Here is a 144,179-nt window from a genome sequence, read left to right as displayed (position 1 = left end):
ATATTAGAAATGATATGGGACCTATATCTTTTATCTTTAAGCTGCAAGTATTCACAAGTATGTCATGTTTAAGGGAACTTATTACGTATCCTGTCTGATAGACTAATGGCTATAATCCTCCTACTAAAACAGTCTGTAAAGAGGATGAGCAGTGAGAAAAATAAGTTGACATGGAGATAAAATAAGGCTAAATGCTGTTGTTTTTAGAAATTTTGCAAACACCGTGTTACATTCGGATATGTGTTATGAATAATACTGTTAAAGTCTGGCACCAAAACTGGCTCCAAAAAGTAATGACAGCAGGCAATTTGAAGCGCCCCACCTCTATTAGTAGGAGGTTTACGCTTTTCCAAACACAAATTGGTCCAAACATTTCTTTTTGTACATTTTCTGTCCTAAATAGTTTATATATTACCATTTTTTAAACACTTTCTATTTTTTTGATTATTTTCATTCAATGTGCGATTGCTTTTGTGGAAGCACTCCAACACTAATAATAACCCAGTGGTAATATACACAACATAATTGGCACGATACATTTTTGTAACAATAATTTAAATAATTGCACCCCTTTCCTTTTTTTTTTGCCTGTCCCGTTTGGTTCTTTTGCCATCAGAATTATTGTCTAAAGGCAAAGAAAGATGCCCAACGGATTTACTTTACCAAATGGACCATCCCGGGCATATTGGTCTATTTGATTCACATTTGCTTTTATTGTTTATTTTATTTTATTTTCACTTGCTACACACGGGACAGACTTGACTGGGGAAAAGAAAAGGGAGAAAGAAAGAGGGAAAGCAAAAACAGTGGGGAGGAGGCACGGTGATAAAGGGCAAACAACAAAAACCAACAAAACAAACAAACAAAAATACATATATCAATCACCTGGATCACCTGTTGAGAAAACAAGCAAAAAAGAGAGAGCAATATAATAAACAACATCATCACGATGATCTATGTGAATATAACAGTAAATACTAAATTTTAAATATTATTGTGCAGCATGTAAGATCGACAGCGCACACTGTGCTTTGAGGTAGGAGCCAAAAAGGGTGTAGTTTGTGTGTGTGAGCACCCGTGTGTACACCTGTGAGCATGAACGCGCTTGTATTTAAAAGGTTCCTTCATGTAATGATCTGCTAGAGGGTGTGGGGGGGCCACAGCCCCATCCACCAGGGCATGAAGCAGGTATGGAGGAGATCCAGGCTCCAGACATCCAGAGGCCCTCAGAGCACAAGAGACCAAGGAAGACCAACAGAGGGGCAGCTGCGCCACTATCCTGGAAAGAGCTGAGGAGAGCCCCAGATGAGGGGTCATTCAGCAGCCACGGAGCAGAAGCCAGGGGGGGTTGCAGTGACGTGCCCGTGAGCTCCGTCGGCAGCCAGCTGTGCCAGAGTGACCGAGCCCCAGGCCGAGAGGCCGAGGGCACAACACCCTCGAAGGGGCCCGAGCGAGCCCCAGGCTCCAGGCCCTGACAAGCAGCCACCGGGAGTGAGCCGGTTTGTACCTGGACGCCCATCCCCGGACACAAAGAACCACCAATGCACCGATGTCTGAGGGCGTCTGCCACTGGCAGGGGGAATTGGTGGGGGGAGATAGGCCTCCATACCTTGGAGGGCCTGAGATGTCCCCAGAGAGGTGGTGTCTGATACGCGACCTGACATATAGACACTGACACCCCTTTCCTTTTAACATGAAACACATGAGTTTTCATTTCAGATGGAAAAACATTAATATTATATAAATTTGCTGAATTAATACATCATTATGAAGAAGATTGCTGCTGAACTATTTTGGACTGAACCACAGATATGCAAAAACGGGGATGGTAGAATTAGTTGGTAGTTTTATTTTTAACTTTTTGTACTATGACAGTTTTATACTCTACTGTTTTCTCCATTCTGTTATGTATCTTTTACCTATAGATAGTGAGTATCTGTTCCACTTTCACTTTGCTTAATTTCAATCTTTTACTCATTTGAAATTAGGAGAAAAGGACTCATGAACGCACCAGACTGCATACTGCTACTTGCTTAGCAATTAGACCATATTGCTATACGAAGCTTTTACGTGACTTTCACAGAAAGCATCCAGTGCAATTTCCTAAACAGTAACAGTCCATTGCCTAGATTCTACACAGCATACTTCTGCCAATGTTTATGTTTTACACTGTATTTTTCAATTTTATATAATTTATCCACAGGCTTTATCCTAAAATATTTTATTCCCTGATCCATCTGGAATTCATCTGGGTAGCTAATTTAGCCCGTTGATTATAATGGAGGATTGCCAGTACGCCAAGGGGGTTGTCCTCAAACAGACTGTGTTTTAACAGAGGTGGTTCCTCAAATATTAAAAAAACAAATTTCAACCAGTACTACTCTAAGTTTTGATTTACAAGTTATGTTTCAATTAAAAATATTTCTCCAGAAGACTTTTTTTCCCCTTTCTACTAAATCTAAACAATTTGAATAAATTCATAAAACAATTACAAAGACTGGGTTTACTATAAATATACATGGTTAAGATTAAAAAGGACTACAAAATAAAAAATTAGTTCTACAAAGGAGCAGCATGGTGGTGCAGTGGTTAGCATTGTTAGCCTGTCTGTGTGGAGTTTGCATGTTCTTCCCATGTCTGCATGGGTTCTCTCCAGGTCCTCCAGCTTCCTCCCACACTCCAAAAACATGCAGTTTGTTGGGTTTGGTTAAGCTGGTGTAACTCAATTGGATCCTCATGCTATGGCAGCTTGGATAGCCCACCTCCGAAACACCACAACAGTAAATTGGATAAGTGAAAGAAAATGGATGAATGGATAGTTTTCCAACACTGGTGTTTTACCAGGACATTTTAAAAATTTTAATCACTGTAGCTAGCGTACAGCATTATTGGTACATGCTGCACAATCAATCCTCAGTCAAAACAGTGCTTGCTTGTGAAAACAAACCCATCTGTACAAACCTCAGCCCCATCTGACTGAAGAAATGAATAAGCCTTCAGTTTCATATATTTGAGTCTGAATGCACTGTCAGCATGTGACGCGTGTTATCGCCACCACTTTGTAACTGAGAGCAGCGGGTGGTCGAAGCTTGTTCTGAGTGTCTTTCTGAGAGGTCTCACCTTGCGTGCTGCTGTGATCTGTTTTTTACAGCTTCAGGAACTATGCCAGTAGACTGTGGACAAACATCAATTTGAGCACTTTATTATAGTTAGGAATTACAAAAACTGTTTAAGATATCATTGTCTCTGGGATTAGCAATAAGAAATTAGTTGGTTGTTTCAGTCACGATAAAGGTCAATGGAAAGATATAATATGCAATTCTAGGTTGCGGGGGAGAAGTTTTAGTGCTCATAAAAAGCCAGAGTGAGAGAGAAACTGATGAAAGGGGGGTATCATCAAGATAATTGTCAGGAATGAAGAGATGAATAAGAATACACAGACTGAAAGCTTTTATGCCAAATGTTAAAGTGACAAAGTGCTCTTGAGGAAGAGAGGAAACATAGTCAAACACAGCTTTTTTTGCTAAACCCCACCTAAAGGACAAAGTGCTCTTCAAGTATTCTGAGCTACTGGCAAACACTTGTCATGCTCACACGCATGCACACACACTTTCATCCAGTGCTGTGTGTTTAAAAAGCTCTACAGATATATGACACTCACCTGAACTCCATTCAAACATGCACACAAACACACACACACACACACACACACACACACACACACACACACACACACACACTTCAGCTTCTAGGAAGGGATTAAACTCAACCTCCTCATACTGTACCTTCACTGTGCTGCATGTGGCTCAGCTGGTGTTAAATCGGCACACACTTACACACTCACACACTGCCTTGGTATTACTTTTACTTTCAGTGCCAAAAATAACCACTGTGTCATGTTGAGAGAAACATAATTTTTTCATAGGCACAAACTAGTTGTGGAATACTTCACTGTGTTTATATTTCATAGAAATACAGTATGCACTCATAACTGATCACTGTTGCGTGGATTAATTTTGAATGCAAGACTTGCTTCCGCACACACGTTCTTCTCTTTCTGTCCCACGCATATACAAGTTCAGAACAAGTTAAGACACGAGTAGAGTACAGACATGTTGTTCGGCTGTTTACAGTGGAAGCAAGCGTTCCATTATTCATGTTGATTAAAGAACATCTCTGTTTTTGTGTTCCACTAACAGGCCAAACAAGAGGACAGGAACAGAAGGAAAACAGTAATTGTCTTCATTACCAGCAGCCTTCATACGCTGCGCAACACACACTCAAACACATTCAGCTTACTGCTTACCATGTTTAAATGACTGACAGCTGAAACTGGCATTGTGTTGAGTTGCTTGGAGTATTCCTTTGTCTTGATTGTGTAGGTTTGTTCACAATGCTGGCTTGGTTTCTATTCAAATCTAGTGCAAATTTTAATTGAATCTGCAGAAAATCTGCAAAAGAGAACCATCCACAGCTGTTATGCATAAATAAGAGGTTTGCCTAATTTTTTTTTAAAGCAGCAATAATCCAGTTGTATAACATTAAACCAACCAGCTGAAGAAGAAGAAAATATGATGCATGTATGACATCTCTGTGTGTTTCACCTATTAAATTCAGAAAGTTTCCTTTTCATAATGCACATGTTTGAAGGTTTTGTCTGCAACAACAAGAGAAGACACTTCAGTGGGCATTTAAATAGATTAAGCAATGCTATTGTTCATTTGTACAGTAGTACTTTCATTATAGCATTACTAGAAAAGGGCTGGGATTAGATAACATCAAAAAAAGACTCCATTCTGAAGAATGTTTCATGGTTATTAGATATTGTTTCTGTAATTAAGTTTTAATGAAAACATGTGTGCTGAAAGTTGCACCCATGATAAAATTCTACTCCAACACCAACTTATGTATAGCACAATACCTATAATCAATTCAGAGGGACATACAGTACAGTACATTCATGTTATAGTAGTGATCTTGTGAATGTTTGGTAAAAAGCAGGTGCTCATGAATATTCAAAAAGAGGGGAAATTGTCCAAATGTGTGCTGCTTTTCAGCCTAAAAAACATCCACATGCATGTATTTGTAGTTAACGTATATGGGATGAAAATATGTTTCCATGTATACTGCCACTGGTGTGAGTACTCGTGTTTTCTTCTGTCGACGTTTCAGCTATTCAAACAGTGTCATAGGTTTGATAAACCCTCTTCTCTTCAAGCATCTTGTCTTTCATTAGTATGCATGGTTGGGTTCACCATTGGTTCACAGAATGAATGAATGCAGTAAACTGTAAGAGCTGTCTTTGTGCCAGCAACATTGCAGTCATTTTGATTTCTCAAGGTTATTTTTCTCTGATATGCCTCCAAGAAATGCCACTGTGTTGTGACAGCCAACAATGAACTACTACGATCTGTCATGACACCTGTTTGCACTTTTTTGGTGATTTCGTTTTATATATAAATATATGGTGGTTTCATCATCAAATAAGGTCCAGACTCAGTTTGTTAACATGTTGACTTCAGTTGATACTGCATTTCTTCAATACAATACAGGCCATCTTTGACTTAACAATAACATTTCTAAAAATGTTTTTATATATTTTTGAATGTTTTAAGATTAATAACTTACAACTCCCCCTTTAACAGACTACAGTAAATTGTCTGTACTTTCACTGGTACTACCGGTGTTAAGACCTATTAATAAAAATAAAAAAAACACCCAGCACGCCCCTGCGGGCGGTTTATCCTTCAAGCTCGGGTCCTCTACCAGAGGCCTGGGAGCTTGAGGGTCCTGCGCAGTATCTTAGCTGTTCCCAGGACTGCGCTCTTCTGGACAGAGATCTCCGATGTTATTCCCGGGATCTGCTGGAGCCACTCGCCTAGCTTGGGAGTCACCGCACCTAGTGCTCTGATTACCACGGGGACCACCGTTACCTTCACCCTCCACATCCTCTCGAGCTCTTCTCTGAGCCCTTGGTATTTCTCCAGCTTCTCGTGTTCCTTCTTCCTGATATTGCTGTCATTCGGAACCGCTACATCGATCACTACGGCCGTCTTCTTCTGTTTGTCTACCACCACTATGTCCGGTTGGTTAGCCACCACCATTTTGTCCGTCTGTATCTGGAAGTCCCACAGGATCTTAGCTCGGTCATTCTCCACCACCCTTGGGGGCATCTCCCATTTTGACCTCGGGACTTCCAGGTTATACTCGGCACAGATGTTCCTGCACACTATGCCGGCCACTTGGTTATGGTGTTCCATGTATGCCTTGCCTGCTAGCATCTTGCACCCTATATATATATATTATATATATATCTATATATATATATATATATATATATATAATATTGTATATTATTATATATATATATATAATATATATAAAATATATAATATATATATATATATATATATATATATATATATATATGAAATATATGCTTTTTTCACACTTGATTTTCAACTCAATTCAATTTTCAATAAAGAGCCAAATCACCAAATGTCCACAGATTGTGAAAAAAAGAGTGGAAACCTGGTAAATTTAAAGACAAAATTGAACATTGATAATATCACACGCAAAAAAGATAAATATGGCTGAGTTAGAAATGTGGGAGTCAAAATGAAAAATAAACGTAAGGAGAAAATAGAAGACAGCACCCGAAGTGATAAACTGAATCCATCCATTGATCCATCTTCTTCCGCTTATCCAGGGCCGGGTCGTGGGGGCAGCAGCCTAAGCAGAGAAGCCCAGACCACCTTCTCCCCAGCCACCTCCTCCAACTTGTCCGGGGGAACACCAAGGTGTTCCTAGGCCAGCCGAGAGATATAATCTCTCCAGTGTGTCCTGAGTCTGTCCCGGGGCCTCCTCCTGGTGGAACATGCTATGTTGTCCCTGGTACGGTCTCCCATGACAAAGGGAACAGTTCACTCTGCCCAGAATAGGGTTACCGGGGCCCCACCCTGAAGCCAGGCCTGGGGAGGGTGTCTGGTGGCCGGGCCTTAGTCTGAAAAAGGTACATGGCTTTCCTTTAAACATGAAACACATGTGGCGGCGGCCAGAAGCGGAGGCCCCAGCGGACCAATCCCCAGTTACCAAGGCTAGCAAGGCTGAATCTTTTTTTTTTTTTTTTTTTTTTTTTTTTCCGCCTGTCCCATTTGGTTCTTTAGCCATCAGAATTGTTGTCTGAAGACCAACAAGGATACCCAATGGATTTACTTTGCCAAATGGATCATCGTGGCATTGCCATATTGGTCCATTTGGTCGATCTTTGTTTTTATTATTTATTATATTTTATTTACAGATGTTACAGACGGGACAGACATGAGTGAGAGATAGAAAAGGGAGAAAGAAAGAGGAAGGAAAGGAAAAACAGAAGGGGAGAGGGACAGTGAGAAAGGGGGGGAGAAAAAAAAATAAAAAAATAAATAAATAAAAAATAAAAATCTCCTGGATCACCTGTTGAGAGAAGAATAGAAAAAAGAAACAAAGCAAACATACTAAACACAATACCATCGGATTAATCTAGCTAAGTTTAAACAGCAGTAAATACTAAATATTCAATGTTGTTGTGCAGCACGCAGGACAGATGTGCTTCGAGGTAGCAGCCAAGAAAGGTGTAATTTGGGTCTACGAGCAGTGAACAAGGTTGAGCAAGGCTGAATCTTAATGACATTTTATATTGCTTATGAGGATGGGGTATTGATGACGTTTAATTGTCTTTACTTTAATTAGGACAGTTTATGTAATTTAAAAAATGTTATAATATCTTTGATTGTTCTTTGCTAAATGCACTTAAATGCTAAACTGAAAAGAAACAGAAGATAAAACAAATAGAAGAAACTACTAGTATGTCTACAAAAATTCAGATAATAGATTTTTTAAAACTGGTTCTCAACACATTTAGGCATTACACCATCTTCATCTTTGAGAGAACATTTGTACCATCACATGCTCGGACTCCCGGTGATACTTACATGTGGATGTTTTGCCCCAACAGTCATAAACACTTTCCAGATTGCAGTTTATCTATGTGCTGCAGTGTTGGATGTGGGTACTGTTAGGGGGTTGAGAGTGTTGAGGGAGAGCAAGGTTGTGCTTTTTTCATTGATCCGGATTCCACTGCAAATCCCCCTTTAAAGGAGTGGGCTGGTCATAAGGCAAACCTTTTTAAATTTCTAAATTACTGCCTGGAAGGAGCTATCAGACGTGATGATACCACAGTAATAGTTTTTACCTCTCGACATCATGAAGAAATATTAGACCAGGTAATAATCTGTAATTCTGATGAAATAATCAAAATCATTAAATTTCTCTTTGCTTGGGGTTTTAATAATACATTCAAATCATGAAGAGAGGTCTGTATGGCCAAGAAAGGTTGATTACACTGAGTTCCAGCTGAATATTAACACATTCAGGTCGACAGTGTCAGTGCCGTGTACGTGAAAGGTTGTTTAAACATGCAGGCCTGCTTGTGTTCATACATCATAATAGTTTAATTGCTGTTAATTTATATTTCCTCCGCTCAGCTCAAACTTACACATACAAACAATTTAGTTCAATTCAATCAAGGTTTATTTATATAGCCTTAAATCACAACAACAATCACCTCAATGTGCTTTAGCCTGCACTAAAGACCCTACAGTAACACACATACACAAACACACAGACGCAAACTCAATTTGTAGTGCAGGCTTTTCTTAAACATACAGGCAATGACAGTAGTGTTAATAAATATCCAACTGCCGTGCACAAATGAAATACAGCCATGCACACACACACACACACACACGCATGTACACATTCAATGAGATCACAAGTCGTAATCAGCTGCCATAAAAACCTTGGTGTAAACCCCTGCCTCCCCCTTAAATCCCAATAATTTCACTGAGGCCAATTCTCAGCAGGCTCTTTCAGCACACTGACATACCTTCAATCACACAGAGAGACACACACAAGCACTGTTGTATTCCATGTTTTAGATTACGCCTTAGGTTATTATAGTGAATGTGAGGGGTGGAGATGGTCAGATGCCTAGTTTGTCTGCTGATCAATTGAAGCCTATGACCTATGACAACATCATGGAGCTTACACCTTGTAAAAAACATGTATCTCCCTTCATGAGATACCAAACATACTCTTGATTTCAAATACAGCTAAGATGCAAAATTTATCTCCTTTTTCCTTCTTTGACTTTCAAGAATCCTACTTCTCTTCCCTTATGTTTTGATGTACCCATGACCCAAGCACCTACTTATAAGCTCCAGAGAGCTATTTTCTCATTCCTCATTATAGTTCACCAACTTCTTATGTAACATATTTGTGGGGAGTGATGAGCAGCTTATATCCTGTATGCAAACTACAGAAATCCTTATTCAAAAATAAAAGCCTAAAAGATTTGTCAAAAGCAAACAGAGGGCAGTAACAAACAACTGATACAATGTATTTGTATTTGATTTTCTGATGGCTGCTTTCTGCAGGATTACACCTCATGTCACAAAACTGAAATGATTTCAAACTGGTTCAAATGGCATCCACAGTCACCAGATCTTAATCCAACAGAGGGATGTGGTGGAATGTGTGATTTACATCATGGATCTGCAGCAACTATGTATTGTTATCATGTCAAAATGGATCAAAATCACTAAGGAATGTTTCCAACACCTTGTGGAGTCTCCACAATGAATTAAGGCAGTTCTGAAAGCAAAAGTGGGCATAACCCGCTACTAGCAAAGTGTAACTAATCAAGTGATAGATGATAAGTGTGCATTAAAGAACATTTTTGTAGACTGTGTAGCTTTTTGGAAAATAATTTCGATTTTCATGCCAAGAATGCGAGGCAAATTGGTATTTTCCAATGCTTCCAGTTTTGTTCATTGGTCTCTTTTCTATTAGAAAATAAGGTTTCATTAAATTCTTAATGCAATTGTCCATCCATCCATTTTTAGGTTCTTATCTGGGTCTGGTTCCCTGATGTATATATAAGTCAGCAAAGAGATATAACCCCTTGAACATATCTTGGGTCTGCCCCATGATTTTCTCCCACCAGGACATGGCTAGCAGGTGCCTAGGAGTAATCCTGATCAGATGTCTAAGACACCTCATCTGGTTCCTTTCAAACTGGAGGAATAGTGACTTTATTTTGATTTGTTTCTGTAATCTTATTCTTTCAATCACTACCCAGAGTCCTTGTGCACATACAGGGAGTGCAGAATTATTAGGCAAGTTGTATTTTTGAGGAATAATTTTATTATTGAAAAACAACTATGTTCTCAATGAACCCAAAAAACTCATTAATATCAAAGCTGAATGTTTTTGGAAGTAGTTTTTAGTTTGTTTTTAGTTTTAGCTATTTTTGATGGATATCTGTGTGTGCAGGTGACTATTACTGTGCATAATTATTAGGCAACTTAACAAAAAACAAATATATACCCATTTCAATTATTTATTTTTACCAGTGAAACCAATATAACATCTCCACATTCACAAATATACATTTCTGACATTCAAAAACAAAACAAAAACAAATCAGCGCCTATATATAGCCACCTTTCTTTGCAAGGACACTCAAAAGCCTGCCATCCATGGATTCTGTCAGTGTTTTGATCTGTTCACCATCAACATTGCGTGCAGCAGCAACCACAGCCTCCCAGACACTGTTCAGAGAGGTGTACTGTTTTCCCTCCTTGTAAATCTCACATTTGATGATGGACCACAGGTTCTCAATGGGGTTCAGATCAGGTGAACAAGGAGGCCATGTCATTAGTTTTTCTTCTTTTATACCCTTTCTTGCCAGCCACGCTGTGGAGTACTTGGACGCGTGTGATGGAGCATTGTCCTGCATGAAAATCATGTTTTTCTTGAAGGATGCAGACTTCTTCCTGTACCACTGCTTGAAGAAGGTGTCTTCCAGAAACTGGCAGTAGGACTGGGAGTTGAGCTTGACTCCATCCTCAACCCTGAAAAGGCCCCACAAGCTCATCTTTGATGATACCAGCCCAAACCAGTACTCTACCTCCACCTTGCTGGCGTCTGAGTCGGACTGGAGCTCTCTGGCCTTTACCAATCCAGCCACGGGCCCATCCATCTGGCCCATCAAGACTCACTCTCATTTCATCAGTCCATAAAACCTTAGAAAAACCAGTCTTGAGATATTTCTTGGCCCAGTCTTGACGTTTCAGCTTGTGTGTCTTGTTCAGTGGTGGTCGTCTTTCAGCCTTTCTTACCTTGGCCATGTCTCTGAGTATTGCACACCTTGTGCTTTTGGGCACTCCAGTGATGTTGCAGCTCTGAAATATGGCCAAACTGGTGGCAAGTGGCATCTTGGCAGCTGCACGCTTGACTTTTCTCAGTTCATGGGCAGTTATTTTGTGCCTTGGTTTTTCCACACGCTTCTTGCAACCCTGTTGACTATTTTGAATGAAACGCTTGATTGTTCGATGATCACGCTTCAGAAGCTTTGCAATTTTGAGACTGCTGCATCCCTCTGCAAGATATCTCACTATTTTTGACTTTTCTGGGCCTGTCAAGTCCTTCTTTTGACCCATTTTGCCAAAGGAAAGGACGTTGCCTAATAATTATGCACACCTGATATATAGGGTGTTGATGTCATTAGACCACACTCCTTCTCATTACAGAGATGCACATCACCTAATATGCTTAATTGGTAGTAGGCTTTCGAGCCTATACAGCTTGGAGTAAGACAACATGCCTGAAGAGGATGATGTGGACAAAATACTCATTTGCCTAATAATTCTGCACTCCCTGTAAATGAGGGCAGGAATGTAGACTGACTGGTAAATCAACAGCTTTGCTACATCCTTGAATATCCCTGAGAGAATAAAGATCTGGTCCAGTTTTCCACAACTAGGATGAAAATACCATTTTTCCTCCTGATTCAGCTAGCAGACCAATCGTCCTTCCCAGCACTCTGGCATAGACCTTTCAAGGGAGGCTCCAGCGTATGATCCCTCTGAAGCTGGAAGAAGCTCACTGGTCCCCCTTCTTGAAAAGGGAACCACCATCCCAATCTGTCTGACTTCCAGACAGTGTTGCAGAGGTGTGTCATCCAAGAGCTTTGAAAACCTCACAATGAATCTCATCCACCCCAGGATCCTGGCTACCAAGGAGCTGTTTAGCTACCTCAGTGATCTTGCCTCAAGTGCTAGGCATTCCACTCCATTCCTCTAAAGAAAGCATGTCAGTGGGATTCAAGTGAACCTTAACATATTTCTTTAATACGTTAAGGTTAGAAGTTAGAAGCACCGCAGCCATGGTGTGTAGTGTGGACAGCTAGACCCTAACCCATCTTGAGTTTCATAACAGTTTGCCAGAACCACTTCAAGGTCCACCAAAAGTCTTGTCACTAAGCTCTTCCCACACCTAGGGTTTTGCTTTGGTTGTTTCTAGCGTGAACCTCAGCTTTTCCAATTGCCTATCAGCTGCTTCTGTAGTCCTACATGCCATTCAAGCTCAACATGACTTCTGCAGCTTGACAGCTCCCTTCACCTCTTGTGTTCACTATCTGATTTATACAATATTACATACATATTAAAACATTAGATATGCTGTAACTGTCATTATATTCAAATTATGTTTTCTCATAGAACAAAGAATTTTGTGATTTTTACATTAACTGATGACATGGTCATATTTAGAAGTCTTAACTAATCATTCATTTTGACACAATAAGCTAATGTTGCAGAATAACATATTTGACATGGGTGCAAATGTTGCCATTGATGTGACAGATGGTGTTAAAACATTATATTTCAGTGAAAAAAAATGTTTTTTTTATCTGTAATTAAATCCTTAAAAAAGTTAAAAAGAGCAGTGACAGCAGCCAGATGTAGATGAAGAACATGACATGGGTAGACCATCATTCTAGCATGGAGGAAGAGAGGAAGGCAGAGGTTTGTGACCACTACATTAGCCTCTGTGCTTGTCTCCCTCCAGCACCATTAGCATATCATTAGAAAACATCTGAACTCACAGATGTTGGACGCTTAGCCTGGCAGGTTTGCTGGGAAACCAACACACACAAACACATGCACACACAGGCTCACTGCAAAGCTAATGTGTTCTCTTGGTGAACGCACCACATCGAGACACACAATGAACGCCCAGATGTTTTTTGCTGGCTGATGGCAGGATGAGAGAACAGGAGAAAGGACATGGTGCAGATCTGACTTAGAGGCCAGATAGAGAGATGCAGAGAGAGATTTTATTTCCATCCATTCACTTAAAACTACAATACAAAATATTACATATGTACATGTGCATCACTATCAATGCAAGCCAAAGTGACAATTCTCATAGCCCTACGGGTGCTCAAATGCACATGTATGTGTTTAGATCTCTATGTCTGTATGCACTGGTAAACTTTCATTGGCAGCACTGCACATTTATGTGTGTGTGCCTGAGCCTGAATGTTCAAATGGTCATATTATCAAAGCAGTTTAAAGCCATCTGCCAGCCTTTGGGGACAGTGCTGTCTGTGATCTGTCAAACAGTTTGCATTTAGTCTGCCTTGCCAGAAACCAGGCAGAGCATTTAGACAAGGTGTGTGAAGATCCAGGACCACTGCACAAGAGGGTAATCATTATCTGACAGGCACCCAGGGATGGCATTTAATGGTTTTGGCAACCGGCCCAGCTAAGTCATTTGCCTGCTGGCTCCAAACCATCTCCACAAGGATTCTTAAAAAGGGCAACTTAAGATACATGCAGACTTGAGTACAACAAATGCAGATTTTCTGAAGGCCCAAGGTACACAAGGTAATCTTAAAAACCAAATGAAACTATTTCAAATCCAATTTTTGATAACATTAATTCCTTGCATGTAGTACTTTGGAAAAACAAGCAAAAGTACTGCAGATTGACCTTTCAGCACAAAAGGGAAGCAATTTACTTAATAAAAATAAGCAGAGGTGTGACAGTCCTCATCGCAAGATCTTGCCGCGTTTGTGTTGCACAGCTAAATCGGGTAGTATTAAATGTGACTTTAAAGAATAATTGGATAACTACTATTGTCACAAAAGGTGCGCAGAAAGAGCGAGATTGAGGTTGCAATAAATGTATATTAATTTATAATCTGGTTTAAAAGTTTTAATTAAAAAAAAAAAAATCAAAGTCTTTCTACAAACATATCTAACTTTTAGAATAGCCCAGTGTCAAATTTAGATAAAGAGTCTGCTCTTAGTTTTAGCTGCAGCCTCTGGGTGACCTCAGCTCCCTCGCTATCAAGTGGTGCGTCCAACTGGCGAACACAGAAGGTGAAAACAAAGTAGCAGTTTCCTGTCATATCCTCCTGTTAATAAAGAGTTAAGGTGATTTAACACCTTAATGCCTAGTGTATCATATTTAAAATGAATGAAATGAATTGAAAGAAGCATATATATTCCATATATAGCATATTTGAAAGTTGGATTATCTGTAGTTTTCCCACAAAGTACGTCCCTTATTCCTGGAGTGGTCTGTATTTTCCATTTCTCCCTGAGTCATTCTATTTCGTCCGTTTTTGAGAGAGGTGGGGTTTTCAGTGACGGGTGTTACTACCTTTGCATGCGCTTCTGTTTGAATCTGAACTGTATTCTGCTTTAAATCTAAGATTAATATAGTTTCATGTACTTTCCCCTTCTTTCATGATAATTCCTCTCACGTCCAATACCCACATGTGAGCCAAATTAAGAGCAAGTGTTAGCCTCCACTTATGCAAAGCTTGTACTTAATTGTACTATTTTTCAGTGTGTCATTTCTTGTTGTATTATTACCAGAATGTTACATGAGTTGTATTTCTATTTCATCCAAATACTGTAAGTACATTATATTTAATTTTACTGTTATATTTGGCTTCTGACTTTGACTTATTATTTTTAATTTTTCAAATAAAAGTTAAATCCATATATGCAAACTGTTTTATTTAGTTGCTGACAGAAAATACGAATGCATGCAGACCTACATACATAAATGCTTCGTCAGTAATAGTTTTATTAATAAAATGTTCCTCACTGGAGCCTCTGAACGACTCTCAGAATGTTCCTTTTGTGCCGGTTGCATTTCAGTGAAATCTCTCTTGCTGCTTTCCTTCAGGGGCTTTCTGCCTAAAAGGCTTCTTGACGGAATGCTTTTTTAATAATAGTCAGTATTTTTTGTGTGTAGTTTAGTGAAGCTAGGAAATAAAGCACCTGATTAGGTTTAGGAATGGGTCATGGTCTGGATTAAAATACAACCTTTCAACAACCTGACCATGACTTAGACAATCCTCCTGGCAGAAAGCTTTAAAGGACCTCAACCACACCTAAACACATCCCATCACCCTGCTACATTGGGAAGCATTAGGACTTGAGTGCCACTTTATGAGTCTCTTCGGTGAGCTCCTGTGTATTTATATTTAAGTCCCATGGACAGAACTCAATTTGATTAGAGGTTCCACAGAAACAAGTAGTGCCAAGGATACAGCAGTATGTTGCAACTATATCTGATAAACAAAGTGCTTGGTGAAGGACGTGAGAAACGTTATTTTAGTTGCAAGTTTTTCAGCATGTCTTCAAGACCTCTAATCCATATATGGCACAATATATTATAACAGCCACTTGATTTTGCCTCTTAGTGTACTCTGTCCACTGTGCTGGACTGTCTCAGGGTTGTCATTGCAAGTATGCTCCTATGTTTATGGATCTGGTGCTTAGGGCCCTTTCAAGCGCTGTCATGATTAGGGCCAATGTGCTACCTGTCTCTTTTTTAGCCAGTGATAGGATTTCTTCCTCTGTCTGGAGTGAATTGGTCTTCCGTGACATTTTCTTCTCCTCCTCCTAGTCATTTCCATCAGTCTTCTGCTGCCTGAGGCAGTTCTTGTAGCAGTTTGTCTCAGGGGGGCATTTCCCTGATGTATTCAAGGATGCTCCTTGTTTTATCCTGGATCATGGCTCTGACACTCACTTATCCATGTAGTCCTTCTTTTTGCTCTCCTCAAGCCTCAGCATGCTGGACCTTTGTTGGAACTGACGATTGTGGGGAGTTTTCATGTCTTGACATCAGTGACATCTGTCTCATCTCCACTGTTCAGCTGTGTATCAGATGACTGGTAGGACATTAATGGCTTATGAGTTATACACATCACTGTGCTGGCTTCTCAATACATAACTTGTGTGTGTGTGTATACACATCTGTATTGTTTATGCACTAACTCTGCCTTATTGATGTGTTTATGGTTAGTATTTAAACATTAGACAATGTCCCTCCTTCAAAAAAAGAACAAATACATAAATTGCGTCCTGTTAAGATAATGATGAGCACAACACTGCTGGCTTAATCTCTGAATTACTAGCTTCCTCACAGTTGTAGCTGCCTCTAATTTAGCCTGACGTTAATTCTTGCCGGTAGTCATATTGATGCGGCACACTGCCACTCTGTCACTGAATCAAACCATAATAGCATTTATTTACAAGTCATGGTTTACTGGCACAGAGGGCTCTGATTTCACAGGTGTGGGAGAGACTGAGCAGAGTCTGTAACCATAATCTGCATATTTCCTCAGTCATCGATGTGCTCTGCAAAGACCTTCAAATCTCTTCAGAGGTTTGTGTAACTACTCAATGTGTGGGCTGTCGCTCCAGCCTTGCGCAACTGCCGAACATGTTGCTTTAAGTCTTTCACACCTAAATTTTGATTTAAATTTGTATAGATCTGTTACTTTCACTGAGCACACTGACGTCTATCTACACTTTCAATATGCATGCCAATTTTTTTGGGGAAAAAAAGCTGCATTTTATAGTAATGGGTGTAAAAATGACCAACACCTATGTCTACATTATATCCCCACTGTCATCATTTAGGGCCATTACTAAGCATGCATTTTTTAACAGTCTGAAGTCACATGAGCTAAACAATAGCTGCTACGTGTTATAAATGCACTGGTCACCGGATGTCATTGATTTGCATTGATCGTCACTCTACTTAGAGTAATGCAGCTCCAACCTCGTGGTGTAACACAATCCATTGATGCATATCTACGAATGCTCCTTTTTTTTTGTCTGTTTTCAACAAGGTGCAAGCTAGCTAAAGGGAAGCTGGGCCATAGGACACATTTTGACATGGTACTACAGGTCAAGTTGCAGGAAGGGAAGGGTTGGGGACAAGAATTAGATAAAAAGATAAAGTAGAGGGAAGACTACTGAGAGGTTTGATAGATTATGATATCAACATAATGAAGTGCTAACGGAAATAAGGGAGGGTTAAAAAAGAGAGTGGGGAAGGAGGAATATGGTTATGTGAATATGGTTAAAAGGATGAGTCACAGAGACCATGGTTAAGGTAGAGGATGAAGCCGAAGAGCTGTAGGAAGTATGCGGAAGGTGGGGAAGGAGGAGGTGATGGGGAGGAGGAAGAGGACATTTAGACTGATGAGTCATCACAAGAAAGAGAATGATGGATGAATAACCAGCACTCAAAGTGGAGGGGATGATGGTTATTTCTTGTAACCTTTTAAGCACGAGTGGTGACAAGTTGCTCAGTGGCTGCTGGAAACACAACTTACGATCTAACAGACAGATAGACAGATAGATAGATAGATAGATAGATAGATAGATAGATAGATAGATAGATAGATAGATAGATAGATAGATAGATAGATAGATAGATAGATAGATAGATAGATAGATAGATAGATAGATAGATAGATAGATTCTTTGTTATTAAATATTCCACAGTCAGCTGTTAGTGGTATTATAAAAAAGTAAAAGTGATTGGGTGCAACTGTAACAGCATTATAAAGTGGTAGGCCACATAAAATCACAGAGTGGAGGCCAGTGGATGCTGAGGCGCATAGTGTCAGTCGCTACAGACCGTCAAACTTCATGTGGCCTTCAGATTACCACAAAAGCAGTGCATAGAGAGCTTCATGGAATGAGCTTCCTTCGTCAAGTAGAGCATCTCTATGCTCACAACTTTGTAACAGCAGTTTAGGGGATGGCCCATTTCTGTTCCAGCATAACTGCAAACAGTGCACAAAGCAAGATCCATAAAGACATGGATGAGGGAGTTTGAGGGAGACATACCACGTATGGGATGAATTAGAGTAAAGATTGCTAGCCAGGCCTTCTTGTCCAACATCATTGTCTGACCTCACAAATGTGGTTGGAAGAACCCCTTCTAGAAGAATGTTCCCACACACTCTTAAACCGTCTGTCTGTTTGACAGAGTGTGTTAATGGGAATTTTTGATGGATTGGTGCAGTGTCCGCATCACTGCGGCCGCAGCACTGCGGCCGCAGCACCGGTCCGTAATGATGAAGAGAGAGCTGAGTGTAAAAGAGAAACTCTCCATTTACTGGTCGATCTACGTCCCTGCCCTCACCTATGGCCACGAGCTGTGGGTAGTGACCGAAAGAACGAGATCGCGGATACAAGCGGCAGAAATGAGCTCCCTCCGAAGGATAGCTGGCCTCTCCCTTAGAGGGTGAGAAGTTCAGCCATCTGGGAGGGGCTCAGTAGAGCCGCTGCTTCTCAACATCGAAAGGAGCCAGCTGAGGTGGTTCGGGCAGCTGATAAGGATGCCTCCTGGGTGAGGTGTTCCGGGCATGTCCCACCGGGAGGAGGCCCCGGGGCAGACCCAGGACATGCTGGAGAGATTATATCTCTCGGCTGGCCTGGGAACGCCTTAGTGTTACCCCGGATAAGCTAGAGGAGGTGGCTGGAGAGAGGGAGGTCTGGGCTTCTCTGCTTAGGCTGCTGCCCCCTCAACCCAGCCCCAGATAAAGCTGAAGAAGATGGTTGGATGGATGGACACTCTTAAACTTTGAGTAAGGCCATCCCAGAAGAGCTGAAGCTGTTATAGCTGCAGAGGGTGGGCTGGCATCATATTAAACCCTATGGATTGATAATGAGATGTCACTCAAGTTCATATGCGTGTGAAAACAAACGAGTGAATACTTTTGGCAATATAGTGTATCTTACTATATTAGTTTACTGATGATAAATTAAATGCAGTGGAAGGTATTTAGTAACATGAAATATGGCAACAGTGATTAAAACTGGATTGCTTATCTAAACTTTCAGGAAACAGTCGAATGAAAAGTAAAAATTTCTTTTTCACTTTACACCCAATCCGGTTTGAGTCAGCTGAAAAAGCAAACACGAGAGTGTCATTTACTACAAGCCTATGGGACTCTTTGTTGATCAGTCGTTTTTACTGGGGTGGTATATTGACTGTGAACTTAGCAAATGACTTCAATCCAGCAGAGGAAGAGAATGCCTCAGAGGCAATGTATATATTGATGAATGGATTCAGAAATTGGTTACAGCTAGATATTGCAAGATATGAGGGAATGTGCAATCATTTTCTACTGTAGCATTATCTGTATTGACTTGCTATGAGTAGAACAGAAGTATATAGACAGAACTAAAAACTCTCCTTTCTATATTGTCTTCATTTAGTTATTTTTTCTGTCTACTTGACATATTTCCAGGCCGCGGAACAATATAATATATATATAATGCAACATGCTACCTTTTGAATGCTAGGAATTTGTATTTGTAAACCGTCCAAAAAGTATGTGACAGGTGACAAATGATCTCTTTGTCTATTGCTGTCCACCACAGGTCAGCCTAAAATAATCCTGCTATTGATCCCTGCAAAAACAAGCCACAGTGTGAGAAGCTTTCAGAACAAGCAGACAGTCAGTTATGTAGTTATAGGTATTTAAGTATGTAGTTCATCATTCTTGCTTTCTGTGCAATGAACATTTGTGCATAAAAAGCCACGGGGAAAGGCACTTTCAAAAAAAAAAAAGTACTTGCCTGTAGCACACATACTGTTAAGTCTCACAAGATGAATTCTCTCAGGATCAGGATCTTGCAAATCTTGCAAAAACCCAGCTGCCTTGCAAGCAATAATATTCACTTTAAGAAACTATTCATGTTATTATTTTTAAAGCATCCTCATGTTAATTTCATCCATCCATGCATGCCCAGACCTCCTCCTCCCCATCCACATCTTTCAAGCTCTTCCAGGCGGACACTGAAGCATTCTCAAGTGAGCAGATATACATAATCTTTCCAGCATATCCTCAGTCTACCCAGCAACTCTCTCCCAGTAGAACATGCCAGTGCTTATACACTCAACAGTGCACGCTGGAGGTCAACCTTCAGTGAAGCCAACAGAATCCCGACATCCTTTGCCTGCATCCAGAGCTTCTGTTCATAAAAGTTAAGAACATCATCAGTGATAAAAGGGCAGCACTGGCGAAGTTCATTATCCACTGGGTATGAGTCTGACTTTTGACTGGTAGTGCAAAACAAACTCCAATTGTGTTTGTACGGGGATGAAATAGCCATGGCAATGGGACCCTTACTCCTGAAGCACCCTGAAAGGAACATGGTCCAATACCTTTTCCAAGCTTCTCTCCCACTGCTGGCTTTAGGTTGGAGGCCTGATATCCCACAGGCCGGCCCCTCACTCTCATCAAATTTGCCTTGGTAGATCCCATCAGGGACAAGTGGCCTTTGACAACATAACTCCTTTGATCACACAGGGATGCAAACCCCTCCAACACAGTAAAGTGGTCATTCATGAAGAAACTTCTGCATGGTGCCTTGTGTAAACTTCATCCTGCAACAAACACTTATCGGCAATTTTATGTGTTCATATAAACTCTACAATAATGTTATGTAGGTTATGCAAAGTGGAGCACTGAACTGTAGCTTTTACTGAATACTAGAAAAAGATATTTTTATTAAAAATTAAAAACCTTTCATTTTGAATGTTTTATAACATTCACATTTGATAACATAAGCACTGATATTGTATGTCAGTCATGATCCATCTAATGCATTTTTGAGGCAACGGAAAAAACAAACCAAATTCAAAAAGTCAATAAATGTCATTTAGTTGCTGCATGTTTGACATTTTAAATATTTTTATGAACTGTTTTTGAAAAAAAAAATCATCTGGTAAAAAAAGGAGTTAAAGTGTTTTGTCACATATTCTTTGTAATTGCCGTACTTTTCTTTGGATACAGTACACTTCACATTTATTTCATCCTTGAGCTGCAAGATCAGCTGGCCAGGCAATAATTTAATGATTTAATAATCAGTTGGTACATCAGTTTGATTCAGTGGCTGCTTTGTTTTGATTGTTCAATTTGCCTTACACACAAACAAAGCCACTGATACACACATCTGAGTCATATGGTGTTCTTGTGCCATTGAAATGGGACCACCTGGAAGACGAAACCAGTGGAATCCAGATGTCGGTTATTATGGTGAACTTGTTCTTTTTGGGTATACTCAGGAATGCCAAGTTTCTGCCTCTCTAGAAGATGTTCAAATTACAATCTGAATATTTTTGTGTGAAGATTTTACCACAGTTTACATTGACTAATAAAATACATTTTTACATGCATATCGTAGAGTTAACAGTTATTAAACTGCTACCTGCTTTTGCCAGCTTTGCTTTCTGTATAACTAAACTTTTAAAAATTACTGTGGGCTTTTATTTATTGTCATCACTGTTTAAAATGACTATATCAGTAATGGGGGAAAAGCTGAGTGGTTGTTTTTGAAGCCGCTGATGTCCAGAGTTGATTTCTAATGGCATTGTGTCGTTGCAGAAAGTGACTTGGCAAGTGACAGTGGTAAAAGCCATTATTACATTCAGTGAGCTTAAATTCAACGACCGGGACATTTACACTCCACAGTTTTAAATATGAGGTGATTCTGTGCTCAAAATAAACCACAATAAATGTCCATTACCATGCAGCAAATTATTGTACAGATGGCTTAGCCCTGGACTGAAAACTCTGAGAAAATATCTTCACTTTGGGTTCCCAACACCACATTCTGCCCACTCTGACAAGTGACTTTTGTACAAAGCAGCTCAATGGATCAGTGGATCTGTGGCTTTAGTCTGGACAGAGGCCATTCTGGCATGCATTTGTATTGTCTGCAACACAGTTAGAAAATGTTCACATAGATAGTCCACATATACATGATATGATGAGTAAGCAGTGCTACTGAATTTCTGAGATCCTATGAGATCCTTTCCATTACAGCCACATTGCAACACTTGGTATAATTATATCTATGTATAAGTTTACATTAGACTTCACCAAAACAAGGAATTATCAAGTAGATTACTACAATTTGCATACTTGACTAAATTAAAATGTCAGAAAATGTATATATAAGTGTATCTTATGTGGCATACACAATAATGCCTTCCAGCCAAGTAACAGTCACAGTAGGAGGTAGGTACTAATTAGCACACCTTTGTCCAGAGGGAAGTAACTCATCAGCATTATGTTCTAGTGTGATGATTGTTTTCAGCGATACCTGCAGATTGTTTGCTCTCAGCGGCACATGGTGTAAGAGCAGTGACGAGTCAGCCTGCCTGTAGCGCAGTTTGACTTCAGCACCATGGACAGATTTCGTCAGTGCGGTGGAGGAACTTGAGGCTTCAAACTGCTGGACACTGGTTTGCAGGACTCTGAATATACATGAACCCTCAGCGTGTAGCTTTTGAATATAAAATGCTTGCACATGATACTGCCCGATGGGGGTAAACAACCAGCCAAGATCAACGATGCCACCCTGTTTATCCAAGCACTCTAATAAGGCCAGGCTACAATAAGATGCAGAGTGTTTGCTTCTATGGAAAAACTCTAGCTTTAAATCAAATAAAATCAACCGTTTGCATGCTGCTTCATCGCGGAAAGAGAGTCTTAATTGTAAGTGAATTAACATTCTCGGAAGGTAGAGATGTATAGTGGAAAATGTAAGAAAATGTTGAACTCGCATTTTTCCAGGCTGTTTGATTTAGTCGCATGTTCTTGCAACCGACCGGGAAAACCCTTCAAAGACGGGCAGAGTACATCTTTCACTGGGACAAGCCGTGAAGCAACCCTTTCGTTTTGCCATCTGGAAAAATGAAACTGTGCTCTCCACCGTGTAACTACGCGATCCCAGACCGTCTGTCAGTTTTACCGACCTGCTACCGGCAGGCTAGATTAAACGACTCTGAATGGGATACGGCATTAACATAACGCACTCTAACACGGAGTACTCCGGGCTATGATTCCCTTTCCGCCGTTTTATTCCCTTATTCTAAGCTATTCCGACTATCTCATTATTTCAGACTTTTATGAGCCCGTGTCAAGGAATGGTCGCACCGTCTCTCTTGTATTTGCAGTTTTCCCCTCACTGGGCAGATGTTTGCGCTCACGGGGTCGTGACGTTGAAATAACGATGATTTTAGCTGGCACTCGGGACGCGAACGGCGTCCGGCAGTTAAAGAGAGCTTGAGGTTTCCCTCACAGGTTTGCACAGGTTGGACAAACATATTCCGCTCTGACAGCGGAGTGGAGCGCTGCGTGAGGATGGATTGGGTTCGTAATGTAATTAGTTATTCACCAGCGCGCGTTCTCTGACACTCTTTCTCACTTTGGACTTAAACCCCACCAACAACAACGCCACCCCCAAAAACCCAACAGTATATATGTTAAACGTCGCATTTTCAAATGAATCACTTTGATTTTCTGACTTTACGCCCCGCGCACCCCTTTTGTGAATCATTCATTGACAGATTAAACATGAGTTCTGTTGTTTTGTTTTTCTCTCCACTTTAACCCGTCCAGAATTTACCATTTGGGTTCAAGCAAACCTAAAGACGTCGGAGAAGGAGGGTGGAAGATATAGAAGGAGATGGAGAAACAGTCCGTCTAACCCTGGGTGAGTGAGTGAGTGAGTGAGTGAGTGAGAGACAGAGCAGGGGCGGACGAGCTGAAGAGAGAGAGAGAGAGACTGGGCGCGCATGTCCAGTTCTTCCATGCAGGCTGTTCTCCCTGCTCGCCAATCATTCTACGAGTTTCCCCTCACTCTTTCTCTCTCCCTGTGTTCACATGTGCACCGGACCCACAGCTTTCTTCTGAGCGGACACTGCAGGGAAAGAACCGACCGAAACCACCATGGAATAGGAATACGACCCGGGAAACGGGGGAAAATAAAACCTCTCTTATCTTCTTCTCTCTTTTTTCCCCGTCTCTTTTTTTCTAGCGCCTTTTTCTGTCTTTTCGCATCTTCCCCATCTCCCTCGATGTCTCTCAACAGTTTCTGAAGGGATTGAATTAAAGAAAAATGAGGATTATAATTTTTTCTTGGCACTTTCTCGGGGTGTATTCCGCCCTTTGGGGGCTGGCGACAGGGGCTTTCCCCAGCTCAGTGCAGATAGGTGAGTTGGAGGATTACTGATTTTACGCACGGACACTCAGATCTGACACACTACGCGGAATTTTGGTGGATTTTTAGCGGACAGCAGTCACCATGAAAAAAAGGTGCACCAGGACCCAGCAAACCATAAGATTCTGTAAAACACGAGAAATTCACTTAAGAATGAAGGAACAGAAGAACATATAACTATAGGAAGATTCCCTCTGTGGTGCATCTTTTCTTACTTTTATTATTAATTTTTCTAATCCAAGATATTTTAATGCTGGTTTGGTTGCGACTCATATGGTTTATAAATGCACACAAACGCTTTCACTCTGTCTGTCCTTCTAATGTATTTGCGTGTATTTTAAACGCTGTTCGGGGCTCATGAATGTTTCAGCGAGCTTTGTTCCCTTCTAGTCTTCTTCAGTGTTTAGACACTGCAGTATTCTCTCTCTCTCTCTCTCTCCTCTCTCTCTCTCTCTCTCACACACACACACACACACACACACACACACACACACACACACACACACACACACACACACACACACACACACACACACACTTTCTCTCTCTCTCTCGCTGTCTGCCCTTTTCCAGTTACCCCGTGTCAGTGCGGGATGAGCCTGTATTTCAAGCCATCTAATAGATCTGAGATGAAGTTAACTACATCCGAATCATGGGTTTACTCATATGAACCACCACACATGCTCAGAATTTCTTCCTCTCCCTTCTTTGCTTCACGCACAAACATACACACATCCAGCCAGGCATGTGTGTGATAATGAATGCACTGCATCACTCCTTGTGGGGGGCAGCTGGGAGGTCCTATAATGAGATTCGCCTCCTTGACTCTGTCTCTCTACAGCTGCCAATAAACTTAATGCGCTAAATATTTCCTGTTTTTTATACACACAGGTACACGCATACACACATACACACATTTGCACTGATATTCAAGCATGGATGTGCACACATACACTGTCCACATACAGTTAGAGTAATGCACACCTGGTGTATTCTGCGCATTTGAGTAGTTACAAATGTCAAGCACGCATCTAAACATTCAACAACACATGCTCACAGTGAACATGCTTGCACACGTCTACATGCTGCATGAAGCATGCACGATCATGCTAAAGCACACACATGCAGTCTTTTCTTCCCTCCTTCTGGCCAGCCTCCTTAAAACACTCCAATATACATACATGATCATCCACTTGGCTCTCGGGCTGACTTGAGAAGTCATTTGCATATCTCTGCATTGCACACAAGTGTAATGCCATTGGATGCACAGACAATTTTTTTTCACATACGTGTGTTTGAAAAAGAGAGTGTGAGACAAAGAAGGATAAAGATGTGAATATGTAGAAAAGATTATTTGACAAACTACTGCAATGACGTCCTCATCTAGTTTCAGTACGTGTTAAGTGTGTGTGTGTATGTGTGTGTGTGTGTGTTCTCTCATAGGATATTTTACCTTAAAACTAAAATATATTTTCATTTTTGAACAAGCCACTTGGAATTTCTAATCATAAGCCATACAACAATTCAGTTTTGGATGAAATTGTAATGTTTGCACAAAATTATTTCTTGTGAAATTTGCACAGTTCCCACACATGCTCCAGCTGTAAGGTCTCTGTGTATGTGTACAGACGTGTGTCTTGATATTTGGAGATAGTTACTGATGATTTGTCTGGGCTTTGTAGAAGAAACACTAGAAATCAGAGTGAAGCTGATGTATTAAAGGGACACATGCAGCCACATGGATAAGTGACATGTTATGTAGTGATAATTGCTTTGTTCAATATGCTCTGCCTCCCAACTCCTCCCCTGTCATCCCTTTCTCAACCCCTCTTCTCCTCTCTCTCTCGCAAAGCAATGTCAAGGCTTCACAGTCTGCTCGTGTAATCCAATTCAGTTGACTTGAGCCTGACTCAGTTGAAACTAATTCACGTTGGTTTTCCTCAAGTCGTAATGTTTGGTAGAATTAATTTATGTGATTATCTTAACGTCAATGTCAATCTTTATTTCAATAGAACAAAGCAACAAGGATGACCTAGTGCTTTACAAAACAAACAAGATAAAATCTTAGCTCAGTAAAATAAGCACAACAAAACAAAACATAAAAACAAATAAATACAATTAAATGTGACTAAAAACAAACCAAAAAAGACACCACAACATAAAAAAGACACTAATGGGACTCAAGAGTAACAGGAAGTCCAACTGAACTGGAATTAAACGCCAAAATAGAAAAAGGGAGTTTTAAGATGGGATTTAAAAGACTGTATAGACTGCAGTACAAATATCAAGTGGCAGGTTTTTCCACTAGAGGCTGCAACTGCAAAAGCCCGATCCCCTCTATGCTTAAATTAAGACCTCGGCTGCACTAAGAGCATCAGGAAAGATGATCTCCGTGCTCTTTTTGGGGTTATATAAGTTGAGCAGCTTGGTTAAACAGCTGTGTGCTATACCATTTAAAATTTGAGCAAATTTAAATAAAATGTTCAAATCAATCCAAAAAACGGACAGGTAGCCATGTGTAAACCTGTTAAAACTCCAATGATGCGCTCATGCCTTCTAATACCTGTTAAATTGCAAAATTTGCAAGATAAATTGCAAGATCCTGATCCTGAGCACTTATAGCTAAACAACAAACCGCCTGGACTTATAGATGCCCTACAAGGGACTACTTGCCAGTAAGCGCTACAGGTGTGTTTTTTAGTTATGACACTAAATAAATGATTTATCCAAGTACTTGCTAAGTATTTTAAAGATACAAGAAAGTGACTGACTGCGATTTGCTTTCATACGTACAATTTTAATATGTATCTAACACAAGACATGACTGTTAACACCACTGACTGCTCGATAGCTCTAAAAGCTCCTTTAGGTTGTGGCTTAATTTTATTGTCTTCTGACTGCCGAGTACATTTGTGATTGACGTTTAAAACAGTTTACAACACAACATCCCAGATGGTTCAGTCAAACAGACCATTTTGCTCACTGGTTTTCTCTCTTCTTTGGTGGTTGGAGGTTCATTGCTGCCATCCATCTGTTGGAGTGAATCAGGTGAAAAATCCATTTTTTTCAGAGTTTTAGCTGATATAATTTTGCTATGTTATGTTATCTTAACATAGCTTAGGCTGCTGATGTGTAGTTTACAAGGGGTTATTCGTTGCATATGAGGCGATATGAAAAAAACCCCTAAACATTTTCACATCACTCTTTGCAGTCCTGTGAAAAACTAAGTACACCCTTAATGTTTCCACAGGAATTAGGAAGGTAAGTAGATGCCAGATGCTGCCAGATATTTGATCACCTCATCATGAGCAAGTTTAAGCACCTCTAGAAAAAGAGACCTTTTGCCAGTTTACAATTTTGAAGCATTCGGGTATTAATTGGCAAAATACCACAAAGAATGGACCTCCCAGTGAATTTGCACCATGGTTAGACTGCGTAATGGTCAGACCAATGGAAAAGTTCATGAAAAGATTGAATAAGTATGTCCTGAATGGGTTTTCTGGAGAAAGCCTCTTCAAAATAGAACATGACAGCATTGCTTAGGTTTGCAAAGCTGAACCTGAACAAATGACAAGACTTTTTGAACAATGAGCTTGTTTTTCAGCCACAGTGGTCCTTAAATTCTGCTGTACACCAAAGTGTTCTAGAGTCAAATGGGAGGTCATCTGTTCGACAGCTAAACCTTAGCCAATATTGAGTCACGCAGCAGGACGATGACTATCCCAAGCATAGCAATAACCTACAACAGAACGGCTGAAAAAGAAAAGACTCAAGCTGTTAGAATGACACAGTCAAATTTCAGCGCTCACACTGACTGAAATGCTGAGATGAACCTTAACAGAACTGTGCATGAACAAACCTCAATGAATTTCAGTAACGCAAAGAAGAGTTGGCCAAAATATCTCTATCGTGATGTGAGAGACTGATGAAGTTATATTAAAGTTATTTTTGAAGTGAAGTTTTTGCTTCTAAAGGTGCTGAATCATGGGGTGTACTTAGTTTTTCACTAGGCTGCAGTGAAAGACTTCATGTCTCCCTACGCTCCTCTTTTTAGTGGGTGGGTCACTCTCAGAGCTTTTCGAACATTGTCTCACCCACTTATTTAATTCATATTTTGTTCCTTTTAAGTCTCACTGAAGGCAAATACCTAGCATATCTATAACATTTTTGATCTCTTTTGTTGATTTTAGAAGTTACTGGTGTTATATTACAGGTAGCATATTTTTTCAAGGTTAAAGAACAGAATCTTTTCCATTGAGAATGCATGGAAAAGATTACATGACCTTTAACAGCTTTTCCCCCCATTTTTTTCTTTCCTTTCTAGTACAGGTCAGTCCCATCTATCTCTCTAGTTCTTTTCCTACATATCTGTATAAGTTTTATCTTCTTGTTAATTTGGCCTTTTTTCCTGTTTTATGCAATACAGCTACCTTTTCTGTTTCTTCCTACCTCTTCTTCTCATTCTCTTTCACTGAACTGCATGAGGGGAAGCTCTCATTTTTTTAAAAGAACAATGACTTTTAACGCTTGCTCTCTGTTACTGTGTGTTTTTTCATGGCATATCCTCCTCCTTTATTTGGCTGACCCTTTTTGATCTGTTTTCTTTTAAGTCCTCTCAGACTCATTATCTCTTTGATGGCTTTCCCGACAGCTTAGTCGTTTCTCTTTTCTTCTCCTTTCCTCTCCATCTCTCTGTCTTTCTCAGATTTCATCAATGCAGTCTGCAGTGTGAGCCTCCATAAATGTGTTGGTATTCATGTTTGTGCGTGAGACAGAGAGCGAGAATGTGCTAAAAGACAAATTACCTTTTATAACAAAGCTAATGAAGATCTTGGCTATCTCCTCACTTCTCCCCTCCTCTGTTTTTCTCTGCCCTCCCCATTTATCTTTCGTTCCCCTCATTACTCTTCTACCTGTCACTCTCCGTCTTTCGCGACTTTTCCCACCCGACCCCTCTCCGCCTCACAATAACTCACTTCCTTTCTTTTGAATCATGTTTCTTACCTTCTTGGCCTCTCTTCTTCTCTCTTTGTCCCTCTTTCTAGGTGGATTGTTCATTAGGAATACTGATCAGGAGTATACAGCTTTTCGACTAGCTATCTTCCTTCACAACACCAGCCCTAATGCTACGGAAGCTCCCTTTAACCTGGTTCCACATGTGGACAACATAGAGACTGCCAACAGCTTTGCAGTCACCAATGCATGTAAGTACTTAACTATGTAGCTGGTTAAACAACAAATGCGTACAGTATGCCTCTCTCTCCATGCCTATTGCTCCCTTTAGCTAATCTGTCATTACCATTTTAGATAAATATTTGTTTTATTTTCTACCTGAAGTTGTTCAAAGGATCAAACTGTAACCGTATTTTAAACACACAGTATCATATTTTGCTTCGAGCGGTCTTTTTCTTCAAATTGATGTTTTAAAGTGCTGATTTTAGACACTGTACAAGACAATGAAACAGTGATAAATGCTAAAGTCGTTGCTGTGTGGCATTTTGAAGCACTGTCAAGTGGTTAATTCTGTTGGCAGTTGTTACCCAGACTGATTTATTTCATTCTCTTCTATTCACATCATCACTCCCATCTGTAAAAGGATAATATAACCCATCACAAAATATTGCAGGCTGTTACAAGTATAAAATTAGTCTGGGAACTGTTGCAGACAGTGTTTAATATGGGTCCTTTGTGTTCAGAACAGAGGGGAACAGTTGGTGCTTGTGTCCTCTCTGATCTTTTGAAAGATGACAGCTAATCTTTCACCATCCCTGTCTGTTCATGAGGGGATGACATCTAATCCTTCAAACTCCCTGTCGACCTGGAAGCCTACGAGAGAGATTTTACGATGTTTGCGCTCGCAAGGTAGTGTTAACAAGGCTAAATGGGCAGCTGGTTGGCGATATGTCAGAACTGCTGCACATGCTGCAGGTTTCTCTGGGTTTTTCATAGAGGAGCCCCAACTGTGGAATACCGATTTTTGCCAGAAGCTATTTTCTTTTCAAGAATTGTAAGTGACAACATATGGACACAAAATTTAATTCCACTCAATGCAAAATAATATTTGCATAATAAAAGCATTTAAGTGACAGTATAAATAAAGTGCTCTGCCATTGGAAAGAGATACCAAAAATGAGCTTTTGAGTTTACCTGACCAATCTTACCTTACCAAACAAAATAAGATGGAACAGATTTATTTTAAAAAATCACATGTCAGGTACTTACATCATTTTACAGTATGTTTAAAACTTCACTAGATTACAGGACATCCACCCTTTTCTCTTTTTCACTCAGCTCCATTATTTTTTTCTTAACTGCTTTGATCCTTTGCTCATACCGAGGCTGCTGGCTTGCGGCTCTAAGCTCTGGATAGCGTTAGCTTTAGCACATTTTTCTTTGTTGGCTATTTTTATTTATTTATTTATTTTACATATTTGCACATCTACATGTGTAAGATCATCAAACACATTTTAATATTACACAAAATTAAACAAAATAAAATGATAACTGGTTGCGCCACCCTTGGCAACAATGACTGCAATCAAGTGTTTATGATAAATGGTAATGAGTCTTTCACATTGCTGTGGAGGAAATCTTTACAGAGAAATTCAGCCACTGATGATAACCTCTGTATGAGGTTTGGATTTAAGAAACTGGATTTAAGTCTGGACTTTGACTAGGCTACTTCAAAACCTTAATTTTCTTTGTGAGTCACTCAGAGGAGGACTTACCTTTCAGATCATTGTTGTACTGCGTAACCCAAGTCTGCTTGAGGGGGTTCCATTCATGGTTCCATCAATTACGACAAGTCGTCCACTTCCTGAAGCAGCAAAGCAGCCTCAGAACATCACACTACCACCACCATGCTTGGATTTTGTTATGATGCTCTTTTCATAAAATGCTGTTTTGTTTTGTTTTTTTGCCAGTAACAGGATGCAAATCTTCCAGAAAGTTCAAGTTTTGTCACATCAGGTCAAAAGTTAGTATTAAAGTATGGTCATCTTTGAAATCGCCAAGAGAAGAATAGTAAACTGATATTTCAGTAATGGCTATTTACCACCTTAGACTGTTTTTTTAACCCATTTTTTCACCCATTCTTGATTGCTATCAAATGTTAGGTTTTTCCACTTAAAACCCTTCACAAATTTGAGCAGCAATCAAGACTGGGTTGAATTTATACTAATCAACTAATGTTGTTTCCCACAAAGTTCAGAACTGTTTGTTATAACTGTTTCTTTAGTCTGATTTGTGTCACATCGCCAGTTTGACCAACAGTTTAGGGAATGTTAGATCAATGTGATCCTTGTTCTTGTTTTCAACTCATATGACTGAGAGATGTCCTTGTGTATTTTGTATGATAGTCATTTAGTTATTTGTTTTCTAGAAGCCCCAGTTTAAGTCAGTTGTGTGCCTGCGCTTGTTTACAAGTCTTTGTGATTGCATGTTTGAGTGCAGTGTCTTTTATGCCAGTGTTTGAGAGGGGATAAAGCTTCACTGATACTCTCGGTGAGCTGAATCTAGACATTGGGTGAGTTTGATAAAGCAGAAAAGTGAAAGCTTTAAGAAGAAAGAATTTATTTATCATTTATCCAACTGTTCGCAAAATATGTGTTTTTCCTCTCAAGGGCATCATCATATCATGTTCCCTCGTTAACTCAGTTCTAAAGTCCATCCATCCTATTTTAGGGAAATTCTCAAGAGACTGTGTTGCACCGTTTTACCTCCTTATCTCATTAAGCTTTAACAAATCGACCACCAGGGTTATTAACTAGGTGCTGTGTACGAAATCAATACAGTATTTTACAACAATGCACCGCTTGTCTTCACAATATTATATCAATTTGTTTTCCAGGAACAAATAAATGCTTCAGAATCTGAAATGTTTAAAGCATCACCTGACAATAGTTTTATTTTTGTTACGCGAGTAAAATGAATTTCGAGATTCCATACCCTCCCCCCAAAAGGGAATTGCTAAAATTTAACTGAAGTCAAATTCTAGTTATATTTAATCATAAATCAAAAGTGTACAATGTAATTTCCAAGTTTGTTTCTACACACTGCAGCATAGAGCCACATAAATGAATAGATTAGTTAATACAGCTACAGTCACTGGAAAATTGATAGTCTACAACCTCCCACCCTTAGATTCCTTCACACGCTGCATCTGTTCCAGTCCATTGTTAAGCTGAGCGAGTGAGTGGGATGGTGCACAATGAATAAACATCAGGTTGCTTTCTTATAAAGTAAGGGGAGGAGTATGAAGGTGCAATCAATCAGCCTGACTGACTTAGAAATGTGACCATCAGAAACCCTGTTGTGCCATAAAAAAGTGGAGATTTGGGACTAAATATTTCAATGTAAGCGCTACATTTTTTCCCAATGAAGAGATATAGAGATATAGATATAGATAGTTAATGTATGTTAAATGATATTCTCAGAGAGGGTGGATAATTTTTTTCTCAGATATCTCACAGAGTGTCTAGTGTCTTTCTGTGTTTGCATGTTCTCCCTGTGCCTACATTTGTTCTCTCTGTCACACCTCTGCTATCCAAAGGCTAAAGAAGCATTCACTCTTAATCGAAAATATCAAATTCCTTGTGATAACTGAAAATTCAGGGAATCTCCAAAATCATTCGGTTTCAGTCTTTGGATTCTGTTGATGCAGTTCAGGAATTCACATTCATGAACCATCATCAAGAAGCCACACTTTTGTGCTGACTGACCCGTTTCTTCCTTGCTCTTAACACAACCGCTCAAGTTTATTTTCAGTGAATCATATGTGTACCGTTCTCTTACAAGTGTGCAAACAAACACACACATACACGCACAGGTGTTGGCAAGAGGAGGCTCTTCTATGCAAACCATGGGCTCTTCCCCTCTCTGTCTTGCTCTCTCCACAGGCTACGCGTAACAAGCAGAGCCACTTCTTTCTCTCTGCATCTTTTTTCTCTCTCTCACTTTCTTGCCCACTCTTTTCACTTTTGTTCCATCCCTCCCTCTCACCTTCACCGGTTTCCACTTCTCCCTCTTTTCCCTCCTTGTCTTTCCATCTCCTCAGACTCTTCCTCTTCATTGCGTTTTACTGCGCCTATCCTCTGCACAGGCGTGGCGAATGGATCTCTAAATTAATCCTTGACTCTTGCTCCGGGTGGTGAGCAACACTCCGAATTTGAATAGGGAATACTGCCTCTGACCTTGGCTAGTTCCTCTCTATTCTAGCATTCAGAAAGTGTGAATGGATCATGAAAATCCTCGGTCCCCATCGCGTCTCCTGGTCACCCAGGAGTACAAACCATTTTCTCATAGCAGTGTCACACATCCGTATATCCTCGTCTGCCATCAATCTTTGTATTTCTGTCTATATCAGCACATATATCTGTGTAGGATGTGACTCTGTGTCTTACTTTGTTAAAGCTGTGTGTATTGATGTTTGTATTAATGTGTCCCACTAGAGAACCACACTACTCCACTGGGCGAAGAGCTCCATCTCTTTTCAAGGGTTTGATCATGCTAATCCATGTGCTTGATTTGTGTACGTGTGTGTCTACAAACCTTTGCACCACTAAGGTGCGTGATAGTGTGTGTGCTGTGAAAACCAAAACAATCCACTGAGACAGAGTGCGATGAAGATAGTCAGAAAGTGATAAGGTGCATTAGAGGCAGAGACAGAAGAAATTGAGAGGAAACGATTTGTAACAATAGGTGGTTATGCTTTGTTTGTGGCGTCAAAGCTTAAAAACATAATGATGAGTGTTTGGGTGTAAGTGAGATTCTATTCTATTCTATTGCTTTCTATTCTATTCATTACTGCACAGCTGTAAAGATGATTAGGCAGGATGTGCAGTTCTGTGTGGTGTGGTTGGTTGATTATCGCTGCGATGCATGACCTCATTTGCCACCTAAAGTTAATATAGATTGTCCCTATAGTCAGTTATTCACAAATCAATAACTGACTGCCACAGATTGCGTTTACATGCTGGCTGCACATGATTATCTCTGCAGCCTGCCTGAGTCAAACTGTTGGAGTCAGACTCTCCTTGATGTGTCCGTCTTGCTTTGTTCCTAAATTAATCAGCTCAGAGATGTGGTGGCAATTAGTCTTCTCAATTAAGAGTTTTCCACCTAAGTATCACACAAAAAAACCAGCCTTCACACATCTAATAAGTATATGGACACAGACTCGTGTATATAGATAATGATAAAATATCATAAACTGCTTACACTTCACATTTGTTCAATCTTAGCTCTGTTGCTAGTTGTGCTTCCCACTTTTAGAATAAATGACACAGTGTAACAAAACATTGCTGATACACTGAACTTATTGGGTGTTTGCATCACCGTGGATATGGATAACCAGCAGTGAGCAGTGAAAAGCAAAACAGTAGACCTACAGATGGGTAACAAATTAAAGTAAAAACCCAACATGAAGGGCCTCAGTCAGATGGAAGCTTCAAAGTGCAGTGACATTGGTTCACTGAGCTTCTGGACCTTTGATGGAGTGATAAAACACCAATCTTCCAAAGTATGTTGTCTTATTTTGAATTTTGATGATGTGGTGGAGTGGGCTGTCTAATAAGTCAATAGAAAACTCTCAGCTTTTCAGCTGGTTCGACATTGGGTGACTGTGAAAGCTGTAGCACATGATTTACATCATCTTTATACTCATCAAACTGTTCAGTGACCCTTTGTACCTTATCAGCTTGGGCACTCCTGCTCTAGAACAGACAATTCCCATCGAATGCGTCGAATGTGACCCATCCCATTAGGGGTATGAGTGGATCTAGATTTGGCTGGTGTGGGCAGTATGGTCTGGATTTTTACTGCTTGTTTGGTACAAGATGTTATTTTCTGATTGTCAAAGATTTTCCCTGAAAAAAAAAAGTGTTGAAAAAAGAGTTGTCGCCTTTTCAGTACTAGATTTCTTGCAAAACCTTCTCTGTTGCAAACCTTCTGCTCGGCACAGTTCCTGCTCTGTATGAATAAATAAACAGAAATACCGCAGTTGTAGATTACAGAAGTCTTCCACTTAAAAAAACACGATGTTGCCTGCATGTAACCTTTTTGCAAGGGGGAATATTTCATGTCAAAGTAAATGAAAGAATAGGATGCTATGAATGCAAATCTGTCATAGAAATGTACAGGTGAACAGGCAACAGCAAGTGACGGGTAGCTTTAAAATGATTGCGAGTGTGCCAGGGTTCCAGTTAGCTCAGGTTGGCTGATATCATTTCTGTCAACAGCTCTTAGCGCTGCTGTTTTTAAGGGGCTTGTTTCCAACGTGTTTCTTTAAAGATGCCAAGTGGAAACAAGCCCGATCCTTTCTTATTGACAAGAAAATGACTGATACGCTGCACCAATTTAGGTAGTGATTGAAATGGTGTTGATGCACGGACGACAATGAGCTCTGTGTGTGCACACATGTAGCCACACACTTCAAAAGAGTTCATCAGTGTTTAAATTTTCTCTGCATATTCAGGCTTGGAGCTTTGATTAAATAGATTCCTGGAACAGATGGCTACAACTCAACACCACCCACTCTCACACACACATAAATACAAATTTTTACACAGTCTTCTTGACACACATCGATTTTGCCAACCTTTCCACTCGTATACAGCATTACTCTGTGCCTTTACCTCACTCAATTCTTTCATTAAAAGGCTCTGTCATCTTGTAGATGATTTGAGTGGCTCAGTAATGGCACTGTACGATCTTTTTTATTTGTGATGTTTTGCATGGTTATATGTCTTCATAATGACCACACTGGAGGAAGTACACTGAAATTATATCTAAAACGCCCTGGAAAAGCAAGGAGATTGAATTTGCAACAAACCTACATTTATTCATGTTACTTGTCTTGAATTATTCTAGTTGTGCTGACATTCCACATCCCCAAAATGCCAGGAAAAATGCTTTTTCCTGGTATCCAGACACATTGCCTAGTTTATTGCTAATATTGTGGTAACGTTAATTCTATTTAAACATCACAGGAAGCGTCCCTAAAATATTATTTTGTTCACTTCCAGGTAGTAATAAATGTGCACTGTTAAAAAAAAAATCAAAGGACCTTTAAACATATCAGATCCCAATAGTAGGGTGGGGGTGGGTAGGCGGGTCATCCTGGATGTCTTTAGTGATATAGACTGGGTAATGTATTTGGAAAAAAGGGATGCCACATTATTGATATGAAATGAAAATTATTAACCTACATGGGGCTCAATTCAAATACAAAAATCAAAGTGAAAATATTATGCGGGAAGTTTGTCCATTTCGCTCAAATTTCATTGCAGCGATTCATTTTAATCATACAAAATTGTACAATACGGCCACCACATGCTTGTATGTATGCCTGGCAATTTAAGGACATACTCCTAATGAGACGACAAATGGTGATCTCCCAAATCTGGACCAGGGAAGCCCTGAGCTCCTGGACAATCTGAGGTGAAACCTGGTAGTATCAGATGACACCTACAGTAATGGCAGTCAGGATGACATTGCCTAGCCTGTAGAGGTCTGTGTGTCCCTCCATTAACTGACCCACCACCAAACCAGGCATACCATTCTCCACAGTTTCCCAGACCTCTTATTGTCTCTCACATGTACTCAGGGTTAACAGGATCTGCCAATTCTGCAAATTCCAGTTGGGCTCTACAGTGATAGACAGTGAGCACAGAGCTCACTAAAGGACACTAGACCCTTGGGCCACCCTCATGAAGTCTGTTTCTGATTTATGTAAGACACATTCACATCAGCGGCCTATCGGAGGTAATTTTTTAGTGCTCTCGGAGTGCGCATCCTGTTCCTCCTCACACAAAGGAGCAGATACCGGTTCTGCTGATGGGTTAAGGACCTTCTACGGCCCTGGCCAGCTCTCCTAGAGTAACTGCCTGTTTCCTGGAATCTCCATGTATTGCTATGCCATCCTGGAGGAGTTGGGTTAGGGTTAGTAAGGGTTAACAACCCCCTCTGTCATTTAACCAACCAGATCAATATCCCACACATTTAATTGGGTTGATACTACTCTCTGTTTAAAAAGCGTCCCTTTAATTTGGTGAGCCATGTACATTTGAAATGTTTGATGTGTTCCTATTTTGTCCTGCGTTAATATTAGTTTTTGTTCCTAGAATTGTGATGATACATTAATGAAGCTTTCAAGATCATGTTCTTATGAACTGCTGGACCAGTTTCACATACCACACAGTTCAGGGAGTTTCCTTTGAATGTTCTCTCTGAGACACTACAAGACCTTAACATTAGAATCAGCATTGGCTGTCTCAACCCTGGAGGAGGAATGCATAGCCTGGTGTTGTTCCAAATCTAACACAGTGCCTTTAGACTTTGAAATGAAGTCTTCTGCTTCCAGAAGGTTGAGCTTTAGCTGAAGATCCTAATCCTTCACAAACAGTTTGAGTCCATTTGAAAGAGATACTAGTGTTTGCACACAAGTTTGATGCTGAGGTGAAATTGTAGAGTGCAAAGTACAAACTTCTCTGAGTACACCTGACTTGGACCAACCAATGTAATTACATACAGCAGCTGATTGAAAAACAATGGTTTTCAATTATCATGTTTACACAAATCCTCTTAAATTTTGCTCAACATCAGTATCGATGAGTTTACTAAAAGCTGCTGTGACTCAAAAAGAAAAAAAATGAAATGAACGGATATTTGATATAAATCACGGCTGTAACACAGTGTGTTATAATCACTATGTGTATCAGTGATGATGCGATCTAAACAGACTACGTTTCACTCAGTTGACCTTTGAGCAGTCAGCTGTGCACGGAGCACAGCGAGGTCAAAAAATTTTGGCGCTCACTAGTGTGAGCAGCTGTGGTGTTCACTGTTGCAAGTTGATGTGCCCGATACACTGACATAAAACAGGAGGAGTTCAGTGAGCATTCAGTGTGTTTTAAGTCAAATTATAAATGAATTTCAGTAAGAAGAGATTGTTTGCAAAAGGGAAAAAAGTGAAAGTAAAAAAGCATTTTTGGCGGATAGACTCCAATGAATCATTAAGGTAAATCCCAGATGAAGAGAGTTTGACTGCGCCCCAGGGTGCCTAGAGACTAGACATAAGTGGGAGGCTGAGGGAGACTTTGAGTGCAACACCCTGGAAAACCGAGATGAGGTGGTGGGAGGCACGATAGACAGCTTTAATAGGAAGAGTGACAGGTCAGAACGATTTTAAAGAACAACGGCTAAGGGCTTGGAGAATGTGGATACATAGATCACTGGACAAGAGCGGTGATGCTGAAAGGTTGAATGTGATAAAATTGATGGTTTGGGAAAATGTAAGTAATGAATAAAACTACAGGGAATCCAAACTGAACATGAACATGAGAGTCAGCTCTCCCTCACAGTGCATTAAAAACAGTTTTGTAGCGTGGAGACTGCATGTCATAACTGTGTATTAGTGAATCGCACTTACTTTAAAGCTATTCATTGATGTATTTTAGTGCATTTAGGCTTCACATGAGCAACAAACAATTGAAAAAATTAAAAAATAAAAGTTACTGCCCATGTTAACATTTGTGATTCAGTGTTTTCAGTCATTGAAAATGCGCTCACGGTACAGTGTGGATATAAATCTCATTTATTTCATTTTGACTTCTCTTGACCGCTAGGTTCACATGCACATGACCATCTGTGGTTGGCTATCTTACCACAGTATTGACTTTCATATTTTCCCCCCATTTCTTTTTTGTAAAATAACCACTGATGGTCAACTGCTGAACAGCCGCCTACGTGCAGGGTGCGGGGCTCCTGTGGATCACTGTAAGTGCTCCCTGAAGAATTGCTCGGTTGCTTTGTTTTACTACAGCCTCTTCAGTGATTACCAAAATGTAAGCAATATTATTAAATCACGCAGTATGTTGCAATGATTCAGCGCACTGCCTCAGATAATCTGATTTTATTTTGTGGTACAATAAAACATGCACTCTCAGTGTATTTCAATTCTTTCATTAAAAAGTCCACTGTTAGGAAGACCTGGCATCTTCCTAGTGAGAGGATTTCTAATGGCAGTAGATTCTGTCTCCTTCAGAGATAGTTAAGGCTGTGATGGACGGGATGTTTGGAGTATTTTTTTTTGTTTAAAATGTTTCAAAAAAGAATTGGGAGTGGCATAGTCGTGTGGTGGTTAGCGGCATGCGTGCGTTAGGCTAAATTGATTTTCCTAAACTAGCTTCAGGTGTGGGTATAAATGGTTGTCAGTCTCTTTCTGTTAGCCCTGTGATAGATTGTGTATCCCGCCTCTTTTAAGCTAACGTTCACACACTCATACACCAGTGTATGCATCAACAACAGGGGTGCCAGGTGTCCCACCACTGTTCTGTTAATTGATGATGGATGGATGGATGGATCTTAATATTTGTACATATCACTGTTGTCTAAAAATGCCTCTCAGGAAATTCCAAAATGGTGATAACGCTTGTGTATCTGTGTAAGAAAGAAAGAGGTGGTTTGGATAATCTATAGAAACAATATATTCCCAGTCTGACATATAAAAACATTTTGGTATAAAAGTGAAAAAGGGACAATGTATCCACATTTAAGTAGTCAGACTGATGCTAAAGCTGCACTGGAACCCATATTAATGAAATTCTTTTTTGTGGGTCTGCTGTACCTTGAGGCGAGATGAGACACTGTGCCACATTCGTGTTGCAGGTTTTGCAGACTACCAACACTGAACCGTTAAGTTAAATCCTCCCACAACATACTGCAGTGTTTTGTTTTGTTTTTTGTTCTTGTCTTGTTCAGACAAGTGATGTGAAAGCAACAATGAGAAAAAATATTTCAATTAAGTGTGGTTAGGCAGAGAACATCAATCAGGTGGATGGAGGTTTTTTCTTTTTTTTTCTGGTTTTTTTGGTGGATGTGATTTGCGGGTCAGCACTGTATTCTCTTGCCGTTTTGTTCAAGCCCCGGTAGTAATGAAGAGTGAATAATATTATTAGACCATGCAGTATGTCTCAGTGAATAGCAATGTTCCCTCCAGGTAATCTGACTTCTCCTGGATGAAAGGCCGACTCTGTCTCTTAAACACACACACTGACCCACACCTACACACTCGTATGCGCTCACACAGTGCCTCAACTGCCTCTATCTGTCTAATGTGTTTCATTAAGATCTCTATTTTCCCAGTAGGCATGATAGCTGTGCTGTAAACAGAAAAAAAAAAGTCTGTTTCCTCTCTGTTTGTTTTTCACGCTCTGGCGTTTGGAAGATGAAAAGCTGGAGAAGAGATGACAGAGGATTTTAAGTGTTACGCGTCGCCTTAGCAAAACACAGGGGTGTTTATACTGAATGGAGACGTGTTCGCAGTAATTGTCTGTGACGTCTTTCTGTTGTTCTTCACTTTCTCGGCCTTACTGCTGTTGTTTTCGTGTTCTGATCAAAGGATTTCCATTTGTCGACTTTCTGCTCTTCCTTAAATTCCCCTCGCTTTGCTTTTCCTCCATCACGAGAATCCGTTTACATACTCGGACCTAATTACAAACATAAACACAGTGCGTGTCTGTTGCCTTTTTAATGTTTTTCCTCATCTTTCCTTTTCCCTTTTTCCCATTTTCAGTAAGACATGGTTTCACCTCGCATTTACACTTGCTATTTTTTTCCTCTCTCACTTTCTATTTCTCTCTCGCGCCATCCTCTGTCTGTCATTACTCTCCCTTATTACTCATTAGCTGTTAAAAGGCTTTTGGTGTCGGACAAAACCTGTGATGTGTCTGTAGTGTGTTTATCTAAACTCAAGCTGACACCTTCGCTGCTAAAGCCCACACTGAACCTACACCTACGTTTTCACATCATCTGTCACCTGCCACAAAGTGGAACCTGGAAACTCAGTAAACCTGCAATAGCTCGTCAAACGGTTTATTTCGTATAGCACTGTTTTACTGTAAATACAGTGATATGTAAAGTATTTATTTTATATATCACATACACGCACATACAAACAGCAAGAGCTTCCTGAGGCCCACGTGTGTGAGTTTGTTTCCATGGATTTATGTTGTGGATGAAAGGAAGGGCATTAGTTAATATTGATGAGTGCTGCCACTCAGCTCTTCTCACTGAAGCTCACTTAGAGATGAGAGACATGACCTTTACACACGCGTGCACAGACGCACACTCGCACACATACACACCAAGGTGTTATCTGCACGCATGCACTAACATTCAGAGAAGCACACAAAAACACACAAAAAAGTGCATTTGCCGTTGTGTTATTTAAGCCGAACTATTTGTACTCCTAAATTATTCCCACTCTCACTGTAAATGGTGAAACCTAATGCGTGTGTGTAGCTGAGTGTGCTTGTGCATGTGCAAAAAAAAGGAAGGAAAAAAAAAACATGCATGTTGCTCTCAGTGTTAGTTAAAACCACATTTCCGCCTGTAGGATACGCCAACCTTAAGGTCAGTGTCAGCCTTGAACCAATTCATCTCTAATGGCTCTTTGGTATTCTGCTAGGGTAACACATTCCAAGGTAACCAGCAGGTAATTCATCACACTTACAAATAGGAAGAGACAAAATAGGATGTGAAAAAAGCTATTAAACAGATCAGAGCCGTAGTTGGACTGATATGAGGAGAGAAAAAGCCTCTCATGGAAATACAGGAAAACAATGAATTATGCGCTTTCTGCTGATTATCACAGGGACAGGAACTCTTGTGCACACATAAACACACATATACAGACACACTTTGCAATTGGGTAAAAGCAAGTCATCTAACCTTTAGATGACTTGAAAGACAACTGCTGTGTATGCTTGGACTTATTCTTTTTTGTGTGTTTACTGACAATAGAGGTCAATTTTTTTTCCTGAGAGCACTGGTATTTATCTCCTTACCTGTGTGTGTGTGTGTGTGTGTGTGTGTGTGTGTGTGTGTGTGTGTGTGTGTGTGTGTGTGTGTGAGAGAGAGAGAGAGAGAGAGAGAGAGAGGCCAGGCAAGATGTGTGCCTGTGTTTCAAAAGTCACATCACAGTTTGCCCACTCACATTCTGGCTCTTCTGTCTGAGGTAGTGGAGTGCATCAAATAACATGCAGACACACACGCGCAATCGATCTGGCCCTTCAGACAGTCACAGTGATGGATGGACACTCCCCTGCTTCTATTTTTACGCCGGAACACTCTGTGTGTCTGCCTTCTTCTTTTCACAATTACAAAAACATAAAGAAAACCCCTGTGTCATCAATACAAACTCGTCTGTGTGTGTACTGCGCGTCTTCCATACTGGTGTTTCTTTTTTTCACCCTGGTTGGAGCCCAGCAGGATTTTCCTGGCTGAACCAAAGGCAGACTTCTTACACTTTTACTCATGCAGCAGAAGTTAGGCACAGCACCACATGGCAAAACTCACAGCCTCATACGGAGGTTCCTTTGGAGTTTTTCTTTTCTAATCATAAAGAAACATGTCAAAGAAAAACCAAGTGAAACACAGTTGTAGGCTCTTGTGGTGCTTGTATTTGTGGTTTTAATGCTCCAGAATGTGTCACATTGTGCATGTGTGCCAGCTTGTGAGAGTATTAGAAAAAGAGTGCGACGTCTGAACCACTAGAATTTAATGCCTTGGAAATGTCCAAACACATCACATCAGCATATTGACCAGCTGAGAATTGAAAAACACCTTATCAATAAATAAGGATGGATAAGGTAGCACCAGTAAAGGAAAATCAATGCAAAACTCAAGGCAAATGAATGTATTTGTAATTATTGTTTTGAAGGCTCTTCACCACACACAGCTATAGTTAGTTGTTACTTTGCAGACCGAAGACTTGCACTGTAACTTTGGTGTAATTCTTCTGTATAATTCAACATCTAGTCACCTTTGGTGGGGCTATTTGTACATGATGTGTTATGTAATAGGTTAAACTACAGGAGTGTGTTTTTCCCCCCAAGTTTCAATCCCATATTTATTTAAATCTTATCACTCGGGACCAATGTTCCCTCCCAGAGCGATCCCGTGGACCACTGAGAGCGACATCAGACGTGTGCACTGTGGTCACGCCAGCATCCATCCAAGTTACATGGTTTATTAAAATAATCAAATTACAGCATTTACATTTATGTTAGACTACTTTTAAACTGCTTTAGCCCACTTACAATGAAAATGTAAAAAAAAATCTAGCCATTGGCCTGTGTAGTATGTTAACACTATTGGAAGTAAAAATGACTTGAACTCCAATTTCGAAAACACAACTTTCTTTTTCTTTTTTCTTTTCTTTTCTTTTTTATATATAAAGCTCTGCAAAATATAGTATATAATGACCAATGTTGGGCAAATAATTATATAGTTACTCCTCAAAAAAGTAACAACAAAGTTTTTTGCAGCTATTTTTTTTTTAAATGCAGCCAAGGCATTTTTAAATAAACATTTCAAACCATTTACAGAACAATCAGCTGTTCTGCATCAAATTTGATGCCACACAGATTATTTGTGCCACTCCAAAAAAGAATTTCTGTCCACTATGAGATAAAGGAGAACAACAGCCTGATACCTGCAGGCCTGACAACAGGAGATATATCACTCCTGTAACACCTGTAACATTCAGCAGTCGCCTCACTGTTCTGACACACACATCAAAACTATTGGCTACACTACACACTAACTACACAAGATTTGCGCTAAACGTCTCAAATCTCTCACATCTCAAAACACCGCCGTCACTCCTAAAATTTCCCCCCGTTTCTTAACAACTAGATGCCATGTTGCCATATCATTTTTTGATTGGTTGACATGGTACTTTTTTGGACGAATAGGAAAGAGAGAGGGGGGTGGGGGCTTGTTTTTGCTCACACAGTGTTGCCAACTTAGCGACTTTGTCGCTATATTTAGCGAGTTTTCAGACCCCTTAGCGACTTTTTCTCTAAAAAAAAGTCGCTAAAAAAAGACGTGAAAGCGCGTATCGCTTTTACTCTCAACAAGTAGCGGGTGCTGTAACGCAGTCAGTTCTTCTTTTACTCTTTTACTCTTATGCTGTTTTGTGGATCACAAGGTTTAAAACTACTTATAAACACACACACACGAAGTAACTCCACCAGAGTGCCTATTTCGGGTCACTTTTGCCGGTCCAAGCCCGGGTAAAGGAGCAGGGTTGGAATTGTGACATTAAAAAAACAATAATTGCTAAAATAAATTTAATTTGTAGTTCTAAATAAACTCTAAATGCATTTAGGACGTTTTTTACTCACTTTATGTCTCTTCCACGATGTTATTTCTCTCTCCAACAACATAGGTTACAATTAGATTAGCATGACCAATTATGCAAATTAGGCGATGACGTCATTTAGCGACTTCTAGCGACTTTTAGGACAACCAATAGCGATTTTCCTTACTGAGGAGTTGGCAACACTGTGCTCACAGGTGGAGAGCGCTTTCGAGCCTTTTTTCTTATAAAACGCCGTTTTTACTGTTTCTTCCCGCAGTAAATATAAACAACATAGTATTCAGGAAGGAAACCAAACATTGCATTTTTTTAAAATCACAACTCTGGTTTTACGTGGCCTATCAACACAATTTAAAAACTGGTATTGTTCCGTCTGTCCTGCTCACATCTCCAATGGTTGTACACATTGTCATTAACGTGGCTTCACTCCACCTCAGCCACGCCGCTTTGCTAGCTAAAACACCGGTGTCGGCACATAAGGGCGCTGTCATAGCCTGTCAACGACGTTGATTGGCTGCATATACGAATGTGAATCGCATTATTGGCTGGACTATGGGATAAAGTGGGATCGTTCTAATCCCATACGGGAACAGCCAGTCACTTACTGACTAACACTGCAAAACAGAATTGTTAAAGTATTCATTTTAATTTCAATTCAGGTTAGATTTTTTTTTTTTGTGTGCAACGCAGATTTTCTGTGCACAGAGACCGTGCCAGCAGTGCGCAATTGTGCACGTGCGCAGCTTAGAGGGAACATTGCTCGGGACCACAAGGCTAACTTAGCAATTTGTACAAACCCAGACAGTCCTGATAAAATGTCTAATTATATCAAAGCTTCAAAGCTTCTTTTGAGATTGTAGGTGCATTTTTTTAAATTGGTGTTGCAGTTTGTAGCACTGTGGTATTACTATCTTGTGCAATAGCAGAACATCTTTACCAGCACTTGTGCTTACAGCTGTGATTATCATCAGTTTTAAAAATGTCTGTTGTAATCCAAAAGAGATCTGGTGACTGTGGAGACAGTGAACTCATTGTTATTTTCTAGAAACTAGTTTGAGATATTCTAAGCTTTGTGGCATGCACCATTATCCCACAGGAATAACCAATCAGAAGATGGACTCACCGTGATCATAAAGTGAAAGATCAATACCCAGGAATTGGCAGGAAGGACTGGTAATACTCAAGTCGTGTGTGGTGTATTGTACAAGTTAGTTACAAGTTGGGTTGGGTTACAAGTTAGTTGACTGTTGTGTTATCAGTGTTTTGTGTTCAGAATTGCCAGTTACTTATGGCATAGTTGGACCACACCCGCAGCATGGTGATTTACTGAGTGTCCTTGAATATGCAGTAGTCTAGAGGCCGGTTGGCCTGTCAATCAGATCAGCTACCAATGACAGAGAGTCTGGAGGAGAGCAGGTGTGTGGTTGGCTGAGAGTGTTCGTGGGGTGGGGGTTAGAGAGAGTGTGTGTGTGTGGCGGAAGAGAAGGAGAGTGTCGGGGGTTGTGCTGTTGCTGGAGAGCGCACTTTTTTGCTGTTTTTTTGGCGTTGGCTACGGCCCACAGTAGCCCATGTTACTCTTCTGAATAAACACCGGTAACTGGAACGCTGATCGTCTGTGTCTTCTGTTGAGGGACGCTACAGTATAAACAATGCTCATTTGGTATTATGGCGCCTAAAGTGTGACAAGAAAATAGTCCTCACACCATCTTCAAGAACTGACAAGTGTGCTCAGACATGCTCTTCTTCATGCATTAGATATAACAAGTGGTTATTTCAGTTGCTGTCGCCTAACAAGCGGTTGTTAGATAGATTGTACCTTTAAAAAAAAGTGACTTTAATTGTCTGTTTGAAAATGTTTATGCAGAATTAGATGTATATTAGAAGTAGTGGCATCCACATTTCCCCCACTGAGCCTCATTAAAATGCTAATAAAAGAAATATGAACCATGTAGCAGTGACATATTTTTTTTAATTTTATCAAAAATCTACTGTGTTTCTTTTCATTGTAAAGCCAATGAATAGAACAATAAAGCATGACTGGATGCCAATTCAAATGACTAGTATAGGTAGAGTGGGCTCCAGCCTCCTTACCTGTAGTCAAATATAATAGAATATATATTATATTAATATATATAGAAATGAAATTTTCAAAAACTCCGTGTGTGACATGTTCAGTCTGTGTTATGATAGCAGTGACACATTCTCAGTCCTAACTCCATTTAGAGAGCAACTGACTTGGGAAATGAAAACTAGATGAGCGTTCACATTACCTTTTGGCAATGCAGAAAAAGTTCAAAAAAGGTCAAAGCCTTCCCATCTGGGTCCCTTTTAGTTGGACGAGTCACCAGAGGGTACTTACTAAACACGATCACAACTGCCTTGATGATCCGCGGCTGTTACTCCTTTCTGAAGGGGACCTTTTGCTGTGTGTTCCACATTTATTGAGCCGTGTAAAGGCTGTGTCTGTGAATACCTAGAATATAAATAAGATCCATCTGTGTTCATCCATCCATCCATCCATCTCCAGTTATAGCAATCCGTACAAGCGCATACATATGCATTAAACATGCTTAACAGAGAGAAACATTAAATTCTGATGCCCCTGACTGGGAGAACAAAGTGCAGTTTGCAATTCTACTTATAGGACTACCATTAAAACTGTATGAGAGCCTGGAGTGTCAAAGCTGAGCTGGTTCTTCAAAACAACAACAGAAAAATATATCAGAAAGTTTTATGTTGGGAATGTGTTTATTTCTAAAGATCAGAACTATAATGCATTATTTTTAAAGGTGTTACATTAATTATACTACTTTTTTAAAAATGCAATAATGTAACTTATTACTGAACTCAATTTGGTAAATTCATTGCAGTTAGTTACTTACGTCACAAATTATCTCAACATAAGAAAAAAAAACCAAAACACAACAACTTGCCTTTTTTCTTCCCAGCACTTGCACTAAAATCAGGCAATTCTAGATCGTGCAGGAAAGAGGAATACCAGTTGAGGCCTACAGTTTCTGAGTGGTGGTGAAATAAAGATTAGTTTTAGTTTTTGCAAGAAAAAACAAGAGCACAAGGCTAAAGTGCAAACTGTAACCAGGAAAGAAACAACGGCATAGAACAAGACAAAATTGGCTCTTTGCAAACATCTGCACAAACCTTTCTGCTAACACAAAGTTTGCATAAGCTAGCAAGAACCCAGAGTGATGTTGAAGCTGAGTGTGTGCTGACTCGAGCCCAACAGCCAGAGCCCGATCTTTAACAAGTAAAGGTAGTAAAGGTACAAAGCTTGTACCTTTATTTCTACTACCTATTTTTCTGCAGTATAATTTCATTAGCGACCCCTCCGAAGGATCTTATAACTGGTTTGATATGTTTACACTTAAATTGTATTTATGTTTTCATTAGGATGGGGATTTTGCTATGTGGGATTGAGGTTAATGTAATGTAAAGAGTAGTTAAACAAATTACAGGGAGAACAGTGTGGCATGTAGTACCTCACTTTTGTTAAGTTACAACCCCAACGCTGCTGATGAGTGGAGAGGAGATGATAGAGAGGCTACACAGGCTGAAAGAGGATTCCTGATCAGTCATCTTGTATGCATTAATTAACAATGATGACAGCATGTGAAAGCAGTGAAAGAATCGTGACAGCATCTACACAGAAAAAGAACAACTACTATAATAATCAGCTCTATGTGAGAATTGCTACACTGTGTCATCACAATCCTGTTCAAGGAAGAAATAAACAGAGTGCAAAGGATCTTAGCCCTAAAAACCCTAAAAAGTTTAAACCAATTTAAAAAGGACATTTTTATTATTCTTTAATCAGTTTGTACAGATACAAAATTGTCATGTTGTGTGTATAATTTTAATCAACTGTAAATTAATTGGATTTTATTCTTATTTGCATTTAAACAGTGTCTAAACTTTCTGAAAACAGGTTGTACACAGATGCATTATTGGCACAACCTAATGGGCACTTAAATTCCCTCTCCATCATGCTCATTCACACAACTATAAACATGCACATGCATGCTACTCTTTTTGCTCATTTTCCCACAGGCTCTAATCCTCACACAAACACACACTCAGTCACACGCTCAAGGGGATGATAGGATGATAGCATAGTACAGATGGCATACTAGAGTAATATTCTCCATATGGGAAGGTAATAATCAGTGCAGTCATGTAGGGAGAAGAAGAAGAGGAAAGGGAGATTAGATTTTCAGAGGGTGAGAAAGGCTGGGCTTGTGTTGTACATGGTCGAGGGATCATGCAAGACTGCATTTTGGCAATGTGGAATGGCTTCTGTTTAGCTCAAATAGTAGAAAATATAGATATTAGATTAGGCCCATAAGTATTTGGACAATGACACAGTTTTGCTTTTTCTTTTTCAATTTTCCTCCAAACATAAGAGCAGTAGATTTTAAATCGGTCAGAGGCGCTATCTGAGACTTACATGCAGCGTTGCAGAGACAACCAGGCAACCCAAGCAACATGCTTTGAGGAACTATCCCAGGGAGCCTGCTACAGAAGAGTTTTTTTAACAGCCTTGTCGACATCAGTCAGTATCCCCATGGAACAGAATCTTCAGCCAGACTTTTACAACCTTAAAGTTAAAACTAGAAATTGTATATAACACAAATGAGTTGAAGAACTGACTTAAAACTACTGTCACGTCGGGGTGCGCCGGTGTGTTTTTTGAAACAGGACCCAAAAGCAGATGTGGACGAGGTGTTGCAGGTTTAAACAAAAAGCGATCCTTTATTTGGATGATGGCAGGAGTTAAACATGGTACCCTAAGTAAACTAAAAAAAAAAAAAAACTCTAAGAAACAAACACTATGATGCTCTATGACTAAGACTATAACAATGACAATGACTAAGACAATGGTGAGGATAACAGACGACCTGACAATGACATTCAGAAAACAGAGGATTTAAATACACACATGAGGCGATCAGGGGAAGTGGAGACACATGAGGAAACAGCTGACTAGGATAAACATAATGATGCACAGGAAAGAGGAAAACTAACCACATGAACACAGAACACAAGACCCTTTTCAAAATAAAACAGGAAACATGCAGACTTAGACACGACAACACAAGCTTAACAGGCCTAACCAGTGTTGGGTAAGTTACTTTAAATTAGTAACTTAGTTACATTACTAGTTACTTCTATCAAAAGTAACTCAATTACTTCAAGTTACTCGTTACTTTCAGAGTAACTAGTTACTAGGGAAAGTAACTTTGGTTTTACTCAGAATTCTCTTGTTAATGTGTTGCTTCCGTAACTGGATACCCAGCAAGATTGCCAGTCTTCTAGCTTGCTTACTTGCCACAAGTGCACTGTGCCACCTACCAATAGAAAGGAAAAATAATGTGCACATTTCCACGAGAGAAATCCCACACCTGATTCTATCCTAGCCTGCTTTTTACATCCAACACAAAAACTGCAGTCGTGGTGCTTTCGATTGTACTCAGAACTCAGAAATTCTGCCTTCTGAATAGGAAGATGTAGGTAACACCAGACTGCAGATGAGCTGCATACAGGGCTGGACTGGGACAAAAAAATCATCCCGGGCATTTTGACTAGAGACCGGCCCACCATTATAGGAAAAATCATAAAGCCTTTGAATGAAAATAAACGCTGTTGTGACAGTGATGTTCACTGTTCTGATGGTATATACAGTATGTATCAATCTATCAATTGTTTGTTGCAAGACTCAGATAATTATTTTTTTTAAAAGTGAGACATTTTAAATGAGAATAAGAAAGTATTTCCTTGTGCCCCCCTTTTCCTTTTAATGCCCTACATGGACCCCTGGCAACACTTTGCTAGATCCGCCCCTGCACAGTTACCAGCTGTCAGCTACTTAGAAAAGGATCCTGGTGTTATTTGTCTCTCAGAAACAGTTCATAACTTCCCTTCAACTCATTCATGTGACCTAAAAGGTAAACCTGTTTCTCCATCACAGCTCTGATGATTCAGTAAGGACATCTCCTGGTTTCATCTTCATGTTTCCCTCTCATCACATACTGTATTCAAACTGACATCATGACCAGCAGGTTTACAGCTGTGGCTCCAGCAAACATCAGCTGATACTAGAAATTAATATTAAATAAATTCTAACAACAGCTGATCAAGCTTAAAAGTGCTGCTGTTGTTTACCGCGACATCCGCTGGTTTCCTCTTTCTGGCGCAAAGTGAGCGACAAATAAACAAGAGAGAAAAGCCAATCAGCTGATCATTGATCAGTTTCATGATTGAAGTAGAAACGGGAGAGGGAGGGTGAGAGGATGAGAGAAGAAGAGGCAGCTGTGCAGCGTACACACAGAATAACTCCAGCTTTGTGTCTTTTTCATCGTAGCTGAAGTCCGGGACAAAATGTTCTTTTTCACCTCAATAAGAAACGTGTAATATTTTCTCTGAATTCGAGACAATTCCGTTTTTTACTGGACGCTTGGCAACTCTAATAATTAACCTTAAGAACAAAATAAAGTTCAACATCAGTAACATAGCACCCACCCAGCTGTATAGAAACTCCGTCATGCTAGCTAGCACGCAGTACGAAAAAGTCAGCATAACGAAAATAAACTACACCTAAACTTGGTTCATATCTGACCCAGATGGACTGCAGGTTATATCTTCTTACCTGAAGTTCAGTTCACCTGACACTCTCGGACCAGCGGCTGCTTCGGGTCTCTCCTCTTGGCTCCCTTTTCCTTCATCCACCTGCTGGCCTCCACCACTTGCTAATGTTATTGAATCTGTGGAAGCTCCGCAATAGCCACCACACGAAGTAACGAATAACGAGCCTATCTAAATCCCAGTAACGAGTAACGCGTTCCTGGTTTTGGCATAATAACTAGTTACCGTGCTCGTTACCACAATAATAACGTAGTTACTGTAACGCGTTACTTAATAACGCGTTAGTCCCAACACTGGGCCTAACACACATGACAGGCTAGACAAGGAACCAAACACAGAAACCAATGAGACAGATGATAAATAATCACTAACCTAAACCGCCACTAACCCCTAAATAAGAACAACACAAACTTATAACCAAACTAAAATGAAAACTTCAAAAATTACAAAATAAAACACAAAATGCTGGGTCAGAGACCCAGCCTGTGACAACTACATTCTTTTGGTTCACCAGCAGGCAGTAGCGGTTTTAGATACGGGTGATACGGGTGATACGGGCGACACGGGCGGTTGCCCGGGGCGGCATCGTGGTGGGGGGCGGCATCACGGGCATCGGCAAAAAAAAAAAAAATGCTCGTACTCATGCTGCCCCGACGTCAGCTAGCGCATACTGGGAATGGTACAGGCACCGATCGGTTTTCTATCGCCCATTTGCTGGGAGTAAGGGCGCCCTCCCTCCGTGCACCTGCTGCTTGCGGCGCAGAGAGGAGAGGGCGGGGCGGCAGGGGATTCTCTGGCTGGCTGGAGCAGCATCTAATAACCAACTCGCAAAATAAAACAAAATAAAAACAAACCAACAAACACGAAAACAGCAGACATTATAATACAGACTTATAATTTGCACCGATATTTTTTTCGAAATTCTACACGCGAAAAGTGAGCGCGAGAGCTCTCGGTGCGCCTGCTTGCTTCTGAAGTCAAAGTAAACTTTATTGTCATCTCCGCTACATACCGTCCAGTGTATATAGAGAGACAAGACGACGAGGCTCCAGTTACAGCAGTGCAAGTAAACAAACAATATATATATAAGAAGAGTAAGAAAATAAATATACACTTTAGGACTAGAGGTAAAGGGATCAATAACAATTTAAAATTTACAGTTTGATGATTTAAAGTCTCACACAAGCCGTCGAAAGGGGAGGGGGGGCCTGCTTCTTCCAAATAGAGCACATTTCATTCATAATGATGTAAATCCAAGTCCATTATGTAGTCATGATTTGAATCCCTGGGTTGTGTGAAATCTCAGAAATGCACCCTAGACAAAGTGAATCTGTGAACTAGGTGTAGGTCTATTAGGTTATGTTGTGGTGATCCTCGAGTTGGGGGATTTGTGTTCATACTGGAGTGCAAAATTAAAACCAATGGAAGATGGACAAGAAAAGTTCAAAGCCATCAGGTGCTCAGTTTAGAAAAAAGAGAAAAGAAGAGGAGGAGAAACGAGCAAAAGATGCAGGTAAGCAGATGTGTCATTGGATAATAACAGGTCATCCTGAAACATTCAGAATCAGAATACTTTATTAATCCCTAAGGAAATAATGTGGATTACAGTTGCTCCAAGAAGAAATGGTAAAAAATAGCAACAGTAACAGACTAAACTCCAAACAATACATTATGTTACAGATTTTAATATTAATTAGTCAGTGTCAATTGTTGATTTGTCCTGCTCTCATTGTATGACAAATTATGATGGCTGTTTGGTAGCCGTTTGCATACTATGCATACTCTCTCTCTCTTCATGTGTGTGTGTGTGTGTGTGTGTATACAACAGTTTTATGTTAATGTACAGTCCTTAATATGTTTTGTGTGTGTGTGGGGGGGGGGGGGGGGCGCAAGAGGGAGTGTTCACCCAGGGCGCCAAACAGGCTAGGACCGCCACTGCCAGCAGGGCACCACCTCTAATTGCAAAATGTTAACTATTATTAGTGACACTGACTTATCACTTCATTTCTGACCTCACTAAACACTTTCCTGATTTCCTGAGTTTGTTTTAGGCCCATCCCACTATCTTGGGGACAGTTCTGGGCTACTCTCGATTGGCTGAAAAGCGAGGGTAATCACCTGGGTCTTCCATGACATGAATGACAGTCCAGATGATCTTTAATCCACGCTATTAGGTATCAGTCTACTCTGATGAAGTAAACATCTTGTGTTGACTCACTCCGGGTCACATACAGTCATGGTAAAAAGAACGTTTATCAGAAATAACTTGAAGTAATATTGAAGTAATATTTTCCATGTGGCTAGATTTCCCCAGATGCGGCCGACAAATGCGTCCTCCTTTTCACCAGATTTGAAGGATGGGTTGGGTGTATCCTTCATGGCTCAACCTATCCCAGAATTCATAGCGCGGCTTAGCCATTTCCAGTTTCCAACAACGGCACCAGCTACTTTGTTTTAATATTACTGTTATTAAATATTTTCAGGCGAGAATGTAGGTGTGTAAACTTCAAATATCTGCTCGGTTTATCAAGACATCGCATATTTGTAAAGGTTCTCCGACGTTTTCGGAGACGTCCCACCAGCTCGATAGCTAGCCGGGGGTTCAAGGCTCACTGGAGCTGGCGAAAAACACCGGACTCCCGGCAAATCATTTTCAGATCCCCCGCCGGCTTTCACTACTCAGGTTAAACATGATATATAAGTCACTTAGATAACTTAAAAATGTTATTGTTTGGCTTTTTTCAGTGTTTTATTTGTTCCTGAGTAAATCGGTTTGACTGAGATTAAAGTTATAGTTTTCACAGAAAACTGATTAAACAGAAGTGTGAGATGCTCGAGAATTTACTCCAGTGTCCTGTTATATTTTTGATAGCAAGGAGCAGACAGCTGAGTTTATTAAACTCCACTGAAACAATCTGCAAATTTCATTAAAAGTTTAATAAACTATCATCTTCTCTTTATTTTTACTTAGCACATACCTTAAAGACTTCAAGCTGTAAGCTAATGATAGTTATATAAGAGCAGATGCATTCTGATGCAATAAGCTGTACGTTTTATGTCCAATGAACGCATGATCTAATTAGTCGACTAATCACAAAAATCTGTGACTAGTCGACTATCAAAATAATCGTTTGTGGCAGCCCTAATCCCTATAAGTTCATGGGCAGCAACAATTGTTTCTCCTAGATCACTGGTGATGTCTCTCCTACCCAGCACTGTGTTGAAACAACTGCCCAGACCTCTGCTTTTATAGAGGTGCTCACACTTGCATACACATTAGCAGCACCTGGATGCTAGTTAGCCTTTTAATTCATATGGGAGCCGTAAGGATATACTTACTTTTTCATGCACTACTTCTGCACTTTGGCTTAACACAACACAGTGTAATATGTAATGGTTTGTTCATCTGAGGTTGCAGTTACCTTGTTAACTTGCTAAGAACCAGATCTCTTATTTGGTCCTGAGACCTGGTACTTTATTTTTGCCATGACTGTAACTTGTGCTTATTTTTGATAGGTCTTCATTCCACGTTTCAAGGCTTCAACAAAATATGATGTTTGTACTGCAAATTTATGGCTTTATTCAGGGTAGAGTCAGTGAGTCAGATCTCTTGGTTGTTATTTCTGGTTTCAAAGAGCATAGATTGAGACAGCCAAAATACCACAAATGAACCGATGTTGTATCAGTAGTCATCTTCTATTTACAGGTTATGGTCAAATCTGAGTATCTTCACACAATTTTATTTGTTTAACTTTTTGCAAAACCAAAAGATGTTGTTTACAGTTTCCTTTTCAGCACCTCCCCAAATAAATTTAAACAGTTGTCGTAACAACTCACAGAGACTGGAGGATATAGATCGTAGATTCTTTTTATAGAGCAAATCTATTTTTCATGAGTAGACACTGCATTTTGAGCTGCCTGGACTTTTGAGTGTTTGCCTGCTTTGGATGCTACATATGATGCTGCCAAAAGAGATGAAAGATGAAAGACCCATATGACATTAACAACACATTCAGCTTTGGAAATATTTCTTTTTATTAGTAAAAGAAAAAAGTAGAAAAAAGGCTCAGGTGTTTTCTCTCCACTGAATTTATGCTTCTTCCTTTGTGCTCATGCATTATCTCAGCAGTTGTTCACATAATGCACGTCTTTACATATTTTTTTATTCATATATATACATATATTTTGTATGAGAAGTTTGTTTGTAGTAATCTGCATGCAAATGGCTTTGCCTCAAGAAAAAGAAACTGCGTCACAATCAAAAACAGCACCTGAAAGCTTGATGTACAAAAAGGGATTTCAGTGTGCATCTGCATATGTGTGATGGTGTGTGTATAACAAACCAACTGGCATACGCTTAATGCTTTGCGGACGTTGTTGTGGTTGACCTGGGCCAGTCCAAGAATGCTTATTGCATTAGATAAAAACAGCATTTATCCAGGCACCATAGTGCACAGTGGTTAACACTGTCACCTGCGCTTAAATCCACCCACTTGCTGGCTGGGACCTCTTTGTGTGAGGTTTGCATGTTGTTCTCGTGTCTATGTGGCTTGTTTATGGGTACTCTGGCTTCCTTCCACAGTCCAAAGAGATGAATCGATTAGATTAACTGATCACTCTAAACTGGCCTTAGGCGTGAATGTGAGCATGAATGGTTGTCTCTCTGTGCTGGCTCTATGATAGAGTGGGGACCTGTCCAGGGTGGAACTGGTCTCTTGGTCTATGACAGCTGGTACTGGTTCCACCCCCAACAGAAAATGGATGAATGGGCACTGTTTATCCAGTGCGAATAAGTAAGATGCCAAAAATATTTCTGTGTGTCAAAGCACAAAACAGCCTTTAAAGCCAGTTTCAGGAGGATTTGTTATGTATAAATAAAAAATAATCCATTACTGAGCATGATAAAGTCCTTGTTCACCAGTGACAAGCACTGTATTGACATAAAGCCTTCTTCTGCTATATCATTAATTTGGTCCACGTATCCAAGCAGTTACTTCTAAAGTCATTATTATTACTGAACTTGCAGGCAAAACTATTACCAATTATATATTTTATTGGATGTTTATGCATGTTCTGTCAGTTGCGTGTGCTTGCTGCAGCTGTACTGCTAATTAAAAACTTCTCTGTCAAGGACGACTGTGCTTCAGACAGCGCTGGAACTAGGGCATTCTGCTACTGCAGTGCATTTCTGATAAACTTAATTCATTGTCTTATTTGCACAAATGCTCAACATTTGATTTCCTACTTTAACTTAACAAATGTCCTAATACATGTCTGAAAAACACAATGTGAAGGAATTTCTAAAGAGAAAGCTCTGTCCACCGATGCACAGTGTGACTCATACTGTAATCAGAAAACCTGCAAAACACAAATGCACTGTGTCACAATTATGCTTATTGCCACCCTAATCTGAGGATTTGATTCCTCAACAATACTCAGGTTGTCATGATGACTACTGCCAAAACAGCAAAAATCAAAACTTCAGTCCATTATGTATGCATTCTTGCCCCAACTTTGAGCTCATGAGCACTAGGTCAGCTGCTTCCACACTCTGTGCTGTATGCATCAGTGAATATCATTGTGTTCCATCTAAAAGAGTATTTATTTATTTTTACTGTAAATGATAGCTGACTTTGCCCTAAGCGAATAAAATCTACATATGTTAATGAGAGATGTTTTGTGAGTCTCTTCCGAGCTTCTTATTCTGTAACACTAGCTGTCTGTGAGATCAAACCAACTATGGGCATCCTGAGCATGCAAATAAAAAACATGACTGGCTGTAAACAAGAGGAAACAACAGTCCCCTTGCTCTTGGGGGTCATGCATTGACAACCCAAAGACTGCACTAATGCCCTTCTTTGATCCCACAGAGAAGTCTTGTACGCTCATAGTTATTAGATGTGCATACATAACAGTTCAGCTGGGCCCACTGTTTAGTGCTCACTTTTCAGTCAGTGAATTGTAAAGCCTGCTGTTATCTGTCTTTTTCATAGCTAACTTCCCCTAAACTCAGAAACTGTCCTTGGCAGTACATCAAGAAGAGCCCTCAGCAGTGTTAAAGTAATCTTATCTAATTAACTTGGTGGATAAATTATAGGTTCTGCACAATTCTACACAATGATTAACATGATTTCATTATACCGCACATTTTTATAGTACTTTTTCCCATAATGGGTCTCTCTCTTTCTTTTTTTTCTACTCTTGTTGAAAAGGTTTTTCCATGCAATTATGCTTTTACTGCACTGGGAGTGTGTTTGGCCATTGCCATACTGAAAATGAAGCTATTGCTAATCAGACACTTTCCAGATAGTATTATATGGTGGACCAAATTCTGATGGCTCATAATTCCTTCATTCATCCATCCATCTTCATCCGCTTTATCCGGGGTCGCGGGGGCAGCAGCCTAAGCAGAGAAGCCCAGACCTTCCTCTCCCCAGCCACCTCCTCCAGCTTATCCGGGGGAACACTCCAGCGTGTCCTCGGTCTGCCCCGGGGCCTCCTCCCGGTGTGACATGCCTGGAACACCAACCCCAGGAGGCGCCCAGGAGGCATCCTTGTCAGATGCCTGAACCACCTCAGCTGGCTCCTTTCGATGTGGAGGAGCAGCGGCTCTACTCTGAGCCCCTCCCGGATGGCCGAACCTCTCACCCTATCTCTAAGGGAGAGGCCAGCCAGCCTTTGGAGGAAGGGTGGCTCGTTCTTTCGGTCACTACCCACAGCTTGTGGCCATAGGTGAGGGTAGGGACGTAGATCGACCGGTAAATTGAGAGCTTCGCTTTTACACTCAGCTCCCTCTTCACCACGACGGACCGGTGCAGCATCCGCATCACTGCAGCCGCCGCACCAATCCGTCTGTCGATCTCCGGCTCCCTTCTCCCATCACTTGCGAACAAGGCCCCGAGATACTTGAACTCCTCCACTTGGGGCAGGAACTCATCCCCGACCCGGAGTGGGCACTCCACCCTTTTCCGGCTGAGAACCATGGCCTCAGATTTGGAGGTGCTGATCCTCATTCCCGCTGCTTCACACTCGGCTGCGAACCATTCCAGTGCGAGCTGGAGGCTATCACCCGATGAAGCCAACAGAACCACATCATCCGTGAAAAGCAGAGATGAGATTCTGAGGCCACCGAAGTAAAAGCCCTCCGTCACTTGGCTGCGCCTAGAAATCCTGTCCATAAAAATTATGAACAGAATCGGTGACAAAGGGCAGCCCTGGCGGAGCCCATCACCCACCGGGAACGAGTCTGACTTACTGCCGGCAATGCGAACCAAGCTCTTGCAACGGTTGTATAGGGATCGAATGGCCCGTAGCAACGAGCCAGACACCCCATACTCCAGCAGCACCTCCCACAGGACACCCCGAGGGACACGGTCAAATGCCTTCTCCAAGTCCACAAAACACATATAGACTGGTTGGGCAAACTCCCATGCACCCTCAAGTATCCTTGAGAGGATAAAGAGCTGGTCCAGTGTTCCGCGACCAGGACGAAAATCGCATTGTTCCTCTTGTATCCGAGGTTCGACTAGCGGACGAACTCTCCTTTCCAGCACCCTGGCATAGACTTTCCCAGGGAGGCTGAGTTAATTCCTTCAGTATTAACAATATCCCGACACCACTGTCTGAAATGAAGCCCCAAACCACGGAGCCACCATTGTGGTTTACAGATGGCTATAGACTTCTCTGCTGACCTCTTCCATACATACAGATGAGGATTTCAACTAAAATTTTCAGATAGGGCTGAAAGCCACCCTTCAACTGAGACCATTTCTGATGAGGCTTCAGTCAACAGCAGATGAGTCAACTGAAGTGCCAGATGTATCTCTCATGTTCTTCAGTTGATTCATCTGCTGTTCACTAAACCAAAGAGAATATATGAAATAGTTTAAATGATTTCAAAGCCCCTCACAAACCTGAACTAAATAAACAGAAGAGGGTGGATGGATGGATGGATGGATGGATATCTTAAGTGAAGATATTAGCAAAGCAAACTCTCACTCATGTATGATTTCATCTGGTCAGCCTTAGATGGGTTAGAGTTATTTTAACCATTACTCTGGTCAACTATCATTGTTTAAAGATTAATTTTTGTGTTTGTTTGCATTTAACACACATGCAACACTGATAATGTGAAATTTTCCTATGTTTAGCATAGGTTAGAAATATATGACCATACAGTGGGTGCTTTTCATTATGCCTTCTTGCGCTCTCTTCCCACAACTCAAAAACGATTCCTCCATCTACCATCCTGAAGGATCTATCAATTCCTTAAATGCAGTTTGAGGAGATCAAACTGAGCAAGGAGGCTTCTGGAGAACGTTAGAGTGACAAATCGAAGGTGTCCTTCTTCATATCTCTCTCTCTCACACATCCTGGCGTTAAGGAGCATGAGGAAAAGATGTGAGCGGAGGAAGCGGAGAGACACAAATAATGAAAAGCACCCAGTGGTAGTGAATAAGACAGGAGTGTGTGCATGTGTGTGCTTAGCTTTCATCTGCAGAGGCTGGCTTTTTGCTTGAGGACAGGGACTGTTCACTGTGCTGCTACCCTGCAGAGTGTCTGTGTGTGAAGTCTCCCAGGGGGACAGAAAGTGTAGTTACATTCTTGCCAGAACTCGGGACGCTCACAGTTTATACACCTTCTATTATGTTCGACTCCCCTTTATTCTGGCGTGTTTGACAAATGGTTTGAAAAACTTCCATGTGGTAAATGCAGCATCTCATCTGGCAGCATTGCTAGTGACAGTTTGAATTGGAGATCTTCTTGATTACATCACATGAGGTATTACTTGCATGTTATAGGTACACACCAGTAAAAGCTAAAAGCTAACATTTGATAAAGATTAAACTAGACTTTAGACTACCTTGTTTAGACCAAACAATGATCCCTGCTGCTCTAAATCTGAGTTTTTGAAGTAAATTAAAAGGCTCTAAAAACTGAGTTATCAGATATATTTGTAGAGCAGACATCAAAAGCATGTATTATAAAACAATGCAAGGGGATGTCCGTGAATACCAACTTTTACCTCAGTACATAGTACTATCAACACTGTAACAGCATTTAAAACTCTATTCACATTCAGGTGTGAAGCACAGTATAAAACACAAGAATTGTGTTCTTAGCTACTAACCATACAGTACAACTTATGTACTGTTTATGTGTTGTTAGGTAGGTTATGGTTATAGGTTGTATATTTTGTTTCTTTGGAGTTAGGTAAGTTTCTTTTATTTCTACATCAGGGATGTTTTGTTTGTTATGTTGGCCTTGGCTCTCCCTGGCGTTATACCTCAGTCTGAACCCAAATCCCATCACCAGTATTAAATAAACCTTCTACAATTACCATCTTGGCTCCTCCTTCTCTATCCACCTTTATGTTCGTCCCTTCAACCCCCTAGACTAGCCAGGGGATGTAACATACTTACTTGTAAGTTCTGAACTCTTCTTCTTTCACCAAAGATTAGTTAGTCTGACAAGAGGCACTAAAATCAATAAGTGCCTAATTCAGTAATCTTCTGTGATAATCTGGACTATTGCTTGACCTGCTGAAACATGAAGACTGAAAGGTTCCTAGAGTTTCTAACAGTAGAATGGAAGGCAGAGGTTTCAGCTGTCATGCTGCTGTACTATGGAGCCAGCTCTCAGTTTCAGGAGGATTCAGGAAGCATACACCCTTTTTACTTTCAGGGTTAGGGTGACTCTCATCAGGTGTATCAGGTGACTCTGAACCCTCCCTTAGTCTTGCTGCAAAAAGCTGCTGGGAGGCTTCCAATGATGCATTTAGCATTTCCTCTTCACTTATCTCTTTTCACTCTCCATGAGGTTAAACACCAGTGTTGCATTTAGCTATTAGTGATTATTAAACTCTGACTCTCTGCTATAGTGTGTTTTCCCCTTGTCTCTCTCTGCTCTTTTCTCTTTCCCATCACCACCAATCAGTCACAGCAGATTGCTCCCATTTCCTGATCCTGGTTCTTCCTGGTTTCTTCCTGTAAAAAGGGTTTTTTTGCTTCCACTGTCACCAAGTGCTTGGGTTGTCAGGGTTGTCTGATTGGGGTTGTCCTTTTAATATGATAGAGTCTTTCCCTTGAGGTTAGTGTTTTTGTAAATTGGGACAATTACAAATATATTACAATTGCTTTTAAATGAGTTGATCTGAACTGGAGTTTCTTTTGAATAATGCACTCGAATGATCAAACATAAATATGACAAGAAGGGAGTTTACTAGCTATCACATAGCAGCTCCCATAATGAAACAGACTGTCGAAAAGCTAATCAGTGTTTTCTTTTTAAACCAACTTCCCAGAATGACTCCCTTATGCCTGGGGTTCATTTTATTCCTTAACAGCTACAATAGTTTCTAAAGGAGCATATCTTTACCAAACAAGATTTTTTGCATGTTTTCTTTAATGATTAATGTGTGGGTTCTAGATTCCCAAACCTTCTGTCTCGCACAGTCTGTTTACTCATGCTGGGTGTTTGACAGACACACAAACAGTAGCCACAGTGTAGTGGCTGCTTTTTGTGAGAAATTATATTCATTCTCAATTTTTGACATTCAGTAACATAAAATTATCAGCCTGCTGGTATAATATGCTATATTCATAACACACATCATCTCATGTCATATTGCATAGTAAGATCGTTTTATAGTACCTCAGAGGGAAGGTAACAAAAAACACATGAAAGTCTGGTTGGAGTTGACCAAAAAAAAAAAACATTGTTAGAAACTAGATTCTCTGATTCAGTCAAACCATAGTTGTCTTGTCTTGAGGAAATAAGAGATCATCCATCACCTGTCCAATACCATCTCAGTGGTGAAGCATGGTGGTGGCAAAATTATGTTATGGTGTGCTTTTTAGCAGAAGGGCCAGTAAGTGGCTGTAGCTCAGACGGTAGAGCAGGTCATCTACTGATTAAAGGTTGGTGATTCGATTCCTGGCTTCCCCTAGTCTGCATGCCAAATATCCTTGGGTTAAAGGAAAGCTGAACGAGATGTTAAGTACTACAGGGCACCCAGGAACATCGAAGGGAGCCGAAGGGTTACCTTCCAACAGTACAATGACCCCACAGTACAAAGACCCCAAGCATGTGTCAGTCAGCGATATTTGTCACGCACCTTGGTTGTCGTTCTAGTTGGCTGCCAGTAAATTGATAAATGTTTATTTTGGGTCTCACCAACTTCCCAACACCTGTTCTTATTTTACCCGTAATCACTTGAAGTCACGGGATATCATTCACTTTCTATAGTAACTGGTCGCCACGTGTCTGCAAAAATTATGTCATATGCTCATTTAAAAATTCTGCTTTGTTGATTTTCATTATAGCATCATAATAGCTGATAGAAAGCTCCAACATATTTTGAATACTTTCTGAATGGTCTGTACTTGTTCTTTGTTTTTTTTACTATTGATTAGGTGGTGAGCAAGAATTGTTGTACTTGCACTCCGTGAAGCTAATGTCTATATTTGATACTGTATATGTATTTTTCCCTTTATGACTAGTTATATAAGGGGTTTAAATGTATCATAGAAATTATGCCAGACGATTTGTGATAACTGATCAGACTAAACAAAAATTCTGTGATACTTCTCAGATTGCTGAAATGCTCCCTTTACCTCTATAAGCAGGTCAGTGGCTGCAGGTTCATTTGTGGTACACTGCTCCAGGGATTCTAGTGTCTGTATCACTGAACTGGAAAAAATACAAATAACATTTGGTTCTCTTAATTAAATAGCCATCTTTGCTCATTCTAAGAGAGATATGAGGCGCTTAAGCCTTGTGTCGATCAAGCACTTCTTTTTTTAGGTAGCAGCGGCACTTAGCAGATGCTTGGGGAAAGTGCTAGTCATGGTTTCGACTGTTGCTATGAGACGATATGAGACAACTCAAAGCTCAAAGCTCTTTGGGTATTTTGTTTTTACTTGAATCACACTGGCACATTGAGTAAAAATATGCTCAGCTCTTAGCACTTGCAAACAAGGAGACAAATTGGCCAGTGAAGAATGTTACAGTGGACCAAGTGATGCAGGAAATTACTGCTCAAAGTCGCTGCAGGTTTCAAACATCTGAGACGACATCTTCAAAAACACTATTAAACAATTCTCATACATGTTTTAATTCACTAGGTTAGATAAGTCATACTAACATATCTTCTCCACATCTATTTCATACAGCACATGGAGTTAATAGGGCTGTAGCCAACATATACAGAAATAACAGAGCAGGTGTTGTTTGTGTTGACTGTATGTGTAAGAAGTGGACCGTGGCTAATGAGGGGAGATACACTAGAATGCATCTGTCCAAAATGAATGCTTTCAATCATTTAAAAAAAAGTGACACAAGTGCTTGCATCCTTTAGGAATTAAACACTTTGGAGAATAATTTTTCTCTGCTTTTGTTCTGCCAAATTGTGCACTGTCAGGATCTCCAGACTTTCCATGTAAAATTGACTTGTAATAACTTCCATGACAAACACGAAGCCAGCTCATTTTAGCTCATAATAACCACACTATAGGTATTTTGTACCTATTGTAACATGTTACTACTAATTAATGCACTATGACCCAAATCTCTTTTTATATAACAGACCTGTGATTATCTTCTTGAATAATGTTAATGGAGTCTAAAAGCTACTGACATCTTAAAGGTAATGTAGAAAGTGTAAATGAGGAGGGGGAGAAAATGCTTTTTTTGTGTTAATTTTCTTCTCAATCATCCACCAGCAGCAGCTGTGTAATGGCTGTGCATAAGCAGACGTTTGAAGTTCAGCTTTATCCTAAAGGACATATGGACATTAAGAGCCGGGGATTAAACTAATCATTCATTCAGCAGACATCTGCTTTCCTGTTTCTCCTGCCACTGCCAACTTGTACTGTAAGATGAGGCAGATGAAATTAACGTGACTAAGTTTGTTTAGACTTGACTCGATTTGACTCTATTCAATTCAAACTGAAAGTTTTAAATGTAATTGAATTTACATGAATTCATCTAAAGGATAGAGTCACACTAACTGGAGGTGAGAGCTCGGCGGATGGAAAGAGATGAAGAAGAAGACAGAGATCAGCAGGAGAGCAAGATAGATGGGCTGAAGAAAGGATGAGGAATAGCGAGGGGGAGCACTGAGACAGCAGGAGAAATGGGTGATGGGACGCCATTACCTCCCTTACATTACTGCTCTGTTTATCTTGTGAGCACACTCAATCACCGTGGACCTGTGCTCAGCTGGAAGGACACACAAACACATAAACAGTGGCATCCGGACATATTTGTATTACTATTTCAAACAAGCCATTAAGTGACATTCCTCCATTTGTTGTAGTTATAGTGATAGGAGAAGACAGATGTGCAGCACACACACATATGCAATTTTTGGGTGACTGTGCATCTGGATGATGTCGATAGTCCACAATTCAATTCTCGTGCTCATTTCTAATCATTTCTACTCTTAAATGTTATCATCAGAAAGGAAGAGACGAGGTCAGAGATAAACATGAAATAGAAACACAGACACATTTTGCAATCTTTTATTTTTTAACAGAAAAATCAAGCAACAGTAGTTGAACTTTGAGAGATGGTTATCACTGACAGCTATTCAAACAGTTGCATTGTCTGGCTCATTATGCATCAGTCAGTAGTCAGAGCTTTGCTGACGGCCCTGCGAGAAAAAAAGACCTGAGATAAAATCAGCTGCTTTGTGTCCTCTCACAATTTTACAGTCAATATCAGACCGGCAGCCTTTTCTTGTTATGTGTTATTCAGCTATTTCTGAGACATGCTGTGTGTTAAACAGAGTAACACAGAGCAACTTTTGGAACGTTAATAAGACTCAGAATTGTCATTGGACACTAACTCAGATCCTCATTGATTCCTTGAAAGTTGAAATAGAAATAAGTAGAAACAGCTGCCTTTCTCACATCCTCTGAAAGGACGGCATCAGCCATTTCAGCAAGTCGCACAAAAAATATTCAAATGACAAAGCAGCTAGTTTGAGCTGTAGGAATTTACCAAGTTCGAATAGATTGTCAGCTTAACAAAGTGGGGTCTTTTTACACAGGAGATTGCATATTGGCAGTTGAAATGGGTTCCTTTCAACCATGGCAAGGAAGTTATTACGACCATGACAACAGAGGTCCTGTAACCCTGAGAAAGTAGCAGTTTGACCCATAACAAAACTTCTTATTCTCATCCAAACTGTGATCGTTTTCCAAAGTTGCAGGCAAATGGAAGGTTTTACATATCAGAACATGATAAAAAAAATATCATCTTCATACGGTTTTAAAGTTTGTTACGCACAACACCTCCTGATAAGTAAAATCATAGACTTTAAAGAGGGTGTACTTTCATCTCACTCTGTACCTAAACCTATCCAAACCACAACCACAGTTTTGAGTTTTGTCACATTAACTTTTTCTTTCATCACTGATGATGAAGGCTAAGGATACTATTTGACAATAGTAATTAGCTACTGCAGTAGTGGTAACTAGTCACCGTGATGCACTTGTGCACATATGACCTAGTTAGCGCTCCGTGTGATTGCTACTTATCATGTTTTTGCAGGCGCTCCTAAGAAGCAATCACACAGAGCGTAGAGCAGAAGGAGCATCCACTTCAAAAACACCTAAAGTTGTCCAGCAAAACGGCTTTACGCACCTTGGGCTGTTGAATCAGAGTGTGAAATGAACAAGCGGAGAATATTAAATTGGCTTTTGGATGGTTGCAAAACTGCAAGGATAACACAAGGCACATCACAAGAGAAAAGTACACATCAAGTGTGCTATACCATTGGAAAGCGGTGGGCTTTTTTTTTTTTTTTTGCAGATTTTTCTGTGCGATCACTCCTCGGGGGAGATAAAAGCACAGTACTTACATACAATATGAGGCTGGCATAGAGAGTTTCTTTCTCTCCTCCTTACTTTCTTCTCCTGCCCTCCCTCCTCCCTTGTCTACTGTGATGAATGGTTTTGATATTGGCTGTGTGTGTGTGTGTGTGTGTGTGTGTGTGTGTGTGTGTGTGTGTGTGTGTGTGTGTGTGTGTGTGTGTTGGGGTTGGGGGGGATGAGGTGCCTGTGTTCATACTGGACAGCCCAAGGGGGTTTTAGCTATCGTTAGTAGTCCTTAAAGATGACTGAAAAAAAAACCCACTGTCACCTTCCTCTCTCTTACTCACTCACACACACACGCATGCATGCACACACTATAGATTATCCCTATTTAAAAAACTGCATCCCATATGGTAGCAAAGCCCTGTGACAGGTGATGTGTAGTCTCCGTCGTTCTTTCCCTCTTATCATTTCCCTCCCCCTTCCTTACTCTCTCCATCTTTTATCTCGGCAGTTGCAGACCTCACTGTTGAGACAAAGTTTTTTGTAGCGCATTGTCAGCGTTGTATATGCTGCTCCAACTGCGCGTGCAGATGTGGGAGTCTGTGTGTGCATGCATGTTTTACTGGTGTATCAAGCTGTGAGCAGATCTGCTTTGAGCTGGAACTTTGCTTTGAGACTTTTTGTCAGGTTCTCCATTACAAGATTGATAACACGCCTCGGTAAAGACAATCCTGGGGACATTCAAGCGTTGTTTTGTTTCATAAATGGTAAGATATTTAGGAAGGTGGACTATTTATTGCAATTGCTACTTAAATGGTAAATGGCCTGTATTTGTATAGCGCTTTTCTAGTCCCTAAGGACCCCAAAGCGCTTTACACAACCTGTCATCCACCCATTCACACACAGGTGATGGCAAGCTACATTGTAGCCACAGGCACTCTGGGGCACACTGACAGAGGCGAGGCTGCCGGACACTGGCGCCACCAGGCCCTCTGACCACCACCAGTAGGCAACGGGTGAAGTGTCTTGCCCAAGGACACAATGACCGAGACTGTCCGAGCCGGGGCTCGAACCGGCAACCTTCCGATTACAAGACGAACTCCCAACTCTTGAGCCACGATCGCCCCACAACTTACAAAAATGATCACACTAAACGGTGGACACATCAGTCGTGTGGCTGTGTGTGTTGGTGTTTGAGGCTTGTAAGTGCAGCATCATTCTTAACCTGGTTATGTTAGTTTTCAATTGCAGTAAATCTCTTTGACGTGAGAGCAGCAGAATCTTTTCTAGAAGAGCCTCATGTTCCAAAGTAATGTGCTGAGCTAAGAGATATGAACTTGAGACACTAATGAGATGTTACCAAAATGCGATCGCTTCCTCACGACTACACAGAAAACAGAACTGCTGATTGGTCGTGTCCATGGCTCATTGGACTGAGACAATACCAGTTACAACTCACATCGGTGTTCAATCACTTGTGCATGTAATTCCCTTGCTCCCCATTTTATTAGAACCCTCCATTTTCAGAGTTGACTAATGCAGGAAAATGCCACAAACTTAATATTAAGAAGCAATTTTTGAAGCTCATTATAGCCCTGATGTGCAGGCTTCACACCACATTAAGACAGGTTATTAAAAATGTTCAAAACCAGAAGTGACTCTTTACGAAATGTCAATTTCATGTTTGTGCAATTCAAAAAATGAGGAAGAAGTCTATTTTTTTAATATGCTTGCCACTCCATTTTTGTAGGGTGGATGATGTTAAAGAGCTCATTTAACTTAAAACATCATCTGCTTCCACATCTGACAAACTAGCTTTGGTACCGCATTCCAGCAAAGCAGTGAGTGAAAAGAGCTCATAGCAGTGTGACAAACTTGGAGAATACTGATGCCAAAAGACACCTTAGGGGTATTTGACACCCTGGCATGAGAACTAGAGGTGGGTTTTGATTAGCGATTTATGGATTAAAATCGATTCTGGGTTGGATAACGTGATATCAATTAATTAAAATCCTGAATAGATTTTTAAATATAAATTTATTTTGCCCAAAACGCCAGAATCTCAGGTTAAACCTCACAAAATTTCTACAACCACCAAACAGCTAAAACAGTAAATGAGAGCAGGTACACGGATTCTTCACAAAGACGTGAACACAAAACACGACGCAACGCATCCGAATCAGTGAGATGTCGCCTTTCTCACCCGGCGGCACGTATGTGGACACGGACACGCCGTCGGGGCTGAAAGCCGACAGCTCACTGATTTTGAAGTGTCAGTGGGCGCTTTGTGTTTACGTCCTTTTTGGGCTAGATTCTGAAGCTGCAGGTTTTATATCTCTCCAAACAATACTGACTGAACCAGCAGCCAAAGACGATCCAAACTACGCTTCACATTTCGCTTCACATAAACATAGTCACGAATTTCCTCTTACTTTTGCTGTTTTGCTTCCACCACGATAAAATCACACTTCATGTAGAGCTCAGGGATGTGTTCTCTCGCCACTGCTCTACTCCCTCTACACTTCAGACTGTGTGGCCACCCATGGCTCCAACACCATTGTGAAGTTTGCTGACGACACAGTGGTGTTGGGTGCCATCTCCAACAATGATGAGGCGGCCTACATGGATGAAGTGAAGAATCTGGCATCATGGTGCCAGGACAACCACCTCCAGCTGAACGTCGGCAAGACCAAGGAGCTGGTGGTGGACTTCAGAAGGGGTCAGCACAGAGACTACAAGCCCATTATCATCAATGGAACTCCAGTGGAGAGGGTGCAGTCCTTCAAGTATCTTGGTGTCCACATCTCCTCAGACCTGACATGGGCTGCCCACATTCAGGTCAAGACCAAAAAGGCTAGGCAGCGCCTGTACTACCTACGACAACTGAGGAAGTTCAGGGTCTCTCCAAAGATCCTCAGGATTTTCTATACAGGCGCTGTGGAGAGCATCCTCACACAGAACATCACATCGTGGTTTGGGAACAGCTGTGTGAAGGACCAAAAAGCTCTCCAGAGAGTGATCCGTACAGCAGAACGCTGCTGCAGGATTGCTCTCCCCCCGCTTCAGGACACCTACACCAGGAGATGCCGGACTAGAGCAGCGCAGATACTGAAGGACCCGTCCCATCCTGGCAACAAACTGTTCCAACTTCTGCAATCTGGTAGAAGGTTCCGCATCTTCCGGGCAAGGACAGAGAGACTCAAGAGGAGCTTCTATCCCCAAGCCATCCGTGCCCTAAACACACACACCCGCCCTCTCACATCATCTACAATTGACTGAGACAGGACTCTTCCAGACACTAAACCAAGGCACAATGTACATTTCAAATTCCTTTAATTTTAAATATGTTTATATTGTCTATCCTGTAAAATAGTCAGATGTCTATTCATATTAATGTACAGAATTCACCTGCTTGCTGCTACTACTGCACATTCACCCAATGTATATACTATATATATATATATATATATATATATATATATATATATATATATATATATATATATATATATAATGTTCTTCCTCTACCCCCCCCCAATTTTTGCACATGTCGAGGAGCGTGTCAGGCTACATTTCACTGTGTGTTATACTTGTATAACTATGCATGTGACAAATAAAGAACCTTGAACCTTGAACCTTGCTCTCTCTCTAAATCGATAATCAAAACCCACCCCTACTTATTACCCACCAGTCTACGGTGTTGGCCGCTGTTTTGTTTTTGTTTTTTTTACTTACTTCCGACAAGAAGGTAAGGCAAGTTTATTTATATAGCACAATTCAACAACAAGGTGATTCAAAATGCAAATAAAAAGCATGATTTAAAATTGATTTAAAAAAAAAAACAGTAGATAAAATCAGTAGTTAAAATGTAAGTTTTGAAATTTAAGCTTAACATTGTGGATTTGGTGTTTTATTCAAATGCAGCTGAGAACAGGTGAGTCTTCAACCTGGATTTAAATAAACTCAGTGTTTCAGCTGATCTGAGGCTTTCTGGGAGTTTGTTCCAGATATATGGAGCATAAAAGCTGAATGCAGCTTCTCAGTGTCTGGTTCTGACTCTGGGAACTGATAAAAAACCGGATCCAGATGACCTGAGAGATCTGGAAGGTTCATACTGGGTCAGGAGGTCACTGATGTATTTTGGTCCTAAACCATTCAGAGCTTTATAGACCAGCATTACTTCAGTTTTGTTTTTGTTTAGCTGGAGAAAAGAAAGAAAGCCTCATTTCTGCTGTTCAATACTGAACAAATTAAAATTTTTAAAATTATGCAAAATTGCAAAATGCTTAGCTGTCTCTAATCAAACCTCTGTAACTTTGCTCTGCTTCATTTCGTTTTTGACTGCACAATATTTTTAAGGTCATCTGCTATAAAAACCCAGACCAGGAAAACCGCCTTCATGTTTTTCTGTGTTTTATCCTCAGTTACTTTGACACAAAGGAATCTGCTGTGACGCTTACATCTTTGATAACATCTCACAAGTGTCAGCTTTCTTTTTATAGATATAAAAATATAGATATGTATTGATAAGTGATCAGGATTATAATATTTCTGACTGTCTGAGGCAAAATTTCCCCAATTCAAATCGAATCAAATTGAATCGTGGATCGAATCGATTCTAGAAATCAGTGACGATACCCAGCCCTAAAGAGAACACATTTTGCAGACAAATTTGTGTTTCTAAATGTGTTCTGCAATTACATTTGGAGCTCTGGATACGATTTATTTCCTAAGTTAAGCATGTTGGTTGGTTAGTCTGCGTGATGGACCTATAAAGCACATGATAGTAAGACCAGAGATTAATATTTACATACGTGCATTTCAGCTTTGCAGAAATTAAGGTGAATATCATAAACAGTGTTGGGCAAGTTACTTTGAAAAAGTAATTAATTATAGTTACTAGTTACTTCTTCAAAAAAGTAACTGAGTTAGTAACTGAGTTACAAGATTCTAAAAGTAATTAATTACTTAAAAAGTAACTATTGCTTTACTTTTAAAAAAAATGTTTAACCCTCTGGGGTCCAGGGTATAATTGGCCATTTTTGACTACTTTTAATTTTCCCTCTACATTTCAGCTTTAAAAACTATTTACTTTGCCTTGTTTGGTATCATCCTTTTCAGCACAACCTCACGTGTCTGAATTTTTTTTACTGTAACAACCACAAACATGTTTAATGAATCCTATTTCATAACTTTAAATGCAAATATAAATTGTCAATTTTAAAATCATATGCACAAGTTTTGCAAACAACAAAGTTATTTGCATCCATTTACCTTTTACCTTGATTTTTTAAATAACCATTTCAAACTATTTACAGAACAATCAGCTGTTCTGCATTCAATAAGATGCCACATAAATTATTTGTGCCACTTCAAAAAAATAATTTCTGTCCACTATAAAGGAGAACATCACAGCCTGATACCTGCAGGTCTGACAGCAGGTGTATCACTCCTTTTTCTACCTGGAGACAGCAGTCGCCTCATTGTTCTGAAACACAACACAAAACTATCCACAACACTACACACTAACTACACAAGACAACACTCCAAACACGCTAAACGTCACAAATCTCTCTAACGGTAACGGCGTTGTAACGATAGGAATAGTACTGAAGAAAGTAACGCCGTTACTTGTAATGTCGTTATTCCCATCACTGATCATAACCTCTGCTTCAACAAACATTTATGGCAGGTTCTTGGGCACCGCACTGATTGTTTGTTGTTGCACTCCTTCTGTGACGTCACCACAGACCATTGCTGTTCGCATTCGCTCTTATAGGCACACTGAGCTCACTGCAGTCTTTTCTGGAACAATAAGTGTCGCCAAAAAGAAAAAACCTTTGTTGATGTAGGACTAGAAAAAGTCAAAAAAGTTAGCAAAACTATGGCAAATATTTCTTTTGTTTAGTTTTCTCCAGAATGTCTTTTCAGGCTGTTGCAACATCTCCCACAGCATAATGTGAGACTCCTTGAGAAGCACCTACACTGATATAAGTCTATACGATCCTGTCGGTAAAAATCGGTTTTTACCAACAAGACTGTATACTCACACGAGGACAGAAAACTTGAGAGCTGCTGAAGTTACACCAAAGCGTGACTTGCCTCAGAAGCTGTGTCATCAATTTCAACATCGCTTGCGAGGGCAACAACCGTGAGGATCAACCATCATTGACCATCATTGATGCTTTTCTTTCTGCAAGTGGAAATTTCACTGTAAAAGAAAAACCTGTGGGTTTGCAAATGAAATGCACTGTAAGATTTGCTAATATATTTACTGTATATGAACATATTCTCTAGGTGACTGAGATAGACAGCCAATAACCTCAACTCATTGTGAACTACAGAAAATTAGTAACATTTAACTCACCTCAGTCACAGGATAAATGATCCGAAAGTAAGACCTAAAGTGTCCAAGTATTTATTTTTACATATATTTGATAGCAGGGAGTGAGCCATAGTGTCACCAACTATTAGTATTCCCTAAATGTGATAACACTAAAGGCCACACAAGTACTGTAGTTGCCTCTCTCTTGGGTACCTGTCCTCATTTTCCCCAGTCATTATTCTTATTCTTAGAAGCTTTATTCATGAAGCCTCAGGGGACAGGCCCTGGGGGAGGAGCTGGGGAGGAGTGAGGAGGATGAACAGGTGCAGAGAAGCAGAAAGATGCAATCAAAGAGAATAAAGAAGTAAGTGTGGTAGTTCTACCCAGGAGCATTTTCTCCTGATGTCCCTCACCCCTGACCCGACATTCAACCCTGTATTCAGACACTGCTCCTAAAAAAAGACATATTATGAATGCTCTTTGAAGCAGCTGTGCATGTGTGTGTGTCGGTGTGTGTGTGTCAGTGTGTTAGTGTAAACGTCAGTGTGTGCTTGTGTTTATTAATGTGAAGACCTGACTCCCAACACATTCAAATGGCTATGAGTGCATTTAAGGACTAATTTCCAAGCCTTTTCTATTCCTTCACTGCCCTCCAGAGCAGTATTTCCTCACTTTCTCTTTCTCTCTGTTTGTAAATATCTTTCTCTACCTCTTCTTTTCCTCTGCACTGTCTGCTTGGCAGACTTTACACTCTCTTGTTGCTGTCAGAGCCCCTCGTGGGTTTTGGAACTACTCTCTTCCTCTCTTGCTTTTCTCTCTCTCTCCATTTCTTCTTTCCTTCCCTCACTGAGAACAACCAAAGCCTCCGTTTTCTCTCTGCTTGAGGCAGTTTTTTGAAAGAGGGAAGAAAAAAGGGAAGACAGAGCGAGATAGACGGGAGAAGCAGGCAGACAGAGAAATGAATGGCCTTATTCACAAGCACAGCAAAACCAGACACACACACACACACAGTAGGGTACATAGCAATCTATCATTCTCAATAATCACTGCCCCTGTTTATGAAGCTGTTGTGGCTCAGTTATCCTATTAGCTATGTTCTACTGGAGAGGATTCGATATGAAATCCATAAGGTGGTCGAATGTTCTTTCCAGACTATTGATTTTCAAGGTTTATCTTTTATCTTGTCTTTATAATGCTACTAATTAGCCCACTTGAGGCATGGTGTCCCTGAAAATGTCTGATCAATTGTTTTCTGCATGTTTGCAGATTTTTGCATTATAAATATGTTTTATTAAACTGGATAAACATATCCCCTGAGATTCAAAAAACTCTTTAGGTAGCTCTTCTAGGGAGAAGAATGCGTTATAATAATGTCTCCGGGAAGGAAACCACAAAAATATTTAATTCTTCATAACTCGTTTATGCCTCTTGCTTATATTGCTTATACTGCTGTGCATACCTCTTTATTTTGGTGCTGAACAATTGGCCATTGCTTAAAAAGCTCTCGGATGCCCCCTAATTTTGATCTATTTTATAAAGTAGTGAGCATTTTCTCTCAAAGAATATTAATCTTTAGGCTTTTAGCCTGACTTCATATACCTTTTTTCTTTTCTTTTCTGCTCATAAATAGAGTGGATAAAAAGCTGCTTTCTTGATTTAAAAATAAACGTGTGTAAAAAAGTGTGCATGATTGTCTATTACAGAAGCATCTGTTAACCTGTTTGCTTTTTACGAAGAGCTGCGGGAAAAAGTGATATATGTGTTTTACTGTTGCATGATTTTATTGAAAACAGTAAAACAATTTTACAGGCATATTATGAAATTTCTTTTCTAACCTTTGTGGTGCCGGCAGCTTTTTGCAAGAAGTTGCTCCATTGTGTCATAATCTCCAGTATGGTGTATTATATGGGAACTAATCTGAAATCCATACAGTGACTTTGCTCTCTGCCAGATTTTATTGATCTCCAAACTTCTATCTTGTCTTTATAATGGTCCTCTTTAACAGAGCTTTTGATGCCCATACAAATGTAGTGCTTCACTGTGTAATAAACGAAACTTCTAGAATGGTGCAGTGGTTAGCACTGTCACCCCACAACAACAAGCCCCTGGGTTTGAACCCACTGGTGGCTGGGTCCCTTCTGTGGGGAGTTCTTCACATGTCTGTGTGGGTTCTTTTTAGGTTTTTCACAAAGTGCATGGGTTAGGTTAATTGGTGATTTAAAACTGGCCATAGGTGCGAATGTAAACAGGAATTGTTTTGTGTCACATGGCAACCACTGAGAATGATGTTAAAGGGGCCACCACCAACACCACCCTGACTTGGGTAACCAGAAGAAAAATGGATGGGTGGAAAAAAAATTCTCTGGAAAAACCTTTTGAACTTTTGAAAACTTTTTTCTCATTTGTTAGCATATTAACCCCCAGCTGTTTCTTTCTTTCTTTTTTGTCACAAGTGATTTTTATGTGTTTGTTTTTGTTTCTATATTAATGAAACTAAATTTAAGTTGGAGACGCACCAATTGCAGTTTTCTTGTCCAATTCCGATTCCAAGTGTGACCAGCCAACACTGATTTTCACCAAAAGCTGTAGCTAAAACCATATGCAAACAAAAATTTGCTTTTCTTCAATACACGTATTTTTCACGATGAAAGAAATCATCAAACCTAACAATTCCCCCCAAACTGCAGTAAGTTAGAGGAGTAAGTTCTGCAGTAAACTCTCTCACTGAAACAACTGAAAATAAGGTGCTCTGCTGTTGGAAAGAAGTGCAAAGAGTTAACTGAAAATATTCTGCTGAACCTTTACCTAGCATATTTTACCTTACCTTATCCTAATCTGACATACCTTGGTTGACTAGCCGGTGACCAATCAGGGTCAAGCAAATCTGGCTGGCCAGTCGGTGCATCTCTAATTAATTTAGTTGTTTTTCTATTTCATACCTCACCGGTCAGATACGTTTAATGAATGTGACTAGTCTCAAAAATATGACAAAGTGCAATCAAAGAATAAAGGTAATCCAACAGTTCACAACAGAGACCACAATAAACCAGGAGTTCCACAAACAGACAAAGCTGGATCAGATAACTCAAGAAAGACTCTGTGGCTACAAACACACACACACATACACACACAGAGGTATAATCAGCAGGAATGGATACAGCTGGGTAACAAGAGATAGGTGATGACAATCAGGAACATGAGCCAGGGAGGAAGTACAGGTCAGAGCAAGACATTAGAAATTACCAGAGCAAAAAATGAACACTAACCCTAACTGGCACAATATGTTTTTTGAATAGAATAACTAATTTCACATACAGTAGGAGTCTCAGTCACTGTGGATATTTTACTGTTCAAAGGATCATCCTCGAGCAGTTAAATATTTTTTCTTTGAAAATCTGGACTTTCACTTTTGCTGCGCTGGAACAAAAAAGCACAGGAGCTTGCTTCTCCAGAGCTTACCCCTGGGTAAATGAGTTAAACCTGAACTTTCAGTGTAAGCCATTGTGCAGTTCATTTGTCTATAATTATATTGCACATAAAGTTGATTATTGGTATTCACCACGTCCCCCCCCCATTCTCGGGTACTACTGCTCTACCCTGTAGGCAGCCCCAGGCAATGTCAAGGAAAATGCACCTTATGGCTTTTAAACAAGCTTGTACTCCTCATTTGCTCATGTGTGTGCTTTATTTTGGCCTTTGCCTCAAGATAATGGGAGATCACAGACTGAGAATTGCATGTGTGCTTTGGAGGATGGAGGGATGCTTGTGTGTGAAGGTAACTACAGCATCTATAAGTTTTGATGCTGTGCTGTTACAGAAGGTATCTATTCTCCCTGCTATGTTAACAAAAGAAAAGCAAGAAGCTGTCGTAAAGACATCAGCATCATGGTGAGGAATTTGAGAAGGAATATGGTTAAAGAGCGAACAACACCAGAAGCAAAGAGAGCGACTCTGTTAGACTGTGAATTATTCTACTGTTTCAGCAACATTCTTTCTTCCCTGTTATGCAAATTGGACAAATTTGAATATGAAAACAAGAAATAAAGTGATTTTGCAGAGTATGCAGATGATTGAGAGGGCTTTCTATATAAGTACAGAGATACAAATCAGAGAATAACATGGACGGCCGTGGATGTAGAGGCTTGAGTAATGCAGACAAAGGAAGGACATCAGATTTATGGAGGGGTATGCGCAGAGAAACAGAGATGTTTGACAGACAGAGCGAGTAATTAAGAATCAAAAAACAGACTGTACATTAACAAAAAAGGAGATGCTCGTGAACAAGTGAAGGGGGAGCAACTAGATGTAAATGTAGGAGATGTCCCTGGAGACCTATTGTGTCCAGTGCTTTAACTGTGGTGATGATGTACCATGCCGCTGGTCCATTCCTTCCTCTCATTAAAGCTTTATGAAGCAAGCTTAGCACACATTTTATTACAATGACGCCACTGTCTGGCACATTCCAGCCTTGCGGCAGGGTGGTGTTGGTGGAGAGGGTTTTAGAAAAAGAAAAAAAAACAAGCCAATAGAGGCATAGATCAGAAAGGGAATCAAGAGAGAAAGGAAGACAGTGAGTGTAAGAAAGGCAAAACCAACATCAGGAAGCACGAATAGAAAAAAGAAGAAGCGATAGACGGAGAACAGAAGCTAAGAATGAAAGCTCAGATGAATGAAAAGTGGGATTTCAGTTATGTGCTCTGGGCCTGTGTGTATAGTTGCAGCTGTCTTGGTATTGTATAAAAATAGACTGGTTTGGGATTAAGGCTATCAATATTTCTTTAGGTTTTGATGGAGGCCCATGAGGTAGAGGGAAAATTCAAATTTGAAGACAAGTGATGTCATAAGCTGCATCTAAGCCAGAAGTTTCAGTCAAATTTCAAAAGAAGTCATCAGCTGGCACAGGAGCTCTGCTCCAATCTGCTACCCAGGACGTCAGCTCACATGTTCAGTGCTTCAGTTCTATTATTTCTCATTCTGCTGGGTTTTTTCCTTAACTCAAAATAGTTGATCCTTTTACCACAAATTCATCCAAAATCAAGCCAGTTGTACTGAGATTTATACATACAAATGGATTTTCTTTAGCATTTATAAAAGATGAAACTCCAAGTACTGCACTTTCCTGGCACTTCACTAAAAAAGTACAATCTTTTTTTATTATCTTATAACACAACCTCATTTCAGCATCGCTTATGTTACGCTCATGTGCACTGAAATATCAACCGAAATCTGGGAAAAAGTTATAAAACTCATTTGTGAAGACACTAAGAACATTGACTTTAAGAACGCCATGACTCAGCTACTGCTGAATGACGCATGCTAAGTACGTCTAGTATGCTACTTCTCTGAATTGAAGACATTTAGCTCCTGTCATAATCAGAGACTAAATCCCTGCCTTATCACCTCCTGGGTGTAGGGGCCTCAGCTTTGTTTAATTGCCACAAGCCCAAGCGTCAAAGCTGCATCTCCCTCAGTGTTTACCCCCACTGAGGCTTATAGCTGATAATGGAATTACTCTGAGTCCCAGGGGGAGGGAGAGCAGGAGGAACAGGAAGAGGAGGCAGCTATAGATGAAGGAAAGTGGATGATGGTGGAAGCTGAAAGAGAGAGAATGGATGGAGCATCTGCCTGGAAAACTAAAGAAAGGGGCAAAGGTATGAGGTGATGTGATGCACAAGAAGATAAATAGAGGGAGAAAGACAGGAAAGAATTTAGAGTAATGCCTGACTGTTGCCAAAAGCAAACCCTGCAGTCTTCGTACCTTACTGTTTACTCCAGTGTGACGTATGATGGGGCGGAGAGTGAATTATGATGCAGGGTAGAGCTGAAGTCCAAAAACATGGCTGTTTGAAAGAAAGGAAGAATGGGACTTAGAAAAGAAAGAGGAGGAGGGAATAAGAGGATAAAAGAGAAAGTGGGCAGCCGAAGTGAAACATTAAATCCTATAAAAAGAAATAAATGATGACACAGTTTTCTTAGACTTCACTCGCTTAATTTCTGTGTCCTCTTCTCTTTTTTTTGAGAATATGGAGAATATGGAATACCAAATGCTTTTTTCTTGGTTGAGCTACAAAGATGAATGACAAAACAAAGCAGAGGGTAGAATTTTGCAGAAGCGACATAGCGGAAGATGTCAGAGCTTTTTACTCTTCTCTCTGTCATGTTTGAAAGCTTCCGGATGTTTGGAGACTGAGCTGCAGTGCTGTAGCAGAAAATGACTATATTTGAAGTGAACTCGTGGCTTGGTCTCGGATTTTTTATTTATTTTTTGGGCTCTGCATGTCTGTATGTGTGCAGAGATGGATCTTAAGGATCTAAAAGCTGTTGGGAGTTTGGATTTCATTTTAATTTTCTCAAAAAAGGCATAAGAAGCAACGTGAATTTTGGCAACTGGGACCGATTTTGTGTGAGCATTTGAAAATGTCTTGTCAGGGAGCTTAGGTTGGCGTCTGGTTTTCAACCCATGGCCCTGCAAATGTTTGTGCTTGTAATTTATAACTACATGTGTAAGTACATAAGAAGCGGCAGGGAGGGCTATTGTGTTGGGGCCTGTTTTGGGTGAAATAAAAGTCATTTTGCAAAGGCAGTCTAATGTGAAAATGACTGATGTATTTTCAAGATCTGTTCTGTTTCATTAGGCATTTGCAAAATCAGTCACACACACAACTCAAAAATAAATTAAAGAAAAAATGCAGTTTGTGGGTCTAATTAGGAGTGTAAAGTTAGTGCATAGCTGACACAAGTTGAAGCCGTCTCTCATTAAAATTGGTTCACATGTGAAACCCAATTCCAGAATGTGAATTTAATGAAGGGCTTCTCCATCCTCCCTTCTTGCTGTTTTTGGACCGTTTCTCTAGCAGCTGAGTCACTGAGTATAATATAGTGTCATATAGTATTTTTGTCGACTTACCCACTTTTTTTTCTTCTTCTACCTGGATCCCTTTTGTGTCCGACACCTTATCCCCCGACCCCTCCCCATCTTCCACCTCTTCTCTGTCCACAGTCTGTTCTCAGTATTCAAGGGGGGTCTTCGCTATCTTCGGCCTTTACGACAAGCGTTCAGTAAACACGCTGACATCGTTTTGTGGGGCCCTGCACATCAGCCTAGTGACACCCAGCTTCCCCACTGAAGGCGAGGGCCAGTTCACGCTGCAGCTTCGGCCGTCCATCAGAGGAGCTTTGCTGTCCCTGTTGGACCACTATGACTGGAGCCGATTTGTCTTCCTCTACGACACAGACAGAGGTAAATGCCCAGCAATGAATGCGCTAATGTTGCATGTAAAAACAGCTCGAATATATAGTGGTCTTATGACCAAGACAAAATCTGACCACTTCTCATTTTCTTCTACTTAACTTTTGTTCCTTCGGAGTTTTAAAGAGCAAAGTCAGAGAAGATTTTGTGGAAGGTTTTAAAAGGGGCTGTAATATAGTAAAATGGTCAATTTCAACTAGAAAAGCCTAAAAGACTGGAACATAACTGGGCAAGCATTATGTACTTACAGAATTACATGGGTTGCCATGATGCACAGAAAAAAAAATCCAAGCGCTAATGGGCAAGTGTGTCATTGTTTTCATAGGACTCAATGCCATTCTGTTAATACTATATACACCACATGATCCAGTAGCTTCTGGATCCATCCTTAGTGTTAAATTTTAAAAAAAAAATTAAAGTAATAATTTTCTTTTTGATTTTTAGTATTTCACATTTAATTCAATTCAGTTCAGTTTTATTTTATAGCACAAAATCACAACAAGAGTTGCCTCATGGCACTTTATATTATAAAGGTAAACACCTCACAACTATACAAAGAAAAAACCCAACAGTCATATGACCCACTATAAGCACAAACTTTGGCAACAGTGGGGAGGAAAAACTCCCTTTTAACAGGAAGAAACCTCCAGTAGAACCATGCTCAGGGAGGGGCAGCCACCTGCCGTGACCAACTGGGGGGTGAGACAGGATAAAGACCTGCTGTGGTTAGCTCGCTCTGCTTTATAATGTTGTAATTTGAAGTTTGCGTGCATTTGCTTAAGGTCCCGCACACGTCTCACAGCATTGAGGGCTAGACTTCGACTGGGTCTTTGCAGCACCTTGGTTCTTTTCTTTTACAGCCTATCTGTTATAGATTTGCTGCTGAGCTTGGGATCATTGTACGGTTGGATGACCCAAGTCCTGTGGCTTCAAAACAAGCTCCCAAATGATCAACCCTCCATGCTTGTGCTTAACAGTTGGCATGAGGTGTTTGTGTTCATATGTTGTGTTTGGTTTTCACCAATCTTGGCACTTTGCTGGGCATCTCCACTTTGGTCATGTCTTTCCAATGCAAGCACTAAAGCCTTGACATTTTTTTTTCAAAAGCATCTTTGCAAACCTAAGTCATACAGCCCTGGTTTGTTTTTGTTTTTGTTTTTTAAGGGGAGGCTTTCTCATGGCAGCCTTTCAAAAAAAGTTGTACTTTTTTACCAGTCAATCTTCATCTAAATGTGCTGTCACGAACTTTAACATTTAACACACTTACTGAGGCCTATAGACCCTGAGACATATTGCTTGGAGGTGTTTTGCATTTCTAAGGCCGAGCATTGCATTGTTTGACTATATGGTGGATTTCCTGGGACGTCAACTCCTGGGCAGATTGCAGCATTGAGCTAAAACATTCCTGAATCCTGCAGAACATCAAACTGTCAAAACTTTTGCTTTCGTAGAGGTGCTCAGACTTGCAGACGATCAGTTAATCAAGGACATTTGATTAGCAGCACCCAGCTGCTACTGACCCTCTTAATTCCTATAAAAGCAGTAAGGGCTTACCCCTCCTACCCTTAACCCTTTCTTTTCTTTTTTTTCGTTCTTTTTTCATAAAATAACTCCCATATTTAGCCCTGTGTTCTCATGGAAACACAAAGGTTTTATTACTGGCAATGAGCAGACTTTATAAGGACAGCAGCTGAAACAGTGGTGATTTGGCACTTTTCAGCCAGAGACAAAGATTTGGCCTCAGCTCTCGCGGCGTTCACCTGCTTTTGATTCGACCATGCCATCATGCAGCGCACGCAAGTTAGTGGAGCAGGCACAGCTGATGCCCTCAGACCCTAACCACTGTCATGGGGATGCTTGGCACATTATTTCTCTCACACACACACCTACATGTGTGCACAAATAGACACACACATACACTCCCACACAGACTAATCCCCAGCCACAGGGAGTGAAACACAGGTCAAACATGACGTAAAGTCCCCAGACCGTACTATAGTGGGTGTGTGTGTGCATGTGTATAGGTACCTCAGCCAGCATCCTGTGGCCTTCGTTGTTTTAAGTTATTACCCGGGGGAGCAAAAGGGGAAAAAAAGAGGAAGGAAAAGGGGGAACAGGAAACACAGGTTAGGTCAGTCGTGCTGGTGGCGAAGTCAAAAAGACAGAAAATTAGCTGTGAGTCATGAGAGGAGGAGACAAACAAGGTGACGGGGGCCAGGGCTAGGAAGAGGAGAAAGTGGAGGTAGATGGGGGGCAGTGGAGGATGGCAGGGGGAGCATTACAGAAAGGAGGAATAAGTAGACAGACAAAATCACATGCCTCTGGGGATGTACAGTAGCATATAGCACAGGAAGGAGGGGGAATGTTTGAGAGAAAGGGGGATCGGAGGGAGAAATGGAGCGAAAGATGGATGCGTAAGAATTTGGGCTGTACTCACCCATGACTTGGCCAAGGCAGGGCCCTTCATTATAGGCTCCCATCAAGACCTGCTGCCTGTAATGTGCTGGAAAATGGGCAGTAACACTGTGATCTGTTTTATGCACCCTGCTCTGCTCCAGACAGACAGCTGCTAACACGCACTCACAGAGGCACGAACTGTGGACGTCCACAGAACTGCACATGTGCATGCAAAGGCAAATGCATTCACAGACAAATTCAAATAGATTATATTAGTGCATGCCCATTTCTGAAAGCATTAGATAATATGTGTGAAAACAGTACATAGGAAGGCAGACATACTGCAAAACACCTGAGTAACTTACAATATAATCAGTTTGTATTCTGCAATTAGTTTTAATTCTGATTTCATTTCGATTTATTTGTGTTCAATACAGTTTAGTTTCTGAAGCAGATAAGCTCATTTGAGTTTAGTTTTTATCCACTCTTTCATTTTCTTCTGCCTCACCAGTTCAGGGTTGCAGGTGCTAAAAACCCTTCCCAGCGGTCACAGGGCGAAAGGCAGGGTGCAGTGCAAAATGATGATTTTTAGTTTAGTTTTTATTAGTTAGTCTTAAACTGGTTATTGCAGTAAAAACACAGTACTTTGTGAAGGCGGTTGACTCAAGGTCACGCACACCTACTCTCATCCAGGCAGGTTGTGATGACACATGTGAACAAAATGTCAAAAACATATTTTCTTTTAGTTTAGTGAATTTTGTAAGTTCACAAAATCTGTTTATTTTTCTCCAAAAGTTGGGTTATTTTTTACACCAAGTTTTACCTTTTTAGAGTTTTAGGTTAAGTTTTAGGCACAGACATTTTCATTTAGACACATGTATGATTCTATATAGCATCAGTCAAGTGGTTAAAAAGGTCAAACTAGAGTGTGTGCTTTCTCATCTTGTGTTTTAGAAGACTCCCGGTGTACTCGTGTTTCTCTGCCTTTGTGTCCATGTGACTTTCAGCGAATTGTGATATCATTTTATTTTGATTGAATCTGCTTTGCTCAGAGAGTTAGCATCAAGGTTTGTTTCAGCGCTCATCGTGATAGAAACATGGCCGCATGCCAATATTAAGAAAGAATATTGCTGTTGCATTGTGTTATTACTTATTATTACATGTTTCCCATTTGTCTTGACCCAACATGACAGTTGTTCGGTGTAATATTATATCCATTGTCACTCATGTTGACACCTTCTGCTTGTTTGATCAAGTCAGATTTATTAGAAACACATTAAGAAGACAGCCTGTTCAAAGGTGTGTTGCCTCATATTGTAGAAGCAGAAGTCCATTTTATAGTTTTGATTCCAGACTATAAATACTAAGTATTTACACATGAATTACTTTTTAATCCTATTTTACTCTTAAGGGGGAAAAGGATTGAGAATTTAATTTCAATGAAATGTCAACACTGAGTGTCAGAATTCGACAGACAATTCAGATGTTACACTTTGTAGGCTGGAAGATAAAAAATTAAGTTGAAGATGCGTTAAATGCTAAGCATTTTGCCCCTAGTTTTTAAGCGTAATGCACACCTGGAAACAGTTTGCTAATTCTGGTATAGTGTGCAAAGGTTTTACCTCAACTATGATTAGGATAACAGATTTTGAAAACACGAGCGCTTTTATTTATTTAGTTTTTTTTTTCTGGAAAAAACAGCAAAGCATAATTTATCCATTTTTCAACTGCATCATGTACCTAGTGCAGCATTAATTCTCTTTTTTGCTTCCCTTACTCTCTGTTGTTTAGGTTATGCAATACTGCAGGCAATTATGGAGCGAGCGGGGCAGAACGGATGGCAGGTCAGGACACACACAAATGCGCAAATTCTTGGAAACCTGCTAAAACACACACACATGCACAAGAATTGTCATGCTCTCTCAGAGCGCACAACTAGTATATTAATTTAAACATCCACATGCACACACTGTGCTCCCATGCTGTGTATTCACATTTCTGTGATTAGTTCTTCAAATAGCTTTTTCATTTGCTTGAGGTTTACATGCATGACTCTATCCATGATGTCTGCTCTTGTGTTCCTGCGCACATTTGACATGTAAAAACAGGTGAGTGCAATCTGTGTGGAGAGTTTCAATGAGGCGGCGTATCGGAGACTCTTAGAGGACCTGGATCGACGGCAGGAGAGAAAATATGTCATTGACCTGGAGCCTGAGAGACTACAGAGCATCCTGGAACAGGTACTGTTATTGGGAAATTTAACCAACAAGATTGTGAATACTTCAGTCTAAAATCCAAAATAGTGCTTAAGCCAGCAAACCATGGAACTCATGTTAGTTGAGTATGGAGGTTGACTATGGAGAGATCTGTGGTGCAGATAACTTAGCAGGATGGAAAAACATGGAATAATTAACAGGTCTATTAAATGTTAAATAATTCTGTTTTAGAGTAAGTTTGAGGTTGTTATTGCCGTTTATTAATGGCTACATTACATTTACAGCATTTATAAATACTCTACAGTCCCTGGTTACAAGTAATAAAAGGAATTTTTAAAATGTAAAAAAAGAATTATCCAACTGCTGGTGCATGGAGGTCTGACACCGATCTGGATGCTAAACAAGATCATGAGTAGGGATCGGTATCGTTTCGGTTTTATCCGATACTGGTGCCAAATCGGTACTTTTGAAACGGTGCCGGTGCTCAAACCGGTGCTTAAAGAATGGAGAACACAAAATTGGTCCAAAAATCTCTCATGTTCAGCTGGTTTTTTGTAAAAAGATAACAATGTTAGCCTTTTCTGCAGCTATGGGGCATATATGGTATCACTCTTGGCTGGAAGCAGTGCTTAAACAATGGAAAAAACACAAACTTTGTCCAAAAATTTCTCATGTTTAACTGTTTTCCACTTTTTCTTTGGTCATTTTAGCCTTTTTGGCCAGGGTGAAGGGAGTATCTGCCATCAAACAAGAAGACAGCCGCATGTAGCTATGATGATGTTTGCTAGTTCACCTTACCTGCATTAATGTAATAACGTGGTTAGCCTACTCAACGTAAATTACACACGAACAACATTAAGCTACTCACGCAGAGAAGAACGGCTGCTGCTGCATCATCATCCTCATCATTTCTGCTACACTGGCAGGGCTCGGGGCCAGGACTCTCCTCTTCGGGCTTTTTGGGGGATATTGCTAACTCCGGGTCAGATAACAGGCAACCCACGCACAGTAGATGCGCTCGGCGTGAGGTCTCGCAGCAAGCTATCATACGGCGCATTTCTGGGCTTTTAAAAAAAACGCTATGCGTCGCCAGGTGTTTCATTGGATTCGAGGTGTTACCTCCTTTGCACAGTATCACAGTATCAGCTTAAAGCACTTGTTGCTGCTGAGTTTGCATATTTTGCTGTGAAGTACAGCCAGACTTTTGACCGCTTCGCCTTGGGCATTTTTAATCTGTAGCTCTGCTCTAAAAGAACACACGTACCTGGACCCGCCTACTATCCTCGGAAACGTAAAATTATTGGCTAGAAGTGTATCACAGCTCAGGAAAAAAAAGCACCGAAATAAAGCACCGAAATGTGCGCTGCTTTTCGGTCTGGATACTACCGTTTATGTCAGAACCGGTGCCATCATGGCACCGGACACCGGTACCCATCCCTAATCATGAGATAGAGTTAATGGCTGCCCAAATATCACTGAGTGAGGGCAGAGATGACATTACTGACCTGCACTTAACACTTAATGAGATACAGCCAAAGCACAATGATGCGTTTTTAGATCCTTTTAACTACATAATAGGTTGTGTTAAGTAATGAGGTGAGACCCTGTGAGAAATAGTGAAAACAATTAGAATTAAAGTTAAGTTACTAATGACTGTAGTACCACATAATGGAGATTTTTCACCGTACCACTAGTGTCTGCCGACTGTCTGCTCCACTCAGCTGGTTGCAGCAGCTCGCCTGATGCTTTCTGACATCTGGAAAGAAAACAAGATTTGAGTTTTTCCCTGGAGTTCGTAAATGTGGAATGAAAAACTGTGACTTCCCCAACAGCTACATCAGTGTGTGATTGCAGTAATGACAGTAAAGAGTCCTATCGCACACAGATTTCAAGCATATACCCACGTAATAAATATCAAGGCATGCGCTCGGACACCTTATGGTTGTCTGAGTTCATTAGATTGTCTGTCTTGTTTGATGGTTAAGTCTTGAGCTCTGACAGGTCTCAGGAGTGTGTGTGAGAAAGAGAGAGCGTGTGACTCAGGGCTGCAACATCCCATTGGTCCTGCCACCTGTCATTACATGTGATCCTCACTTTGCATATGTGATAAACTCACTAACACAAACATACACACAAGCACATTCACTAATGCACATACCTCTCAGAAACTCCTACAATTACTGGTAACACACAGAAATTTAATATATGTAAAAAAAAAAAGCTAAAATTACAGCATTACAATGCACATAGTCATACAGCTACACAGACACAAACCCACACTAGTAGCAGCATCTCAGACACACAGACTGTTTCTTAATTGGCTTCTGTGCTGAGTGAACAGACAGACGGAGGCGCACGCACAAACGCACACATGTGTACTGAGACGGGCATACAGACACAAACACACACACTAGTCAGCTCTGCAGAGCTGGCATTGGTTTGCATCCCTGCTCTGAGACAGAGACTGCTCTGTTTGTCTGCCCCTGCCAGCTGCGATCTTTGTGTGTGCACGCGCGTGTGTGTACGTACATCTGTCTGCGTCAGTACAAAGCCGCTGATATGTGTGGGTGAGAGAGAGACAAAGAAAAATGTGAACAGTTTATTAATTAGGTTTATGCCACTTGTTAATCTGAATATGCATTCGACCACTTTGTCAGAATTCCCACAGTCTGCTGTATTTTCGCTCCATTTCCCTATATGGATAATATCAGTGACCAAAAACTCACGGGTTTTAGTCTTGAGCAGAAATATTTTTACCTTATAGGTCACGTTTGAAATCAAATAGCAAACAAAAAAAAAAAAAAAAAAATGAAAAGAGTGAAATCATCTGCAGCTTTTATAACCCATATATTGTGTTTGGGTCAGACTTGACCTGTTTTCAAGTTTAGGTAAAGTATTATATGCTTTCTTTCAGTGGAACTACATTTCTCAAAAGCAGCTATTTCAACAGAACAAATTAAATTTTATAATTTCAATTTGAATGTCTCCAAAAGACAAAGTACTGGCTGTTTTCTGCATCACTAAAACATTTTAAAAGTCTGCAGAGTTTTTAGCCAGCATGGTACCAAAGTCTTCATCATTTTATCCTCCTTTAATCAGCATAATAAAGTAACCACAGCACCACTGTTAAGGAAGGTAATGGAGCAAGAGATGGAGGAAATCACCTTTTTTGTCCTTGTCACCCCTGTCGTGCTCCCTAATGCTACTTTTCCCCTGGTTTCCAAATTAAATCCAAGTTTTCTCTCCCCCTCTCTCTTTTCAGGCTGTCAGTGTGGGGAAACACGTCAAAGGTTACCATTACATCATAGCAAACCTGGTAAGGATGCTGGCGTTGCTTTCAACTGTTGTCTTGCTGTTTTCTGAAACACGTTTCCTACAGTGTTGGTGTAATATTTTATTCCAAAAGCCTACTTAAGAATCCACAGTTGACATGCAATACTAGACAAAACAAGATGGACCTTTGAAGAATTCTTCTTCAAGTCTTTGTCGTTACAGAGTTGGAGATTTTCTGCAATGATTAAAAAAAACATTATCTTAATTATTTTCTATTTATTTCTACCAGATCCTATTATGTATTTTACTAAATTACTATTTTATCATGTGTCTCTCCTTGACAAAGTCACACCTTTGGGAAGCTGCTGGAATCAAGCTCAATAAAATCAGCATTGTTTCAACCTTAATTCCTGAAATCTTTTGAACAGTAGTTCTCTCCAGGACAGTGTAAAAGGGTCCGGCTCAGGTCAGGTTAGATGGAATTTCATTGCTTTTAGTGATTCCTCAATGTTGCAAAGTTTCCACTGTGGGGATGTAATCTGGAGATCTTAGTTTGTGGGAGGACTTTGAACCTTAGACCAGGGGTCTCAAACATATGGCCAGGGGGTCAGAATTGGGCCGACAAGGTCTCCAATCTGGGTCACTGGACAGTTTTGGAAAATATGAAGGAAGGCTTAAACTTTGGACTTTTAACTAAAGTTTTATGTTTTACAGCTTTTCCTGCTCATAAAGACATCCCCCCATGGCCATTCATATGATACCAAAGTACTTGAGTAGCAGTTAATCAATTAAATGATCTACTGTAGAAAGTTCTGGGTTTTGTTTGACTTTTACAGTGGTTCCACAGTTAGAATAAATACATTAACAAAATAAAACACATTTCTTTATCAGAAAAACTGAGACTTTTTTCTTATATTAAGATATCTCAGGCAATAAATGTGTAATTAGTGAAGTGTACCTTCTTTACACTGATTAAATGGTTGTTTCATTGGATATTTCACAAGATGAATATGGACTGCATTACATCGTCTGGTCTGAAGGTTTTTGTCGTTTATGTGTTACATTGTTCCAAACACATTTCTTTATTTCTGTCATGCTTTTGGTCTACCCAGGGTTTCAAGGACATATCTTTGGAAAGGTTCATGCACGGCGGGGCCAATGTGACCGGGTTCCAGTTAGTGGACTTCAGCAAGCCTATTGTCATAAAACTTATGCAGCGCTGGAACAAACTCGATCAGCGTGAATACCCTGGATCTGAAAGCCCACCTAAGGTAATAAAAACATGTTGCTCTATCATTGAATATGCATTTTGGAAATCTGCGTCAGACAGAGGTCTCGGTACCTGAAACATAGTCTTGTGTGGTAGCTGAAGCGCTGAAATGAATTCTACAGCAAAATATGGAATGAAGAAAATGCAGGACTTCCATTCAGACTTACTTCAAAAATGCATGGTATTGAGATAAACAGTTACTTGAAGTGCGCACACACACATTACTGCCATTGATGTGCAAATTGCTCTTTGTACCTGAAATTCAACGCAAAAGCTGCACGGAAGGTTTTCAATCAGGTATCCAGCCACAGGGGGATACGCAGTATTTGAACCATTCAGAGTGTGATGTGGTGCATGTGTTACAGCTTCTTAGCCAATCAGAGCATGACCTCAGAATATGGCAGTGAAAAGGCTTATCTGTGATTAAGTCTCAAGGTTAACGTGATGCATACAGATTATGTAGACTAAAGACTTTGGTGTTCTGTGTCTGTTTAGAATAAAATTCTGCTGTCATGTGTCGGCTCTCTCACCTATTTACTCACTTTTCTGAGATATCTTGCTTTAACCTTTATAGTTCCAGCTCCCTATAGATATTCACAATTAAATCCCTTGACAGAGCACTGACCTGTGGGTATATTTATAGAAAAAATGTCCACCTACCCATTAAAAATACATCAGCTGTCAGCCCTCTGCCCGCTTGCTGAAATTGTTTGTATTCAATAATCCTCAAAAAAACACAGTAACGCAGTAACTACTAGTAACTAGTAACAGTGATGCAAATATATATTTATGGTTTTACGATTTCTAATTGGCACGCTATTTTTCACCCAGTCCCAGTGTTAATGAGCTAATCATCAGTTTTAGATTCACCTAATGAATTCTCATTAGTAGATGTCAGCTTCATCAATCGTCCCTTAACATTTACACAACATTTAGTGTGTTAATTGAGGTAAGCCTATTATGCATGATTGTGACAGATAAACACAGTGAACATATTTTGATGCACAAAACAGAAGCTTACACACCTGTAAGTGCTCAAATCTCAAAACCTCTAAACATCTTTGTTTAAGTGCATTCAGAGAATGTATTTACTTTTGCTGCCATGTACATATACTGTGTTACAAACCTGGAAACAATGATTTGAATGATTTAACAGTAACAGAAATCCAGTTACCTTTCGTGACAACAGATGCCTCCAAATTGCTCTTGGCTAATTTTTGCTCTGTAAAAAAAGAAAAAAATGAGCTCAGTTAACCTTGGGGCAACTGGTAGCCTTAGGCCAAATAAAAATGTGGCCTGATAATGGGCAGGGTGGGAAATACTACTGAGAATTGTCCCTTCTACACTTGAGGCTGGAATTTGAGCCGCCCATCAATCAAAATCTCTTAACTGCTGGTTTCTCTTTGTTTTGCTTGGAGATTTTGTTGAAAAGTAATTGTCAAAGAAATATATTAAGCTCATTAAAATGTTGTATATAATAATTAGGATCACTTCAGGAGATACAAACAATTTTTCCAAATTTCTTTCAAACACTTGATCTGACTTTATGAATGTTTACCACATCTGTGTTAACAGATTTAATCAAAATGATTAATAAGAAGGATTTAATAATGATCATCGTGATAATAATCTTAGTAAACATTAGATTTACTGACTTAAATTCTACTTTTAGTTATTATTGCTGGTATGAAATTAAATGTTCAGATGTTATTTCCTTCTCAGAAACTCATTTAATATTTTTTTCAATGTAGTGTTTAAATATATTTTTTTCTTTTTGTTCGTCTATTAACTTCTTGCACAATCCTGACGTTTTCCATCTTTCTTGTTATTGCTTTTAATCAAATCCAGTTTATCCGTATTTTTTTTTTGTTTGTTTGTTTTTTGAGCTATTGTCACAGGAAAGACACCCAGGTTCAGAACTTACAGGTGGAAAAGATAAAAAAATTAAACATTTATATTGGGTAGAAGGCAGCAGCCCTACTTTAAAACAAACAAAAAAAAAGAGCACATAAGCGTAAAAACACGGACACTCTGAAAACGACCAAAGTGACACAGGACTGTATACAGAGGGATGATCAGGGATGAGAGGAAACACAATGGGAACTAGACACAGCTGAGATTAAGCAAGACAATGAAAAGACAGTAAAACTAAAAGCAAGTCAAAAAGAGACAAACAACTCACAAAATAAAACAGGACGTAACAAACAGCTAACAGACAAAGTCTCAAAAAGAAGGAAATGCTGGAGAGACAAAATTAGAACAGAACGTAACAGTAAAAGCCTTCACTCACAGACCGTACCGTTCTCCCTCTGAACGAAGACGAACTCGTGCTCAGCCAGTGTTATTCATGACGCCACGTTAAATGCTGTCATGCAAGGACACATCTATAACAGATTCAACAACCCTGGATATCTGGAAAACCAAAAACCCTTCTCAAAACAGGAAATTACAACTATACATGGAATTAAGTAAGGAAGGCTTTGGCTGCAACACAGCAAACAAACAGCAGCTTTCAGTGAAACAGCCTGCAGCATCCAAACCCAGAGAATAATCAGAAGCATGTATTTTCAGTCATCATATTGTCACAGTCATGGGAATTGTGGAAAAGGAATTTGACCTGATGATCAGACTGTGAATGTCAGGGTCAAATACCAAGTCCAAAATTATTCAGGATCAAGTTTTAGCTGTAACATCTACCTAACAGCAGAATTTTGCTCTGTTTGATTTTTGTTCTTTTGTTCTTTGCGTGACAGTAAAAGAGGTGAAGATTCAGATGTGGAAGTCATCAGAATACTTCCAGGAGTGATCTGAAAACAGCAGGGGAGCCATAAGAGAGCTACACAAAGACAGTGAAATTTAGGTCAGATATGGTTTTGGCTCAAATTGGATGGAGTCGTTTACATCACAAACTTAGTTAGTTAGCAAAATGGCATTTTTATTAGCTTTAAAGATAAATAACAGCTGATGCTACTAGAATTTAGTTTTGCTTGCATTTGATTATACTGGACAATGTTCAAGTCCTTCTTGCAAAAGGAGGGATTTGATCATTTCACTTTTTGCAAAGCGTCATAGCTGCATAGATTTTTATAAATATGTGTGAAAAATGAAAACTACTTGGTTCATCTTTATATATTAATCATAAAGCCGGTCCCTGATATTTTTCTCTAAATGTTTTATCCTGTTTGACAGGCCACATTTAAAAACTTAAAGATTGAATCTGATCCTGGGGAACATTTTCTGAAACTTTGTGTTTTTAAAAGGTAATTCTGTTTCTTTGTGCCCCCAAAACATTTGTACTCTACTCCTGACAAAAACTGAAAGTTAGAAAACTACTTGGCTCACTTTTTGTTTTCTCTGTGATTCGGATAGTCTTCATCTGTCAGTCACATGCCTAAAGGCTTTCCTTAGTTTCAAAGGGTACAGATGAAAGGAGGATGACACAGTTGCGTAGCCTTGCAAAAAACACCTTGTGGGATACAAATCAAGGGATGTCAATAAGAGAGAAACTACCTGCAGAGGCGTGGAAAGCATTGGCAAGAGAATCTCAGCCGACTTGCCTCCATCCTTCCATTTTCATCCCTCCACTTCTTTCTGTCGCGATGTGAAGGCAGCCTGCTGTGTGTTTGACTGCCTCCATCTGTGTGGAGCTGCGTGTCTGTGTGTGTCCTGGGTGGGGGTGTTGCTGCTGAGTGTGTGGTATTCTTCCCTGCAGCGCTGTGTCTTACCTATAATGAATTTGTCAAGCAATCTGTCAAGACCACCATCACTTGCAGGGTTTCATCAGAGCACAGACACTGATAGTGTCTTCCATTGAATTAGAATTAATAGCAAGTCATTTCAAAGGTATTAAGTCTATTTTATAATACAACCCAGTGAAACACTAATAAGCATTTGTAAACTTTGGCAATCAGCATGACAAAGAATTATGGCATATTTGAAAAACATGTTTATGTAATAATTTAACTCATTTAAATGGCTTCAATGTCACGTACAGTGACTTTATTTAAAAACTGTAACTCTGTCTAATCCTGGCACATTTACAGTGATGTTACATTTATAGTGGTGTTGATTGATATTTACTGGAGAAATAAAATAAAAGTCAGAGCAGTGAGATAGACTGTGGCACTGGTCACAGTTTACATAATGACCATGTTCCCTTATGTAGAGTTATGATGGTCTAAGCCTGGTCAAAAGATGTGAGTGGGTAGTAATACTGTTGTAGAAAAACATTCTTGGAAAGCAACAAATATACTGAAATACTTCACACTAAACATTTTAATGCAAAAGGATAATAAAACAGTTTTTAGGCAATTTATGTTATCAGTTATATAACATGAAGGACCTAAGATATACATACAGTTCTATACAAAGTTTAGGCTTGTCAAAGAGGTAACCTTTGTTCCCTCTCTCTTTTTCGCAGTATACCTCATCTCTGACTTATGATGGTGTCCTTGTAATGGCTGAAGCCTTCCGCACCCTTCGCCGTCAAAAAATCGATATCAGTCGCCGTGGCAATGCAGGTGACTGTCTGGCCAATCCAGCTGCTCCTTGGAACCAAGGAATAGATATGGAGCGTGCGCTCAAACAGGTTGGCTCAATTTCACTGATAGTGTACAAATTTTATAATAGAGTGAAAGCTAAATGAATTATCCATTATCACATGTAAACACACAAAAAACAAATACATGCACAAATGAAATGAACAAAACAAAGAAGTAAGACTAGGATTGTTGCTGATGTAGAATTTTTTATTTTTTTTGCTTTCTCCTGAAAAGCTGGAGGTAAATAGGTTGTAAATAATCTGAAACAAAATGGTAGCAGAAAAAATTACTGAAAAGGTTTTAAACACTAACTAAACTAATTAAACCATTCAGATAAACTCTTAGCTTTGTGCTTTTATTTTGGAAAGTTAAATCCAAGTGCTTTTATTTTGAAAATAAGGCATACAGTACATGGATGCTCTGTTAGGAACTGCGGCTGTTGTCTGTTGTGAATCGGTAGAAATTTTGTGGTCATAATGTTAAAGTTGTGGAGGTCCCAACCATTTGATGATAAAAACAGAACATGACAGAACAAAATATTATGGAAATAAATGCTTTGGTCCAGTTGTTTTAAAATACTGTATCAACAGGACTTCAATTGTCTCTATGTTTATACTTGTACTGCCGTATTTCTATATCTTATCAATTTATATTAATGTCTCATGTACTTACCCATCAGCGGTATTTGCCTCAGACTTTCAGTGTAATGTTTAAAGTGAAAACGAGACAATATTAACTTTAATTAGACTTGGCCTCTAAAAGCAAAGACAAACTAACGCTTAATGACAACAAATGAGGGGCAACCTAAGAATCAACAGAGAACATTAAACAATAAACTCAAAAACACTGGGTCAAAAACCCAGCACCGGTTAAGTATTTGCATTCATTAATTCTTCTGTTTATAGTTGCTTAGTGGCAGCAGCTAACATTCCCACACTCAATTCAGGTTTTCAGCTTGGGCACAAAGTGTTCATAGGAAACAATGCAAGCGTTTCGTTTGGCATAATTGAAATAAATAACGGGTATCAGTCTTAATGTTAACTGTGCATCAAATTATTGCTAATGGAAACTCAATTTTGTCTCTGTTGCAGCATCCCGTTGCAGTTATTGAACTATTTGTTTAAGCACCGCTTGCTTGGCTTCACCATGAAGACAAAAAAAGAAGCCCAAGCACTCCTATTGTACTCCTGACTGTTCACTGAGTGTCTGCGATCTTAAACATCTGTATGAACTATTTTAGTTTTATGTTTCTACTGTTACAATTCATCCAGGTGCGCATTCAGGGCCTGACTGGGAATATTCAGTTTGATCACTACGGTCGGAGGGTGAATTACACGATGGACGTGTTTGAACTCAAGAGCAATGGCCCGCGCAAGGTAAAAGTTCCTCATGCATTAAAAAAAGACAAGGACTATAAATTTTTGAGTCCAGATACTCACAGCAATACCATGAGCAAAGTATTTTAGACCGTGTTTCTAAAAAGCCATGTTAAAAGACAGGAAAATGCAAAGAAAAAGCTGTTTATCTTAATTTGAGCAAATGCGATGCCTCAGCAGGATATATACATAAATCACAATTAATATATACACTTCCTGTTAATTTGTATAGTGCTTCATTCTTCATTCAGCCTCCATTCATAAAAAAAATAATTTACGCCATAATTATTTTCATAATTCTTAATTAATAACTTCTGTTTGCAATTATGAATACCATTAGATGACTGCAATCAAACCAGCCATCACAGCTTGTGTATATTAATGGCTTTTTGGAGTACACACTGGAGATCAGCTCCCAGGCAACCTGGGGGTACATAAAAATCTGCAGTGACATAAATAAGTAAAGTTTGAACATAATCTGTCTCAATAAGAGAAGAAAATAAGAGGATAGGATGTCATTTGGAACAGCTTATAAATTCTCTATACTGGAAAATCACATACATGTAGCCCCAATAATAAAGATATAGCACCATGTTCCAGCATCGCAATTGTTCCTTCGACAGCGATGTGTGTTTATTGAAGGTTCTTGGCTCACACTCAATATCTCCTACAGTTCCAATGGGAAATTTCCTGGAGTTTGCTCAATCTGATTTATCTGTCTCTCAGTCTCATTTTCTCCTATTTCGCCTTCTCATTTCCTTTAATGTTTCTGTTTTACCTTTTCTATCTCGATTGTATTGCATGCATGTCGAATTACATTTTGCATAAATTGTGCGAGGGTAAAACTGATTGAAAGTACATTAAACTATATTTTCATGGATGTTTTTTCTCTTATCCCTCTCATTCATCTTCTCCTACTCCCATATATCCCTCTGTTTACCTCAGATTGGTTATTGGAACGACATAGACAAACTTGTGTTGGTCCAGAATGAAAATGCTCTGTCCAATGACAGCTCGGCTATGGAGAACCGGACTGTTGTCGTGACAACTATCATGGTAATGTACCATCTGACTGTTTTCATTTCTCCATTGTTTGGGTGCTATTAGGGTGAGGCTCTCCTTCAGCGCGGACACTCAGTCGTTCCAAAATACATAGCCTAATGTCACCAGAATCTTGATTTGACTTGAGCATGTATGCAGAGACTTGAAGTTTATGTTGAAAAAAAATTACACACCAGAAAAAATATGATAACCATATGAAACAAGTTTTTATTTTACATTTTTTTCCAAGCAAGATTAGTAAGTGGAAATTGATGGAATAGGAAAACTATAGGCAGAGAATTTCTCATATACAGAACACCCACTTAGAATATTTCACAAGGGGATAGGATACACACTAACCAGTCACTTTATTCGGCACCCCTGATCGAGTGGTCAATAATGCAAATACCTAATCAGCCAATCACATGGAATCGATTCAGTACATTCAGGCATATGGACATAATCAAGATGACCTGCTGAAGTTTAAAGTGAGCGTCAGAATGGAGATAAAAGGGGATTTAAGTGACTTTGAATTAGGCATGGGTGTTGGCGCCAGCTTGCTGATGTTTCAGAAACTGACGACCTCCTGGGCCAACAAAGAATGGCCCAGAAAAGAGAAAATATCTAGTGAGTTGCAGTTCTTTGGGTAATAATCCCTTGATGCCAGAGGTCAGAGGGGAAAATTGCCTGACTTCTAGCTGATTGCAAGGCAACAGTAACACCAGTAACCACTCATTGAAGCCAAGATAGCAGCACATCAATTCGATTCAGTTTAATTGTATAGCCCAATATCACTTGTAACTGTTCGAAAGGATTCACAGGCATAAAAACATTAATGCACAGGATGTCCAACCTTGAAGCAAATGAGCTACAACAGCAGAAGAGCACACTGGCTGTAGCAACTGAAGCTACAATTCCCAAGGATTCATCAAAATTGAACAATCGAAGGTCTAATGATCCTTGATTTATGCTGAAACAAGATGAAAAGCATGGAGCCATCTTCGTGTGGTTGAAGCTACTAGAAGTGACCTAATGTCAGAAAGCTCACATCATCTCAAGCTGGTTTCTTGAATATTGAAAAATACTCAGAGTAGCCTCCACCTTTTGCATTTTATCTTCTAATAGCAAGTGAGAATCTTGTTTTTAAGCCGCATCACTCCTTTTCATTGAAGGGTGTCTTGAAAGTACCCTCTAGGTGAACTGTGGCTATTTTCAGTACAATTAAATAAAGAAGAAGTGGGCATGTGTCATCCCTTAGTGCTAATAGAGTCTGCCATGAATATTGCAGTCTGTACTGTGGGGAAACAATGGCCACAACATTAATGTGATAATACGAGGCTAAAGTGCCCCTTTTAAGTGTTGTTAGACTCGTCTGATGGTTCACAGGACGATTGAACCCTTATGTCTGGACAATCTGGCTTTTCAGTCAGCTTCTGGCACACTCTCACCTCAGCCATTGTTTCAGCGTCCATGGGAAGCGTTTGGAAACTTCCACTTATCAAAAAAAGAAATGTTTTTTTAGCTTGGACCCTCTTTGTTTTCTTTTTATTGGTGGGGGCCATACATTATTCAAATGAAAATGGTAATGCGTCCGCTGATTACTGATTACACACGATCGTAACCAGTCAACACATGCAATCACTTTTCATAGAGAGGGAAGTTACCACAGTTACTTTGTGGATACTGTATAACTGATAGTGCTTCAAGTCCAGCTCTGTGGTGAGGTTTACCTGTCTTTGTGGTCTTTTTGGATACATTCAGCATCAGAAAGCTGGAGGATGAACTCCAACAAGGGCACAACATGGCACCGTTTTAACACTGAAAGAAAAATCAGCCTGGAAGTGGACGAGCTGGATGAGTTCAATAGAGCCCTCGCAGTACAGCCAGGAGGGAGTGGCACTTGTCCAGCTGGAAGATTTCACTAATGTCTCATTAGTAGGCAAATCCAAAAGTGACCTCAGATCACCATTTAGAAGTGACCTCAGTCCAATCTCTTCTAATAGCTTTCACATAGACACTGCTCTGCAGCCCAGTTTAATTATTCCTCTTTCTTCTACAAACAAGGATAAAGGAGGGCTAATCGGTGGATGTGTGCACATCCTCCGCTTACATTTGATTTCACTTCACCCATCTGCAGCGTTTTTATGGTGGCCATCCCCTTCCTGTAAATGCAATCAGTCTAATTCAATTTGGCATGCAAAGTGATGCAAGTGAAAGCAACTCAAAAGACTAATTTCAGCCCAGAGATAAAACAAGCCACAGATGCTCGGGCTTTAATTCGGTGTTTTGTTTTAAGGCACATTGCATCGTTTCATCCAGAAAACTCAAATGTGACCAAAATATCTGCAGTTGTACTTCGCCATTGCCCTCCCCTCATGCAAATACTTACAAACAGACAACGGCTCAAAGATGTTGATTTGAGAGTGCAGTGAGTCTACAGTGCCTCCGGTGGCCAGATCCAGTCATCACTCCTGCTGGCGCAGAGGAAAACAGCCGCGCATGCTGCTGTAAAGAGTTCAGAAACACTAAATCAGCTGGATTAGGTGTCCCCAGTTTGAGCTTCACCTTCAGCCATGCACATTTCAGCTGGCAATATATCAAACTACACTGCAGTGTTTGGTTTGGTGACTCGAGTCAGGTGCAAGAGAAACATACAAACACATCAACAAGATCAGATACTTAAAAGGGCAATTTAGTAATCTGTGACAGTGCAGTGCTGTTTTCTGTTTATTTTGTACTGTGTCAATACATTAATCTCATTTTGGTTGAAGAGCTGGTGTTATGAATAAATTAGTATGGTGAACAGTGTGTACATGCTTCCGTTGTTTATTTCCCTCTGTCATTCTATAATATGTCTGTCATTCATCTGACATTCAAGCACATCTGTCCTCGTACTCCCCTCATCTCTCCTTCCTCTTCTCGATTCTCTGTAACTGTACTCACCTCTTCAGCCTCCCCAAACCTTTGTTTTCTACCTCCATGCCTGCAGTCTTTGCATATTTCTCTGTGGATGGTGACCTCAGCAGGGCTTGACTAATGTTAGCTCAGCCACCTCCTCCTCTTTGCAGCCTCTGGTGATGAGGAAACCTCTGCAGCGACACTGATGCCGAGTCTGCAGACAAACCAACAGACAGAAACCTCAGACCCTCGAAAATGACTGAGAACAGACAGCCTGATAGAGTTTCTCTAAAGCTCTTAAAGGACTTATCTTTCTTTTCTTTTTTTCTGTATAACATTTTTTTTAAATTATTTGGTTCTGACATCATATATTTGCTTAGATGAAGATGGCTAAGAAATAACGGCACAGAGAAGAGACGAGAAGGAGGATCATGGCCCTGTGAGGTTTTGGGCTGACTTGCTCATTGTGCTCCTGTCTTCCTCTCGTAACAAAGCTACCACCAGATGAAAGCTCTGCAATGGATTCTGCAGCGTCTGTCAAGGTTTGACATTTGGTCGCACAAAGTCACCGGACTGTGGAACAACACTGTTAATTTAGATTCTTCTCTTTTTGAGGACAACACAGCTACCACCGTCCTCTCTGTTACACTGCCTGCAGAAGAATTTGCCTTAATCAGATTTCGATTTTATTTTTTACTTGTTTTTTTTTTTTAAGAGAAGATGTAGGTGGAGAGTGACAGGTCTTCACTGTCAGTCCGGCATTTTTTTTAAGCACTCACCTTTCTCTCCTCTGTCTTCATCTCTATGCTGTGTCTCTCTGTAAATCTATTCAGTCATGCCTACTCAGTCAGCTTTCCTTTAGTGTATTTGAGCTCTTCTGATAGGTTGTTTTTTTTTATCTCTTCATCAAAATAAAAGGGTAAAGTAAACCTGTTCTCATAATTTTAGGTGACTTGTTGGGCATTTGTATGAGACAGTGCTATTTTCCATGTCTCTCTATGTATTTAATCTTACTTCCACAGTGACACTGTGATCATTTGTGTACTCTACATGTAAAAGAATAGCATTTTTTAAAAACTATCCCAGAAAATACTCCAAAGCTGACCCTACACGAAAATGGAAATATTGCAGACATCCTCAAGACCCAAATGCTAAAGTAAACATTAATTAGAAACCCAGTTACACAAACACATGAGTGCATGTGCATCTACAAAGCCCTCACAGATCTCAGAGCAAAGATGAGGGCAGATTGTTAGATGTGTTGCCTATGGTCATTATTAAAGAGTCCTTAACTCTATTCCAGATACACCCATGAGGACATGACTGTGTCTTATTTATGCCCCTGCTTTATAATCATAGTAGTGCAATATATCTGACTTTATATTAGTTCGATTTTAACTTAAACAATTCTAATCTTAAAAGAAAGAAAAGGCAAAAGCTAAAAAATATTGTTAATGAAAAAATAAAACCAAATCTTTAACGAACCAAAAGGATTGTGCACGGCTGGTTGGTTAGCCTTGATGATTAGTTGTCTGACTGATTCATATGTTGACAGACAAACTGACTGACTGTTACTGAAGAGGACTTGAAGGACTGGCAGTCTTCGTCTTCTGGTCATTGGTTGGCTGCTCAAATAATCTTATTAACTGCTGAACTGCCCTGCTTTCTTTATGGCTAAATAGCTGGGAGTTAATCGCACTGACCAACTGGCCAAATATGTGACCGGATAGATGATTATGTACTGTGATTGCAGTAATTGCTTAATAAATGGACTGCCTGACCAAGTAACTGACAAAGGCTGTGACTCACTGCCTGCCTTGCTTCTCTGGTCATGTGAACGGATAGCTCGCAGGCTGGTGAGATGTCTCTTGATATGTAAAAATCTAGCTTTTAAAATGCTGTAATCCAGTTGGGGGTTTGAGGGGGAGTGAATGAATGACTGGACAGTTAGGTTGACTGTCCATTGCATTGGGGTTCGTCTTCTCACCAGGCTAGCTGACTGGCTTACATAGCAAGTCATTTCTGCCTTTTTGGCACCAGTGTGAAGTGTTTCATGTCTTATCAGCCCCAACCATTTGCTTCTACAAAGCTGTTCTCCCTCTCTCACACACCCCTTTCCCTTCTTTGCTTGCTCCCTCGCTTCTTCTCCATTTTTCTTTTTTTGTCACATTCTCTCTTTCTCTTAATCTCTCCTTCACACTTTCCCCCTTGCTGTTTCTATCGTCTATTCTCCTTGTAGCGATCACTGTTTGTATTCTGATCTCCTCCCTCATCTTTCTTCTGTAGTTTCTTACAGCCAAAACGCCCTGCATCCCTCTCATCCTGCTAGTCTCGTTCCCATTACCATCCTTCTTTCCTTTCAACCTCCTGATTCTTATTTCTTCCTCTCTTCTCCCCTCCCATTCCTTGCACTAACTCATGATGCCACATTAGGCAACACCCAAACATGATGCTTTTTCCCAGCAGTAAATACATGCGCTAACATCTTGTACACACACAAACTCACTCACTCACAGCAAGACAAAAGTGTCTGGAGCAAACTGATAACAAACCTTAAAGAGGCATTAAAGTGATACACTGCCACTTTTGCCAGAGCTTCAGCTAAAATGTGTGTGTCCATACATATAGTATATCCTTTCGTGTGTATCGGCTTACATAAAACTAAATTAACTCAGCAAAGTAGACTTGTCAGACTTCAAGCATTTGACCTTGTAATTGAGATGGCTGCATTCTCCTTAACACAAGCTGACTAAAAGATTCCTGCTGAGAATCAGTGATTAAAGATGAAGCAAACAAGCGCTCAAGGTTATTTTTTAAGGAAGGGACCCGATAAGGCGCTTCCATTTCAGGGTCAGCAAAGAAAGTTGTTTGGACGTGACAGGATTGGATTCACAGAATTCACTATAAAGCTGACAATAAAAATAAATAAAATAAATAAATATGCATTAGAAGATATTTCCATTTGCCAACTGCCAAGAGTTTGATTTGGACAATAATGCTGCTCTCCATTTGACACTACAGCATGTGCACGAATACTTGTGGATATGATTTTAAGTTGATTATTACATAAACCTTAAACCAATTATATCAGAAACAATCTCAAATTCAAATTAAGCTCCAAAAATAGGAATAGAGTGGTTTATTCAAAATGAAAATGGGAAATAGGTGTAGCAGTTTATTGAAACATGTGCAAAGATACATGGAAATAGAGATATATAAATAAATAAATAGCTTGTTACAATTCTAACAAGCTTGAAAGGTATGACACCTTAAACGTTCAACACAGTCTGAACTCTCTTAGCTGAACTGTAGTTCTCCAATCTTTTTGAATGACATTCAAAGCTCCTCTTTGAATGTTGGCTGCCTTTTTGTTCTGTTCTCGTTCAAGATTATCCCACACTTCTTTAATCATGTTGAGGTCCAGGCTCTGTTTAGGCTAAATCCTGACTGAGAGTGTTCCACTGTGTGTGTTTTTTATCAAGGTATGCTTTCACTGCATTGGCAGTATATTTGGGATCACTGTCATGTTGAAACATGAAACTGTTGCCAATCAGATGCTTACCAGATGGTACCTTTTTGTGTTCATAATTCATTTTGAAACGATCCCCAACCCCACTAGCTGAAAAGCTGCTCTAAACCACGACAGTACCTCCACCGTGTTTTACGGATGGATGTAGAGAGCAACAGGAGAATTATTGCTCAAGAAAAAATCACTGAGGAGATGTATGTTGTATTTTTCAGCTAATCCTTTGGTTGCATTCATTCCAGTGGACAGTTGTGCTAAGCTAACTGTCTAATGGCTGCAGCTTCATAATTAAATTACAGAATTAGAGTGGTATCAGTCTAGCTCTGAGCACATATATGTTAATGGAAACTATTAAGGTTATAGATAGTGCTTTAAACATGCAACCACATCAATCAGATTATAATATTGCATACATTTGAGTTTCCTTATTTCCTTATATATATTTGTACAAGTTGTCTGCATTACAACTGGTTCCAGCGTTCAAAGCACTTGTACTTTAAATGATGATTTCCTCACACTGTCTCTTTCCTCTTACTTTTTATCCCTGGTATGCGATTGTGATGGCTCTGTGCATCTGTTTCATTTACATGAAACTGCTTTGCTTTTCACATGATTGATGTAGAGTTTGTGGAATTTTTGCCCCGGAAGCTGCTAATGTATCTGATAATCATATTTTTGGGAGAAATGTTTTGTTCTTTTATGTTTTGTTTTCTTTGTATGTTATGAAACTGAGCACCAAAGGGCAAATGTTTGTATTTAATGATGATGACGATGATTGTCTTGGTAGTGCAAATGTTCAGCATTAATATTCAACATAAATTAAGAACTGATTTGAATGCTTGGCTTCAAAAGAAACAGATTTTCTTAATAGTCTTTTACTGAAAAGTGGAGAAATCTTTTTTTTTTTTTGCAAAAAGCACCTCTGTAATGTGTGTTTGTTTTTGAATTGTCTAAATGTAATGTTATTTTCTGTATGGTTTTTTTATCTTGTTTATGTGGAAGAACAAAAAGGCGTGCACGTCCTAAGCAAACTAAAAAAAAAATGATGATGAACTCATTTAAAAAAAAATATTTTAGAAAAAGAAATGTTTACAGCTATCCTAGCAGCTTTTTCAGGTTGTGAACATGCTTAAAATAACAATGATAATTCTTTATCTTGATGCTTTTTGGGTTTATTTTATTTTGGTGGTGGCCAAAATACCAGACTGGAGTCTTCAGAATGGTAATCCTCAATCCAGTGAGCAGTGTCAGGATGTCCAGCAGAGGCGGTGGGGAATGCTTTTAATTTTCAAGATATTTACTCATAAACCAAATTAGGAATCAGATAATATAAGACAGAAATTCTTCTGCAGTATAAATCATCTTTACATTTAGATAAATGCAAAGTCATTAAATACCCCCACTGAGAAGAATTTCTCATTTTACGCCTCAGTCGTACACAAGTGCACAAATAAATGGTTTCATTTCAAGCTCTTTGTTTGCTGAAGAGAATAAGGATCAATCTATAAATCCAACTTCCCTTTGAAGGATTTGTTTGTATCGCTCAGCTCCTGTTGTGAGATGGTTTTAATCCCTCTGCATGCCTTCCTTTGAGCTAGACCTTTTCTTAATGTAATTCAATTTCCCAGATTGAAGATTCTCCCATTGATTTCATCCAGATCTGTGTTCTTTATTGCTCATTTGACCTCTTTGATTCATGTCAGCATAAAAATTCTCCTTGATTAAACTGTACTTGAGTTTGGTGTGAATCAATTTCGCGAATGAAGAATTCAAATGTTATCGTTTTGTATGTGTTTTATCGTCCACATTTACTGTTTCATAGCTCGGCCATGTTGGGTATTATACCGGGCCTGTTTGATTAAACAGATGAGATTAGTCTTTGATTAAAACAGGTTTGATAACATTTTAATAGGCTTTGTTTCATGTGGATTACAGGGTAAGCTGCCTCAGGCATAATACCATTACTCACTGCTTCTGATAGATGCACTGTCACTCAAAAGACTCTCTGCGTCTGTGTGCGTTTCTTTTCTCTGTGGATATCCTACGTGCAGCGATGCATTTGTGCTATTCCTAATACACCCACCACCTCACATTAAACTCGTTCTTTTCGCTTTCATCTTTGATAACTGCATGCACAGAATTCATTTCGCCTAAAAGCACCAGTCTCCTCTGCTTTTTCTTCTCCTTCTTTGTATTTTTCTTCCCTCTCATACATTTCTCTCTTCTCAGCATTAGTGTTGCACTAATTCAGGTGAGGATCCCTGTGGAGTCATGTAGACGAAGGCATATAACACAGTGCTGCAAGTTAGAAAAACAAGATATAAAACTTCACCTTGTAAAAACCATCTGTAATATATAGATATTTTCCCATTTTATCAACTATCATTTTTTATCAAGTTCTGGCTTCTGTGTTTTACTAACAAGGTAGTTTGTGTGTGAGATTTTATGTTACTACACAGTTACTAACACATGAATCTGAATATGTGATGGTGGGTTATATGGACATGGTCCTGTATGTACGCTAAGATATCTTAGGGTGATGTGTATGTAGTTTATAAAATTCAGCTGATTTGCTCTTTGGTCTTTTATTCAATCCTGTAGCTTTGCATTATTTTCATATCTTGTAGAGATTTGTTACTCAAAGATTGTTTTTACAAAAAGAAGTTCAATATAAGCTTCTCCTTAAAATCTATATACATGTCTATTTTTCACAAGAATAACATCACTTTTCTTTGTACGTGTTTCATACGTGGTGCATTGTTCGTAAGCAGACTGGTTCCTCTTAATTCCTGCCATCATGTTCGTCCAAACAGCTGTCCTTCTTCCCTTATGCTGGTTTTGTAGGAGGGTCCTTACGTGATGCTGAAGAAGAACTGGGAGCTTTATGAGGGCAACGACCAGTATGAGGGATACTGTGTGGACCTTGCCTCTGAGATTGCCAAACACATCGGAATTAAATACAAGATCTCCATTGTACCAGATGGGAAATACGGAGCGAGGGATCCAGAGACAAAGATATGGAATGGCATGGTTGGCGAGCTTGTGTACGGGGTAAGGATGGAAAAATTGCAGCATGCAAGGAATGCTTTGAATTTTGTTCTGGATTTTCTGTTAAGTATCAGGGTATGGTATTTAAATGAAATCACAATGACATTACAACAGCATCACAAATCACATCCTGTTATGGTGCACTTCGGTGCCTTTTGGCAAAAACTTCTATAATCTTTGCAGAGGTCGTATGAGCTGCAGAGCCATTACATCATGCAATGACCGAGAAATTCTCAAAATGACTCCCTGCAGTATAGCAACTCTCACAAGCTCTGCATCTCCATAGTTGCCAAGTTAGCTTCCCACTGAGATGTAATGTCACGGCAGGTTCACTTATTTCTTGAGATTTTTGCCACGCTGGTTAATTATGCCATATACTCCCAGCCACAGTCTGAGATCTCACAATGCTGAATACAAACTTTATTTGCACACACAAGACAATGTCAGTCGTCGATTTGACGAAGAGTGAAAGCGGAGACGTTGCAGCAGAACACCGACAGAATTAATTACCCTCCAGAATCTGGAAGGTGACACAGCAGAACATTGACTAATCGGGTTTGATTTGCATCAAACACTCACAGTCCGTCCTGATAACTCTTCTTCCACACATAGAAAATACTGTACTGCACTTGTAGTCTTTGTCTTTTCTTTGTTGTACTTTACCCCCCCGCATCTTTGCTGTAATTTATTTTATCCGTCCCTCTATTGTGCATTAGGTTGAGTGGGTATTTGATATCCTGTCCCCTCTGTTTTCTTTTCATATCACTTCTGTCCTCGTTCTTTTATATTTGCTGTTTACTTTTCTTGTGTTGCAACATCTGTACTCTTTGTAGCAATGCGCTGCTATCGTAGGTTGTTTCACTTACCACTGTAGCTATCTTTTAGAATCATGCAATCATTCAGCAGTCTGTGTGCTGAATTAATGGTATTTCTGACTTTTCTTTGGATTTTGTAAATGTGTGTAAGTCTGTATGCACACTGCCTTTCATATCTACTGTATGAAATACTCCTCTGTCGTTCTGGTTTTCCATCACCCGCCTGCATTTCTTTCAACCCTCTGCTCTCCCACTTCTTCTCTCACCTTTGAGTCCAGTTCCCCTTTGCTTTGCTCATTGACAGTTTCTATTCATTATAGCTTGTTTGTTTTATATGCAGTTGCTGCAAATTAACTGCAATAAAAACATGAGAGTGAAGTGAAATCTCAGCCCCACCCCTCTCCTTTGCAGAAAGCAGAAATTGCTGTGGCCCCACTGACCATCACCCTGGTGAGAGAGGAGGTGATCGACTTCTCTAAGCCTTTCATGTCTCTGGGAATTTCAATCATGATCAAGAAGCCTCAGAAGTCTAAACCAGGTGTTTTCTCTTTCCTGGACCCACTGGCCTACGAGATCTGGATGTGCATAGTGTTCGCTTACATTGGCGTCAGTGTTGTGCTGTTTTTGGTGAGTTATTGTTACATACTAGGTGTTAGAATTTGAGCTGGATCCCAGGACTGGACTAGAAAAGTTACTGAAGCCTTGGGTTAAGGGATGAAAGCGCATACAGTAGCTACAGAAGTTAGTTTTTATTGTAAGGTGCTTTTTTACCACACAACTCATCATGACTCTTGATGTCTCTGAGTATATATTTTTTATGTTTTATAGATTAGCCCTCAATAGCTAATGTATTTAAAAATTTAAGAAGTATGACAGTACTCCCTTTACACTCTCAGCTGAAATGGCATTTACAGTGTTGAAGACAGCTTCTAGACAGGAAACCATTGGATACTTAGAGGCATCCTCTATGAACAGAAATATCATAATAGTGATGTATGTGAGACATTTAGATGCTCAATGTCAGATATTTAAGACAGCCCACTTTAGCATGCACAAGATCAGCATAAGCCCTGTGATACCAGATTGTCTGAATATTCAAGGAAACTGTTTTTCCTCTTTTATATAAATCAGAAATTCACTCTCCAAGGTTTTCCTTTTATCTGTTCTGAGATGTTAAACAGATGTCTCTCGCCGCTTGCTAGCTCAGTTTGCCTCTGAAAACACATTTCTATCATTTTGTATTAACTTCTGTGTGAATAGATTATAGCGCAACTTAAAAAATGCAACCCTACCCAACTAACTCTGTGACCTGTGGACTGATCTTAAACAACAAAAGAAAACAACTCTGGTCAAACTTGAAAATTTAAAGGTGCCAAAGGTGATGAAGACTAGGCAATGCTACTTGCTAGGAAATGGAGTCCACTAATAGTTGATAATCATTTTCAAAAATACACTTCAACAAAAACTTCTGCTGTTTAGTTGATAGAGGCCACCATGCTTTGCTGTAATGTTGCAAGCCCATAATCAGTGTTCATTCTCAGCCTCTGCATCTTTTTATTAGCACTACTTGTGCACTATATTATTAAGCTACATTTTTAAAAATTCACAGAGTACACTTCAGCCCATGGGTTCATGGTGTCCTGGTCACCAAACATTTGAAAATTTCAGAAAAGAATCACTCCCAGGCAAGAGCGATTCACCACACAGCAACATATTACTGACTAAACTCATGCTGTGGATCAACCATCATGTCTTCCGTGTGCTAATGTGTTTATATTAGCCTAACCATAGCTCTGTAGCTATCAACCAGGTAAGACAATATTATTTGTCTACTAGCCCAATGGCTCTGGTTTTCCATATTTGTCCGTATCCCATGTTATAGCAGTAGAGCTACTAGTGCTATGAGTATGTTTTCATTATTTAGAAATACTACAGTCAGAACATGTAATGTCATCTTTTGGTGGAAACTAGCTTGCTAACTTCTAATCCTTCTAAAGCCTCATATTCATGAATAACTGGATTTTATTATTATTTTATTATTACTATTATTATTATTATTATTATTATTAAAGAAGTTACAAAAATTATCTGGATTCAAATATGGCAGTAATGACAGTGTTAGTTAGACAGTAAGATAAGGTTAGCCAACTTGTGAAACTTTAGCAAAACATAGTTAAGACTCTGGTAAGTCCAGCTCCCATACATACTCCCAGGGGTTGTCTTACTCATGTAAGTAATTTGAAAATAACAGCTAACTAATCAGATAATGTTATCAAATGACTACAACCAAAGTCATGTAACAAAGTTACAGGTTACAGTTAACCTTAGCTTGCTAAAGTTCTGGAGTTAAAATTATTTGTGTACATATTAACTGACTAGCCAGTCAAATTACTTCACCAGCTATAGAGGAACGTGATCCATCATATCACACAGTACTGTGTATTTGCCAAAGTTTGATTTAAGGCCAAAAAAATATTCATTGCCTCTATATAAATAAAAAGCCTAATACATTTTTGTACTTTACAGTCACATGTGATAAAGTAGAAAACTGGAAACAAGAAAATGTTGTCTGATATATACTGTAGAGTCAACAATTGTGAATGTAGTTTGCAACCACAAATGTTCTTTTCTGATGACCAATGGCCCAAAAAACAATTTTTTCCTTATTTTGCTGCTTTCCTTTTCAGTGTTTCTCTTGTTTTTTTCTGCCACACAAAAATACTGCCACACAACTGTGTTACCTCAAATGGGTCTGTAACTTTGTCTACACTATTATTATTACTGAGCAATGCAGGGAAATGATGCCAAGCCAGCTACCTGTACTGTAATTTAGCTGCACACCATGTCTACTGTTTTTAGCTTTGTCAAGTCCAAGTTTACTCTGTTGCTATTATATTTATACGCAATATTTAGTATAGATTATATACACTGGTATTGCTGACTTACATCTCTGGTGATTCCTTTAGTGTTCTAATGTTGTGGAAGAGCATAATAACATTGGTGATAGTGCTGTCTGTGTCTCATTACCATGTGGTTAAAAAAGGGGATTTTGACCATTTCAGACCTTGGTAGTCCTGTAGTGTCTTTCTTGAAATTAAAATGAAAACATGTGTGTGCATATTCAAGTCCTTAACATGTTTCAATTTTTCATTTTAATGTTCCTATTCAGCTCTTCTTTTTCTTTAAAATTTTCTAACCACTTTTCTGCATATGCTATCTTAGGTGAGTCGCTTCAGTCCGTATGAGTGGCATGCAGAGGAACCAGAGGAGGGTGCCACGGAGCAGGGCCCCACTGACCAACCTCCAAATGAGTTTGGCATCTTTAACTCCCTGTGGTTCTCACTGGGAGCCTTCATGCAACAAGGCTGCGACATCTCACCACGGTAAGGGAGGGAAATGATCTGTGAGAGACAAACAGAGTGCATTTGTGTATGCATGTGCGTCAGACTGAGCGAGATCATATTTAAGGCTGTGTACAGGGTGAGTGTGTGGGCTGGGGAGAGCATGTGTGCCTGTGTAACTGTCTGTAATGCTTGAGTGCTGTAGTATTAGACAGTGGTGATTCAGACTGTTGACAAAGTGAATCACCTCTTTTAGCACTTTTCTAGGTTTAACTGAGCTGGGCTGATACACTAAGGCACACGCATGCAAACACAAAAACGTAGAAGTGTGAAGAAAACACCTGCATACAGTCCAGTGGTGATGTACATGTGGGTCTGTTATGGTGGAAGATTTAGCAGTTTGCTAGGTGTGTATGAATCTTTAATGCACCACAGAAGAGGCAGAGTCCAGCTATATTTTTAGAATATTTATAAGAATATGCCATTTTATTATTGATAACCTGAGAATGCAGTTTAGTGAAATATTCATTGCCAGCATCCTCAAGACCTTTAGGGAGCAAGTCTAAGGAGAGAAGGAGCAGCAGGGAGCACTTCACACTAAAACAAATGAAAGCAAAGCCTGATGAGTGATGAACGCAAGAAAAACATAGTGTGATCAGTCGAGTTTGGGAGAACAATAAAAAAACTGTTATGTAAGCATTCACACATATATGGAAATGGAAGCTTCACACTTAAGGAAGATAAAGTTATTGCTCAACTGAACATTATTCCACCTGCAACATGACATTACAACCCTTTGCGTGTTACCTGAAATCGTTAAAACATGACGTTTATCTGCCTTTGGGAGAGTTACACTCTCCTTACATTTTTGGAGATTATCTTTATAGCTGCAATAAGTCTTAATGGATTTAGTCTTCCAAGCACAAGACATCGAAAAGAATCCAGTCAGTAAGATCAACACAAATTAGAAGATCCTACATGCTGCAACCCAAGCAACGGTCCATTACCCATACTGGAATCCAGTGAGTGGATCCAGTCCTGGAGTGCTGTGTATATGTATTGATTTGGTACTAAGAGGTCAGGGATGCAACAATGACCTTAAATGTCACAATATGCACTGCAGGGGAAATTTACAGGCAGTCTTTTGCTGTTTTCTAACAAGCCGGGTCACTTCTGGATTTCGTGTCAGCTCTTTGCAGATGATATAGTTCTGTTGGCTTCATTAGTTGCTGGCCTCCAGCTCAAAGTGGGAATGAGAATTAGCTTCTCCAAATCCAAGCCCATGGTTCTCGACAGGAAAGGACTTCAAGTATCTGGGGTTTTGTTCCAAAGTGAGAAAGCGGAAGGTCGACAAACGGATTTGTGCAGCATCTGCATTGATGCAGATGCTGCACAAATCCGTTGTGGTGAAGTGAGCTGAGCGTAAAACCAAAGTGTAAAACTACATTGCTACACTTAACTATAGTCGCAAGCTCTGAGTAATGACCAAAGGAGATCATGATTCCATGGGGCAGAAATTGGTTTTCTCTGAAGCATGGCTGGGCTCAGCCTTAGAGAAAGGGTGAGAAATCTAGTCATTCTAGAGCTGCTGCTCCCCCATGCTGGAAGGAGCAAGTTGAGATGGTTAGGCCATCTGATTAGGATGCCTCCTGGGCCTCCCCTAAGCAAGATGTTCTGGGCATACTCGGTGGAGGGCCCACAGTATGCACAGGAAACTATGTCTCTCAGCTGGCTTGGGGACAGTTCCTCTGGATGAGATGAAGAAGGTGGTTGGGATAAACGAGGGATGGATGGATGAATGGATATACTTATACTTAAATATACTTAAAGAGGAAAGCTTTTCCTGATTTTACCTGAGTTTCAGATTCTGTTACCATTTTTTATTTCTTAAATTATTTCTTTTGCAGCACTTCAATTGTCTCTGGTGCTTGTTTTATTTTGCTCACTAATCATTTTACTTTGCTGCTCCTGCAAAGGACTTCATATCACAGATCTTGAAAAGTGGTATATGGTAAACTTTATCATTATTCATTATTTTCTTCTTCTCAAGGACTATTCTGCTGTTTCTGAAATGAATTGACATCAAGAATCGCTCAGACATTTGTGCTGCATCTCCATTTGCATTTCTCTTTCAAAAAAAGAACAAAAGTTTCTTTTCATCCCCCCAAACTTCACTTTCGTCCTCCTCCTCTTTTGCTCCTCTGCCCTTCTCTTGTGCTCTCGCATCCATCTCTTTCATACCCTCTCCTTTTCTCTCTCCACTTCCCGACACATGTCGTCGCCTTCTTCTCCCCACTTTACTGTGACTGACAGGCCAATTCTAGCCTTAGCACACAAAATGGAAAACACTCACATCGGCTGCGCGCACAACCACTCAGAGGCGCACGGTCATACAAGTTGTGCACACGAATAAACAGACACTTTACAGACTTTGCTTTCCTTATACACACACATGTAAAAGAACAAAACAACCAGCGTACAGTTTCACAACAGTCCAACACACACATGTGGACCTTTCTGTCACTTGCAGGTCCTGAGTATAAGCTACAGCTGTCATATCAATAATGTGATACTTAACATGAAGCCAGTGTTCGTCACATAAATCACTACAGCCTGTCACTTCCAATATAGCACAACGTCTCCATAGGCCAGGATTACAGCGGCCGCAAATGCCAGATTATATTCTTACAGTAAGAAATGTGTTTAGTTTATCTTATGGATTTTTCAAACAAATCTTGGCAATTTAGGCTTAAGATTTTTCCTCATAGTAGCACCTCCTACAGTTACAGTTGATGAAGTAAATGCACTTTGATTTACACTGTATCAACATTTTAGTCTCACAAGATACACAAAGACAGGTACATTTGCTGTGTTTCTCCACTCTGACGGCATTTGGTTTTCAACCCCCTGTTTTTTTTACACAGAAATGAGCTTTGGAGATGCATATCTCTTAATTGTAATATTGACAATATGGGGACATACCTGGTGCTTTCTAATAAGAAAGAAGAGGCCAAGGAGAGGTGAAAGCATTCAGTGAACAGGCGCGAGGTTAATGATGGAAGCACAAATGAAAACAAAAGTATATTAACTCTTGACCACACATGTTTAAATAGATAGCACTCAATGTTCCCAATGGCTTTGTCCATATATGTGGTGCTTTATATGGGCTCTTGCTGAAAACAGCGTGCTATATATAATGACTCAAGGGAGACAATGTATTGCTGCATGCTTACAAATAAGAGCAATGGTGTCTGTAAAAGACTTAACTTCTCTGAATCATGAGGCTTTGCGGTTTGGCAAATGTCATTCAGATTGGACCAATGTCATTCAAAATACAGCAGCAGAATTTTCAATGGACTCATATTTTGGCCAGTGGGTGTTAAGGGCTTAAAGTGACTTTTAGCGTTATGGGTGAGATTATTTAGAATCAAAAACCTTTTACGGTCTGCCCAATCTTTTGCCCAACCTATGCATCTCGTGCTAAACCATGCATCCCTGCACCGTGATTAGCATCACACCCCTTTCTTACAGCAAACACTAAGGCTGCTGATTATAGCAAAGGAGTCTCAGTAAGGGGAGGAGAAATTTGCTATTGTCCCTCTTAATCTCTCTTCATGTGGCCCTAACGTGCTCTCCCGTATCTTTCTCCCAGTATTTCTTTTGTCATTGGGAGCCACGGCTGAATGAAGCCAAATTTTACTGTTTTTAATGTGCCAATTTGGCTAGATAGCAGTGTCTGTGACTATAAAGCTTTTAAATTTAGGTTGTGTTCACGTAGTAGCATTATTCCACATGAAATCACGGTCAAAGAGTTTATTAGTCATCAGACTCATTGATGAAAAAATGAAATAAGCCCGGCGACCAGGCTTTTTGCCATAAAATCATGTGATGGATGAGCCTCTTTGACACTGTGCTCTGCAGAAATACTAGATCATGTCCTTAGAAAAGGAGACGTGTCCTGCATATCATAATGTCATATCACTTTTCTTTCTCCTCAGTTCATTTCCTTTAATCTCACATTCCCTTGTTCACCTTTGCAAGCAGGCAGAATCATAATGCTAACTCAAGTCACACCTGACAGCAGAAATGTGCTACAGCTACAGTGAAGACAAGGTATTTATGTATTATCATAACACAGAATGTACCCCCCCCCTTTTTTTTTTTTAGCCGAGATGCCTTCAAGTTTCCTTGTATTGAAAATATCCAATAGTCTTTTACTTTTATTACAAATTTAAGGATGTCTTATGCGTATGTTACCGTGATATCTATCTGCAGTATCACATTCCCTCTATTAGCTGTTCAACCAAATCAAAAAACAACAAAATGAACTAAATGATTATAAAGGCAAACATAACAGAATTTCTTGCTATGTTTGTACAAGAGATCAAATCCAAAGAGACTGTGTATAAAATTATTTTGTATGTGGTGTTAATTTAGGCCAACAAGTGAAATTTGAATAACAAAATTTGAAAAAGTATGTATATGTGCATTATTTTTTAAGCTTTATGACTTCTTTGGGCAAGTAGCCCTCTCTGTGACACAGTGGCTCCAGATAAATATGTAAAAATGATGAATTGAAAACAACCAGAAAAACTGAAGAAAGTTAAATTTTGAGTATTGTCCACTATAGGTAAAAACACTATGGTAGCATCACCAGCCTTTGTCGTTAGTGAGTGCTGAGTGCTGGAGCTACGTCTTCTTTCAAACTTTACATGCTGTACTTCATTCTGTTATGTCAACAGTTACTTTATTTTCTCTGCACATTATTTTGCTGAAGTCTTTAAAGAATCTAATTTCTTTATTGTTTTCCATCGTTTTTCATCGTCCATATGTCTACCCTGACAATGGGACGCCTATTTTTTTGCCCAGGCTTTATCCTCACTTTCCTCCATCTTTCCAGTTGTATTGTCCCTGGCCAGTCAGCGGGGATCGGAATATCGAGGCTGACATTTACTGTGGAGTTGGGAATAAAGGAAAAGAGGCAGCTGCTGCAGAAAGAAATATTCTTTCTGACTGGTTGAATGCGTTCCTGTTTCTTCTATATGTTCATTTCAGTCTGTGTTCATCTGCTTTGCAGTTTGCCTCGTTGGTTGTTACAAGTGCATGGTTTCTTTTTTTTGCTTGGTGAACTATGCATCTCTCCTGCCCAGCATTATGTTTTGTCTTATTACATTTATGAACATCTGTACCCATGTGTCGATACTGGCTGTTTGACTCCGTATACTCTGTGTATTGACTGTGTATGTTGTAGTGAGCTGCCATAGTAAGTCCATTGGTATTCAGCGTGGGTCCCTCTCTCTGTGCTGCAGTCATCTCTGCAGTCTAGGAGACACAGTGTAACAACACTCCTATTCAGCTCTCTTCTTTCTTTCTTTCTTTCTCTCTTTCTCTCTATCTATCTGTCCATCTATGGCCTCCCTACCTCTTTTTTTCTTTGATGCTCACTTTTGTAGTTGGCATTTATATAATGGAAACTGCTGTGCACGTGTGTGGTGGCGTGTCTACATGTTTATGACACTACTGACTACTTTATATCTGAGCATCCCACGCAACCGACGCACCGACTTGTGTTTCTTTCACCTTTCCAGTCAAGCACAAGGTAACGGCTGCCATGAACATATTTATACACCCTCAAACACATTGTCAGAGTGACCTTGATAGGGCATTAGCCCCACCCGCCTGTCATCTTTTAGCCTGAGCTTTTGGGTTTCTAATGATGGCGATTGGCTTGGTCATAACATAAAGGGTGGCAACAAAGTGATGGATGATTAGGTGATAGTGCGGGACTTAAAAAAAATAAAAGAAAGAGATTAAATCATGGTGGAAATGTCTGTTCTCAGAATAAGAAAGACCAAGAGGGACTGCAGGGAAGCAAGAAAGAGGTAAAGGGATCGCCAGTGAACATCTCACAGGGATTAGATCTGTCTCTGTCAATAAGCATATGAAATTACAGCTTCCGTCTCTTGTGTGTACGTGTATTGAGGGGGGCTGTGCGAGTGTGACTGCTGCTGTCTGGGCAGTTGTGCGCTTGAGTGTGTGTGGCTGCGTATAAATGTGTGTTTGTGAGTGTCATGTGCATTGAGCAAATGGCTGTGGGTGTGTTGAATAGTTAATGGTAGCAACAGATCCAGCTAATGGCATGACTAACTAACTGCACTGGGACACTGAAGCTTACTGAGTAATTAATGATTAGTCTCAAGGTCACTGATTAGAACCCAGTCACGCTGACAGACGGCGTGTTTATGAATTTCACTAGTAATCCTTTTTATTTTATGAACAGTCTTTTCAAGGCTCCTCTCTCTAAGCAGCTCAGATCTTTTCTGCTTCACTTCTATAGTTCCTCTTATTGTCTCCTATTATGCCGTTCATTACCTGCCTGCAGCACCTACTGTTTAATCGATTAATTTGATTTTTTTTTTCATGTTCGCCTTGATGCCCTTTATTCTGCTTTCACCTGCTGTGGCGTCTTTGAGCCCGTTTCAATCATTTTGCCGATTTACTTTATGTCACACCTCTAGTCGTTCCCGGAAAAAGATGAAAGCAAGAAGAGACAAAGAAGAGAAAGGTTGTATTATATTATGCCTCCCACCTGCATTATTCAGCCTTTCTGTCTTTTATTGTGCCAAAAGCAAACATTTAAGCTTCACTTTCTTAAAACATCAGTCACACTGCCAGCAGACTTGATATTTGATGAAACTGGTCTCGCTTCCTCCCGTAACTTGAAGACAGCTTTGCTTTAGATGGTTTGGAGGTGTTTAAAGGAATCTTTGATGTTGACTGATCAAAGTGAAGTCAAGTGAGGTGAGTCGTTGTAATTGTTGCTGAAATAACATTTAATGATTATATTTGATTATAGTTTTCAACTGATCTGCCTGACACTGATCTTCAGTTGGTCTTATGGGAGTAAAAATAAAAACACACTCTAGATATTATGGGCACACCTGAAGCTCAAAATTGCAGTCTCTTCTGTCAGGCGATGAAATCCAGATGTATTGGATGCTAAACAAATTGCATAGCTGAGAAGGATTCGAGTGTTTGCGGGTGACAGTGTGAGTCCGTGTGAGAGGGAGTGAAGACGAACAGCATGCCATTAATCTTTCACACACTGGATTGGGGAGGCAATCTGTTGGCTATCATAGATGATACATGACCAGCTATAGAATGACTCGCCTGTTGCATACCAACACTGTGAAACCGCACACACTGGCGGCATCTCTCACACAGACGCGAAAAGAATCAAAGACACTGCTGTCAAAGATCAGCCGAGTGTACTGGCATGCCCTCTGAGAACAGCTGAATTCATCCACACGTCCACATGAAAGCACATTTGTACACATGCCTGCTTGCACATATTGTCACACACGATTCCATCTAAATCAAGCGCCAGAGGGCAAACGTGTTCTCCAATAGGATGGTTTTCTATCGAGCTGCCTGAGATACAGAACCATTTTTAGTTGATTTTCAGAATAAAAGCAGTAACCTCGCCCCCAACATAGCATAAAAGAATGTGTCAAAGCCATGTGCAGACTCAGTGAGCCGTTTAACTTTTACAGTGTTTCTGTCATTGTCACATCTGTATTAACAGCCCATTCAGCAAGAGGAAAACTGTGCATGGGAGTAGCTATAATTGTAAATCAGCCTTAAACACACTGAAAGGCTGCACAATCTGTGTCTCTTCCCAGTGTATTGTAATTAGTGTGAGAAGCTTTACTGTGAGGTTTAACGACTTTGCTTTATGTTACAGATTTGTAGGACTTCATTAAACGTTGAGCCTTATTTAAATGGGGAAACCCATTTTTCCCTGGCTCTTCACTGTATTGCCGGGTTTTATCATTTAAAAAAAGAAAATCCTCGCTAAGATCAAGTTTAGTCTGAATGTAAACAGAACAAAGGGAGATTGTTTGCAGCAGATGCTAGCCCAGTCTCAGCCCAGCAAATGACACGCCAAAGTTAAGGTATTAAAGTGAAAAAAAAATTAGTAAATTAGACTCTACTATAATGTCAGATTAACTTTGCTGGCTGTCCTGCACTGTGGTCCAAACATTCTGTTTTCCCCCCTATGAAACCTTTAATCTAGAAATAAAATGAATCAGATGTGATCATTTTAGATTCATGAACACTGAGGATGATTTATTCAAAGAACCTCACGGGTTTAATGTAAATAAAATTAATTAGAAAAATGATTGAATGCTCGAATTGAGCATTCTGCTGATAAAATAATGGACCTCGGAAATTCATCTGTCAACAACTACAGCTGGAAATGCTGCTTGGCGTTGATGGATGCAGTGTTTAGTTTAAGATGACAATTCTAATGCAAAAAGAAGAAGAAATATGTCCTCATCGTACCTTATTCCTCTCTCATCTAATGCTCATCTAATGACACATGCATTTTAGGTCCTAGTACATGTTCATACTGTAGTACTGTTTAGACCAGGGGTGGGCAACTCCAGGCCTCGAGGGCCGGTGTCCCTGCAGGTTTTAGATGTGTCCTTGATCCAACACAGCTGATTTAAATGGCTAAATTAGCTCCTCAACATGTCCTGAAGTTCTCCAGAGGCCTGGTAACGAACGAATCATTTGATTCAGGTGTGTTGACCCAAGGTGAGATTTAAAGCCTGCAGGACACCGGCCCTCGAGGCCTGGAATTGCCCACCCCTGGTCTAGACTGTGGTTTTAGATCACTGTTAGGTGATTGCTAGATCACACGATGATGTCATAACATGTGATATTGATAAGAACCTTCAGTGGGCTGTGATGAACCAGTGTGCCCGATTGTCTGATTCCTCAACTCCTGATCGTGTAGGAGGAGTTGGTGGACAAAAAAAGAGATTTTGTTCGCTACAGTAAGATTTCATGTTATTAGGAATGCTACTAACATCTGCTTTTAAAAAAAAGCAACAGTGCTTGCTTACATGCTGGTCTAGTGCCTCTACAGGTCAGAAGCAGCAAGAGAAATTACACTTCCAGAAAACAAGTCAGTTTAACTGGTATAAAGAGTCCATTTTCAGTGAAGGAGGTAGTGATTTAGACACATATCAAACAGACGATTTTCAGTTTGTATCCTGTGTTTGGCAATTACTATTTTACTTCTTCTCTTTTGCATCTGTGGCTGTTTGCACTACTTTAGGGCAAGAACGTGGTTTAGGTTATAGTAAATCTGAAAATTGTTGGAAAACAACAGTAGTTATATTTTAGCTTAAAATTTCTATTAAAGAGCCTGCATATACGTTGCAAAAATGATTTTCGTAATTATCAACACTGTTAATTTATGAAAGCTGTAGGCCGGAGCCTTTAATTTGATGTAATAAATTTGAGGAACCCGTATATTTTATGTTAGAGATGTGTTTTGCTGCAGTGTATTGTCATTCAGTATCTGCTCATACCAGCACCTGCGGTTGCCCCAAGAGGAGCTGTCAAATGAATTAATAAATGCTCCTTAAAAATACATTAGAGCGTATATTGGTTATTAAAAGTTTATGTAATGCTTATGAATACAAGATATGCAGAACTGCAGTAAAGTTTTACGCCACTTCTATTGTCACCGGTCCTGCCTGAAGCACTAGCCAAGGAAATAAGCAGTGCACTCTGCCAAATGCCACTCAGTGATTATAATGGGTCAGTTACAGAGGACAAAATTTCCCCAGTGATCAATAAGGTGCAACTTAAACTTCAACAGATTCCTTACACGGTCATTTTTTCTTTTATACCACTTTCTTTTTCCACTCACCCAGAGTCACTCCACAAGGTTGAATTAATAAGGTATTGTTCACCAGCTAACCAGTCAGATCACCTCTGCGTTTTTGGCCACTAACAGAAATCCTGTGAAATCTATGAAACTTCTGAACATGCCATCCTCTTCATCCTCCTAATCCCTGTCACCGGCGTATTTCCTTTTCTGGGCTCAAAGACAAACATTACATCAAAGTGTCACATAGTTAAAAAAAACAGAAAGTTTCTGTTGTATCCTAATAAGTATAAAAATATATCTAACAACAGTTTCGTCTGAGAATCCATCACGGTGTATGCCAGGTTCATTATTTCAAGCAAACAGATCAAGGCCTCAAGGACAAACACTATCAAGTCTGTGTGTGTTTGCGTGTGTGTGGATTAAGAGGTGCGATGGATTTTGAAGAGCAGCATAATGCAGAGTTGCTCCAAAAGGTGACAATTTATGCCGAGTCAGGCGTCAATGCATCTCTCCACTTTCTCGCTCCTCGTTTTCTCTTCCGCTCACACTTCTTACAAATAAACCCGACTAAAAATAATTTGTCTGCCGCCGCTCTCACATCAGAGTGTTGGTATCACCAGGCTGTCCGGTAAATATCGGAACACATTGTCTGATTGTATGCAAGAGGATCTGATTATCGCCCGAGGTTTAAGTGGCTGTAATCAGTGTTTTTATGATAACAACGGATCAAATGATTATTTGTAATGTGGTAGGAGTTGTTCACAGATCATTTTCACCTGAATCAGGAGTTCATCATAGCACCTTTCAGTTGTTTTATTTCTTTTTGGTGTAATTTTACCTAAAAAAAAATAATATTAAAGTGCTTCTTAAAAGCAAAAGCGATGAATTAGAATTGATGATTTGGTTTCATGCTCAAGTTATTTATCAGGTCTTTTATCAGTCCTTTTCTGCATTTTTTCTTTCTTACTGAATGTCTTGTAGTGTATGCCCAGTAATATTTTCACTTTGTTTCTCACTCCTCTGAAGTGAAGTTGTTTTTTTGATTTTTTTCTGTATTATTATTTTCCTTGTTGCTGTTTCTGCCCATTAGAATTTCAAGGTCTTTTACTGACTGCGGTACTTAAAAGGAAACATCGTGTGGCCTTCATGTATTTTTCTCTGACTTTCTCTAATAGGTTCACTCTCACTTGCTTTCCTTCCTTTTACTCAGTGAAAACAAGTTCATGCAAAAAAAAAATGAATTGCCACTTACTTTGATGCTCCTGCTCACAATTGGGAGATAAACAGCGTAAGCATGGAGAAAAGGAAAAGAAGGAAAGAGGATGAGAGAGTTGCTGGCTTGCCCCGATTGCTATCTGTTTCATGTAGCCTCGGTTGCTGTTAGTGCTGAATTGGTTTTCAGGTTGAAAGACAATTACTTTGGCGGTACTGTCAGTTTTGTCATGCACACAGAACGCTTTGTGAAGCTACAGTTTTCTGTGTTGCATATCTCTGCAACAGTAATTGTGTTTCTTTCTCTCTCTCGTTTTTTAATCCCTTCACTGTCGTCTTTACCTTAACCATCTCCGTGTCATCCATCTACTGATTTCTCGTCTGTGTTTGCTTTCTTTCATCTCCCTAATCTTGCCATCTTGGCCACTTTGTAAAAAAAAAAATTGACTTTATCTTTCCCTTTCTTACACCTCACTCTTCTTTCCCTGTTTTTTCTCCCTACCTCACTCCCCACTCTCTTCTCTGCAGGTCTCTATCTGGACGTATTGTTGGAGGTGTGTGGTGGTTCTTTACTCTTATCATCATCTCCTCTTACACAGCCAACTTGGCTGCATTCCTCACTGTGGAGAGGATGGTTTCACCGATAGAGAGTGCAGAGGACTTGGCCAAACAGACAGAGATAGCCTATGGGACGCTGGACTCAGGCTCCACTAAAGAATTCTTCAGGGTATGAACTCAACGCACACTGTTCATTTTATTTGATTGCTTGAGCCTTTTCAGGTTTTTTACTATGTTAAGTAAAGTTAATTTGCGACTTTGAGGAAGACATCTTTAATCCTATTGGTATCATTAGTATAGTATTACTTATACCATTATTGGTACTGAAAACCAGCCAGTTGTTAATGCAACCTCCTTTATTTTTAGCATCTGAAACACTGACATTTTCAAGGTTACCACTTTATTAGGTACACCTGTTAAATTTCTTGTTAATGGAAATATGCAATCAGCCAATCACATGGCAACATCTCAGTGCATTTAGATATGTAGAGATGGTCAGGACAGGCTCCTGAAGTCCACACAGGCCATCATAATGCGTGGAAAAGGTGATTTAAGTGATTTTAAATGTGTCGTTGCTGTTTGTACCAGACAAGCTGTGCAGTGCACAACATATCCAGACTTGAAGCTACTGCAACATAAGGTTGTTCCTGTCAGCTAAGAACAGGAGGAACTGAGGCTACAATTCACATGGACTCACCAAATAGGACAATAGAGATTGAAAAATGGTCTGATCCATCATGGAATCAACAGTGGTGGTGGTGTAATAGTGAGGGAGATATTTTTTCAGATCATCTCAAACTGGTTTCTTGAAAATAACCTCCACAATCATCAGATCTAAATCTAACACCTTTGGGATTGATTGGTGTGCACCCAACAAAGCAGCAACTGTGTGATGCTATCACGTCAGTATAGATCAAAGTTTTCAGCACCTTGTTGAATCGATGCCACGAAGAACTAAAGCATTTTTGAAGGCAAAAGAGGGTCCAGCCTGGTATTAGTAAGGTATAGCTAATAAACTGACAACTGAGTGCAGATTCAAATTTACAGAGATGACTATTTAAAATATTACATTGTTCAGAAAATACTTTAGTGGCAGAATTTTAATCACTTGTATGCTAGTAGGGAATAATGAGTGTGCCTCGGTTACCTAGGCTAATTCAAGCAGCACATACTTGAAAACCAATCTACAACATTCTAGAAAATCGAAATTAAAGGATCTTTCGTGTACTGATCTCGACTTGAGAGAGACTTGAAACGTGATGTTAAGCTGAGATGACTTTCTGTTTCCAGTTAGTTTGTGTGTAAAACCTGATCAAAGCCCACAGTAAGATTTAAAAAGATTACACCGGACATGAGAAAACAAAAGATCTGTGCTGGATTTTCTCAAACGCAATGTTGATTACAGTGAAAAGATGTTTTGTTTTTTTTTACCACAGTCCTTAGCAGTTAATCAAAATAAAGGAATAAAACCATAATGATTATAAAAGTAGGCAGTAAGGTAAGTAAAGTCAAGGATAACCGGTGGAATAGAATATGCTGCTATGAAAAGAAAGTGGAAAGAATAGCAGAGTGGGGTAAAGAAGCCCCAATTACACCTTCACCCTTTGACCTCTTCACCTATGTGGCTTCCAGTCAGTGCTAATAGTTGACACACATGAACATGCACACAATCCTATTTTTTTTTTCTTTCCCTTTTACTTCACACAATTATTAAGATTTATTTTTGTTCCTGTGCATGTTATGTGTATATAAACAGTTCTGCTCTGTAGGAATGTGTGCACTGGTATTTGTGTCTTGAGACAAAGGAGGAAAGGGGGGAGAATGTAGCAGGCAGTTTGTGCTTCTGTTAGTCGCTCTGGCATCATCAACATAACGAGCAGGCTGAAATCTGTGGAGGGTGAAAAAGCAATTTACTCTCCCACAGCTGAGGGGGATTCGCCACCACCATTAATTATCTTGTGTGTGCATGCAAGTGTGTTTGTGTGACCGTGGATGTGTACATACAATATCGTGTGCACATAAAGCAACATATGCATGTGTCTTATATGTGTAAGCAAGTTTGAGTGGCGTTTTGTAACGCGCAGAAACACGGTACGTGCGTCCATGTAAGTTTAAAAGCGTTTCCATATTGTGCATGCCTGAAGGTGACTTGCAGCATCCATTTTCCTCTTTCACAGCTACGCTCATTGTTAAAGAATCTGGAAAGAGTCACACCTTATTGTCACACATCCATCCCTCCAAGGCTAGACGGCGCTTTGTACACGCGCGTTTATTATCGGCGTCTCTCGGTCTCACTTTCTTTGATAGGTGGGGGCTTGGATAGATGGGCTGGAGGTGTACAGGAGGGGGGGGTGAGAAACTGTGATAGACTTTGGCAGACAGAGGAAGAAATGGAAGGAGAAAAATGAAGAGAAAGAGAGGGTTGAATGAAGAGAGGCGGAGCCTTTTGATGTGTGTGACATTATTATGGGATAGGTGTCCGTCACGCACTAGCAGCACACTGATACACACACATATCATTCCCCGGGTGCTGGTTTCAGTGGCTGAGGCCCTGGCTTGTTGCTCGAAGAGCGACAGAATAACACTTTATCACCAGGAGTGAAAGAGAAGAAAGAAGCAGTGCGCTGGTGGAGGATGACAGTTTGACTCCTCTGCTTGTTATTTTCACTCTTGAGTACACGCAGTTCACACACACAAGCAAACAAATCATTTCACATATATACACACAGACCGATGTGCAGAATTACAAGACCACAGACATATGTAGGATGTATACAGTACACATTATAAAAAAATATAAGAGTTTATATACAATACTGTGCAGACGTCTTAAGCCACCTTTCATTTCTTTGTATTTTGCTAAGAAACTGGTGAATTTATTTACTGAAATATGTGCAACAGAGTTTGTACAACTATAATAAGCTCAAAAGCCAATATCTGGTATGACCACACAAGACGATCCCACACTGCTTCATGGATGTTGAGGTCCAGGCTCTGGGGAGACCAATCCATGACCGATATCCAGGTGTGCTTTTACTGCATTGACAGTGTGTTTGGGATCATTGTGATGTCAATCAGACACTTTCCAGCTAGTACAGCACGGTGGATCAAGATCTGAAAATACTTCAATGCATTCATAATTCCATCAGTTCTGACAAGATCCCCAGCACCACTGTCTGAAATGTTTTACAGATGGCTGTAGACACTCACTGTTGTAGCTCTCGCCTGACCTCCTCTGTCTTCAAATTGATTGAACCCAAAAATTTCAATTTGGATTCCCCACCCCATATGACCTGTCGCAACTGATATTCAGTCTTTTTTCAGTGATGTGACATACCCCTGCTTTTTGTCCCTGGTTCGTCTTGTAGTTTTTTAGGCCTGCCACTTCTGTCTCTGTCATTTCCATTATGTGTCTTTAAGGAAACACTGTATAACATGTGGAGATATGCCAGGTTTTTGGCTCTTTGGGTATCATCATATTGGTACAAAAGCACAGTTTATATGCTTGAAAAACTGAGTTATTTTGGAATTTTTCATAGATTCAAGTTTCAAGTAAAGAAATTGCAAATAATTATCATTTTTTTAATAGGCTAAGCTAATAGTAACAAAGTGCCTAAAGATACATTTTGTTATATTTGTAGCTACAACACTGGTTCACCCATTAGGTTCAGCATATTCTGTATGCTTGAATGATTCAACCACAGTAAGTGGTTTTAAAAAACACAACATTCCTCTGAAAATAGCCAGGTACAAAGAGTGGACTGAAAATGAGTGAAAAAGCAGCCAAAGTCCAAAAACGTCTGGTTTGTTCAAGGCAAAATATAAAGAAATAAGTGATGGCTGAAGACTTTTGTACTGTACTCAGTCCTAAATTCATAACCACACACCAGCTTAGTGTACAAGTATTCCAGTAAAAAGTAAGACTGATGCTTGACTTGTTAGCATCTACGTCATAATTTAAATGTGGTTATACAGTAAATGTGATTATAGACCAGGAGATAAACATTGAAGACACAGCACACCATCAACAGCATCATTTTACTCAGGGACTAAAAGAGGAAAAGTCAGCTTCACATCATATGAAGCTGTAGCAACAAATCAAATCCAGTGGAAACATGGATTGTTAACATGGATTAACAGCCTCCTTTTTGCATCAGTAAAGTCAGCACTAAGGTCAGCATGTCGATTTGAATAATTAATTAGATAATGTCCGCACACTGTTCAAAGTAATATTTGTAAAAGAAAAAGACTGGCAGGCATTGTTCTATATTTTCTTGTAGCTGAAAACCAATCAATTTCTACTCATTCCTTAAGCATAAATCCATTTGAAATAGGTCACAAAAATGGAATTTCGTTTTCATTTTTGTTAACCTTCCCAAATCAAGTTTAAGAGCAATGTGTTTGGCAAGTTTGAGTGTTTAATGTTTAATATCTTTTGGAGAACATCAATAACTTAGCAACAAACAGGCAGTATTTGTTAGTGGGACTCATTTATTTTTGTTAAACGGCTGAAATATATACAGTAAACATCTACAACGTAGCTTCCTTGACAGCTGGCTTCCACATCATTTTAGGGAACATTTGCTCCTATAACTGTGAATTTATACCCGTTAATTCCCTGTTAACCTTTTCCTTTCTCCCCTTTGTCCCTCTTCCATGCTAGAGATCCAAAATAGCTGTATACGAGAAGATGTGGTCATATATGAAATCCGCTGAGCCAACTGTCTTCACCAAAACCACAGCAGAAGGCGTGGCAAGGGTCCGAAAGTCCAAGGGGAAGTACGCCTTCCTTCTCGAGTCCACCATGAACGAATACACGGAGCAGCGAAAGCCTTGTGATACCATGAAAGTCGGAGGCAACCTGGACTCCAAAGGATACGGCATTGCAACACCGAAAGGCTCACAGTTAAGGTGGGTGGAATAGTGTAACAATAGGAAACAGTAACGACGCTGATACTGGACTATTGCTGCGATATTCCACCTACCCTGCTGTGCCTTTAATACTTGACCTAAATCAACCTCTCACTGCTGTCTGGTGAAAATTTCTCAACCAAAGAATTGTAAAAATTGACCGAAGTGGATATTGATTGATTCTCGCAAGCGTAAAGTCCCAAATTAACAGTAAATGTTATTGATTTAACACAGTTTATGGATTTATGGGATAGGCACTTGGCAGTTATATGTTTTTACCGAGCAGCAGTGACTTTGATAAATGTGTTAAACGTGCAAATCATTTGTTTAGTCATAGTTTCTTTTGTTAATACCTTAATTTCTTTCCCCCCCACTTTCTGCCTTCCTTTTTGTATTGTTTGTAATTCTGTTCGACTCTTTGCTCTCACTTCTGCCATCTGTTAAATCAAAGCATGTCACCTCCACCGTCTTTGTCCTGTGTCGCTGTCATCCATACGTCGCTTTGTGCTTGTGTCCTTCCTTTCTTTTTTGTTGCTATTTTCAACCACCTTTTCTCCACAGGGCCACCTTCCAGGTAACTCTGTTCATTTGTCTGCTATCATCTCACTCTTCCATGATACTGATGATGACGATGATTAAAAGAGAGATTTATTACCAGAGAATGACCACGAGGAGAGGCAGAACCACAGACTGCTGCCACTCCATCCAGAGCCACGGGGGGAATTTATAGACAACCAGGAAAAGAAAAAAAGTGAGGAACAGGAAGCAGAGGGGCCTGTCCAATGGGGGGAATTCAAAGTAAATATAATACAGGAAAAATACAGATCCACAAACAAAAGAAAGACACAGTTTCAATCTTTAAACCAGTTAAATTAATAGATAATTGAACAATCTCAAATTAAAGCCCAACAAACAGAAAAATTAGTGGTAGTTTTTTTAAAAGGAAAAAGTGCATCAACATGAAATAGAAACCATAAGATGGAGGAAACAAATGACAAAGTGAAGTTGGTCATTTTATCTTGTTTTTCCCTCAGTAGACATTTGTTTCTCTGGCTTGTTAACTTGAGCTTACAGTAACAGTCTCAATAGGTTTCACTGCGATATCCTCAGCAATGCAGATAATTCATTTTCCAGGTGACTGTGACAGCAGTAAAGAAACTTTGTCTTCTCAATGTGACAAGTGCCTGCTGAGAGAAAAAAATAATTGACTAAATTCAGCAAAGCTGGACCACTTGCTCACTCCTCTCTCCTCCATCTATCTCTGTCAGCATTTCAGATTTGCCACATAAAAGGCAAAGCACAAACAGCACATCAGCCTCACACCATGTCCTATAACTTTCCCCTGTGCATGGTGCAAAGTTCCTCAAGACCCCTGTCGCCCTGTAGTTTACCTCTTATTTTCTTAAACGAGAAAAAAAAAGGTTTTCCTGTTTATGAGGGAAAATTGTGACAGACAGCAAGTGGATAGGTTCCTTTGGAAGCTCCCCCGTAACACATACCTGGGACTATCCACGGTTGTCTCTGGCTGCTCTCAGTCTGCAGAAACAGACTTGCACAAGGCTGCGAGTGCGCACGCCGGGTGAGCCTGCCTCTCCTCCTGGTGCAGTAATCATTTGATGTGATGATGATGATGATGATGAAGAGCATGAATACTCTGATGACTGAGCTGAACATTAATAGTATTGTTTACTTTCTGCTATATGACTCCTTTTGATGTGACTTTTAACATGTGACTGTCATTATCATGCTTTACAGATCTTTTTGAACTGTTTTCATCCATTCCTCTTATGTTGATGAGATTAGTCATGGCCGGCAGATTAGATCACCCCAGAGAACGCTGTCTCTTCTCGAATCTCTCGAATATTGTTTCTAAGCTCTTAACACCAGTGTACCATCAGACCGTCAGAGATGAGATAGTGCTTCCAGATAGGCAAGTGCACAGACAAAGGGCCAGACAAATAAACAAGTACGCAGCGACTGCTGTGACCTTTGTGCAGAGATTAGTATGGCCGATCAGCATCGCACAAACAAAAGCAGAGCACAGTCGCACAAGAAGAGGATGACAGGAAAGAGTTCATGGGCAGCTGTAAAAATCAAGAGAAAGCAGAAAATGACACAGTCATATCATAACTCTTGGCCCTTGTAAACATGAAGCATGATTTTTCAAATAATGTTGCCGCGCAGCAAGAAGGTCCTGAGTTCAATTCCACCAACAGGCCGGGGTCTTTCTGTGTGGAGTTTGCATGTTTTCCCCGTGTTTGCATGGGTTCCCTCTGGGTACTCCGGCTTTCTCCCACAGTCCAAAGACATGCAGTTTGTGGCGAAAGGTTAATTGATTAATCCAAATTGCCCGTAGGTGTGAATGTGGGTGCGAATGGTTGTCTGTCTCTGTGTAGCCCTGAGACAGACTGGCGACCTGTCCAGGGTGTGCCCCGCCTCTCGCCCTATGACAGCTGGGATAGGCTTCAGGATAAGTGGAAGTAAATGGATGGATGGATGTTTGCTATAAATCCAGGATGTCAAACTGATTTTACATTATGGGGCACATACGTCTCGCTTTCATCATAAACAGTCCAAACTCCCTTTTCTGTCAGTGTAAAGATGTTTAACTACACATTTAATCCCATTTAAAATAAGAAAAAGAAGTTTAATTTCAATTTGATGTCTCAGTTGTTCTACATGATAAAAAATTGCTGCTGTAGTAAATGAAAGAAATCTGTTAGCATAAATAAATAAATGTGTAAAATTACAGAAAAACGTTCATGTGGCTCGCTACACGGACTCTACTGCAGTTACAATTACTGGAGAGTAATTCATAATTAATAAATCATCATTAAGAAGTATTTCTAATATAGAAATGTCTTTGTATTGTTACTTTGGCGTAGTATGGCCATTGGGGGGGCAGAATCTGGCCCTTATGTTTGACACACCTGCTAAAAACTGTGTATTGATGAAGTAAATTGCCATTCAAACAGATTCAATTAATTTTTGTTCTTTTTTGCATGGAAAATTTACATGTAATTAAATTACTTAAACATAAACATTTTAGACACTCAAGGCCACACACTGCATGCACATCTACAAAGAAGTATTGGCAAGTAATGATTTTGTATTTCATTAAAATCATGCTAGGTATACAGACAAACACACACTGTACGGATGCCAAATAGTTATCCCTGTGTCCCTGAATTTTGTTTAGAGGTCAGTCCCTTTAACAGAGTAAGCAGGGCCTTAGGAAACTGAGGCCACACAAACACAATGTGCACACACAGAGCAATAGGACGGCAGGGGGGCAGCAGGAGGGGGCAAGTGCCTCATCAGTACACTACAGAGACCTGGTTAACACACTATATACCAGTAATCTGACACTCACTGTGGTAGCATCTGATGTTAGTGCAGCCAGATACAGAAGAGTAACGCAAGAGGGTTTTTTTTGTAAAACCACAAAACAAATTTGGAAAAAATTCCAGAAGTAAGTCAAGGAGTGATAGTAAGGGAGAGCGTTGTCCGGGGTGCGGTTTTCCCCCTCTAACTCACCTGTATGTGTGAATTCAGCCCATCCTAATTTCTGCTCCCTCTCGTCCTCCTTTTCCCTTTCCTTCTCCTGACTACGGTCCCCCGTCCATCTTGTCTGTTTGTCCCTCCATCCTCTGCTCTGACCAAACTATCTTATCTGTTCCTCCTTTTTTACTTAAAGAAACGCGGTCAACCTGGCCGTGCTAAAACTCAACGAGCAGGGCCTGTTGGACAAATTGAAAAACAAGTGGTGGTATGACAAAGGAGAATGTGGCAGCGGGGGAGGGGATTCCAAGGTTAGCCCTCTCTGTCTGCCCCCCCCACCTCCAGGTGACAGGGGCTGCTCACCAGCTGAGTGGCTCGCGACAGCCCCCGTCCTGGGAGCGTAACACATGCATCTGCCCTGGCAAAGAGTCACGCAGCGTACAGGGAGGATAGAAGAGATAGCTTAAATCTCTTGAGACAACCTGCAGTTGCAAAAATAGGCACATGGTTGCACTGATGTCCACGGTCTGTGACTTTATATATAAGTTCAGACACAATGACAAATGCACTTTGAAGCTTGTTGATACACATACAATGAAAACCCCTGAAATAACTTCTTTTTAAACGAATCAGCTGGCTGGACCTGGTAGAGACCCAGAACCCGATTGCTGGAAAATGTAAATATATCCTACTTTCATTTTGAATCATCAGGGGGGAAAATGCTCATTTTCTTTATAATGCATGGAAAAATATCCCTATTCTGAGTAGCTGCCAAAATAAATCAAGCACATCTCATGAAGATAACCATTTTAAAGGTGCTTTGCACTGAACTGGTAATGTCCCTCTGACAGGACAGAGTGCAAAGTAATGGAAAGAGGTTTCCCTGATGGATAGCTGGAATAATAAAGAGAGCAATTACTGTCAAGCCGGGAATATTTGCCCCCTAGTGGCAGCTCTGGGAAGAGTAGAGAGAAAACAAACAGTCTAGTTAGAGTCAAATGCAGACACCCCCTGAGAGGCTCAGTTTGACTAAAGGCAGGTGGAGAGATGAATAATTAATAAAACCAAAAAAAAACAATCACAGGATATGTGTGATTTCAGCAATTTGGAACATTTTTCAGCAAAAGAAGTTCTATAGTGTGTTAAAGAGTCAAACATTTTAATTTCTAAAAGTATTCAGCTAGATCTTTAACAAAAGTTTCATTCCTTTAGTCAGTTTGAAAACTGAGAAATTTTAAATGCAGTCTATCAAGTTCATTTGAACAGGAATAAATTCTACATGCTTGTTAGTGGCTGTAATTAGATACAGGCTTTGAGCTAAATGCATGCTAATTAGTTGTTATTTGTCATGTAATTAATATTAATTATTGTTAGTATGCACAACTATATAAACTATTATTGAAACCATCATTAGCAGTGTATATATTTAGATTTTGTCACAAATCAAAACACTGAATAAATAAAACTTTGACTCTGTGATGAATTATTTCAATTCATCTTTAGGAACACAAGAATTTCATTGCCTAGTTTCATCCAAATATCATAGCAGTCCATCGATTTTAGTCACAGCCCAAAGTGGTGGACTGGCAGTAGTCTTCCTGTTAGTGTATTTCGATGATGACTGATTGTTGATGACTGCCAACGGATTAACCCTTTGATGCTCACCCCAAATTTCACATCTAATGGGGTCAAAACAGTCAACCAACCAACAGACAGAACTACCCATTTGTTTTCTCTGATGATATGCATTAGGGAGAGTTTAAAGAAAAGATCATTTCTGCTTCGACGCATGCAAAGTAAGTTTGCGAACTTCTCACTCTCCCAGTTGTGACACAGAGCTAGCCTGACGCCAATAGTCCCGGTTTAATAGTAATTGCCTCTGGATTGTTGTAGGTTGAGCTGGGGCAGCATGGGTGTGTTACCTGAAGTGACAAAGGTGGGTCCCACTCATATGTCTGTAGCTCGCCTTAGCTCCTCGTTCCCCCCAGCCCCTCCTCAACGAGCATACACACATGTATTCAGTGGGATCCATGCTAGGTCACTCAATCTAAGCAAAAGTTTTTCTTTGTTACTGAGATGTGCAATGCAAATGAGAAATACTCTAATAACATAAAATAACATGACCTATGATGTTATTTATGTTATTTTTACACGCGAAGAACCCCGGTAAACCTTGCAGTTTTGAAACTGAGCGAAGCAGGCGTCTTAGACAAACTGAAAAACAAATGGTGGTATGACAAGGGAGAGTGTGGACCCAAGGACTCTGGAAGTAAGGTCAGTCTCACGCTGCTGTGGCCCGCAGAACGCTAGCCTGAAACTCTCATCATGAATACTACTGCAACTACTGTCTTAGAAATAGCATTTTAAGCACTTTAGATATTTCTTGAATGTGCTCCACATTAAAATTAAAAGAGTCTTTTTGGATGGTGGACCACATTTACCTCATTTTAAATACAAATGAAGACAACAGTCTTCTTCAGTCTCTGTAGCAATCTGAGGCAATTCCATCTTCACATCAGTTATGTTGAAATATATTAAAATATGTAAAATCATCAATCTTCACTTCCATGTTTCTATTTTAATCTCATATGCTAGTCCATTCCACATGAGAATGGCACTGAGCCTTATGCATCAGCAATATTAACTTGTTGCAATTACTGTCTCCATTTTACATTTGAGATTTAATCAGGGACCAGCTCCCTTGTTTTCTATTAATTTAAGAATGTTTCCATAATGTCTAGATTGTTATTATTTCCTCAAAACTTTTGTTGAAAGAAGTCAGTCAAAATAAAATGTAATGATCAGCTGCTACACTCATTTGACTGGTTAAATTGACATGCTGTAAAATCAGTTCTGGAGTGTGGACAGGAGCCCAGCTACACAAATATATATACATTTTTAATAAGGTAAAAACAGAATGTTGCATTTATCATTAATAGAGTTTATATCACTAATAAATAATATAATGAGCTATAAGCTAAGCTAAAAACGAAACACAACAAAATTATATTTCTATATCTATAATTACGCTTTAGTATTTGTATAAATGGATCTAAATTACCAATGAATTACAATTACAAAGCAACTGGGAAAAAACCAGGGAGTTCATACTGCTTACCTCCCCTGTTAAAAACATTAATCAAAATTATATTCAAATCATTTCAAAGTTAAACCTAAAAATTGTTGCTAAACAGTTTTGGGGTTTTTTTTGCCCTGCTATAAATATTTGACATGGGAGTTGCTTTAAATTTTAACTAAAGTACTGGAGCTTTTCCAAAAAATAGAGCAAAGTAAAATCCCCGCTCAGATTAAAATCTTGCTCTACAAATAATTCACTCTTGCTGCACTATTTTGCACACTGTAACATTTCTAGAACTGTTGAGTGTTTTGTAGCTGTAGTGATAGATTTGTAGTATAAAGTATTTGTGGAGTAGCAGATGTGGTGGCAGTAGAGATTAAAGTTTTATATGAGTAGTATGTCAGTTTATATAAGTAGAATGTATTACTGTGATCATTTATGATAATACCATAACTTCAGTACCTGTAACCATATTAATTTATCTGGTATATTCTCCATTTCTCTTTGTCTAACTTACTGTATCTGCTTTTCTTTGTCTGCTTTTTCCCTCATTTTCCCTTTCCCTCTGATCATTCCCTATTCTGTCTCCACCTTCCTCATTGCACCACTCTCCTTTTACTGCTCTCACCTTGAGCCTACTCAACGTCTCACCTCACTTTTCCCCTTCTTCTCTACTCTTCCTTCCTGTCTACCCACCACTTCTCCTCTACCTGTCCTACTACTACTACCCTTTCATCTTTTAAACACATGTTCCTTGAATCCTCCCTCCCTCCCATCTCTTCAGGACAAGTCGTCCCAGGCTCTGAGCCTGTCCAACGTGGCTGGGGTCTTCTACATCCTTGTGGGCGGCCTGGGCCTGGCAATGCTGGTGGCCCTGGTCGAGTTCTGCTACAAGTCACGGGCCGAAGCCAAGCGCATGAAGGTGGACCTTAGCCCCCCCCACTGCCCCAGCCCCTCCCCCAGCACCCAGAATCTAGCCACTTATAGGGAGGGGTACAACGTGTACGGCTCCGAGGGGGTCAAGATATAGGGGTAGGATTTAGAGGCTCCCGTATAGGTGGGGTAATGGTGGTGTTGAACATGGTGGTGGTGCTGTAGATTTTGTACCGACGAGGCTGTCGCAGCAGCCCCACGCAACCGTGTTGTTCTTCATGTGGTGATGAGTATGTGGTCAAGCATTGTGGAACCAATGTACTTTTTAATTTGTTTTTTTTATGTTTTCTGCTTAATTTTGGTTGGTTATTTATTTATTTATTTATTTATTGGCAGAATATTTTCTTAGACTTTTGGGTTTAAATTTGGTTTGCGTTTTGTCACGGTTACGTCACCCTGGGCTAGACTGGGGTTAGATTTATGTGACCGCAGACTTGGTTCCATCGTCTTTGGCTGCAGATGATCATGATGGTGATGATGATGATGACAGTGGTGGTGATGCTCTTGGTTAATGACTAGGCACCTGCATTGTAATTTTCAGATAACATATTGAAGCCACGATGCACAACTCCAGCATTAAATACATTTTGATTTTTTAGAACCTTTTTCTTTTGAATGAATAAATTAATTAATATATTATTTATTAATTATTTATATATTAATTACCGTAATTAATGGTGTTGGTTTATTATCTTATTTCACATGTGACATCTTGAGTCCCTTCTTTAAAAGTTTCAAGTTTATTAATGCTAAAAACGTCTTTGTTATCCTCATCTGCTGATGTGTTTTCTTGGTTAAACTTTCACAAGGTTTTAGGGATTATCTATTTTCATTTTTTCACCATCCTGAGAGCAAAAGTTTGTTAATTTGGTAGCCCTCATTAAAATCTGTGACTGCTTCCAGCTACAAATTAATTAGCTAGTGTGCGGACACCAATTACCGTGGATTTGGGTCTGACTTAAAATATTTTTACCCAAAATGTGACAGACATCTTATGATGAAAAGCATTATTAAGATATTTATATAACTGTAGATGTCCGTTCTTTCAGCATAACTAGACATCTCATTACTCCCTCTAGCACCACTGCAATACCAGACAAATGGGTAGAGTGGGTTGTTAATAGCACATGAACGCAGATAGAAATTTGTGTTTGGTCCCTCTTAAGACCAGTTACTGTTGAGCCAATTCAAACTAATTTAGAGCACGTCTGGTCTTCTGAAAGCTTCAGCAAAGTTGCTGCTGCGCCACATTCCCCCTGAAAAATTACCTTAATCAGTAGAAGTACAAATTCTTGAGGGAGATACAGTATAAAATGGCAAGGTGATTTTTTTTAAAGCCAACAGCAGCTTTTAATTGCTTTTATTTATTAATTTATTTATTTATATATCTTTTGTCTGTAAAAACTTTATTTTTCCATTTATCTTAATTTCAAGTGGAAAGATGAATACAGATATTGACGTACGTAAAAGCTAAATTTTCCAACTACCACATTGTTTGTTAGGTATACCTTTTCAGTTATTATTAATGCAATCCAATCAGCCAATCACATGACAGCAACTGAATGCATGTAGGCAGGTGGACATGGCCAAGACACCTCCTGAAATTCAAAAGTGATTTCAGAAACTGCTGATCCACTGGGACTTTTCCCACACTATCATCCCACTGCTTTGAGTTAACAAGCAACAGTGAATCAAATCTGAAGAGTCTCATTTTCTCCTAAACATTTAGATGGTAGCCTGCCTTGTATCAAAGTTTCATGTTGGTGCTGGTGGTGTAATGGTGTGGAGGATATTTTTTGGCACACCTTGGGAAATTTAAACACCATGTCCAGCCTGAGTACAGTTTCTGACCATGTCCATCTCTTTTTCTGAGCAGAGTGTACCCAACTTCTGATGGCTGCTTCCACCAGTATAATACACCATGTCACAAAGCTTGAATCATATCAAACTGGTTTCTTGAATATGAGTATAAGTTCACTGTATTCAAATGGCCTCCACGGTCATCAGATTTCAATCCAATAGAGCATCTTTAGGGTGTGTTGGAACAGACGCACAAAATGTGCAGCAACCATGTAAAGCTATCATGAAAATAAGGATTAAAACAATCTGAGGAATGTTCCCAACACGTTATTGAATCTATGCCACAAGAATGAATACAGCTCTGAACGCAAAACTGGATCCAATCCAGTGCTAGCAAGGTGTACCTTATGAATTGGCTGGTGGGTGTATACTAAGGTTCCTGTACAGGTGAACACAATGGAAATCCTTTGTGCTAAAAAGTATACGCAAACACCATGAGTCTAGATGACCTGTTAATTCATTCCTTTTATTAAATGTGTTAATTCCTTTTGAATTTATAATAGAATAGCCCTTTGTTGTCATTGTACAATACCAAAATATAATATAAAAAAATATAAATAGCAGACAGCAGGAATAAATATGGAGAAATTTATACAAAAACAATACAAAGGCACACATTGAAGAGCAAGTTCCAAGTTACCAGTCTCATCTCTGCTGGCTTTTAGTTGATATTGTGTATCATCTACGTCTCTATTGTGTCATCCAATACCTGGAGTTGTGCATCCTTACTGCAGACAGACAAAAAAGGCACTTTGGCTTTCCAGCTCTGACAATTTCAAAACAGCCCGGTTACTTACTTAGTTTTAATGCAGACGAATAATTGATGAAGCAAGTACTTCATATGGAACAGCTACTCTGTGATGTGGTTGCAACATGACTCATGTTTATTGTTATATAAAGGAGCAATTAACTAAAGTGAACAGAAAACACTGAACATTTCAGTGCGTAGGAAACCATTTAGAGGCATTATGAGGTCATACTTGATGTTCACCTTGAGGAAAGTAGCAAAATCGATACAGAGGATGCAAAAATAAGGAGAGCTAAATGCGCACTGAATGTTGGCTCATGACATAAACTGACAGTTTTGAATACGATGGATAATTCACCAAAGACAAACCACTTTCACAGCGGACCATTTTGGACCACACTCAAAAGTAACAACACTGATGTTAACAGCAATTCCCCAAATGATTATGGTCTGCTATCAGTCATACAAGAATATTTCAAAGACCAGTGGTACCACACAAAAGAAATTAAATGCATAGGTTATTTAAAAATTCCATGTCTTCTCTTTAATTCTACACTTCACAACCCTTAAAATAAGAAAGCCACACAACGGAAAGGGGAATTAAATAATACACAACATTATTTTCAGATGTTATCTTGTAATTCAAGTATACAAAAGTTCACACAAGAACACCTGATTCGAAGTTTAAGATTAAGAATGTACTATTTTTCTTTGCTAGCATCGTTTAAACAGATTATTGCCTCTAGATGTTCAGTGTACTCAGTTTGAAAACCTCTAACATGATTTAGCAGGCGAGAAATTTTAAGAAAACAAAACATCCCAGAGTAGCTCATCTGTGTGAAGTGTCACCCGACTCTGAGCAGTATAGCCAGTCACTCCCTCTCTATGAATTTGAAACCCTGGAAGAAAAATCACTCCTTCCCGTTTTCCCTCTGTCTTTCCAAAGTCCTCACCATTTCAATCCTGTCCTTCCAAATCCACACCCGAGTCTGTCAGGTTACTGAAACCCAGAACCCAAAAACGCATGGTCACCTATGAAATGCAGTTGTCTACAACACAAACCCTTCTTGTCTATAGTGTACATGTTTGTGGATTGTTGCCTGCCTCTGTATGCTACAGTAGCATTTGCACAGCGTGGTAGCCTCTTAATGAGATTTGAATGTGCAGTTTAGGGTGCTTTCACACCTCATCTGTTTAACGTAATTCAAAAAGAGGATTAGAGCATTTTTTTTTCTAAAATACAAATGAATACTAACATCAAATCAAAACATTTTACATCGTTCTCTAGATAACCTCTAATTTGGTGTCAAAAACAAACTTAAAGGTTTCCTGTGGCGTTTTTTATCATTAGTACCACAATGTATGATTGCCTGTTTTATTTTGTTTTGTTTGCATCATGCACAAGAATGCACATGTACTCTTGCTAGTAATTGCTTAGCACAGCAATTCACAAAAAAGAGAAGAAGTGCTAGCAAGTAAAATGTAAATTAGAATTCAGTCAGCACCACTGTGGTGTAAAGATGTTATTTCCATTTGCAGTGGTTTATATTTGGAGAGCATTGCTCTCTTCTGGGACTTCCCTACCCTTTCTCACGCATATGTGGAAAGCATAAGTCAGGGAGAGCACTCCTCCCTGCCGTTCCATCTGCATATAGGAAAGCTGCAGGAAGGCTGAGCACAAGCAAGAGCCTTGATATGGATCTAAGCAGGCATTAAGGACAACAGCAAATTACTGATTAAGTCGGACACAACAAGAAAGGAGGAGATGGATTGGAGGTGGGATGCAAAGCTGCTTGCAGATGCATGCATGACATAGCACACTCGGTCAAGATGTCACATAACAAGAAGCCTACATTCTAGGCTTTTATTAGCAGCTTTTATAACGCTCCCACAGCCTCAATGAATGAAAGTTTTTAAAAAGTAATGAATAAACTTTTTCTTTTTAAATGAAGTTTGTTTACACGAGAACTCTACAGGTCACCTTTAACAAGTGCAATTTCAAAATTTGATATTTTCCAGGCTATTGAACTGAAATCCATGACCCTTTTTTTTATTTTGGTTTGTTTAATAATTAAAAAAAGGAATAAGCTTCATGTCTCATATTTGGTCAGCATTTTACAATAAGAGACTTGTTTAGCCACGTACGACTTTACTAACTACTTTCATTTAGGGGACACCTGAAGGGGAGGTTACGGTGAAGCAATCCTGAAGTAATAAGGAACTGCTGAGTTAAGTAGCGTCTCCCAGCTGGGTATTTGGTAAATAATCATTTTTATACTATAAAATCCAGCATCAGGCATTATTAGGGTAGAACTGATGAATAACTCATTAACTACTGGGTTGCTCCTTATTCATTCATTTACTACTACAGCTTCTATTCCTACAACCAAGCACTTGTTTGTGTCTCTTATTGTAACGTGTTTTCCTTATATGTTGATCTAATGGTCTTTTTAGAGGGATCAAAAAGATGCTGACTAGAATTTTCCAAACCACAGGCTAATGTCTTTGTTACTTTTGTTAAACACCCTTGAATACAAAGACATGTACTGAATAATAATAATAATAATAATAATAACAAGTGTAAAAGGGAAATTAAGTACATGATCAGTTTGAGAAGCGGCAAATGTTTCAAATTTTTATTTGATCAATTATTTAAAAGAAGAATCCATCATCAGAGTTGCCTCTGATTAGCTTGATAATTAATTAAATCCTTTCTTTGGTTCCTGTAGCACTGGTTTGCTTATGTACAAACTCCAAACAGCGAAACCTTCTCAATATAATTTTAACTATTTCAAATATTTTATATGTCTACGTGATCGCGCCCTGAGACCTTTTTTTTGTATTTGTGAGCCTAATATGTGTAGTGTGTGTACAGGCACATGCATGTGTAAGTGCTTTTTGTGCATGTGTTTTTACAGAAAGTTGTCGTTTTAGTTGTTGTTGCATTTGCTGTGCGGTGTTTCTGTCTATGAGAGTGTTTTCTTTTTCTCAAACGATATCTCCACTCTGCTATTTCCTCCCCTTCTCCTGTCCTCCCTTTCATCTCTCCTCATGTAGCTGTCTTTTTCTGAAGCCATGCGGAACAAGGCTCGTCTGTCCATCACAGGAAGTGTGGGGGAGAATGGCCGCGTCCTGACGCCAGACTGCCCCAAAGCTGTGCATGCTGGCCACGCCTCCCTCCGACACCCCGGCCTTGCAGTGGTCTCCTCTGGACTGCCCTGAAAACCAAAAAACACCTGCCGTGCCTTAACAACACACAAACATACTAGGACTTCGACAAAGACCCAAACACACACTTACATACAAAAAGATCTATATATATATTCTCACACACCCGCACGTACATGATTATAGCAACAGAAGCTCAAATATTCAGATACAGAGAAACACATTTTTACATGAAACACACACACCGCATCATCATTTCACATTTCCTGCTGCCACTGACTCATTTTACAGAAGACTGATGAATACAACTGTGGAGCGAACGGTGTAGAAACAGAGCAATGGACAACTATGGCGTCACACTTGCCTGCAGCATTCTTTTCTTTTTAATTTTCTTTCTTATCTTTTTTTTTTTTGAGAGGATGCCAATATCGCGAGATCATCGAACCAACAGGAAAGCCAGCACAGATTCCCATGAACAATGAGCTGTGAACACGACCATAAAACTGATCATGATGATGACAGTGAGAAAGATGATGACCACAGCCGACGAGAGGAAAAAAAACAAAAAACAGACAACCAAACTACTTAGCTCCCGCTCTCTCGTCATTGGACAATAAGCCACACCCCCTTAACAGCGCCTTACTAAGACGACAAACATTGTTTTCATCATAATCATCATCACGGTCGTCATCAATTTAACTTGCCTGCGAAGAGTGCCAGCTAGTATAACCCTTAGAAGACCAGAAAACTGTAAGCTTGAACATTTGGACTACTCAGCCATGGACTGCTCAAAATGAATGAAAATGCTTATAGAATGGTTTCTCGCCCCAAACCAGCAAGTTAATTGATATAGAACAGAAGTAACCTCCAAAACACAGACTACACAGGGGTTTGTAAAAGAAAAAAAACGTGGTGATTCATGGAGCCCCTCATCAACAGCATCAACATGACAGTAGAAATTCTAAATAGCAAAGTGATGAGTACTTATTTTCCCGAGTGGGTGAGGTTGATAAATAGAGAAAAAAAAAAAAAAGAAATACATGGGCAGATCTCAAATGGCTTCCTAACAAAGTGTTTCTCAGCCTGACAACTGGGATCTTACAGATGTTTGCAGAAGAAATGAGCGAGACGTTTGAAATACGTTGGGTAAAAATCTTTAAAAATGTGGGAACGCATTCATTTTCCACTGTAAAAGGCAACTGATATTTGAACTATAAAGGCCAACTTTGACAATTTCCAATTCAGTTCAACTCAAATGGGCAGTTTGGTTGTTATTTGAGATCCTCCATCTTTTCCAGTCGCTGGGAAAAGGTACCATATCAGAGAGCTTGCTTTTTAAAACTGTTGTAAATAACTGCGTAGCAAAACAGAATTCACCTGTCTTTTTTAATCATCTTAGATAACAATTCATTGCAATAATGAATATAAAAAAAATGCCACTACTTGTAATTAAGATGAAATTTTTTTTATAAATCTACATATTATATATAATACAAATAAATAAATATATATATATATATATATAAAAGCCTATAGAGAGCTATAGAAAACATTGATCACTGATTGTCAGAGGCCATGGCATAAATTCTGTTCAATGGCTGTTTTTTGATAACTTGAAAATATTGAAATACCACCGTTTTCATGTGTCCGAAACAACACTGAATGTCCATCTGGCACTCACAGAGACACACACATGGAAACATGCGCACATACATAGTTGCATAGATGCGGTCGGCTCAAACCATAGAACCATTAGTTATTCACTGCTTTACACTGTCTAATAGTGTCTTTACCCCCCTCAAATCTATGTTTTGTTAGCTGCAAAGCCACTTGAAACAATGTAAAAATGCTACTGTTTATGACTGTACGTAGAGGCGGTGGATCAGTTTGACTGCTGTACTGCTGGGAAATAGTTTGGGGCATTTTCAAAAGTGTAGCACTAATGGTGCTTTTATTTTTTTTAAATCACATTTTGTCATCGCGTTTTGTTCACATTCATGTTCAAACTGAACGGGTTTGCGCTTCAATAAGTGGACTATGTTTTCCCCCGAATCTATATGGTACGGTACATTTTTGGGGACCTGAAAATAGAAAAATGCATATTGCATTAAAGACCGGTGTGTAGGTGTTAGTGACATCTGGCTGTCAGATTGGAGACTGCAACCAGCAACAAACTTACAGTCAACGTCATTTCAACAGAAAAACACAAAGGCCCTCTGGCATTTGGTTGGTCCAAACCTGGCAATATCCAATGAAGACGAGCTGCTTCCTGTGTACGTATGAAGGGCTCATTCTAGAGTACTGAAACACAGTCATTCCCAGGTACAGGTTGTTATATAATGATGAAAACATGCTTAAAGAAGCACTCTAAATCCTGCACACTGATCCTTTAATATCTGAGGAAATCTTGGTAAAAAAATAAGGGAAGTAAATTAGTGCAGTTATTATACTGCAATACAGCTAAAGCATGATGCTTATGATCTGTGTCATAATGCAGCCCGATACTGTATGTTTATGTTTTTTGCCCTTCCAATTTTGTTATTTTATAGTTTGTCCTTTACCTTACCTCTCACCTGCTTAGGCCATCATTGTTCCTTCCCCACGTTTTGTCTTGTCTTCCTTTGGCTCGTGTCTCCCCTAACATGCAAAAAGCTCTGTACATAGCACATCTCAAGAATGATTTCTTGAAAATATTTTAATTTCTTGCCCTAATCCAATGCAAAGTAACAGGCTAGAGATTAATCAAGAACCTGAGACACCGGTTGACAATCTGAGTTTCTTCTAGCTCTGCGTTCTCAGCGTTGCTTTCCTTTTGTATCATAACCTTGTCTGTTGAACTCGCACCTCATCTTGTATTAGTCCTGCATCAGATCTATTCAAGCCAAACAGACAAACACATAAACAGAAAAGAACCTCTTGAATCTACATGTATTTCAGACAACAGATTTAAACTATCCATAAATTTTACCAGTAAAGTAGAAATTTTCTACTCACTTCTCGGCCGAGGGGAAGTACTGCACCAATCCAGCATGAGAAAAAATGCTCAAATAGTGGGTTTCTTACAGTTATCACTAATCCAGCTCACCAGACCAGAAACACCAGACACTTCAACCTCACATGATACTGTTGCCTTTTCTTTTTTTTTCATTTATTTTATTTTTCACCACCAGAGCATAAGATTTCGTGCGAAGACAGCAAAAAGCTGACCGGTGGGTTGTCAATGCTCTGGCTTTAACAGTTTCTTTCTTCCTTTATTTCTTTCTTTCCATCAGTTTTCTTTTTTCTAGTAAAACATCAATGCTCAATCTCCTGTCTCTGTCTGTGCTTATTTATCCAGTAATTTCAATTCTACACCTCCAACAGCAGAACGGTGGATTCATTTTCAACCAGATGATGGAATTGATATTGATCGCTTTATTTAATGGTTTGTTTCACAATGAAAGATCCATAGTCAAATATACTTAACTGGACTGAGGTAAGTACTAACTAAGCAGTATGAAACATGAGAAAAAAGCAACATAGAAAGAAGGAAAGAAGAAAGCCAAGGAGTTCTACAGTTTGGACAGATTTAGACAGACTCCCAACAAAAGTACTGGATTAACTTTGGAATTGCAATCAACTTATAGCCACAGTTTTCAGGGATTCAGAAGTAACTGGAAAAAATTTAATTTTATCAATTTTATTGTTTTTATCTATTTATTTATTTTACATGAAAGTGATTTGAACTCGATCCCTGTAGTCTAGAAACCCTGAGCATCACCAAATGCTGTGTTTCCTCCCGTGAGATGCTCTGTCAGACCTTGCTGCTTGTTTGTGGGTCTTTCTCCATTTTTGTATTTAATAACTGAAAAGCATGCTCTACTCATATCAGGTGACTGACTTCACCATTGAAATATACTGATTTTTTATTTTTTTTGCCTTGAGAAACGCTTGGTTTTCTTGTGTATGACTTGAGTCATCATCCTTTTCACTGTGAAGTGCTGTCCGATCAATTTTGCAGCACTTGGCTGAATCTGAGCAACGAGAGTCAACAGCTCCACTGGCACTCATACATGCCCATGCCTTAACATTGCCTTCACCATGTTTGATAGGTAATGTGCTATGTTTTGAATCACGAGCTGTTTCTGTCAGTCTTTATACTTTTCTCTTCCCATCATTTTGGTACAAGTTTAATTTGGTTTAATCTGTCTTTTAGACATTTTATATCAAAGTCTAATCTGAGCTCCTTGTTCTTGAGCATAACCAGTGGTTTGCACCTTGTTGTAAACTCTCTGTATTTATATTCAGGAAGGCATCTGATAGTCAACTTTAACAGTGAAACTCAAACCTTCTTAAAAGTCTTCTTCACTTAGGTTGATGTTGAGGTTTTCTTAACCAAGTAAATAATTTGCATCTGCTTTAGCTGAACCATGTTGTCTTTTAGGTCTTTTTAAGACTATAACAGATCGCTGATTTTACCACCCTTAAGGTTTGTCTATCTCTCTGATAGATTTGTTTTTATGGCCTAATGATGGCATGACCTCATACTGAGAGCTACAGTTAACATCTACCAAATCCAAATTAAACACAACACTTGGAATCATCTACAGATCTTTTATCTGTATAATTACTTTTGAGCCTCAATCACATCTTCAGTCACATATTGATTGTTAACTGTGGCCAGTTTTTTGCCTCAGCTGCCACTGTTATTTGAAGCGATAAGAAAACAGAATTCAATTGACTGCAATCTGTATGTAATGTACTGACATCTAGTGGTGAGATCATACACACTGTACCTTTAAATTCTACTATAGTTGTGTACAGAGGCAAAAAGGGTTATTGCATTTTTTCCACTCCTAAATCTGTAAAACTACTACATGCACAAAATACATGGTTGACTTATATGAATAAATTAGCACTTAATGTTGAGGAAAGTTAATGAAACACTTAACTGCCAAGGTACAACAGGCACAAGTATATAACATCTCCCGATAGAGCAAGTTTAAGAGTGTAAAGTCATTATGAGACATTAAGTACACACAGTTTTAGGCAACTCAAGTCCTGACATAGTCCAAAGCTGCTTTTATCCACATGTACCAGCCAGCAGGTCATAGTCCTCTCTTTACAAATACTCTTTGTCAGGTAAAGGTAGAGTGTGCAGGAGCCATGACACATGATTCCCACTTATTCACAAACAGCAACATGTGAATAGTATTTTTGATGCAGGCTTATCCACAACATAAACAAGTGTTAGGATTTCAAGGTCAGGGTTTACTAATCTTGTATTTAATCCCAGATCTACCAACCAAACACACTTTTCCTGAGGGTTTCTTGTCTTTGAGTGAGATTCTAATCAG

At 39.7% G+C, this 144,179-nt stretch overlaps 1 protein-coding gene across 5 annotated transcripts; it reads left to right on the top strand.

Moving 5' to 3' along the window:
* The first annotated feature begins 23,627 nt into the window (after positions 1 to 23,627).
* Positions 23,628 to 142,148, top strand: gria4a (glutamate receptor, ionotropic, AMPA 4a). Of its 5 annotated transcripts, none has more exons than XM_040008788.1 (18): positions 23,775 to 24,218; positions 29,272 to 29,430; positions 79,195 to 79,434; positions 83,632 to 83,684; positions 83,949 to 84,080; positions 87,319 to 87,372; positions 88,442 to 88,600; positions 93,020 to 93,187; positions 94,412 to 94,516; positions 95,462 to 95,572; positions 104,826 to 105,032; positions 106,256 to 106,471; positions 109,067 to 109,227; positions 120,614 to 120,812; positions 125,307 to 125,554; positions 131,215 to 131,329; positions 132,919 to 133,056; positions 138,733 to 142,148. In XM_040008788.1, the coding sequence occupies exons 1-18, from the start codon at positions 24,125 to 24,127 to the stop codon at positions 138,895 to 138,897; spliced, it is 2,724 nt and encodes a 907-aa protein (XP_039864722.1). In that variant the 5' UTR covers positions 23,775 to 24,124; the 3' UTR covers positions 138,898 to 142,148. The 5 variants fall into 5 exon arrangements, with proteins under 5 accessions (XP_039864727.1, XP_039864722.1, XP_039864723.1 ...); XM_040008789.1 differs by lacking the exon at positions 131,215 to 131,329 and adding an exon at positions 129,252 to 129,366; XM_040008790.1 differs by having other exon boundaries at positions 132,919 to 133,166; positions 138,733 to 138,846.
* The last annotated feature ends 2,031 nt before the right edge of the window (positions 142,149 to 144,179 follow it).

The sequence above is a fragment of the Simochromis diagramma genome, unplaced genomic scaffold (genome assembly GCF_900408965.1).
Source record: "Simochromis diagramma unplaced genomic scaffold, fSimDia1.1 OVJJ01000344.1, whole genome shotgun sequence".
Lineage (NCBI taxonomy): Eukaryota > Metazoa > Chordata > Actinopteri > Cichliformes > Cichlidae > Simochromis > Simochromis diagramma.
This window is presented reverse-complemented; position numbering and strand designations above follow the sequence as displayed.

Bases quoted from the DNA above. Each gene is read 5' to 3' on its own strand.
- gria4a (XM_040008788.1), top strand. From the start codon at position 24,125: ATGAGGATTATAATTTTTTCTTGGCACTTTCTCGGGGTGTATTCCGCC. The intron at 87,373-88,441 runs GTAAGGATGCTG...TGGTCTACCCAG, and splicing joins ATTACATCATAGCAAACCTG to GGTTTCAAGGACATATCTTT. The intron at 131,330-132,918 runs GTCAGTCTCACG...CCATCTCTTCAG, and splicing joins CCAAGGACTCTGGAAGTAAG to GACAAGTCGTCCCAGGCTCT.